Source organism: Mesocricetus auratus, unplaced genomic scaffold (genome assembly GCF_017639785.1).
Source record: "Mesocricetus auratus isolate SY011 unplaced genomic scaffold, BCM_Maur_2.0 Super-Scaffold_100018, whole genome shotgun sequence".
Taxonomy (NCBI): domain Eukaryota; kingdom Metazoa; phylum Chordata; class Mammalia; order Rodentia; family Cricetidae; genus Mesocricetus; species Mesocricetus auratus.
This window is the reverse complement of record NW_024429199.1, coordinates 44,593,869-44,736,907: the sequence shown is the minus strand read 5'-3', so window position 1 is coordinate 44,736,907 and position 143,039 is coordinate 44,593,869. Positions and strand designations below refer to the sequence as shown.

Below are 143,039 nucleotides of genomic sequence, written 5' to 3'. Positions count from 1 at the left end.
ACTGGTCTCATCAACACTGGAGCCATGTGCCCATGGGAAAGCCCAGAGCACCTAAACTGAAATGTGCGGCCTCGCCCTTCCCACCTCCTGTGTTCATGGGCTTGAGGTCTTGGCTCTCCCAGAGAGTAGAAATCAACTCAACTCTCCCATGACCGGTGTCTGCTAACCATGTCCTTCAAGTATAGATCGGCTCTGCCTTGAGCATGGAGGGGACTTGCCAAGGATGCTTGCCCAGTACCTGTGTTTTTAAGCTCGTGGGAAGGTCTCCCAAGAGGGCTATGGTTGCAAGGCCTCTGTGCTGCCAAGCACCCTTCAGGGCACACACTGTGTGCAGCACTTCTCCCCTAGTCCACAGCAAGACTGTGTCATGCAGATGACATCTGAACAGAGGAACCAGGCGCCAGCGTCCTGTAGGGCGTTACCTCACTGCAGCAGGGACACACGAACCAAGGCAAGTTTCACACCCTGAGAGCCACTGCTGATGCCAAACATAACTCTCCCCCCTCCCCACCAAGGGAAAAAGAGTTTCTTCTGAGCCAAACTTGAGTGACTGTGATGTGGGAACACAGATTCGAGTTGCCCCAAATGACACGTTCCACTGTGGAAGAGACTACATGCATGAACTTCAGAGTCACTGAACAACAACAACAACAAATCAGAAACTGGCGAATTTACCAGATAGCTTGGCGGGGACATCATATGGGTTGGATACAGCAGAGCAGGGAGGACACCAGTAAGGTCCTCGGGTAATGCCGGGTGGCAGCCTTAGCTTGAGGCTTGGAAAATGCCAGTGGGGTGCTAAGTTCACCAGTATGACCAGTTCTGAAAGTTTTGCCTAACAGACATGAAACCCTTAGGTCAGGTACGGAAGCCAGTGACAAGTGACTATTAAGAGGCTGAAGACAGCCCAAGGCCACTTGGCTCTCAGTCTGTTGCATTCCGTCAGGCTGAATGAGGATGACATCTGCATGGGGCACATTCGTGTGTCTTCTCAGGAAATGTTGCCCAGCATAATCTTGGTTCTGGTCAGACGGGAACTTTGATGAGGGGTCCCACAGCTGTGTTAGGCAAACATTCAGCATTTACATGGCTGAGACGGTAATGTGTATAGGGAGTGGGGTGGGGTGTTAGGGTTAGCTTGGGACAAGACACTAGCCGGTGAGCACTGTGGCCTTCCCTTCCTCCCTGGTGACCGGCCCTTCTCCGAGGGCCGTGTGCTGTAGGATCATGTTGCCTGTTTTTCTGGGTGTTGGCTGCACCCAGGTTGGCAGGTGCCGAGAGCTGGCTGCAGAATGAAAGCTGATGAACCTATATCAAACACTCGAGCCTTTATAAAAACAAAACAAAACCCTTTATCAACACCAACAAGAGTGTGCCGACACTTCCAGGGTGGCAGGGGCAGGCTTAGCTCAGCCCAAGTCCCAAACTCTGAGTCCCTAACTCCTGGGGAAAGAAATCATTTGGTGGCCCTCCCTGTTTCTTCGCATATCAGGATGGCCCTAAAAGGGCAGTGGTTACCATGAACTGGCGGAGAGCTCGAGGGTCAGTGGAAAAAGAGACCATCACTCAGGCCGGGCGGTGGTGGCGCACGCCTTTAATCCCAGCACGCTGGGAGGCAGAGGCAGGCGGATCTCTGTGAGTTCAAGACCAGCCTGGTCTACAGAGCGAGCTCCAGGACAGCCTCCAAAGCCCCAGAGAAACCCTGTCTCAGAAAAACCAAAAGAGAGAGAGAGAGAGAGGGAGAGAGGGAGAGAGAGGAGAGAGGGAGAGAGGGAGAGAGGGAGGGAGGGAGAGAGAGAGAGAGAGAGAGAGAGAGAGAGAGAGAGAGAGAGAGAGAGAGAGAGAGAGAGAGAGAGAGAGAGAGACTACCACTCCCAGACTGTGGTCAAGTGACGAGGGAAAGAGAAAAAAGATGTGAACGGCCTTGTCAGAAGGGAGAATTAAGTAATTAAGTGGCTGCTAATGGACAGGGCCCAGCGGCCCACTGTACAGACTTGAAAAGCGCAAGCTAAATAGGACAAGACCATTTCTGACCCAGGCAAGGAAGAAGCGGAGGACCTCGTGTGCAAAAACGGTGGGGTGTGATCACTGCCCCTGGGCTGTAAAAGGGGCTCAAGCTTGATTTCCTTAGACAGGGAACCATTGGAAGGGAATCACCCATCGGCTCTGTTGAGACCCAGGCCACACCACAGACATGGAGGTGTAGCCGAGGGAGGAGCCACGTGATCCACCGATACAGCCGGTTTCCAGCGGGGTCATTTCTCAGAAATGCCGTCATGGGTTACAAATGGGAAGCACTCACTCGTGGCCTGCTGAATGTTCGCCTCTGACCTGAAACACTGCAGAGAACCTGCATCGCCCCCATGTTTACCCTGTAGCAGCCCTACACCAGATACCGGCCCCAGGGCCAGCTGCACTGTACAGTTCCCAGCTCCGCTCAGGGCCAGCTCCGCATTCAGGAAAGCAGTTCTTCCTGTAGGGAAACAGAACCATTCTGCTTTCTTTTTTGTTTGAGTCTGTGTGTGTGCGTGCGTGCGTGTGTGTGTGTGTGTGTGTGTGTGTGTGTGTGTGTGTGTGTGTTCAGGCACATGTATGTGCAGGAGTTCACGTGTTCATGTGCATGTGAGTGGAGGAGACCAGAGGCCAACCTTAGGTATTACTTGGTTGCTATCTTTTTATTATGATTATTATTTATATATGAGAGTCAAAGTCTCAGGCCACCATGATAGCCCAGCAGATAAAGGCACTCACCACCAAACCTGATGACCTGAGTTTGACCCCTGAGACCTCTGTAGTTGAAGGAGAGAACTGACTTCCTCAAGGTAGCCTCTGACCCACACACACTCACCCACTATATTTCCGTTTTTTGAGACAGGATTTCTCTGTATAGCCCTGACTGCCCTGGAACTCACTCTGTAGACCAGGTTGGCCTCAAACTCAGAGATCCACCTGCCTCTGCCTTCTGAGTGCTGGGATTAAAGACATGCACCATCACCAACCTGGCTTTGTGTGTGTGTGTGTGTGTGTGTGTGTGTGTGTGTGTGTGTGTATTTTTTTTCAAAACAGGGTTCTTTGTGTAGTTTTGGAGCCTGTCCTAGAACTCGATCTGTAGTCCAGGCACATGTTACAGAATCACTATCCTATTGTATTATGTACATGCTAAGACACTGCTGTTCACATGTGCCAAAAACAGCCCTGCCTTTGATGACAAGTAGTTTTCAAATTTTTAAGTTCTTTATTTTATTTTTCATACATCTATGATCTTTTATTATGCTTCAAGCAAATCATAACCAAGTGGGAAACTTTAAATGTGTTATCCCAAGACAAATACCTATAGGCACAGAACTATTTTAGAGCTGTGTTAGCTGTTGTGAGCGATTTCTGTTAATAAAAGCCCTTATGAGGCAACTCTTGGATGTCTTGATAAGCTAACAAGATAACTGGCGAGAGTGGGTAGCCGAGCCCACCTACGACGGTCGAGTTACAGAGAGATTGCCTTGCCGAGATCTCAAACAATTCTCTTCAGCTCCCCCTGCATCTCCCAGAAGCCAACACCAGCTGAAGAGGGAGTCGGGGATCCCAAAGCAGGTCCCTCGATAAGGGGCTTGCCAGTCTCTGCGGACAAGGCAGCCCCCGGGGGGTTCCAGGAACACTGGGTGTCTCAGCTGCACCCTTGGCAGAACTCCCTCACCTTGAGAACGATCTCCAGCAGAGCCACGCTCCAGCCTCAGCGTCATCAACCTAGAGTAACAAAGGATATGGAGGACACTTGACCTGAGAGTTCTTTCTCACTTTTCTTTCTTCTTGTTTTTTTTTTTTTCTTTTGTTTCCTTTTGACTTCTTAAGACAAGGTTTCATGGAAGCCAGGATGGCCTGGAACACACTGTATAGCTCAGTGTGACCATGAGTTCCCAATCCTCCTCCTCCACCTCCTGAGTTTGGGGGGACTACAGGTGTACACCACCATGCCTGGTGTATACAGCCGGGGATCAAACCCGGGGTTCCATGTACGTCAGGCAAGCACACTACCAGCTGAGCCACAATCCCAGCATGGCGGCTTCCCTTCCTTCCCCTCTCACCTTAATAAAAATTTAAATACCATCAGGGAACACATCCTCTATTAAAAGTAATATGCTGTCGCAACTCCTGCTTATACATTTTGCTGAACCAAGTAGCACTGAATAAATATGGAAGATATGAACCACAGCGTATCATATATTAAGAAATACTTATTAGGTATTTAAAAATGGCTTAATATGGCTATATTTTTTAAATGATGAATCAGCAGTCTATGAAACACAAACCATTTGTGACTAAGCTTATGAGGGAAAGAGGAGAAACTTGGATGTGTTAATGGGATTTGTTCTGAAGACAAAGAGCCCTGGGTCCATGCCATTTCTCATCATTTCTTACTTGGGGGGGGTCACCTCCTCTTGTGTGTAATTGTTCCCCTGGTTCAGAGTCTCTCTGCCCTCGAGGCTCTGGATTGTCTACAAGAGTAATTTCTGGGCTAGCGTGCTGGCATGGGGTAAGGGCTCTCCGGTGTTTGCCACAAACCCACATCACCTGTGTCCTTTGTCCCCGCAGGAGGGTGTATGCACATGAAGTGTCCGCAGCCTCAGTGCAGACTGGAATGGTGCTGGAACTGCGGCTGTGAGTGGAACCGAGCCTGCATGGGTGATCACTGGTTCGACGTGTAGAGGGACTGCACTCAGGCACTGCTCCTGACCACACCCCGCACGGGAAACACGTGGACGCCTACCTTCTTAGCCGTTTCATCTTCCCTGGCCATATAAGCACATACATGACGCACACGCACAAACACAGGCTGCAGATTACAGATGCGGTCTCTAGATCTTTTCTCAGGCACCCACGGAAACCTGCAGCGCCCGCGCGCCGCTGGGCACCCAGGGAGAGGTGCTTTCAGGGCCTGGCGGATGCAAATGTCCGCGCTGGGAAGAGAGTACAGCCCCTTGTCTTGGATTCCCGTCCCAGCAGGAATCCAGCCGGATGGTCACGTGGGCTGGGCTTTTCCAGGTTTAACTTCCCAACTTCACCTTCACTAAATCCACGTAGAAAGCCGTGGGCGAAGCCATAGCTCTCCATGGCTGATACCACGCTCTGTGTAAGTTAGACTGCCGTGGAGTCTCAGGAGCGCTCTCCGAGACCGTGAGGAACAGGGTGCTTACTCAGCAATCACCTATTCCCAGGGGGCCCTCCCGGGCAATCGTCAAACATACTTGTTTATCCCCAAGAATCCTATCTTTATAAATGGTGCTGATGAGATGACAGCTCGCGGCATACAAATCAACTTATCAACCAAGTGCGAAACTGGGAAACATAATTTGAATGCAAACTGTTTGAATTACAGGGAGGGCACCGAAGCGGAACCCACTTCCACACGCTTAATTACCTGCAACTTTAGAAATTGTTACAAAGTCTGGTTTGAAGGACTCATACTGCAGCCTGGAAGTTTAAGCCCGTGCATTTGTCTTCACTGTAAACTTAATAGAGAAAGTGCCTATAAAGGGGACTTTTTTTAAAGAAACAATCCCATGATGCTATTCCAACGCTAACAGCAGTGCATGCCGGGTTTATATTTATGGGATACGCAGCATTTCTAGATCAGCTACACGAAAACATGCCTGACCCTCCATCAGAAGGGGAGACACCTCTGTGTACCCACTCCCTAGGTCCCAGGGAGTCCCATGCACCCAGTGGTCCTACAGGCAGGGCCTTTTATGCAGGACAATTAGCACACTAGAATATTCCTTAGGTAAACACACATCACATTTGAATGTTAAGTTTTCAAGATTTTATCTTTTTCCTGTTGTGTTTGGTTTGGTTTGGTTTGGTTTGGGAGGCAATCATAACATATAAAACCGTTTCCACTAGGCACTGTGAGCCGCATTTCCTACCGAACCCTGTGCACAGGGGTGAGGCATGGGCTCTGCCACACCTGCACTGTAACGGGTTTGGGGAAGCCGGAACAGTGTTTGCTCTTCTGCCCTGGGTCAAACTCCCTGGAGCTCCGGGGCTCTGCAGCATGCTCCTTCCTCTCTTCTTTCTTTCTGGTGACGGCCTATGCTTCCTTCAGAATAGAACAGTGATTCTTAAAATAGCCTAAAAGGGAAAACACCCATGTGTGTGAACATGAGTCACAGCCTGTGTTGTGTGCGCATGAGCGGTGGGATAAAACGTGGATGTCAAAAGAATGGCAGCCAAACCTTTGCAGAGCGGTCTTTCTTCTCCGAGAAGCACAGTAAGAGACATCTGAAGACCGCGTCACCCAGACTGTCAATAAAAGAATCAAAAGAGTGTTTGCCTTTTTGATAAATGTTGGTGATATGGGAGAGAAGATAGAACACATTTCCACATGACCTCTCATACTGTTTGGAAGCATCACCCACTGGGAAAAAGTAGCCCCTTTCTCTACAAGATTAACCTCCAGGGTTCTGATTGTCAAAACAAGACCTCGTTCTGAAATGCGATGGTTACTTTCTTGCCTTTCTGGCAGACTTGTCCAAATAAGTGTTTACAAGAGAAACTGGGGCTGGAGAGCCGCGGGAGATGGCTCAGAGGTTATGAGGGCTTGTTGCTTTTGCAGAGAACCTGAGCTCAGCTTGCGTGTGGCGGCTCACAACTGTCTGTAGCTCCATTACCAGGGAATCGGATGCCTTCTTCTGGTATCCACTGCCTCCTTCAGGCATGTGGTGCACATACATGCATTCAGGCAGGTACACACATGGGCGCATGCACGAGAGTGAGTGCATGCACACACACAAACAAACAAGTAAATGTTTTGAAGAGAAACAGGAAGAAGCGTGGGTCCAGGGAAGTAGCCCAGTGTAGTAAAGTTGTAGCTACAAGAGCGTGAGAACCCAAGTTCATTCCTCCAGATACCACATAAAAAAGCCAGGTGTAACAACACATACCCACAATGCTCGAACTGAGAGGCAAAGACAGGAGGATCCCTGGGGCTCACTGGCCAGTCTCCCAGAATTGGGGAGCTCCAGACCTGGTCTCAAAAAAAAAAAAAAAAGAAAACCTAGCATTGACCTTTGGTCTCCCCATGCAAGTTCATCCATGTATCACACACATCAAAACTAAAACATCAAGAAGGTGTGGTGGTGGTTTCATGCTACTGTCCGTGTATTTGCTGGGTACCTTTGTCATTGCTATGATGAGATACTTGGCAAAAATAACTTAAAGAGGGAAGTGTTTGTTTTGGCTGGAGTTCAAGGAATGTGATGGCCAGTTTTGTCAAGTACACGGGACTTAGAATCACTTAGGCTTGTACCTGGAGAGGGTCAGAGGTTGGATTGTTTTTTTTTTTTTTTTTTTTTTGGTTTTTCGAGACAGGGTTTCTCTGTGGCTTTGGAGGCTGTCCTGGAACTAGGTCTTGTAGACCAGGCTGGCCTCGAACTCACAGAGATCCACCTACCTCTGCTTCCCAAGTGCTGGGATTAAAGGCGTGCACCACCAATGCCCAGCTGGATTGGGTTCTTAAAGTAAGAAGACACACCTAACTGTGGATGGAATGTTCTGAGGCTGGAGAAAGTGGGCAGAACACATGAGCATTCGCCTCTCTCTGCCCCTGACTGCAGATACAATGGGACCAGCTGCCCCAGGCTCTCCATGCCCAAGCCTTTTCCACCACAATGGATGCATTCTCAAACTGTGAGCCAGGACAAGTGTCCCCTTCCTTCCTCTCTAAGCCACTTTTGTCTGGTATTTTGTCACAATAATAACAAAGTAACCAACACTAAGCTAGTAATAAGAAAGTAGCCAACACTAAGTTGGGTCCCCTCATGTCTAAGCGGTTTGGGATAGACAGAAGGAGTGCCTTTATGTCTAGCCTGCAACTCCAGTTCATGGGAGGGTGTTCCCACATCCAGGGTAGGTTCTTTTCCTTAGGTACACACCTCTGGAAACTTCCTCACAGACACACCCTAAGGTGTACCTCCTGTTGACAGTGAAGATGGTGTCAGAGCTAAGAGTGTGGGTGCCAGCGCCTGGCTTGTCTCAATGTGTCCTTTGGGAGCAACCTTAAGAGACCATCTCTGGATAATCTTGTATATCTTCCAGGCCAGCAGCATGCTGAGGATCCCATTGGAGCCTAAGAGATGCTCGTAGAAAAGCAAAGGTGAGACCCATAGCCCACCCAGGGAGCAAATGTAAAAGTGAGACTCGTTGCCCACCCAGGGCATCCAAGAGACAGCAAGTGTGTGTGTGTGTGTGTGTGTGAGAGAGAGAGAGAGAGAGAGAGAGAGAGAGAGAGAGAGAGGGAGAGAGAGGGAGAGAGAGGGAGGGAGGGAGGGAGGGAGGGAGGGAGGGAGGGAGGGAGGGAGGGAGGGAGGGAGGGAGAGAGAGAGAAAGAGAGAGAGAGAGAGAGAGAGCCCTGAGTACCAGAGCAGGAGCCTGGTTCCACCACCCACACACATGTGAGCTCTGGAGACAAAAGCAGCATCTCCCTCTTTGGACTGTTGTCATGATTCATTGAAGGAATTTCCATCAAGCAATCCACAGCTGACCACTAGTATTAATACATGAACAAGTCAACAGAGGCCACAGAATAAACAAAGCCACAGAGTGAGTGCACGGTAATGACAACCACCAGGTATGTACACACGTTACCACCATAGGTTCATGACTTCATGTGAGTGGCAGATGGGGGTATGTGTTGGATTTGAATGTGTCGGACTGCCTTCTTGATACTTCTAGAAGTTTCTCTGTAAGGGTAAGTCGCTAGTTGTTCCTTCTAGCTGAGCACGTAGTATGTGTATGTGTTGTGTGTGTGTGGACTTGCCATCGAGGGCAAGAACAAGCAGGCAAAGAGAGCAAGCTTCATCCTCCTGTATCCTGTATACAGGCTGCCAGCAGAAGGTGTGGTCCAGATTAACGGAATCTTCCCACCTCACAGACAGATTAGAAGAGGGTCTTCCCACTTCAAATGATTTAATAATTTAAAAAAAAACCTCTCTCAGGTGTGCCCAGCCATTTGAGTTTTAGTTCATTCCAGATGTGGTCAAGCTGACCGCCATCACACGCTGAACATTCTTTGGGTGAGCACCTCTGGATAAACTGTCCAGCCACAGCATTTGAGAACTGCTGCTGAGCTTGAATAACCAAGCAGAGTTGACCAGGAGTGCTGTAGGGAAAGGGCTACTGGACCGTACAGATGGTGGCACTATCCCGAGGCATGCATGGTGTCCCCGTCTTGAGAAGATCAGTTGTCACTTTATGAAGGGGTAACTGGAACCCGGAAGACCAACTCACATAAATCCAACTCATAGGAGAGTTAGCTGAGATGTTCATATCAGCAGCTTACCTCCTGGTCTCCATGCCCACTTTTCCAACCGACCAGGAGCCTTACAAGAGCTTCAGGCCCCACCGTGGCTGGCCAACCTTGAATTCTTCCTCCATGGGTCCCTCACACTCTGGGCCTGCGTCGACTTCCGATTCACAGCAGTAACTGACCAAGCTGTTTGTGTAAGCTCAGGCTCTGAAGGGCAGGTAAGGAGAGCCCAGCTATGTGCACACCCTCAGACACCCAGCTCTGTAGCTGTCAGATCCCAAGTACTGTAACTATGAGTTTTCATCTCTGAAATGTGAATAACTCTAAATCAAAATGCCACTGTAGTGCTGAAAGACCGGAAGTAAGCGGGCTTCAGGCTGAATTCCCCGGTGACGTCACGAGCTCAATAACCAGACAGTTGGATGCAACCACAAGAGGTTTAATTTTTTACACAGGCGTCTGTGGGCGATTCAGCAGCCTTAGCTAACTGAACGTGCTGGTCTTTAGGGCAGTTTTCTTTTTATATACATACTTTGGCAAGCAAAGTAATAGGGTATTGTAAGGAGTGGAGCTACTGCAGGTGCAGATCTGGGCAAGCAATAGGGGATTGTCAGAAGCGCAGGAATAACTGATCCTCCCTTAAGAAACTACAAGGTCAGGTGTGCACTCATCTCTACAGCCTGCCGGTTTCCTTCCTTAGCACTCTGGACCCGATGTTCTTTTTAATTCAACCTTGTTCCCTGTCTAGGGGAAAGGACCTTGGGGAATTTTCCACTGAGGCAACCTTCTGAGTCTCAAAAAGGGGGGGTTGTATTGAGGTTTTTCAGTTCAAAGCTAGCTTGTGGAGCCTACCTGATGCTGTTGGCTGTGGGCATCTGGCCAGAAACATCCCACTACAAAGGCAAGCCTGGTCCAGGCTGGAAAGTTTGCTTCAGGTTGTGTTTTTAGAGGGACCCCGAGACATTTGGTCAGTGGTTTCTCCCTCCACCCCACCCAGGTCAAAGGAGCCGTGCCGCCTCTGTTTTACAAAGCCTGCACACAGCTCTGCTATGTTCTCCCAGCAGATGGTGTCCCCACAATTCCTGGTTCTGAATTTCAAACTCAAGAATGACTCAGATGGCATTTTTGGAGAGATGCTTTTTAGCATCGGATGACTCAGTGTATTTCCATGAAAGTTTTTATCCACATTGGGTTTTTTGTTATAAAAGTAATTATTGTATTATTTGTGCTCGTTATACAACAAAAAGAAAAAAATTGTTATTTTTCATCTTATTTTTACTTAGTGGCAGGCCAGTTAGGTGTTCCAGTGAGTAAAGGAGCTAGCCACCAAACCTGACGACCTGGATCCAGTCCCGAGAACCCACATGGTGGAAGGAGACAACTGTCTCCAAAAAGTGGTCCTCTGACCTCCACACATGCAGCCGCACATACACAAAAGTAATTTTAAGAACTCACTCGGAGTGCCAATTAATTTATTCAGTGAGAATGTCCCCAGGCTTCATCATGGCCTATATCACATGCGCCAATTAGCCTGTGTTTCTTTTAAGTGTTTAGATCTAATGTAACCATCCAGACGTAAGACAATCATTTGAAAGTTTAGATATAGAAACTGTGTGTTACAGAGAGGCTGATTTATAACAGGGCTGGAGATGGAGCTCAATGTTAGAGACTTGCCTAGCATGCCCAGAGCAGGACCCAAGATTCCCTTCCCAACACCACACACCCACAAAAGCAAACAAAAGGCCCAACATGCCCACAGCATAACTTAACAGGAAAGGTGTTTGCAAAGGTGTGAGCACACTCCGATGGCCATAGAGACGGAAGCCAGATGGAAAGACTCCCACAGTCTGGTTGGTTGTCCCCTCCTCCCCTCCTCACTCCCAAGGCGACCATATTGGCAGGTATGGATTAGGGAGATGATTAGGATTAGACTATGGGGGTAGGCCCTGACGATTGATGTTGTCTGAACTGAACTCTGAGAGAGGCCGTCACCCCTTCCACCGTGTGGAACCGGAAATGGGCTTGCACCAGACATGGGATCTGCAGCCCCTTCATCCTAGGCATCCAGCCTCCAAAACTGTAAGAAGTAACTTCCTGTTTTACATAAGCAGCCATGGTATTTTGTAGCAGCCCAAATGAACAAAGGTATAAACTAAAATACAACTTACTATTAACATGTAACTCTTAATAGTAAAGGAACTAACTACCAAGCCTAGTAACTGTTAACAGTTATATGAGTTTTTTTACTGTTTCATTTTTGTTTCTTTGTTTTTTGTTTTTGAGACAGGCTGTCTCTGTGTAACGGTCCTGGCTGTTCTGGAACTCATTCTGTAAACCAGGTTGGCTTTGAACTCAGAGATCCACCTGCCTTTGCCTTCAAAATGCTGAGATTAAAGGCCTGGCTTCACTTTTGTTTTTCCTTTTTTGGTAAGAAAATGTGACCTCATAATGAAAAATGGTTGGTTCTTGTTTGTTTGGGTCTTTAAATTTCCTGGTCATTTCCTGTTTTGGTGCAATATCCCATAACACTTTAAGGTTCCTATATTGTATGCAACTAAATAGGAAAGATTTTTCTAGTCACTCGGTCCAGCCTTTGATCAGCTGAACTTTATTACAGTGATAATGAGTATGTCTGATGACTTTCTACAGCCTCCAGAGGATTTTGCCAAAGACTTTGGACAACTTGGGGTAGGAGAAAATGAACTGAATTTCTGGGGTACTCACAGGGTCAGACCCTAACTCTGGTATAAACTTGACATTTCTCAAATGTCTTACCATGATCCCCTGTTCAGCCTACAGCGGGGCTACCAGACTTCCTGATTTGGCCAGGACTGTTTGAAGCAAGGCAGGAAGAGTTAACTACCTGGAGAATATCTAGGTCCCAGCTAGGTGTTTTCTGCTTCATTAACCCTTGACAAGATTGCAGCCTGCCCCTGTGATGCACGCTTCATTCCCTGGCAGCCCAATTGATCAAAAGGCCCGTGGCCCCCAAACACTGATGCATCCTGCTGGAGTTCACTCATTTGGAAAACACCCGATGCAGCCCTGGCAAGCCCCAAATCCTCACCAGGGACCTGCCACGTGGCATCTGATAATCCCTGAATCCCAGGATGCTTTTCTGCATCAGCACCCCGGTTTTACCTTCAGGACCACATCTCACAGAGGCATTACACTGTGCCGATGCCACAAAGGTCCCAACGGTTCGTTTCCGTCCTGTCCTCATCTGCTCCAGCCTGTCTGCTCCAGGTTTGGCACACCACTGTCCCCGCTTGCTGGGCCGTCTCCTGCCCTCCTGGAAGCCTTGACTCAGCCGCTGTCTCCTCACTTAAGCAGCCTTGCCCGCTTCGCAGGTGTCACCTTCCCTTTGTGTCCAAACAAGCCCCACATTTGCTTGGCCTGCTTTCCAGTGCTGTGAGGACAGGGAGACAGAGCAGTCTGTGCTTGTGGATTGGACAGGTGTCTAGAGGACAGCTAGGGCCCTAAATCACACCACACACACACACACACACACACACACACACACACCACACACCACACACACACTATATATATATATATAGTATATATATGTATATATATATATGTGTGTGTATGTATATATATCTTGTAGCTGTGTAGTCATGTGATACTTAGCCACCCTACATAAATGGAGTCGTAACTTCCAGCTGCCCCCCACATACCAACCCTTAGAAAAATTGTCCTGGTCCCTCTTCCCACCCAAGGTCTTAGGTGACATGTTTGTCCCTACCGTTTATCCTGCAGTCCACAGAGTCTGAGTGGTAACTGATTTAGCTCAAGCTGCAGAGAGACTTTGAGCAGGTGTGCCCACCCCCCAAGTGTAGCATAATATCAACAACAGCAGAAGCGTGGGCACCATTTGTGGGTTCAGGAAGGCTCTATGGAAGGAGTGAGTTTCAAGCTGGGCTCAGTCAACACAGAGTGTGTGGATGGTCTGCCTATACCCCTGATTGTTACACCAATAGGGGTGGCTAATATGGAGACAAGGCTCACAGAGCTGGCCTTGGCCATGCAGGGGAAACCTGCTGGTCTGGAGATCCTCCAGAAACAGTGTTAGCAAGTCAAGGCCTGGAACTAGACTTGGAGCCAGGTCAGAACACTTTTCTTGTAAAGATACAGAGAACAAGTGATATAGACTTTGTAAGACCATAAATCTCTATTAAATTACTATGCTCTGGCTATGTGTGTGTGTGGGGGGGTATATGTGCATATGAGTGTGTGAGTGTGGTGTATATGTGTAGGTAAGTGTGTGTGTGGTGTATATGTGTGTGTGGTGTATATGTGTGTGTGGTATGTGTGTGGGGGGTATATGTGCATGTGAGTGTGTGAGTGTGGTGTATATGTGTGGGTAAGTGTGTGTGTGGTGTATATGTGTGTGTGTGGTATGTGTGTGGTGTATATGTGTGAGTGTGTGTGTGGTGTATATGTGTATGTGTTGTGTGATGTGTGTTTGTGTGTGTGTGTGTGGTGGTGTACATGAGCTTGTGGAAGCAAAACAACACCCTCATTCCTACCTCAGGCCCCTTTTTTGTGACAGTGTCTCTCACTGGCCTGAAAGTTACCAAGAGCACTGAGTTGGGTGTCGTGGAGCCGCACCTGCCTCTGCCCTCCCAGTGCTGAGACCATAATTGCCATCGGGCTCTGCTTTCCTTATGGCCTTTCTGGAGAGTGAACCCAGTCCTGCTGTTTGTGTGGCAAGAGTTTTATTGACTGAGCCATCTCCCCAGGCCCCTGAGCTCTGGCTTTGCAAGCCAAATCAACCATAGACGATACACAAGGTGTGTGTGCCTTACTGCGTCCCACTGAAAGTTTTAGCAAGTATGGGTGGTAGCCAAAGCAACCCACTGGCCAAAGTCAGCCAGCCCATATTCCTCCCAGCCAGGGGAAACGAGCCGGGTATGGAACTCAGTGGTAGAGCCCTTGGCTAGCAAGCATGAGGCACCGAGTTCTACTGCTAGCCCCCGGGGAATAAAGTAAATAGATAGTGACTACAAAACTTCACAGATTCAGATATAAAGTCACGTGGTGGGGAGATGCTAATGGCTTTCTGACTTCTGCTATCTACAGGACAAATAATTTCTGGGCACCGTACAGGGCACATGCCAGAGCTGTGAGAACAAAGACGGGGTACCCCTGCCGGGGAGACTCTTCTGCTAGGCAAATGCATCAGTGCAAAGAAGCAGCTGGAGAGTTCCAGCAGAAGTTGTACTGGGTTAATGTCGGTGTGAAGAAGTATCCAGGGGCATGTTGAACAAGAGCTAGGGAGAGCGTGCCAAAGGGCCTGTGTGAGGGGATACACCCTGCATGCCAGAGTGCCAGCACAGCCTACTGCCCATGAGGACCCGCGCTAAGACACACACGTCAGATAAAGAACAGATCTGGATCTGGTGTTCTAGAATGCTCTCCTCTTGAGGGTTATGGGAAGACTCTAAGGATGCAGCCTAGGAAGAGGGGAGTGAGGTGTGTGTGTGTGGGCATTGTAACAGCTTCCTCTAAAACTCTTGGAGGGAGGAAACTCAGGCTAAAAGGAAAGTGACCCAAGACACAAGAGACAGCTTAGGCCTTGAGCCACTGTCTTCGGGGGTCCCGGATAAAACCTCACTGGCCACACACACCGGGCTGTGCTGGGTCACAGCTGTGCAGAGCTGACTGTGGCACCCTCACCCTCCGCCACACCTGAGAGAGAAGGTGAAAGCCAAGAATTGGGGACCCAGGTTTTCTTTGGATTCTCTAGGACAGCAGAGGTAGACAGTGAGCAGCAACACGATGCTCAGATGAGGGGCACAGCTAGAGAGCCAGCTTCACAGAGACTGCCAGTCAAAATGTGGAGCCTCTCTATAGGGTATAGAGAGATAGGTATATTTCTATGCATTGAATTCACATTTCATCACAGCTTTCTGTTTTCTTTTTCTTCTTGTTTCTTTCTGTCTTCCTTCCTTTCTTTTTGTTTCGTTTTACAAGACAGGGTTTCCCTGTGTAGCTTTGGAGCCTGTCCTGGAACTAGCTCTTGTAGACCAGGCTGGTCTCGAACTCACAGAGATCCTCCTGCCCCTGCCTCCTGAGTGCTGGGATTAAAGGTGTGCGCCACAACCGCCCGGCTTCATCATAGCTTTCTAAATAAAAGTTTTTGTCTTCAGCAAACAGAAATAGGGTGGTTTCTGTTACGTTCACAGAAGCTTCCATTTTTTTCTCACCTAAACGTCTACTTATAAAATCGTTTTTTGATAGCGCATCCTAATAATATATGCATTCAAAAGAAACAGAACTCTTGGCTGTCTTTCCTGTAATCAGTTGATATTCAAGGTGAAGAATGGGCACGTCCATTCAGCCCAAGTCTAAGCAATGTTATTGATTGAGCACTTGGTAAGTAAGCCCTGACTTACATCAATTATGTGTGAGAAGGAACTGCACGTCTGGGAACATTTTGAGCTTTCTGGAGCTCACCCAGCTGATTGTTTGCTTTGGTCAGGTTCCATCATGGTCACACACATCTCTACAAGTCAGGGAACTGCTCGATGGAAATGGCGGAAGGCTCTCCCCAAGCTCAGGAGGAATGTCATTCAGGATTTTGACTTCTAGAAAACAAAAACCCTAAGATCGCCATTAATGAGTTGCACACACTGTTTCCAGGGCTTGCTTCAACTCCCTGGGTAAGGACCAGAGTCCCAGCAGAGAGCAGTGCTGGGAACCTAGAGGTACAGTGGAGACTAGAAAGTGGGGAACAAAGCAGGTAGGTGCTGATGCTGCCTGGCGGGGCATGTGTGCTGAGGATGAACGAGAAGAACAGACATCTCTACACCACTCATGTCCTGGCGTGTGTGTGTGTGTGTGTGTGTGTGTGTGTGTGTGTGTGCGCGCGCGCGCGCGCGTGTATGTATGTGTGTGCGCGCGCGTGTGTGTGTGTGTGTGTGTATGTGTGTGTGTGGTGTGTACATGCACGCTCGTGTGTGCGTGTTCCCATTTGAGTCTTATAGCAACTCTAAGCATCACTTGTTATTCTATGGTATAGACGAGACGTAGTTCAGAGAGATGATACTGACTCCAAGAGCATTTGTTATGATTTGAATGTGAACGATCCCCCGACAGACTAGAGTGGCCCACTTGGTCCCTGCATGGCAGCACTATTTTGGGAATAATGGAAACTTAGGTGACAAGCTAAAGGAAATGGAACCCTGGGGGCCATATCTTTGCCTGTGTTTCTCTCTCTCTCTCTCTCTCTCTCTCTCTCTCTCTCTCTCTCTCTCTCTCTCTCTCTCTCCTTTCCTCCCTCCCTCCCTCCCATCCTTCTTCATACTGTCCACTATGAAATGACTAGCTTCTTCTGGCCCATCAAAATGTTCAGTCTCACCTCATACCCAAAGTGGTGGATCTAGCCGGTTCTGAACCAAACCCATGACTAAAGCTAACTTTCTCCTTTAAAATCCCCTCTCCTAGGTATTGACTGAACATGCCCTTCCTATATGGGGTTGGAGTGGGGAGGCAAACCTTGGTAACCAAAAACATGGGTGACAAAGACAGAGTCTGAATTATAAGTATAGATATCACTCACAAAAATAAGATGGGTAAGGGCGCAAGACAGCCCGTCATTGTTAGTTAAGTCAAACTATACCACGTGTATCACGGATGCATGAGATCTGCCTATTAGTTTCCTCCCCAGGCACGGTACCCGGACACTCCAGTTTCCAGGCTAATCAATGCGGATGGCTCTCTCCCACAGACCTGTGTAGGGCTTGGGAATGCGTGTTGGGCAGGATGCCTCCCATGCAGAGACCCTTCCCATCCTAGCCAGTTCACGAGTCTTCAACCACGCAGGTCTTCCCCCCCCCCCCAGCCAAGCCTCGTCTTCCCTTATCTTTGAATGACCCCAGAACTTCACTCTCCTCTGACTCATGACATGGTCCATCCTACAAGAAGGCTCTCTGCCTCCCAAGTTAGACTGCTACAGACAATGTCAGATACAAATTGTGGCCACCCCCACCCCTCCCCACCCCGCCCCCGCCACGTCTACACATGGAACCTGACTGTAGAGCCTGGAACAGAGCAGGGGCTGCAGACTCCAAGAATTTCTAAGCCGAGGAACGATAATGTCCTGGTTGTCGTTAGGTCTGTAGTGTGTCATAAAAGGAGGTAAGACAGCATGCTTTAGGGCTGGGGAGAGAGTTTCAGGAGTGAAGAGTGCCAGCTTCTCTTCCAGGGGGCCCAGATTTGATTACTAGCATTCACATGGTGGTTCACAATCACCTGACACCCTCTTCTGTGTTCTCACTCTTCAAGGCTTGATGGGGTGGAGGAGGTGGAGGGTGCTTTTCCCCATCAAAGTTTTCCAGTTCCTCACTCAGTCTGACATTTCTGATCGTCACTATGATTTTCTGCAAACTAGAAAATGACCCAAACAATTTTTTTCCGTAGAACCCCAGGTGTGCTGTGAGATCTGTGAACGTTCTATGTATTAAACCTCCCCCCCCCCAACAAAGCGATGGCCCTAGTGCCCAGCGTCATGCTCGGGGCCTTTCACCCACTTTAGTCTCACAATGCCAAGTGCATTGCCTGTTCTATTATTTAGGAGTGCCTCTCCTCTCGCTTTGCATACTTGGCAGGCATCCGCTGCGTTTAGTTTCCCGGTGTTACAGCCCTGCTTAAGGACCCGTGTCTTCCAATTCACTTTGAGTGTGGACACAAAACCTCCCTCTGCCGGAGTTAGAAGTTAGCAAGGGATTTTCCCAGGATGTGTCATCCTTGCCCCAAGACCCAGAGTCTTTGGGTTAGTGATCAGGAGGTGAGCACCGCAGTCCAGTTGCCCCAGAGCCAATACTTGACACTCCACTGGGAAACAGAAGAGCAACCCCCGCCCCCACCCTCCACCCCACCCCCCTGCAAAAATGAACCAGGACCAAGGAAACACACCAGAGCAAATGGGGAGATTGCTGAGAAAACTGCGGTGATCAGCCCAGGGCTGTCAGGGCCACTTTCCCCAAATGTAGTGGCCTCTGATCAGTTCACATGATGTACACTCTAGAAAGATGGAAAAGAAAGTGAGACTTGCAGGGACAATGAGCAGCGCCCATGGACAGAACTCTCACTGCGTCATACTGGAGCCAAAGCTACGGATGGCATGATGGTCACTGTGTCCCACAGAAAGAGGGGAAGAAGTGTGGTCTGGTGCACCAAGCCTGCCCTCGCCCCAACAATGAATAGGAGTCCTTCAAGTCAGAGATCTTAGTGTACTGAGGTTCCTAGTCAAGGCCCAGTGCTTGGAGGTGCTCCGCATACAGGAAACACTTGGCCTGTATTGCTTTGGGACACAGTCTCTGTACACAACTACAGCTCACTCAGACTCAGAGCAGTGTCTCCCTGCCTCAGCCTCCCGAGGGCTAGGATTAGAAACGCCACACCTGGCTTCAACGGGTGTATGTTAATGAATCAAGGTCTATACAAGTGATTGAGAAAATGACTTGTTTTTATTCAAAGCAATAATATCGCTTCCCTCCATTCACTTCTTCCCATTGAGTCCATTCTGCGTTGTTTCTGTGTACCACTTGGTATTGGATAACAAATTAGAGGGTTTGAACATGGTGGAAGCGTGTCTCTGCTCTTTGCATCCCATAGTTGCCTATGGTTCATTGTCTATGGATGGGGTCACATGAGACTTCCTCTTTCATGTTAGTATGTCTATATATTGTTGTCCTTGCTCAGGTCTTGTTTTGGTGACTCCTCCCTGTCATTTCTAGGAGACACAAGCTCCCACAGACGTCACGGCCCACTGGCTCTTACAATACACTGGCCCTGTGCTGCTTTGTGACAAGTGGTTCACACTCTCCGTCCTTGACTGTTCTGTGGGACTGTGGGCACCTCTAAGCTCTGGGATGCACGACATCAGGAGTGCCACACTCCTCGCTCCTGTTTCCATACCACAAGGAACTGAAGTTTTCATCATTTAATGACACATGACGCCGCAGCCTCAAACTATTCTTGTTAGGTACCAGTTTTCCGTCTCGACTTTAAGTCTATGTATATGTGCACTTGTGTATGTGTATTTGTGTGTGTGTGTGTGTGTGTGTAAGGGGAGGGGCAGAAGTCAACCTTTGGTGACATTCCTTCGGACACTGTCTTGTTTGGTTTTGGTTTTTAAGATTTGTAGGTTTTACCATACGTGTGGATGTTTCGCCTACCTGTGCTATGTATATGCACTACGTGTTTACTTGGTGCCTGTGGATGTCAGAAGAGGGCGCTGGATCCCCTCAAACTGGAATTACAAATGGTTGAAAACCACCATGTGGATTCTGGGAGTCAAATCCAGGAGCTATGCAAGAGTACAATGTGCTCTTAACCCCAGAGTCTCTTTCTATTCCAAGGGCTCTCAACTGTCGTAACACTGAGACCCTTAAATGCAGCTCCTCCTGTTGTGCTGATCCCCAACCATAAGAGTATCACGTTGCTACTTCATACCTCTAGTTCTGTTACTGTGATGAGTCCTACGTATCTGGAAGGCAGGGTATCTAATATGCAGCCCCCAAAGGAGTCGCGGCCCACAGGTTGAGAACCACTGCTCCGGCCCCTGTCTACCACATGTTTTGAGACAAGGTCACTAGCTAGCCAATGAGCCCGGAGCTCCATCTGTCTCCACCTTCCCAGAGCTGGCATTATAAGTGCATGCTACCACCAGACCCGGCTTTTTCTGTTTGTATTCTGGGGGTTGAACTTGAACTCTGATCCTCATGCTTGAAAGGCGAGCGCTTTACTGAGCCACCTTCCCAGCCCAAGGCAGTCACTCATCTTTTCCAGGCAGAAGACCTATCCTTCTGTCTTTTATTACTCAAGTGACATTTATTTAGGGTTGTCTAGCTGCATCATCTTGTACCAAATGTTGACACAGAGAGAAGTAAACGAGCAGGCTTGAAGTCACAGAGTGCATTGTATTATCCTAATGCTGAAGCAACATTGGGCTCTGGCGATGACTGTGAGTGTGTAGTGTAAAAGGCCATTGTTCTTGAGGTATGTATATCTAAGGGTGACATGTCATGATGCCTATAACTATCAAATAGTTTTTCAAAAATCTACATAAGTATGCATATAGTATACACTCATATATGTATGTATGTAGAGTGTACTCATAGATATGCACATATAGTATGCATAGGGATATTCCTTGTCCTTATCAAATATTACAACTGTAGTTTTGAATTTTTCATATCGCAAAAAATCTATTATCTCCAACCTCAACAAATTCACACATTGTTGATGAGGTATGTGTACCTAATAATATGGAAAAGGAGGACTGAGCCCCAGGCTCCTCAGTCTTGGATGAGAAGGACCAGGCCCAAGGCTCTACAGTCTTTGCTTGACATATAGTCGTCATACCCACAAACTTCAGTGTCAAGAAGGAAGCCCTGAGTAGATCACCAAGTCCTGCTGAAGCCAGCATCTATAACATCTAAAACAGAGGGCCATGTTTTCTGAGACCTGGACTAACCCCTGGGCAGCTCTTTCTTGTGCAGAGGAATCCAAGAGGGCAGCTCCCGGTCAGGTCTTAGACCCAAACCATGATGGAGAAGTCTGCCAATCATACCATATCTCAGAGTCGTGCTGTAAGGGTAGATGAGGAAAGAAGGGGCCGCTTGAGGTCTGAGCTGAGGTGGGTCACTCTCCAAGCTCTTTACGGATGCAGCTGTGTCTTCGTAGTCATCATGTTGGACCCAAATGGCTCGCAGAGCTTCTTCAGCTCATCGGGTGGCCTGGCAACAGCTGCACTGTAGGAGACATCCAAGATCACTGTTTCCTTAGTGCGTGGGCACATACTTTTCTTCCCGTGTTCTTTATCTCCCTGTCTGCCTGGCCCTCCATCATACTTGTGCATGGAGTAGCCCCAGCATGCACCTCTGTCTGATAGTATCTCTGTGCCACTGTATCAGAACACTAGAGACCAGATAATTTACAAAGAACAAACATCAGTTTCTTACTATTCTGGAGGTTGGGCAGTATGAGATCCAAGCGCCAGTGTATGACATCTAGGGGGGCCATGTTGCTGACTCCTTGAGTGACAGAAGGTGGGAAGGTAGCAGGAACAAACCCCTTCCATTTAGTCCATCGGCAAGGACACGAGTTCCATTTTTGATTAGGGAACTTTGGTGGCCTTGTCACCTCTTAAAAGGTTGTCTTTTTAATATCAGCAACTAACTAGCAATGAGAGAGATGAAGGACCCCAGATGCTAAGCATTGTTAAGCACTGTAAAAATCTGTTAATGTTGATAAGTCCTACAAGTCTGTGTCATCAGCACTCCTGACGTTCATTTCACGCATACACACAAAGACTGGGAACGGCACAGTCTGACCACCCGATTAGGAAGCAACCAGAGCCATAAGGACCAGTGCTGTCCATTCCTCATCCCAGAAAACCTTCTGCTGTGTCCTGGGAAGCAATGTGGGGAACCAGGCTCCTGGCAATCATAGCCACTGTTGTTGTAGGAGGGATCTGGGGAATCTCCTCATGCCAGAGCAGGCTCAGAGAGATTAAGGGAGCCAGTGATGTATCTGAGAACAGATCCCAGGAGCCTTCCCAGGCCTGGTCCCTGGATTGCAGACTCTGCACCATCTGCCTCTTGTACACTCAGTTAGGGAGATCTCTTGAGCATTGATGCCTTTGAAAACACGCACCCACAAACACACAGCACAAGGGCATAGCTGTCTTGGTCAGCACAGAAGTCTGGTGTGTCAGCACTTATACTATGTGATGGCAGAATTAATTTATTTTTTTCTCTTCTTTTTCTACTCTTTATACAGAGGAGCCAAGGCAATCGAATCCCCTTTATGATTTAGAAATGTTCCACATGTAAACACAATAATGGTTTTCTCAAAATGATCACTCAAAGATACTGAATTATTTCAAAGAGGATTTTGAAATTTTTTTCCAATCCTTCTCTCAGGCTTGGGTGGGCAGCTGGCATCATGTGTGGGTGAACTCTCCCCTCAGTAAACAGACCCTTCATACAAGGCTAGAAGTCCTTGGTGAAGAAATAAAAGCCTTGCGGGGCTGGAAGAAAACCATCCTAGAGTGACATTAGAATGAGCCACAGCACAGAGAGAGAGAGACAGAGAGACAGAGACAGACACAGAGAGACAGAGAGACAAAGAGAGAGACAGAGACAGAGAGACAGAGAGAGATCCAGGAATGTGGGGGGGGGGTAAAGGAAGTTAGGGTAAGGGCTCCGTCAAACAGGAGTTAGAGAGATGGGTATGGAAGGGAAGACTGGAAGAGAGATGAGAGACAGTGACAAGAACTGGTGTGACAGGAAATTTCTCCTGTAGGTATGACAATGACAGCTTCAGGCACTCTCAACCTATGTTGTATTTCTTCTGACCATGGCCAGAGGCAGGTGTAAAGATGAACAGGAGCCCGCTGTGCAAGTCTTGAGGTTAATGTGGGGTGTGTTTATATTACTGTAGGATTCCCAGTCCCCCTGGGAGCTCACAGGGTCTAGATCCTAGAGGAAGCATCGTACTAGATGTGAGCGAAAGAGTCAGTGTCCCAGGAAAACGGCCAAAGTACAAATCCAAGACCCTGGTCCTCATTCATGCCATTGGCTGGTGGGCTGACAAACCACCCTAAATTCTAGAGCCTTCTTCTGACCCTCTGTGGTGACTTAGCTCTGATCTTCCCAGACCAAACACACATAAGAGGGCATTTAGATTCCAAAGTGACTTTTGCTCTCTGTATCTCTTCCTAGTGTGATATCTACAAAGGTGACCTGAGACATCCCGCCTACCTTTTTAAAAAGTTTTCCGTTGAAATAGAATTGCATCGCTTCCCCTCCCCCCACCCCTCCCTTCAAGCCCTCTCAGATACCCTCTCACGCCCACCACTCTCGAGGCAAGGGCCTTTCCCCCCCTTTAATTGTATGTGTTAGCTACATGTGTGCACAGACAGACACAGCAGAGCCCCGAGTCTGGCTTTGTTGTGTGCAGGTGGTCTCAATAGAGACCACTCTGCACTGGACAGTCAATAGAGGGGTTCATCCCGGGGAAGCTAATTCTCCTTTCAGCAGCCACTAGTTCTTTGCCGAGGGGGTGGGTGGGTCCCATGAGATAGTCCCCTTCCCCGTTAATAAGTCCCTTGATAGCACCATTGTTCCCGTCTTGTTTAGTCACCCGTTTCTAGGAGAGACTGTTTCACAGGAGACTCCAGACGGTCTGGCTCTTAACATGTTTTTTTTTGTTTTTGTTTTTGTTTTTGTTTTTTTTTTTTTTTTTGGTTTTTCGAGACAGGGTTTCCCTGTGGCTTTGGAGGCTGTCCTGGAACTCACTCTGTAGACCAGGCTGGCCTCGAACTCACAGAGATCCGCCTCCCTCTGCCTCCCGAGTGCTGGGATTAAAGGCGTGCGCCACCAACGCCCGGCTAACATTTTTTTTTAAAGCAGTAATTGTGTAACCGGACAGGATGCCGGGGAAAGGGGAATCAGGGAGCAGAACCTATGGTTCCCCAGACAGTCCCTAAAATGCAGGCAACATTGTTGCTCTGAGCTCATTTGGCCCCAAGGGTGATAGAGATCCTGGTAAGATAAATAAGAAAGCAGGAGGGGCGGACCTAGGGGCGGGGCATGAGAAAGAGGAAAGGAGGGTCCTGCCTGCAGGATTGGGGGGGTGGGGTTACAGAGAAGTAGCTCTCCCTCTACAGCCAGCATGGGCAGGCAGCCTGGGGAGTGGGAAGGAGGAGATGCCATCACCAAGTCCGGAAGGACAAGAGAGGCGAACACGCCAGTTCAGGGCCCGGGGGAGCACCGGCAGAGCGTCCAGGAAGCCTTACGGCGACGCAGTCCCAGATCCGTGTCCTCTGTTCCTTTAGAGCTCTGTCCTCTTCAGCACAGAGTGTGCCTTGCTCGACTGAACTTTAATCACATCCAGCTGACTGTCATGTTGCTGCTGAAGAAGGAGCGAGGACCTAGAGACAAGTTTGAGCACAGGCGATCTCTGCCAACCCCAGGAGGCCCCTGAGTGGCTTTCTACCGCCCTGTGCCCCCTGCTCTGTAGCCTGGGGACCACCTACAGGCTTCCACTCATTTTGCCCCTAGCAGGCAGGCTCCAGGACTCAGGGCGGAGTCCCTTATTGCCTTCCCTGCAGTGATGTGGCAAGAGTGAGGGCCCACCAAGCAGTCCCTGTCTAGTCTTGAGACGTATTTAGAGGTCCTGTGATAGCCTTGTGAAAATGTGTCATACGTACATGCACACATGCACAATGAGGAGGAAAATCAAATTAGGACATTTGCAGGGAAATGGATAGATCTGGAAAGTATTCTATTAAGTGAGGTGGCCCAGACTCAGAAAAATAAGAATTCCATATTCTCTCTCTTTCTCTCTCTCTCTCTCTCTCTCTCTCTCTCTCTCTCTCTCTCTCTCTCTCTCTCTCTCTCTCTCTCTCTCTCTCTCTCTCTCTCTCTCTCTCTCTTTCTCTCTCTTTTGTATGTGGACCCTAACTTTTATTGCCCTGTGTACATAACAAAGGGGATGAGCCCGTGAGAACAGACAAGGGGACTAGCAAGGAGCCCTCTGGAGGGAGACAGGGGATGCTGAAGAAGAGGGGTGAGGTGACCAAAAGTCACTTGGGATGAAAACAGGAAGTTGCTGGGGGGAAGGAGGGCACAGGGACGGGGAGAGAAACAAACTAATATTTGTTTGGACAGGGCCATAAGAAACCTAATATTTGCATGCTAGTAAGAAGAGCATTTTAAAGAAGCCAGCTGTGCAACTGAAGGTTCTGGAACTGTCACCCTGTCCGTCCTCCCTGCCTCCTTCACTGTAACGTGAGCCATCAAAGGGATAATTATGGACTGGGCAGTGTCCCCACCATCAGAAGCTAGCATTACCAGGGATGACATTAGGGTGAGCCCTAAACATCATGACTGGCGTCCCAATAATAAGAGGAGGTTAGAATGCTGACAGACATAAATGAGGAGAGCCATCTGTAAGCCAGGGGATGTCCAGCCTGCAGACACCTTGCTCTTGAACCTCTTCCTTCAGGCCCGTGACAAATACATTTTGGTGATTTCAGGGCCCAGCTTGGTGGCCAGTCCTAAGAGTGACAGCAGGGAGAGAGGTCAGAGTTGTCACAAAGAAGGGTACCACGGCTGTCCCAGGGAGCAGAGCCAGCGGGCAGAGACTAGAGCTGGGGTTCACATGGAAAGGCTCCTGGGAACCCCGCTGTGGTCTCTCGTAGGTGCAGGGAGCCCCAGAGGAGGAGCACTCTTACTCCAGCCCTCCATGCACGCCCAGGGCTGAGAGTAGCAGCCAACTGCAGAGGATGCAGAGAGACAGAGATGCAGAGATGCCAGGGCACTGGGTGGTAGCCTACACCTCCAAGTCGTGCCTGGCCTGGCAGCATCCACAGCGCACGTGGGGATCAGAACCACGACCACAAGGTGAAGGGGGGCTCCAGACCAGCCCCCCTCCTAATGCACAGTTCATCCTGCACCTTCCCAGCCCCCCACTCCTCCAGCCGCGCTTCTGGGGTATGGAAAGCCAGAGCTAACTGGTCTCTGAGGGGCCTTTTTTTTGTACTAAAATTCTGTGTTCTTGACTCATAATGGTGATTCACGATGAGTCAGGAAGGAAAAGGTTAAGAGCATGTTCTGAAAATCCTGCGTAAGGAAACAGGCAATCCATGCACTCCATTGTACAGACGCTTCCCAGAGCTAGAAACCACTTTGCTGTGCAACCGTAGAACGCTCCACCACCAGGACAACCGACCTGAGCAGAGCTGTTCACTGCGCAGCGTGAACGGGTTGACTGTGTGCAGGCCAAGCCGCCTCTGCAGAGCCCTCTGCTTGTGCCGTGAGACTGTGTACCGTGGGCTTCGAAGTCAGAGAAGACAATCCCTGCGGAAGAGCAGATGGCATTACTATGTGTGACAGCATTAAAGGTTGGCACTGGCATCAGACATTTTTTCTCAAAAAATACCTGAAAAAAACCCATGCAGCTTCATGAAGGAGTGCTTCACTTTGGCTCACAATCTAGTGGAAGGGTCCACCGTGGTGTGCAAGGCGAGGTGGCAGCAGTGTGAGGTGGCTGGTCACATCGCGTCCACAGTCAAGATGCACAGAGAGGTAGACACCGGCGCCCTACTTCCTTCCTCATCTCTGTTTGGTCTGGGCTCCGGCCCACATTCGAGGTGAGTCCTTGTGGTGGTTTGAAAGAAAATGGCCCCCAAAGAGAATGGCACTATTAGGAGGTGTGGTCTTGTTGGAGGAAGTGTGTCACTGTGGAGGCGGGCTTTGAGGGCTCATATATGCTCAAGCTACGCCCAGTGTCTCAGTTCACTTCCTGTTGCCTGCTGATCAAGATGTAGGACTCTCAACTCCTGCTCCAGCGCCATGTTGGCCTGTATACCACCATGTCACATGACGGTGATAACGAACTAAACTTCTGAAACTATAAGCTACCCCACTAAGCGTTTTCCTTTTATAAGAGTTGCTGTGGTCATGGCAGCTCGTCACAGTTAGAAACTCTAAAACAGTCCTCCCACCTCAGTCAACCCAATCTAGAAGCATCCCTCCAGAGACTGGTGATTTGTCCCCTAGGTGAATATAGCTCTTGTCAAGTCGACACAATATTGATTAACCATGACCATGTTCATGCGTAACTCCAACTTTCTTTCAGAAATGGGGTTATCTGCAAAAACAAGTTGTGAGTCTGTAACGCAGCTGGCACTGTCTTTCTTGAGAATTTTGTGGTTTCCAACTATCAAGAATCTTGTCTTAAACTTTTGCTTCAAAATTTTAAGGACAATGTGATGGTTTGAATGTGAAATGCCCTGCATAGGAGTATTTGAATACTCACTCCCCAGATGGTAGAAGTGTTTTTGGAAGACTGTGGTATCATGGAGAATGTGACCTAGCTAGCAACAGTGAGTCTCCAGATGGAGACCTTGAAGGTGATACCAGCCTCTGCTGGTACCCAAGCTTTCTGCTTTCTAATCTGCCATGATGTGAAAAGTAGCAGTTGGGGTTGGAGAGATGGCTTGGAGGTTAAGAGAGCACTGATTGCTCTACCAGAGGTCCTGAGTTCAATTCCCAGCAACCACATGGTGGCTCACAGCCATCAGTAATGAGATCTGGTGCCCTCTTCTGGTGTGTAGGCATGCATGGGAGCAGAATGTTGTATACATAATAAATACATCTTTAAAAAAAAGAAAGAAAAGAAAAGTAGCAGTCGGGAGCTATGGTAGCATCCATGGAACATGTACCCACCATGCCTTCCCCACCATAATGTGCCATATAATCCCTGAAATATAGCCAAAATAACCCTTCCTCTTTGGTTTCTTCTGCTGATGGAAATTAACTAGTTAATTAATTTTTTACATGTATGAGTGTTTTGCTCGTGTGCATGTCTGTGTACCACATGTATACCTGGTGCCCTGGTAGACCAGAAGACAACACCAGATCCCTTGTGACTAGAGTTGTAGATGGTTGTGAACCACCAAGTAGATTCTAGGAATCAGGTCCAAGTCCTCTGGAAGAGCAGCCAAGGCTCTTAAGTGCTAAGCCATCTGTCTATCCCTTTCTGTCTTTTATCGCACAACGAGAAAAGTAACTAATGCAGAAGGTCTTTGAAAACCACATCTCTGCTTATTTTCTCTTGGCTGAAAATGAATATCCACACCCCCCCAAACAAACCCTTCAAAGTAGAGAGAACACTTTCACTCCCCCCCATCTGCAGCATCTCCAGCTGTGGAACCTGGCTCCACCCCAGGAGCATCACTTTGCCTGTAGGAGTCCCAGTTCTGACTATCCTGTGTGGGTCCTTCTGTCTAGTTTTGGTGTCCCCATCCTTCCCTTGCCCTCAGATGAGCACCGTGACCTTTGGGACGTGGGTCGCTATCTCTGTCTACAAGTTCCTTCTTGCCCTGAGATTAAGCAATGGAAAAATACCTTCTCTGGCTTTGTAGGGACAGAGGTAACAATTGCCTAGTCCCACCCTGCTTCTTCTGTCCCTCCAGAGAGCTCTCCCTCAGTTCACTCTTGGGACATACTTCACTCATTCAACGATCAAGCCTATTACCGTCAGGTAGGTTCAGGAGCGTCCGCGTTGCAAGGTGTTGAAATACTAACGTGGTCTACCACTTTCATTCTGTAGGGGGAAAAAAAACCCCAAAGGTCCCAGAGAAGTGAGGGTTATGAAACTCAGTGGTGACAGAACAGGACTGGAATCCAGTCACCTAAGTCCCAGCCTGAACTTGTTGGGGTTGGCATTATTTTCTGCAGGCTGTAGCTAGGAGAAGGGTGAGGGAAAGCTCCAAGCCTGTGAAGGCACTGTTTCCAGGCAAGAATGCACACCCTCTCCCCGCCCAGCACCAATGGAGACACTCCTCATGGAAGCATCTATGGACTAATTACAGGTGTGAGCAACACGCTGCTGAGAGACTGGAGTTTCTGCATGTCTCACCATTCACAACAAAACGCCCAAAGAATCATCGCTTTTCTTTCTGTCTATCTGTCTGGTGTCTGTCTGTCAATGTATCAATCTGTCCGTCCGTCCGTCCATCCATCCATCCATCCATCTATCTATCTATCTATCATCTATCTATCTATCAACCTGTCTATCTGTCTACCTATCAATCTATCTGTCTATCATCTGTGTGTGTTATAGGTATGTGTGTCATGTGTATACATTTGTGCATAGGGTGCTGAGACCAGAGGAGAATATTGCGTATCTTGATGAATCACTTTTTCACTGTTTTTTTTCCCTGAGACAGGGTCTGTCCTTCTAGTACAATCCATGGTTTTTACTAGGAGCCAGCAAGCACCCACAATCCTTCCTCTAACCCCCCACAGTGCTGGAGTTATAGGCATGTGCACAGTCGTATCCAGCTTTATACATGGGCGATGGGGATTTGAACTCAGTTCCTCATGCTTGTGCAGAAAGCGCTGTTACTTATTAAACCACCTTTCCTACCTGCCCCCCTAAATTGTGGTAAAACACAACATGTTCCATTTTCACTGTTGAGTGTTCAGTGAGTGGCATTTAAATAAGCTCATTACACAAGCATTGCTGTTTTTCATTTCCAGAACTTTCCATTACGGACACTCAGTCTGGACCCCATTTGCAACGTGCTGCATTGTGTCGACCCCAGCACTTGGTGCTGAAGTCCCAGTCCCTGTACCTCAAAGTGTCTTTACGTTTGGAGACAGGATCTTTAAGGAGGTAACTAGTTGGGATGAGGTCGTTCAGGTGGGTCCTAGTCACTGTGAATGTGTTCTTGTAAGAAATTAAGATCTGGACACTGGCTCACCTAGAGGCTAGACCATGTCAGAAAGGAGACATCTGGGAGCCCTGGAGGGAGGTCCAAGAAGAAACCCACCCACTAACACACTGAGCTCAGACTTCTGTCCCCCACAGCTGAGAGAAAAAAAATGGATTCATTTTATTCAAGCTTCCTGATTGTTGGTACTTTGTTATGGAAGTTCTAATGAAATAATGCTCCATTAATTCTAAACTCCCCATTTCTCCCTATGCCACGCCCCTGGCAGCCTCCAATGCACTGTCTCTGTCAGCCTGCCTATTACAATATTGCATGCAGGTGGAATCACACACAATATTTGTCTTTTCGTGTCTGGCTTTTTTCCATTAAGCAGATGTCCCATAGTTCATTTTATGTGTCCCAGTCATACTCCAATGTGTGTATGTTCCTGTAGTGGTTTGAATTTAGAATGTTCTCCACAGGCTTGTGTTGTAAGTGCTAGGCCCCCAGCTTGCAGTGTGTTTAGAGGGTGAGGCCTGACCAATAAAAGTGGGCTCCCAGGGTAGTCCCAGTATTTCTGCTTCCTGATCAGACACTGTGTCAACTGCACCCTGACACCCTGGACCAGGTCAGTCCACTATGACAGTCTGCAATTGTCATAGTTACTTTTCTATTGCTTGTAGAAGAAGGAGTTTATTTGGGGCTCATAGTTTTAGGGTGTTAGAGTCCATGGTCATCACAGAGAGAGCACAGCAGCTGACAGGCAGGCATGTTAGTGGAGCAGGGTTCAAGTCTATGACCGTCACGGAGGGGAGCATGACAGCTGACAGGCAGGTGTGGTACTGGAGTAGCAGCTGAGAGTTTACATCTCGAGACACGACCACAACCTGGGAACCTTCTAGAGAGATAAATTCTCAGGTTCCACCCACATACTTAATCATAAGCTCTGGGGGTGGGGCCCTGGGCTCTGGAAGCTGACAAGTCCCACAGGTGGGTCTAGTGTACTGGAAAGTATGAGAACTGCTTACTGCCTTGATGGAGTTTGCAGGGGGGTTGAATTCAGCCTCACCATTTACCTCTGGGAAGATGATAAAATGTAAACCTCACATGTTCAAAATGTGTTACATGTAGGGAAAAAAAAAACTTGACCTATAGCTCCTGTATCAGGCATCACCAATTATGTTCTCACAAATAATATATAAATATGTATTCTTCTGCTTATTGTAACACAATAAAATAGTTCATATTTCCTTTAGCAAAAGCAGCAGCGTGGTTGACCAGTTATCCCCATTGATTGAATTATGTCATAAATAAATAAGGTCTTGTTATAAGTAGCTTGTGGAGATCCCAGAAAATGAAATCAGCAGCAGCACTTTTTTTTTTTTGGTTTTTCGAGACAGAATTTCTCTGTGGCTTTGGAGCCCATCTTGGAACTTGCTCTGTAGACCAGGCTAACTCACAGAGATCCACCTGCCTCTGCCTCCCGAGTGCTGGGATTAAAGGCGTGCATCACCACCGCCCAGCCATCAGCGCTTTTTAAAACAATATTTATTTGCTCACATGTGTAAGTGCGCTTACGATGTGTGTGAGTGACGGAGAGGTGGCAGCGGGGAGGGGGGAGGACACTTGCAGAAGATAGTTCTCTCCTCCCATCATGTGGGTCATGACGGGGATCGAACTCAGGACAGCAGACTAGGCAGCAAGCTCCTTTATTTGCCGAACCGTTTTGCCCACCCCCCTCTTCAACACTCTTCTCAACAACAGTCTCGGCTTCACCAAATTCTCCTGGTCTGGGAAGCCCTTTCCATTAAGTCCCCAAATGGCTGCTCCCATGGCAGGCACAGGCTGACTGACATCTCTATTCCACTGGAGGCCTGAGGGTCACAGCCTCTTCCCGGATGACCTTTTTCCTGAGGTCTCCAGGCCTCATTCACTCTTCATTCCTCTTCATTTATGTCTTCTGTCTTTCCTAGACTCTCTTAAAACATCTCAAAGTTTGCCTTTAAATGTACGGGTGTCTTTTTCTGCGTATATGACTGTGTACCATGTGCATGCAGTGCCCACAGAGGCAAAAAGAGGGCATTGGCTGTCCTAGGACTGCAGTTCCATATATTGTGAACCAACGTATGTGTTCGAGGACCTGGATTCAGGTCCTCTGGAAGAGCAGTCATGTCCCTAACCCCTGAGTCATCTCTCTAGCCTTCCATCTGAAGTTCTTATTACTATAAGACCCAGATTTCAGTTTTAGCTCTCTCTCTCTCTCTCTCTCTCTCTCTCTCTCTCTCTCTCTCTCTCTCTCTCTCTTCCCCCCCCCCCAGTGTTGCATGGCCATGATTACTGAATAAAAGGGCACAACTCCAGGTTAAATTTAAATTTCAGATACATGACTCATTTTATAGTGCAAGCATGTCTCGTGTGGCTCGAAGCATGTGCCCCATTGAGAAGTAAACATTGCATCAAAAAGGCAGCCAATTGTTCCCTGCTTATCAGATCGAATGTAATTAGGTGTTCTGTGCTTCACCTGTCAGCCCTTAGATGATTGCAGCTGCCGATGTTCTGCTGATGCCACCAAGATGCCTATCTCCACTTTAGATGGCTTTTGCATCTCAGACTCCTGCTGCCTAGGCCCTGTCATCGCCCAGGTAATGAATAAGTGCTTAACTATATAAGCTGATCTCATGACTGCTCCAAGGTGTGGGCAAAGGGAAGGTTCTTACTGTAGATGAGAGAGAGAGAGAAACAGTGGGCGTTTGGAAGAATCCAAAAGAGAGAAAGAAGTAGATTGAACATGGCTAACTATTGTAGAATCATCTTTTTGTACACTGTGAAGATGTGTCTTTGCCAAGGCACTTTCTGATTGGTTCAATGAAAAGGTAAATGGCCATTAGGTAGGCAGGAGGGTTAGGTGGAACGTCTAGACACAAGGGACCTTGGGAAGAAGAAAGGCAGAGAAGTCAGCCAGACAGGGAATGAGTCAGACACACAAAATGGGATAGAGATAAAAGTTACATGGTAAAATGTAGATTAATTTAAAAAGTGGGTTAATTTAAGTTCTAAAAGCTAATTAGAAACAAGCCTAAGGCTGGGTGTTGGTGGCGCAAGCCTTTAATCCCAGCACTTGGGAGGCAGAGGCAGGCGGATCTCTGTGAGTTCGAGGCCAGCCTGGTCTACAAGAGGTAGTTCCAGGACAGCCTCCAAAGCCACAGAGAAACCCTGTCTCGAAAAACCAAAAAAAAAAAAAAAAAAAAGAAAGAAAGAAAGAGAAACAAGCCTAAGCCATGTGTTTTGATAATTAATAAGAAGTCTCTTTGTGGTTATTTGGGAGCTGGCTGGTGGGACAAAAAAGGTCCTACTATGCCAACAGACTGGACCTGGGTGTGAGAGAAGCAGGAGCAGAGCACACAGGGAGGGAGGGGGAAGGGTGGGGAAGATGGGTGGTTAGGGAAAACCAACAGAGAAAGACTCAGAGGGCAAAAGAGGGCGCTTCACCAAAACAGTGCATTATAGGGGGACGAGGGGAGGGAAGCCTGTGAGCTGGAGAAGTTTAGGGCAGGGGAGGAAGTACTCAAGGCCAGTCTGCACTTAATGTGCTAATAGGCACCACCAACAGCCCTTTGTCCCTTCTGCTACTACTAAGGGACCTGACTCCTCTTGGTAGAAGGAAACCAGCTTCAGGAGTTCCTGAGGAATGCTGGCTTTTGCATAACTGCCAGTGTTTGGGGAAATGGAATTTCCTTTGGACCCAACAATAACCAGTATTACCTTTCAGTGGTGTCTTAGTTTGTGTTTCTATTGCTGTAAGGCACACAAGACTGAAGCAGTTTGGGGAAGAAAGGGTTTCTTTGTCTGACCTGTCAGAATCCCAGTCTGGTGAGGAATGCCAAGGCAGGAACTCAAGCAGAGCAGGAGCCTGGAGGCAGGAGCTGATGGATGCAGAAGCTACGGAGGGGAGCTGCTTACTGGCTTGCTCATCACAGCTAGCTCAACCTTCTTTCTCATAGTACCCAGGACCACCAGCCCAGGGATGGCCCCACCCACAATGTTCTGGGCTGCTCCCAGATTGATCACTAATTAAGAAAATTTCCTACAGGCTTACCTACAGCCCAGTCTTCTAGAGGCATTTTCTCAATTGACATTCCCTCCTCTGGGATAACAACTTGTGTCAAGTTGACATAAAACAACTTAGCACAGCCCTGATCTTTAGAGGATGTCCTCCAGTTGTGCCACCTAAGACCCTGGACTCCTCTTTAATACCTTGGTTTTTATTGCTTTTTTTTCCATGCCACAAGTCCAGTGTCAGCTCATCCCTTTGGTCCATCCTAACTTGAACCAGCAGGCTGTCTTCCCTGGCTGGATCATTTGGGTCAGCTCTTGGCAATATTCATCAAATCCATCTTTAATAGGTCACTATTTATTAGAAGTTTACCACCACCACAAAAAAAAATACTAAGTTATGCGATGTGTCCTCATGTTACAGAAAGGAGTCAAAACAAATGGCTGTGGGATAAAATAAAACCACAGAACAACCGCAAAAAAGTCTCTCTCAATAAGTGCATTATAATGTATGTCAATCATATCCAGCCACGCTTTCTAAAATATGCTTCCTGAAGCTCTTTTCCTAAGTCATATCTAAAATCAACTCTGCTCCAGTGTACCCCAAACAAACAGAAATCGACATTCAAATCCGTGTTGGGCTTTGGGAGACTAAAGTCTGCTGAGTTGGAGCGGGAAGGTTGAGAGCCCTCCTTTGAATAGCAGATGGAGACGTTAGGTGTCTCAGTTAGGATTTCTATTGCTGTGAAAAGACACCATGACCAGGGCTATTCTTATAAAGGAAATTTTTAATTGAGGTGGTGGCTTGCCATTTCAGAGGTTGAGTCCATTGTCATCATGGTGGTGCATGGGGGCATGCAGACAGACATGGTGCTGGAGAAGGAGCTGCTACGAATTAATATGCAGCAACAGGAAGTAGACTGTCTCACTGGGTGTGACTTGAGCATATATGAGACCTCAAAGCCCGCCTCTACAATGACACACTTCCTCCAACAAGGCCACTCCTACTCAAACAAGGCCACACCTCCTAAAGGTGCCACTCCCTTTGGGGGCCATTTTCTTTCAAACCACCATATTGGGGTATGTAGTCTTTTCTTTAGCTGTTTGTTTGTTTGTTTTGGAATATTTTGCAGGAATCCTAGAGCCTCATACATGCTAAACAGGCACTCTGTCACCAAGTTGCATCCCACTAACCCCCTTTTCAGATTTCTTTAAAACAACATGAATATAAAGGGTACAAGTCTTAAGGGTACATAAATCAGCTTATTTTCCCAAAGTGAATAAATCCATATAGCAGTTGCTTGAAATGAGTAGCAGAATGTTATGGCTCCTCCTGAGTTTCCTGTCCCCTCCCACTCTGTCTTCAGATCTCCAGAGGCAGGGCACTTTTGTAAGTAGGTGATCTTTTATTTTATTTTATTTAAGGCAGGGTCTTTCTATGTAGCCCTGGCTGTCCTGGAACTCTCTCTGTAGACGAGGCTGACCTCAAACTTACAGAGATCGCCTGCCTCTGCTTTCCAGTGCTGGGACTAAAGGCGTGATCTACTAAACTTAGATGGAATAGGCAAGCTTTAGTGCCTAGCCTTTTTGGGTTAAAGATTACATGTGTGATATTCTTTCCTGTCACTACGTATAGCTGAGTTCCATTCGTTTCCATGGCTGGGTAATATAGCACAGATACATGACAATGTGTTTGTTCATTTCTTCTGCACCCAGCTGTTTGCTGTCTCAGCTCACCGTCAGGTTACCATGCACTTTCTGATTCTCCTAGGCATGCATTGGACCACAGGCTCCGCATGTCTTCAGTGTCATTAGAACACATTCTGTGGCTCTCCAGATTGATTGAGGCACTTCAAAGGATGAGAGACTCTCAAAGGATAAAAGACATCCTTTGGTGTCTCCGTCTGCCTGCCTGCCTGCCTGCCTGCCTGCCTGTCTGTCTGTCTGTCTGCCTGCCTGCCTGCCTGCCTGCCTGCCTGCCTATCTGTCTCTTGTTTTTGTGAGACTGGGCCTTTCTATTATGTAGCTAAGGCTGTCCTGGAACTCACCATGTAGACCAGGCTGTTCTCAGACTCAGAGATCCATCCGCCTGACTTCTGAGGACTGAGATTAAAGGCTTGGACCGTCACGCCTGGCCTCTTTGTCTTTCTACGCAGTGTCTCTAGCGACTGTTCTATGGTCTTGGCAGGCATAGCTCACCTTTTGTTTGGCTGCCATTCTGATGGATATGTTCCACTGAAGTTGACTATCTTGAATGTTGTTAGTGAGTTAGATATTTCCTCTGTAGCATGCCTTTCCAAGCATCTCACATTACCTGTGGAGTTGGCTTTTTCTTGTTCATTTGAAGGATATTCAAATACATTTTGGATAAGGGCTCTTTGTCAGTGCCACATGTGACAACTTTGTTCCTGGACGCTGCAGTTTGCCTTGGGACTGACTCTTCATGGTAGCTTTTGGAAATCAGCGCTTCTTCGTTTTAAGGTAACTCCGTTTCTTTCCTTCACGCCAAAGGCTTCTTGGGTTCTGCTCTCCCTGAAGGTGCTAGAGATATTTTCCCACTTGGTAGTCAAGATGTCTTATCCTTCACCTTTGACCTCCAACTCCCTGGGAACGACTGCTGCGGATAGTGTGAGCAAGGAGTCACGCTTTATTTTCTCTCTTGGCACAGTTCATTTCTTTTTATTTTTTACTAACTATCCTCAACCTCCCTGTAGTGCCACTGGCATGATAAATAAGTCCCTGTAAGTACTTGATTTGGATTTTTCATTCCATGTACTAATACTATGTGTAACGTAAGAATATAATATGCCAAGCTGGGTGGAGGAGACACACGCTTTTAATCCCAGCACTCAGGAGACAGAGACAGGTGTATCTCTGTGAGTTTGAAGCCAGCCTGGTCTACGGAGGGAATTCCAGGACAGGCTCCAAAGCATCAGAGAAACCCTGTCTCAAAAAACAAAACAAAACAAAAATAATATAATACACTTTATTATGGTATCAAATACACTATAAATGATACTAATATGTAACAAACACAGTGTTACATATTATATAATCATAGTTATTATGATATGGGTCTAGTTCTGTAGCTCTGCCAGCTTCATTCTGCAATCTAGGCTGGTCTCAAACTCATGACTGTCTTCCTCCCTCAACCTTCTACATGCCAGCCAGCATCACTGCAACTCCATAACACACATGCACATTCTCTCTCTCTCTCTCTCTCTCTCTCTCTCTCTCTCTCTCTCTCTCTCTCTCTCTCTCTCTCTCTCTCTCTCTCTCTCTCACACACACACACACACACCCCTCTTGGAGTCTGATGCAGGTGGAGTACCCACCTAGTTCCTTGTTGCGCTTGGCTCTTTGCATTTCCATGTAAGTGTTAGCATCAGCCTTTACATTTCATCATCTTTGTAAGAGTAATACTTGAAAACTATAGACCAGTTTCATGAAGATCTGTGGCTCCACATAATTCTTTGAATTGGTGTTATTCTGTAATATCCCTCCACCTATGCACATTGTCTTTAATTATTTCTCTTAGTGGTGTTTTACTGTCTTCCTCTTAATAACCAGGCACTCTTTGGGGGGGTGCTGTTGATGCTGTTGTAAACATTATTTCACTTTTCTGACTTTTTATTAGTACATGCTTTGCTTGTTCAAAACTCTATGATAAACCATTCTAAACATAGGGGTTTGATGCTCATACAGTTCAGATCACACACATATCTGTGTCAATGTTCCCAACAGAAAGCCAAAAAATTGTGCATATAGGGCTAACACAATTTAGACAATGAGTAGTTTGAAATGGCACCCAGTGCAGCAGTTACATAGATAGTATGTAAGTTAACATTTTGCATGAGTGGTGGTCATTGTTGTAAATACCAAAACCTAGTTTAGAAAAGTGTTTCTGACACACAGACCTCCCCTTGCACAGAGGCTAGGAATGCACTTGCCCTGAGATGTAAGAGTCTATAATCTGCTGAGACTTTGCTTCTGTCCTAACTTGCCTAGAAGACTTTTAGAGATCTTAGACCATTCTTTAAAAAGAATCATTTTAATTTTTAAATTATGTGTATGTTTGGATCTGTGCGAGTGTGAGTGCAAGTGCCCCAAAGAGTCCAGAAGAGGGCGTCATAGCCTCTGGAACTGAAGTTACAGGCAATGGTTGCGAGTACCCCGTCATGAGCACTGGGAATGAATGAACTTGGGTCCTATATAAGAGCAGTGTGTAACATTAACCAATGAGCCACTTATCCAGCCCCAGGATTGTTTTATTACCCACAATTTTCAAAGTTCATATACGCATATTGCAGAAAGTACACATGGAACAATAAATATAAACCAGCAAATGAAAAGCTGTCATTTCCTTCTGGAGCTGTCACTTTGAGCAGTGTAGCAACCTTTGCGTATTCCATGTTGGCTTCACTGGGCTCCCATAGTGAATGGCTGCATATCATGCGCCTTAAAACATGAACAATATGAGCTCTCAGTGGCCAAGAGACTGGACCTGAGGGGTCAACAGGGCTGGTCCTCCTGCAGACCCCAAAGAAGGGCCTGTTCTGGTGTCTCCCCAGCTTTCGGTGCTGTTAGCAGGACTTGGTGTCTCCTGACTGATGACATCATCATCCAGCTGCCTGTCTTTACTTGTGCTAGGTCTCTCCTACTCTCATAAGCTCATTGGGTCTAAGGGCCACCCTAGTCCTCAGGACTCTCTGTCCAGGCTCCCCCAGAGTACAAATGAAGACTCAGTGCCTCATACCTCTGGACCATTGCTATGCCTCTGAGTTCCACCCAGGCCCATCATAGCTAATCACATCTACAGAGACCCTGCTTCTGGGTATTTTAAAGATTTATTTATTTATTATGCATTCAGCATTCTGTCTGCATATATGCAGGCCAGAAGAGGGCGCCAGATTTCATTACAGATGGTTGTGAGCCACCATATGGTTGCTGGGAATTGAACTCAGGACCTCTGGAAGAGCAGCCTCCCAGCCCTTGTGAGGGATTTTCTAGGTCAGGTTAACTGAGATGCTCACATTGCTCTGATAAACTATCCTGACCAAGAGCTGGAGAGATGGCTGAGTAAGAATGGCCCCATGGCCCCCCATGTTTGAAGGCTGTGTCATCAGAGAGTGGTACTCCATGAGGGGGATTAGTTGTGACCTCATTGGAGGTCACTGGGGGTGACTTCACATGGACTTTCAAAAGTCCATGCCAGGGGCCCAGGCTCAGTCTCTCAGTCTCTCTCTCTTTCTCTCTCTCTCTCTCTCTCTCTCTCTCTCTCTCTCTCTCTCTCTCTCTCTCTCTCTCTCTCTCTCTCTCCCTCTCTCCCCGCTCTCTCTCCTCTCTCTCCTCTCTCTCTCTCTCTCTCTCTCTCTCTCTCTCTCTCTCTCTCTCTCTCTCTCTCTCTCTCTGTCTCTCTCCCCTCTCTCTCTCTCTGACTATACTCAGGATGTACTCCTGCATGCCGACATGCTTCCTTTCACGATGACCATAGGCTAACCCTCTGCAACTGTAGGCCGGCCTCTATGAAATGTTTTTGTCTTATTATAGTTGCCTTGGTCCTCATAGTTTCTTCACAGCAACACAACACTGACCGTGACAGATTTGCTTAGCGGTTAGAAGTACTTAAGGCTCTTGCAGAGGACTGGAGTTCATTCAATTCCCAGCACCCATGGCAGGCAACTCAAATCACCTGTAACCCCAGCTCCTATGTCACAGTCATCTGCCATATGTGCCATAGACTCACAGACACACCACACCACACACACACATATTTTTTAAACACCCTGACAAAATCTACTTAAGAAAGAAGGGTTTCCTTTAACACTTCAAGGTTCTGTTCATCATGACAGGAAGTTGAGACAGCAGGAGCTTGAGGCAGCTGGTGACATCACATTCACAGTCAGAAAGCAGAGGGCATTGGATACACACTTTCTCCATTTACACAGTCTAGGAACTAATCCAGGGAATGACTCCGCCCACAGTGCTTGGGTCTTTTTTCTCCATTAATGCAGTCAAGATAACCTCCTAAACAAAGCCGTTTCTCAGGTGATTCTAGATTCTGTCAGTGTGACACCAACCATCGCCAAGGTGGGGAGAGTCACCCTAAACATAGGCAACACCATGCTGTGGGTTGAGATCCCAAACTGTGTAAGAAATGGGACACTGGCCAGCTGAGTGCCAGAACTTGTCATTGTCTTCTTGCTAACTGTGGATACAATGTAACCAGCTATCTCACACATCTGCCCCCTTCCTTGAGATACCCGGCTGGCGCTGAAACTGCGCGGAAATTAATTCCTCCTTTAAAGTGCTGAAACTGCGCGGAAATTAATTCCTCCTTTAAAGTGGCCTTTGCAGGGTATTTTAACACAGCAACAGGAGAAATAACTAATACAGACGGTTACACTTTTACATAGACTTGCTCCCTCCTCACTTACTTTCTATAGCATGAAGATATCCCTGGGTTTCAAAAATAGGATTTCAATTTTTGTAAAGACGCTACAGACCCGACCTGCAGCTTCTGGTATGAATATACTCCTGGGCTGTCACTGAGCTGCTCCCAATGGGTGGGCATTGTGTAACCCTTCAGGTTTTCCCAGCCCACTTGCTAGATGTAGCTACGGTGAGCACTATGACTGTATTAAGGAGTACAGGCTCATGAAAAGCCTCGTTTAAATCAACTCCAGAGCTTGTGTCAATTCTCAGAGAAGTCCATGGCACTCTGCTCTCTTCACACTGAGCTTGTGGTGTCTGCAGGGTTTGGAAAGCCCAGAGAGAAGCATGTCTTCCCCTGGACTCCTGTTTTGGCGAAACTTCAGTTTTTTGTTTTTTTTTTTGTTTTTTGTTTTTTTTGTTTTTGTTTTTGTTTTTTTGAGACAGGGTTTCCCTGTGGCTTTGGAGGCTGTCCTGGAACTCGCTCGGTAGACCAGGCTGGTCTCGAACTCACAGTGATCCGCCTGCCTCTGCCTCCCAAGTGCTGGGATTAAAGGCATGCACCACCAACGCCCGGTGAAACTTCAGTTTTTATATTCTGGTTTATTAGCTAGTCACATGGCCTTTTCTGAGTTACTACTTTTTGCCTGTATCTCATTCTAAATGTGTTTCTTCTTTCTCCACTGGATAGGTTGGCTAATCTTTATTCAAAATGCTTATGGTCAAAAGCATTTTAGATTTTTTTTCCAGATTTGGGAATATTTGACTATACATAGTGACTGATGTGTCTTGGAGATAAGACCCAAATCTAAGCATGAAAGTTTCCTTATTTATTTTCTTGTGCTTGTGGGTGTTTGCCCCCACATATGTATGTCCCTGGTCTCCTCAGAGGCCAGAAGAGGGCTTTAGATCCCCTGGAGCTGGAGTTACAGACAGTTTGAATTGCCTTATGGGTGATGGGAGTCAAACTCAGGTCCTCTTGAAGAGCAATTGGTGCTCTTAACTGCTGAGACAGACATCTCTACAGGTCCTAGGTTTGAACATTTAAATTTTTAAAAAAGTAGCCTAAAGTTAATTTTATACAATATTAAATAATTAATTAGCATGTCTGCACTTTGATTGGGCTCAGGACAAGAGGTAGGTGTCACACAAACACTCTAGAAGGTTTGGATTTTGGAAGGTTTTGGATTTTTAGGTTAGTTATTCTCAGCCTGAGTTGACTTCTTTGCAATAATTATTTCTTACTGTTGTGATGATGGAGAATGCCCTTCCTTTCCCTTAGAGTTTGAAATACACTGAGAAAGTTTAGTGATCCCTTTTCCCCTTCTCCAACCACTGTGGAGCCCTACAGACTGGAGTCATTGTGTACATCTATATGATTATTCTTTTTGTGTTACAAGTATCTAGTGTGTAGTGTTTTTAATATGAATTTTCAACTGTGAGCAAAATATCTAATGCAGTAGGGAAAATAATTTACATTTTTTAATGTATATGAATTTTTGCCTGTTTATATATAAATCTACTATACATGTGCCAAAGGAGACCAGAAAAGGGCATCAGGGTTCCTGGAACTTAAGTATAAATATCTGACCCACTGTAAAAATGCTGGAAACCAAATCTAGTCCTCTGTAAGAGCAGCAAGTGCTCTTAACTACTAAGCTGTTATCTAGCCTCAAGGAAAAGTAATTTTGAACAATTATCCTTTAATTTCTACATTCAATAGGGAAGTCAGGATTCAGCTTGCAGTATTTTTTCTAAAGTTCCTACACTGACATCACAGTGATGATTAAGAGTTTGACATTTGATAGCTTTGTAAACAAAATATCTGAAGAAAATACTTAAATGTTTTTGTTTAAACAAAACTTTAAAACAGAAACAGACAAAATGCAAAACAGAGCTACATTTAAATCTCTTTGCCAAACGACTCCAGGGTTAATCAGGGTTCCTAACCCGAAGCCTGCTTGCCAATCAAACCACCTCATGTGCTTTGCCAGTATGGATAACAACAACTCATCTTTTAATTCAAGTCTTCTAATTATGTTTATTAATAAGGTATAAGTCTCTGAAAATTTAGACAAAACCAGTAAGACATCACAAAACTAACAGAAATGCATGGGATAAAGAAAAAGTCCTCCTCGGGATTTTGGATTGACATTAAATAGAGTCCTTTGCTTCAGAAGTATCCCATGGCTAACAAAAAATGAGTTTATAATTTCAGTCAAAAACTAAATGACTGTGATGACTGTCTTGGCTGTCCCCTAGCCCTTTAACTTGATATAAACTGGAGTTACCTGGGAAGAGGAATCTCAACTGGGAGAATGCCTTTATCAGATTGCATCAGCCAAGCCTAGAGTGCTGTGTATTGGGTGTGGGTATTCATAAGGATCAGTGGAAACAAAGTACAGATCAAGGATGATTTTAGCCTTTTTACCTGCAGGGGGACTCAGCCTCCTCATGGATTCTTTATTGTTCTTCAATTTACACCTTAGCAAACATCTTAATTAAGCTGTATGATTATTCTTTACATGTCTCTTTCTGCCTTAAGAATGAGGACTAATGCCTTGTTTTTGTGGCATGGATCCCCAAGGGATAGCTGCTGAACTAGAGTGTTAGACTATGACAGAAATGTTCATAATCCCTTGTGAATATGGAAGTAGAAAGCAGATTGTGAACATTTCTGTCACAGCCCTCACCTCACAACCTTCCAGGAACTGCGGTTTACAAAGAACCCTTTTTAAAAATAATTTACTTAACCTTTATTTTATGTGCACTGGGGTGAAGGCATCAGATCCCCTGCAACTAGTTACAGTTGTGAGCTGCCCTGTGGTTGCTGGGAATTGAATCCAGGTCCTCTGGAAGAACAGTCAGTGCTCTTAACCACCGAGCCATCTCTCCAGCCCCTACACAGAACTCTTAAAGATCTTGGATGCCTTGGATGCAGAAAACAAAAATTTAGACTAATTTATCTTATTTATGTGTATATGTATGTGCTCATGTACACCACATTCACGAAGGTGCTCCTGGAGGCCAGAAGGAGGTGTTGGATTCCCTGGAGTTCCAGGTGGTTGTGAGCCATCAGATGCGGGCGACAGAAAGGGAACTTTGTCTTTTTTGAGAGCAGTGAGCCCACTTAACTGCTGAATTATCTCATCTCCAGCACTTACAGGAAACTTTTTAATTAACCTTCTTTAATAGCCCTTACTAGCCGATCAAGCAATTTTTACACCCCGCAAATGGGCTTTTGGGGTGAATTCTTCCTTAGGCCTTTCACCCTCACTTCATTCTGCTTTGCTCTTCTCAGCATTCCAGATGGTCTCCCGGATGTCAAAGTTCAAACCCTGTTTCCTCACTCGAGTGCCTTCCCTCTCTTGGCCCCTGTCTGCTATGCCCTTCTACAGCACTTAGGAATTCCGCAGTACTGTGAGCGCACCCAGAGAACAGAATGACCTCCGGGCTTTCTTTCCGTAAATCCATAAACGTCTGTGACAGTGGCTGGAACAGGGCGCACGTGAAGGGCACTGTAAGCACCCTGTGATTGAAACCATTCCAGGAATGTCACGAACCTGGCCTTTGTGCGCGCTTCCAATCGTCCTCCCTCCTTTAAAGTTTCGCGACTCTATTCTGTTAAAAAGGTCTGCTCAGACCCTTGCTAACACCCGCGTGCAAATGCCACGTGCATGTGCGTGTTGCCCGCGTGTGCGCACTCGGAGCGGTACTCGGCCCTGGCGCCTGGCTTTGGAAGAGAGCGTCCACCCAACCGAGCCCCAGGCATCCAGGGTTATGCACATCTTGGTCTTGGGTGTGATCTTGGAAGGTGCTTCCGGGCTCGAGGAGTTAAAGGCACAGCCTCCTTCTAAGCACGGGGGATCCAGGAGAGGTGAGGAGGGCACCAGAGTGCGCGGGTTTCTCCAGGGCAGGAGGCCGAGGTTGGTCAGGCCTTTTCTCTGCGGGGACGCAACAGGGTTCGTGAGCTGGGCGAGCGCCATCAGGCCACTGGGGCCGCTTTGTTGTCCACGCTGGCGAATGGTCGATCCCTATCCCATCTGAATCCAACAGGAGATCGAGCCGGACACTTCCTCACACTCATTGGAAGGAGAAGAGGATGACTCATGTTACACGGGTCCGAGCTTCCCTCCCCGCAGCTGCTAAGTCGTAGCTTTAAAAGGAAGTGACATGGGTGGGGAGAGACGTCAGCCGAGGACCACCCTTTTTTTTTTTCCTTCCCGAAGGGTCCACCCCTTTGGGTGGAGTCTCGCTTTTTCTTTCCAGTGTTGGCTGAGTTACAGCTTCTATAAAGTAGAGGCAGTTTCTGAACCCTAGGCAGCTGCCTCGCAGTTCTGGCTAGCAAGCGCCAATGCACCGGGTTGCTGGGAACGAGGTAGGTGGTGTCCACACGGTTTCCAGGCATCCTGTCCTGGGGTGGGGCGTGCAATGGTCAGACGCCTTCTCTATCTTGGTTTCCTTCCACTCGGCTGGTTTTCCTAAGACTTTGGAAGGGATAGGCTCGGGACAGGCTGGGAGGCTGGGAGGGTCCTGGAGAAGGATGTGCTGGGTACCGGAGGGGGTACAGGGGTTCCTCCGAGGACTACTGCTTTGTGCCAGGCTTTGGTGTGCGTTTTGGGGCTCCGCGAGCATCCCTCCCAGGGTGGAAGCGTTTTCTTGGCCACCCAGTGAAGCTGTAGAGAATCCTCTTGGTCACATATACGGGCTCTCTTTTGTGTTCGTGCAACACGTTCTGCTGGCCCTGGTGTTTCTATGGCAACCACAAAAAAATACTCCACAAAATACAGTCCGGATCTAAATTGATTTATTTGTATTTCCTTCCTGGGCATGGCCTGGCTGGGCCTCGTTGGAGCGCAGCATGATTCTGTGGATACCCCCTCCTCGTTTTCATTTTGGTTTTTCCCTATCGCAGACGGTCTGGGGGAAGGGAGTTGTCAAGGAAACAGGCATTTGTAATCACCGCCGCCGTATTTACTTAATTTTAAGCTTGTGGGGTCTCCATCAGACACTGGGGTTTTTTTAAAGGGAGTGCTCTGATCGACGTTTATGAAGCTTTCCAGTGATTTGGGTAGCTTTAAAAAACTTACATATTTCTTAAGACTTGATACTGAGGGGAGAAGGAAGGTTTAACTCTTTCCAGGACAAGAAGGCTTTGAAATAAGTTTTGGAAACTACTTGAGAATTCACAGTGGTAAATATGTTATCAGCTGCTCGGGCTTTCTCACAAGTCTAAACATGTATGAGATGAGTCTTGACTCTACTCTGAACTTCATTTAGCCACAAATCAAAGTTCGGTTAGTGTAAGACACGGTAACTACCTAGCTACCTAGCGGGGCCTCTAGGGTCACCTTCCTTGTGCTCTCTCTCACCTGCGTTACCCAGAGTTCACCCTCCAGTCTCCCCAAACCTGTAAGGATCTGCTCATCTGAAGAGTTATCAGTCAGCATCCTCAGCTAATGAAAAAGTTATCTCGAGAGAAGGGAAGTCGTGTGTGTGTGTGTGTGTGTGTGTGTGTGTGTGTGTGTGTGGCAGGCTCTTGTGCATGTGTCTATCTGTGTATGGGGGTTGGAGGGAACCGGGTTCCTATTTGAGAAAAAAATACCAGGAGCCCCAAATTAAAACTATGATATCCTCTTGATCAGCATGGGGGGAAAAGAAACCTTTAGAAGAAAACGTAGATGTGAGAGGAAATTACCACCTGCCTCGTGCTAAACAGAGGTAGATAGAACTAGTGCCAAATAGTTCATTGCACCCAGGTGCAATTAGCAGGTGTGACTTTATTTACTCCCTATATTCAGTACATCTGAAGAAGACCTGATAGTGGACCCTCTTTTTGTAATTAATGGGCACTGCCAATAACCAGAATTGCCTCCTTAATGGTACTGATAAGGGTCCTGAATGCCTGAGATTATCTGTGGTAAGAATTGCAAAGACCTCAGGATACCTTCAGACTATTAAAGACCAAACCATGGCTTTGAACCCCAGTCCCCTGACTATGCAGAATCAAGAAGGACCGGTAATCCCTAGAATGTTCCTTATCTAATTGCTGTTATCTTTGTCTTAAAAATTGATCATAGTGCCAGAATTCTTAAGCATTTCAGACACAAAAGTTATTTGCAGATGGGAGTGGAGGGACATTGCACGAAATTAGAGGGCTAGGCTTATTGCTCAATGGTGGAAAGCTTGCCCAGCATCCCTAGAAACCTTCAAAACAAACACATCTAACTAGAGACAGTTGAACCAGGTGATGGGTAGAGAGCATTAGAATGACTCGGCTTTCATTTTGCCAAGCACATGTTAGCATGCTGCCGGACAATGGACTTACTGTAAGCTCATCTTCCAAAGCACATTAGTAGTATGCTAGTCACAGCCTGTCACTCTTGAGTTTCCAGACCCAGGATTTCACAGCAAAAAACCCAAACCCAATCCAAGAGGAAGCAGCACACACCCAAATAGACAAAACCACTCTCTGATAGCCAGATAGAGAATGACATGTGTGACCTGTGGAAGACACCTGGAGTTGAGTGAAAGCAAGGTACCCCAGGGTGACTCCCTGAAGGCCAGCCTGTGTCATGGCCTTGGCTGTGGCTTGGGAACTGGGGGTGAGGGAGTGTGTCATCTTAATTATCTTGGCCATTGCCTTAAATCTTCTTGATTTAGAGATGGATACATGGTTAAGCCTGGCTTAGTAATTTAAAGACGGATGCATGGTTAAACCCGGTTTAGTAATTTAAAGATGGATGCATGGTTAAACCCGGTTTAGTAGTTTTAAAGATGAATACATGGTTAAGCCTGGCTTAGTAATCCTGTAACATTAGGAAAACCTGTATGAATCCAGCTCTGCAGTTTTTAATCTGTGCAGAGTCAGTTTGGAAAGCTAGCATTTGACTCTGGAACTCTGTTTCCAATGAGTTCTGAGGACAACAAGCCAGGGCTGTGGGAAAAAGGGTTGCTGCTCAGCCTCTCTTGGGACTTGTAACTATTGTGTGTCTATGATGTATCAGGTGCTATGGACCCATGAGTTAAGCAGTTACAGTTTTAAGCCATGTGAGGGGGTGTTGAGAGTTCAAAGACTAGCCAATCTATTGTTTCTTCTTCTAATGGCAAAATAAGAGAATATGCCATAAAATTAGTGATTTATGTTGAAGCTGCCCCCCCCATACACTCCTGTATCAAAAAAAAAAATTCTAGTCTGTTTCCTCATTTCTTTTCGTTTGTTCTAGTGCTTTCCTAGGCCCTAAGGGCTGTTAGTGCCCATTTACTCATTCACTTTGGTGCATCCTTCCACCTGCCCCTGCTGTCCAGCGGCCCTCCATATAGTCATTCATTCACAGGACAGCATCGAGGACCATGCTGCAGCGCTGTGTGTTAAGGATATGTGCTTAGGAGCTGGCACGTGGAAAGCACCCTCACCCCTGAGATACTGGTGGAGAGATTCATTAGCTAATGACCCTGACTGAGTGTTGTTAAGACAAATTATATATATATATATATATATATATATATATATATATATATATATATATTGCACTGGGCAGCGGGGGAGGAAGTGGTTAGCTGTTGACTCTTGTCCCACTTAAAGTTTTCTTGTGTTTCCTATATTGGTTGAGCATGAGGCTGAGAAGCATCTGTTAATTAACCAAAACGGGAGGGAATGGGACCCGAGTGCTGGACCCATAGGAGAATAAAAACCATGTAGAGTGAGATAGTGTCTACCTGGCTTCCCTGCTCTTCCTGGGGACTGGCTCTTCCCGGAAGACACAATATAGTTTTCTGGTTTTTTTTTTTTTTAAGGCTACTTTAAAAAGGCTTCATTGGTTCACTGGATCGTCTTGTGTTGTCTGGAGCTTTCTTTCCATAACGCAATGCTATCCCATGCAGTGCCAATAGATAACAGTTCCTCAGGGAGTCTGAAGCCGCAACAGCTCACCTCCAGACCCTGGGGCATCCAATAACCTGTGCACTACCTCAGTGTATTTCCTGGTTTTCTCAGTAGACTGATTTTACTCTACAGTTGTTATCTCTATCTTCAGCCTAGAAGTGACGTGTCTGCATGGTGACAAAGTTCTCGACCTCTGCCTGCCTGACCTTGGGAGAAAACATTTAGCAAGTCTTCCGTTTTCTTTCTTTGTTTTTGTTTTTTTTTAATCTCTGATGAGATTAGCCTCAAACAAATCTTCTGTCCCTCCACTTCATCTTCTGACACTGAAGCCCTCTCCTGGCTTTTCTGCTCTGGGTTCTGGAAGGGAAGGAGTACCTTTGGTTTGGGCTCATGGTAGTTTGAAGTTGGCACTGAAGTCTTGCAGGAGATGATTCCTCCCTCAGTTTGGGGGTGATTAGTGGCCTGCAGAGACACTGATGTGACCAGCCATTGTGTAGGATCCATGAGAACACTAGGGACCCCACTCTGCAGAGGACTTCCTATGTCAGTTGATCGTTTGAACTTAACATGTACCAATTTGTTCTGTGCTCATAACAAATTTGCATGTAAAAACTATTGCCACTGTTCATTGTACAAACAGATTAGTAAAGGGACACTGTTCATTGTACAAACAGAAGCACTGGGGTTTGGTAGCTTGCCTTGCCTGGGAGTGACAGAAGACATCTCCTATCCTGGTACGGTGATTTCTTTCTCTGCCCCAGTCCCAAGCACGGAGCCTAGAGCAGCGGTTCTCACCCTTCCTAATGCTGTGACCCTTTAATACAGTTTCTCATGTTGTGGTGACCCCCAACCATAAAACTATTTCATTGCTACTTCATAACTATAATTTTGCTACTGTTATGAATCATAATGTAAATATTTTCAGAGACAGAGCTTTGCCAAAGGGATCAAGACCCACAGGTTGAGAACACTGGCTTAGAAGACAGTGGACATGTGGGACTTTTTTTCTTTCTCTTTTTTTGCAGCGGTGGGGTAGGGGAGTGGTGGCGGAGACAGGATTCATATATCCCAGGCTGGCTTTAAACTCCTTATTTAGCTGAGGATGACCTTGAACTCCTGATCTCCTGTCTCCTCACTGTAAATGCTACAGTTTCAAGTGTGCACTAAGCGGATATCCTTTTTGTACTGTGCTAGAGAAGGACTCCCCACCCCCTCTGTCCTGTACCCAACCTCCTGAAGTACATCCCCAGCCACAGGAGAGAAAACATGTTTGTTTTTAGATGAGCAAATCTCCCTCCTGTGGATCTCCCCTCACATGCCTTTCACACTTATTTTTAAGTCTTCAGAGATGCTGCGTGACAGAGAATTGTTTTAGAAGTTGGAGAAACAGTGTCTGTGAGACATGCAGCTGTCATTTCCAGAGTGTTGTAGTTTTCTGGGAGACAGTAAGGGCAGGGAAAGGGGCCCTTGATCAAAACAGTTGAAAGACATCGCAGTGCATACCGGAAAACAGGTATGAGCTGCTGTCAAGACCTGTGTTTACCCAAGGAGCAAGCCTCACTGAGTCACTTCTAAGGACCCCACTGCTGCCCCAGTTCCGCAGGCCAGGATGGATGGAGCCTGCCTCTCTTCCTTTTTGTTTACCTTCAAAACCCAGTTGAAAGGGCAGAGTTATGATCTGTGAAGACGCGGCTGAGCTTTACTTTAGACTTTGAACGGAGAGCAGGAGAAATGAATTGACCCAGGAGTGAAATCTGGTCTGCTTCCCGTCTCTCTGGGCTCAGTGTGAGCAGTCAATTCCCCTGTGGGCAGGAGGCTCACCGAGGCTGATGAAACTTTAAAGAACCAAGCACATCTTCTTCCCAGGACATAGTAGTTTAGCACACCTAACCAATGCAACTGTTAGAACTTTTGTCCTGGATCGGGTTGGTTGAAAATCACCCTAGCTCCTTCCTTCCCTTCTGTCTCCTGCTGTGAGGAAGGGTGGGTGGGAGGGTTAGTTACTTTTCCTGGTGCTGTGATAAAAACACCTAGGGAAAGGATGGGAAGGTTTGTTGTGGTTCACACTTCGAGGAGACACAGGAGGCATCTGTTGCATTTGAGAAAGAGAGAGAGAGAGAGAGAGAGAGAGAGAGAGAGAGAGAGAGAGAGAGAGAGAGAGAGGAAGCTCCAGGATCCCTCACTTTGTCCCTTTTATTCAGACCAGGGCTGTATGCATTCGCAACGATCTGGCCACGTTTAAGAGGGGTCTTCATACCTCAGTTAACCCCAGCCACAAACTCCGTCAGAGATTTGCCTAGGGATTTGTCTCCAAGGTAACTCTAGGTCCTGCCAAGTTGACAGTCAATATAAACCACCAGAGCTTTCTCAGCAACGCTGATACCATCTCTCTTTTCCTGATGTTCTCCTTCCGTTGTCCTACAAAGACTTGCAGGTGCGTAAGTATGCCACATGGCAATTATTTCTTTATGGCACTGCCTTAATTACCTGTTCCTAGGGACAGGGTGGGCTTCTCAAGGGAGCCATATTTAGCACTGAACAGGGCAGCAAGAAGGAAAAGGACATCCTTGGCTGGAGGAAAGATGGGGGCAAGGCTGTCCAACTTGCCTATCTGTGTGCCTCCCAGCCTGGCTTCCAAATGGCCTTCCTTAAAGGCAAGACTGCTCTGCCACATCACTGTGACATTTGGGGCCAAATGACTCTTGTTTGTGGGGCTGTCCCAAGCAAGGTAGGCTGATCACAGCATCCTTGGCCTTTGCCATGAGGTGCCAGGAATAAGTCCTCCTACTGAGGTCATAAGAACCTAGAATGTTTGAGAAGTTGTTAGATACGTCCTTTAAAATCCCCCCCTCCAAAGCCGAGAGCCACTGTGCAAGGGAATTTCTACCTGTGACTCCCGTGAGTTCATCTGTTTGTCCCCCGATTCAAAGGAAACAGTTCTTCAGGACTAATTTGCATAAGCTCCAACCTTAAGCCTACCCCTCTAGCTCTGAGCCGGCGTTTCCCACACAAGGGCCTCCCTGACTGCCTTCCGATCCCTGGGAGACACTGAGCATCTCTGAGTCGCTCTGGCAGACCCAGGGTTGGTGTCTTCTCACTTCCCGTCTTTCATTCCAGCCTTGAAGATTTATGTGAGTAGAGCAAGTCTTTTATTCTACCTCCTCATACAATTCAATTGTCTTATGACATTTCTGGTCAAGGCCTTGCACTCAGGCTGCCTTTTGCCTACCACAAGGGGTCCAAGAAGGAACCAGACATAGTGCCCTGGAGGAGGGCAGTAGCCTACATAGGTCATTCTAGCACTGCGCGGTAAGAAGCTGGCTTCCGTGAGAGCCAGCAAGGAGGCCTGCTTGTCGGTCCTTAACCCAGTTTGCTGCCTAGGAAAGCTTCCTAGAGTCCCCTGCTTGCCTTTCCTGGAGAAAGGTGACTGGTTTCGGTTGCTTTCCTGTCACTGTGATAAAATACTCTGAGAAAAGCAGCTCAGTGGAGGAATGGTTTGTGTTAGCTCACAGCTGAAAGTGTAGTCCCTTCATGGCGGGGAAGTCGCGGCAGCAGGAGCTTGAAGTAAATGGTTGCAGCACATTTGCAATCAGAATGGAGCAATGAATACACACCGGTGCTCAGCTCCCATTCATACAGTCCCTGTGCCAGCCAGAAAAGGCCTCCAAGTACGGTTGGGCAGGTCTTTCCAACCCAGTGCAGTCAAGATAACCCCTCACAGGCATACCCATGTCTGAAGTAGCTGGGTGGGATGGGGAGCTGGACAAGCCTAGGATGTGTGGCCTGGGGAGAGATAAACGGGCTGTCCAGATGTGTGGAGGTGGGGAGGACACGGGTCGGAGGATCGAAAGGTTGGTGACCGGCTGTGTTGAGAGCCTTTTATACATTGAAGAAAAGGTTTTCTATGCCGCTCTTCCCAGTAGTCACCTGTCACATTAGGCTCTGTACTATTCTAAGCCATGTCCCTCTGTCAGCAGTCATAGAAGTTGAACATTTTGCATAGTGCATGTCAACTGTGAAGGTCATGGATTATTTTCTCAGGTCTGATTGGAAGCTGTTGCCCAGAAAGGCTACCAAGCCAGAGTCTCAGTGCTAAGAATACTCAAGCACCCCAAGTTGGCTCTGTACAGAATTCTCAAACGATTGCATACGCATATTGCACAGCCTCTCCGTTCTCCAGATTGATGCAGATTGTCTTTTGCCGTGAAAAAGACTTCTCTTAGATTCAAAATGAAATTTACAGAGACTTCTTTTTTTTTTAATCTCACCCCAGCGACTCAGGGGAAAGACTGAAAAAAAAAAAAACACCACATAGAGCAAATTATATAATGAACATTTTGTGATGTCACTTGAGTCCCAATTTGGCCTGCTGTGGTGGACTAACAGGGCTCACATTTTAGTGAGGTTGGGAGAGAGGACAACAGAAGGTTTTGAATATGCCCAGTTGTTTGATGATTTGTTAGTTCCGATTTTTGCATCATCGAGCGTCCCTCCCCTTCTCCGTCCCTTGTCTCCTCTTTGATGTCTGAGCTGTGGCCTCTGGTCCCTGACAGTTCCTGCCTCGCTCCGTGCCTTTCCTTAGCCACCGCTCTGTAAGGTCAGATCCAGCCGTGTCCTGGGAGTGCCAAGGCAGCCTCCATCTGAGCTGCTTCCCAAGCACGTTTGTTACCCAGCTTCCACCTGCCAGTCACCGGTGCTGCCTGCTTTTCGATCTGGTCACTCTCAGAACAGCACACGCATGCGCGCGCACACACAGGGAGCCTATTTGGGACTATGAGGGGCAGCGTGACGCAGAGGAAAGCAGGGTCAGGGCACTGGGTCTGGGTTTGGCCCCCGTGAATAGCCTTCAACTTACTGTCTGCCCATGAGACCTTGAGCACAGACCAAGAGCGGTTTCCCGGCACGTGCTGCTGCCGGCACAAGGGGTTGACTTATCGGACGTCTCTGTGAATGTTGCCTTTGTTTCCTTTGAGGTCAGCAAGGAGTCCAAGGCCAAAACAAATTTTGTAACCAAGGTGCCACCTCTGGGGTCATCTGTGGTGTGATGACCGAACGAACGCCATCCCCTCTCTAGGGCTTCAGTGGCACGTGCTGCTGCCGGCACAAGGGGTTGACTTATCAGACGTCTCTGTGAATGTTGCCTTTGTTTCCTTTGAGGTCAGCAAGGAGTCCAAGGCCAAAACAAATTTTGTAACCAAGGCGCCACCTCTGGGGTCATCTGTGGTGTGATGACCGAACGAACGCCATCCCCTCTCTAGGGCTTCAGTGGCGCTGAAAGTTCTGAGGAAAAGACTTGGAAACAGTGAAAGCGGCCAGATGTACTCTGGAGGCAGAAACGGGAGGGTCAGGAGTTCAAGGTCATCCCCAAGTGCATCGAGCTTTTGAGGCCAAGCGTGGGCCATGTGAGGCTCTGATTCCTAAAACCTCAAGCAGGCTGGTGGGATGGCTCAGCAGGCAGCTACTTATTGTCACACCCAATGACCTGTGTTCCACACGGTTGAGAGAGAGAGAGAACTGCCTCCTGCAGGCTTTCCTCTGACACCCACAGGCATGCTGGAGCGTGCGTACCTTGGCCCCCAAAAAATAGACGGTGGGGAAAAAGCGACGGCGGCAACAACAGCAAGTTGAAACAAGAGCTAGCCCAAGGCTCTTGGTCCTTAGCTGTGCGCTCTCCGCTAGGGGAGTATTTCTGCAACATTTTTGAGAAGAAACAAAGTTGCACCGTCTCTTAGTAATGCTGGGAAGAAAGGAATACTTGCTGGCCCTAGGTCCTCTCATGCCTGCCTCTTTACCGTCTGTCTCCAATGTGGTGAGTCTGAGTCCTAGAAGGGGCATTGTGGGCGTGGACACAATCACCCAAGACTGTCCTCGGCACGGCTGCTTTTCCTTCCCTGTCTCTTTTTGGTCAATGGCACATCCAGTAGAGGCTTGTTCTCTCTCACCTTGTCTCTGGTAACCTACCCTTTAGGAACTTCCTTACTTCCGCTGGAATGAATGCCTTGTGGATTTTTCTAGGACACGCCTTGTTGTTTCTGAGCTCTGGTAATCCTGTTATCATGGACAGAGATTGCTTAAGTTATAATGGCAAGTTGCCTGTTGGCTCTAGGATCCCTGCTCTGGGGTCAAGGTCAGTACCTTCACACTACGGCCCCTTCGGGTACTGGGAGCTCAGGGTTTCATGTTGTAAGAATTTGGAAACATGAGCCGGGCGGTGGTAGCTCACGCCTTTAATCGCAGCAGAGGCAGAGGCAGAGGCAGGTGGATCTCTGTGAGTTCGAGACCAAGCCTGGTCTACCAAGTGAGTTCCAGGACAGCCTCCAAAACAATACAGAGAAACCCTGTCTCAAAAAAAAAAAAAAAAAAAAAAAAAGAATTTGGAAATAGCCAAGGGTCCACTCATAAGTAAAGAGAAAGGGGGGGGACCCAGATCAGTTTCACCACAGGGTTACCCCTCTTGTCCTGGTTTCTTTCCTTAGAACTCTGGGTCCAAACCATCAATGGTCCAGGCCCTAACTCTGTAGTTTTGCCTTGACTAGCTTATTGCATGTCGGTGAGCCAACCTTGTCGTATTCTGGTTCTGGTTGAGTCCGTGCAGCAGGTACCTTTGGGGTCCACTCTGTTTCACAGTGCCATGGTGAGTGCCACCACGGTGAGGGCGCTTTGTATCTGATTCACTCATTCATTAGGTAGTATATATCTGGAATTGTCTTAGTGTTCACCTCATTTTAACTTTACTCTTCTTTTTATCTGCCACTCAGTTATATTAGAAGCGAGTCCCATCCATCCTGCCACTACCTTCCCCTCGGCACTCTGTGCAGAAGACAAGCATCTCTGTAATGAGGCTGAGAGGGCCAGCTAGAGTGGCTTCCTCTAAAAAAAAAAAAAAAAACGTGGCAAAGGTCATCAGACCCAAGGAGCTTCAAACACGTCATTGTTATTTGTGAGTCGGGGCCTCATGTCCTTCAGGCTGGCCTTGAACTTTTTTTTAAAAAAGATTTATTTATTTATTATGCATACACTGTTCTTTCTGCATGTATACCTGCATGCCAGAAGAGGGCACCAGATGTCATTACGGATGGTTGTGAGCCACCATGTGGTTGCTGGGAATTGAACTCAGGACCTCTGGAAGAGCAGTCAGTGCTCTTAAACCTCTGAGCCACCTCTCCAGCCCTTGGTCTTGAACTTTTTATGTAGCTAAAGATGACCTTGTGAACTTCTGCCTTCACTTCCTGTGGCAGAGATTACTGTAGAATGTCATCGTCCAAATGTACAACAGTATGTTTTGGGTTTGACACTGTACGTAGACTTCTGGGGAAGTGGGAAGTTTCCCAGATATAAAATTGGGAAAGGGGGCATCGGTGTTTGATTCCTATCTGGAGCCTAACTTAGCTTCTAGCCAGTATGTCTGAACACATCTTTTCTCCATTATTTACACCCCCATACTGTGGCAACTCTGTATGCCTCGTCTACGGACAGTCTTCCGCGTGCCACCATCAGTGGCCCCAGGGATCTGACTCCAGTGACACTGGCTGTTAGAAATCAGCTGTCTCCCCATCTTTTCTCTCTCACATGTCTGAGGATGGGCTGACTTCTTCTGGAGTTAGAGTTTCCTGGGTTCTTCCTGCTCAAGGCTTCATTCGTTCCCTTTGTTAAAATAATACACTACACTGTATCTGCCCACTTTTCCACATGGACCTTGTCTCCGATAGGATCAATGTGTTTTTTTGTGGTGTGTGTGTGTGTGTGTGTGCGCGCACACACACGCAGGTGGTGTGCTCATGTGTGCATGTGTGTGCACATGTGTGTTATAGCTATGTGCATGTACATGTGAGTGTGTGTCAGAGAGAGAGAGAGAGAGAGAGAGAGAGAGAGAGAGAGAGAGAGATCCAGAAGTTGACACCAGCCATTTCCTTGCTTGCTTCTCAGACTTAATTTTTGAGAGACAGGTCTCCCAGTGACCCTGGGGCACATTCATTAGAGGAGGTTGCCTGGCTAGCAAGCCCTGGGAGCCCACCTGTCTTCTCCTCTCTGGCACCGGGATGGCAGGTACACATGGCTGTTTCTGCTTCTTCTACGGATGCTGGGGCTGTGAACTCGGGTTCTCATGCCTGTGCGGCCCGCACTAAGCCATCCTCCCATCCCAGCCCTGGAACATCTGGGAATGTGCTATCAGGTGTTTTAACACTACCCTCAGGTAGTAAAAGTGACCTGTGGTGTGTCCTACCATTTGAGGAATCTGCTAAATGGTGTGAAGCATGGCCCTCTGTGTTTCTAGAGTCTCCAAGTTGCCAGGGCTCGATTTCTCGGACATGGAGTTCTGAGCAGTTAGGGAGCCTCTTCCAGAAAATACTTGTCCAGCTCTGAGCCCAGGGCTGCTCTCAGTCTGGCCACTGGGCAATGATCCTTAATTAAATTACTATTAGCATAAGGCTTAGGGCCAAGGCTTAAGAGAGGAAGTTCTAAGTCCTCTTAGTAAACCTCAGGATTTGCTAACTTGTGCCACCGAGAAGAACCAAATGGAACAGTGCCCTGGGGGTTCTGGAAGCGTTCTTTCCCCTCTGCTCTGTCCTTCAGTCATGTTTACTGCGAGCAGAACAGCTGAACATTGCCAAGCACACAGTAGGCACTCCATAAATATTAGTTAGAACTGCCTGTGGGTGAGGACATGCATGCCTTTAACTGTTTCTGTCCCCAGCGGTCTTCTTCTGTGTTCTCAGTGGTTTTGTGAGTCAGGTCGGGAGGAGACTGAAAGAGGAACCAAGGCTCTGGGAGGTGTGGGGACGGAGAGCAGGGGGATGGCTGAAGAAATCAAGTCAGGGAACTTCCCTGGGCCTTCGTTCCTTACCCGTGAAATGTACATATAAATAAACCACAAATGACAGGTCACAAAGTGATCGTCAAGTGATGCCTATAAACTTGCTCGTGAATATTAAAAATGCATTATGAGGGGTTGCAGAGGTGGCTCATGGGTGAAAGCACCAGCTACTCTCGAAGGGGAATTCCAACATCAACCTCGGGGATCACATGCACCCCCATACCCGTGTAACACACACACACACACACACATACACACACACACACGGAAAAGGAGAATAGGCATTAAGCAACTGGAACTGGGTGTGTGGAAAAGAACAGAAAACAGTGTTAACTATGGAAACAGCAAGTTAGAAAAGTGAGCGTTCACTCATTTTCTGCAGACTGAGAGATCAGTATAGAAAGAAGAGTCGTCTATGCGTAAACATAGTGGAACACATCACTGTTCTACTTCATAGTGGGTTGAACCCTCCCAAAGCCCAAAGTAAAAGATAACAAGCCGAGAAAAAACATGCTCACTTTAATGTTGTAGGTCAGAGGTTGTTTAACATACAAAAACCTTGGTTTTTGTTTTTTGAGACAGGTCTCTCTTTGTAGCTCTGGTTGTCCTGGGACTCACTATGTAGACCAGGCTGGCCACACAGAGATCCTCCTGCTTCTACCTGAGGAGGCTAGAGATAAAATAGCATGGGAGCCAGAGTTCTGGGCTAGCCTGCTCACAGAACAGAACAGAACAAAAAGCAATTTAAAAATAAAATAAGCCGGGCGTTGGTGGCGCACACCTTTAATCCCAGCACTCAGGAGGCAGAGGCAGGCGGATCTCTGTGAGTTCGAGACCAGCCTGGACTACCAAGCGAGTTCCAGGACAGCCTCCAAAGCCACAGAGAAACCCTGTCTCGAAAAACCAAAATAAATAAATAAATAAAAAATAAAATAAAATAACAAGTTTTAAGGTATGAAGACTTAGGGTGTTTACGGTGGTGCTGGTAAGAAAGTGAACAGTTGCATTTTCATAAAAATTAACTGGACAGTGTTCACTGGATGCCTTCAAATAATTGTTTCTCAAACCTACAGCCTTGAAAGAAATAGCCCACTAATCGGGGAGAGGAGCCTTATGTCCACATGCTGACCAATTCATTATTTACTCTTGAAAAGGAAGAAAACAAAAAACCAAAACTGAAAAACTAAAGCTAAGTGTGGAGGTATAGACCTGTAGTTTCAGAACTGAAGCAGGAGGAGGATACCCCAGTATTCAGGGCCAGCCTGGGCTACATAGTGAGTGTTAGGTCACCCTGAGATATAAGGCTAAACTCTGTCTCATAAAAGAAAGAATGCAGAAGGAAACCTTAAATGCACAATGACAAAGCAATGAAGTAGTGATCCCCGTAGCCTAGCATGACTGCTACGTGTACAGTTACTTACTAGGGTCAAAGAAAGAACACTTGGTATCGCTTATGCAAAGATTGTAACCATGCTTAAAAACCAAGACTCACCTGCCATGGGTTAGCTGGTTAGAACAAAGCAAAGGATCCCCTCATACACTAAAAACTAGAAAAGAAGGCCAGACGGGGTTAGGGTGTTCAGGGAGATTTGGGTTCTCCATCTCAGAGCATTTCCTAGTGTGTGTGAATTAGCATAATAATGGGAATAATTTCAAAGTGTTCATGACTTGGTAAATGACTCACACAGATAGTGCAAGATCCTTCGTTTGTAGCAGACTGGTTTGTATTTTTAATGGGAAACTCCTTTTTAAAAGGATGAGTGTGTCGTCTGTGGGTTCCTCCATCTTCTGTCTGGGGTTGTAGGTAGCTCATTTGCTTTCATTAGACATTTGAGTCTGCTTGATAGATGGTCCCTTTGCAAGCATTGCCATGAAGAGGCTCTTTGTGCCGCCTATGTGGTGTGACGGGTCAGACGACAATGCTGTAGGTTGGTGTGCTAGCCTTTGGAAGCAGGCGCCAGGTGAGGCCTCCTCCCTGTGCTGGCTGCAGTGGCAAGGATGGAGGGACCATGTGTCCCTGCGCTTTCGGGCTCTTTGGGAATCCAGAGAGGTCAGCATGGAATCCAGAGGTTACATCATCTGGAAATTGAGATCCAGTCAACATTTATTGAGGATCTGGGTGTCCTGTGAGAGGGGAAAGGATGGGGTCTCCCCCTCCCAGCCTGATTCATGGACCTGTGAAGTGTTTTACTTCGTGGGATGCAATATCTAACCTCTGCACACCTAGAGAAGGGCCCATTAGGATCACAAGTCTAATGTAATGTGTGTATGAAGCAACTGCCTAAATGCGAAACAAGTCAATTTAAAAAACTCTTAAATAACATTTAGTGTGTGTGTACATCACACAGAGGAGCGCCACATGGCATATGTAGAGGTCAGAGGACAACTTGCAGAAGTGGTTCCTTTCCTCCGCCATGTGGGTCCCCAGGATCTCAAAACTGGGGTTGTCTGGTTTAATGGCAAGATCCTTTACCAACTGCAGCATCTTTGGGGCCCAACGCGATGGATTTTGTTTGATTTGGTTTTGCTGATTTTAAAGTTAAGCATACAAAATAATGAGTTTCATATATCTGTATCAATCAATTTTTTTCACCTTAATGAATGAAGCTCCAAAGACAGACAACCTAGTGAATGAATAAACCTGTGAATGAGTGAGTGTGTGATAAGAATCCCATCCGGGGCTCCACTTAGAACCTGGTACCCCATTACCGCTTGGTGAAATGTCTGCGTGGCTCCTGAACTGTAGGACTAAGAAAAGAGGGGGGATGGGAAGGCCCTGCTTCCTGCTTCGTCATCGCTGTTGATATTCACGAAGCTTTTCGAGGAACAGCCGGTCCGCAGTGACCCCCACGGCATCATCCAGACCGAGTGCTTGGATGTGCTTACGGCTGTGTTTCCGAGCTGTCTAGAAACCAGGGTGCTGTAAGTCAGCTTATTTCGGGCACTCACAGCCAGCAGCTCTGTCTCCAATAAATGATTCATGTCAGAGAAGCTCCTAAGTGCAGCTGTGTCCTAGTGCGACTCCTTTTCAGGTCCATTATGTCGCGTCTACTTGGGGGAAGCGGCCTGGGTTCATTTGACATCCCTGTACGAAAATCAAAGCAAACGTATTTTTTTAAGGTAGCTGCATTGATCACTTACTGATTCCACTGTCCTTACCAAAAAAAGAAAGATCGGCACCGGGAGTCAAGGGCGCCTCAAAACAGGGACAAGGACAAAGAAGAAAGAGCCCAGCTGCTGGTTCCTGAGATGCAGAAGGGAAAGAAATGCCTGTTTCCCCAGCTAGCCTTTTCTGGGGAGAACATCCCTGGGTCAGCCGCAGGAAACAAGTTCCTGTGGCGCTGTGGAGCAATCACCACTCTTTCCTTGCTGCCCCAAGTTCAAGTGCACGCTCGTTTCCACAAACACAAACACAAACACGAGGGTGCAGGGTGCGTGGACAAGTGTCCCCCTACCTCATTTTCTGAGCCATGAAACTAGCGTTGGTAATAGGGTCTGCAGTCCGCCCACAGGGCATCTGTCCATCCTGGACCCGTGGAAGTCTACTCTGGGGGAGTCGGGACATGGGGAGGTCAGTGTTTTTTGATGGCAGCTGAGGAAACTGAGATTTGGCACAGATGCTCGAGTCAAATTCACATGCCCGACTCCAGGGGTCTACCTCTTCCTCTGCACTTCCTTATCCCACCACGCAGAGCCCTGCTGCGAGGCTCCCGGCGAGCACATGGCAACACAGGGCACAGCTCTTCTTAATGCTCTCCAGGGCTTTGCACAAAGCTTGTTGGCTTGTAGCGTGTCTCACTCCTGCCTGTGTGGCTTTGTGTGTAGCGTGTCGACTCCTGCCTGTGTGGCTTTGTTATTGGCCCCTGAGCTCTGGGTCCTCTTACTTCAGGTCTGAGAGAATTTATCTCCAACCCAGGGGCCTCCGTGGGGCTGGAAGCTGGACCCCTGTCTGTCTGGTTCACCATCTCTGTTGGTTTGCGGCCATGCCATGTGGCCAGAGATAATGTTTTGTCCTGTGGGAAATGGCAGTCCTAATGGAGTAGTTGGCCCAGACAGGCTGGGTGGGAGGGACCAGAACAGTTGGAGGCAAAGTGGAGTCCTATCAGCTTTACAGGTATGAAGAGGATTGGTTTGACCGCCTCTGGTGACTGCGATTGTCTCCCCCCATAGTGTCCTGTCTGCCTACCCATCCCAGAGCAGCAGGATATGGCTGTATTTGACCTTGCTAGTTAAGGATCACAGAGAACCAAAATGATTATGGTTAATGCCTTCTCCCAAAGTCATTGAAACTGGGAGACGTAGGTGAGTGTTTAAGAGCACTGGCTGCCCTTGCAGAAGAAGCAGGTTCGATTCCCAGCACCCACTTCGCTGCTCACAACTGCTTGCAACTCCAGTTCCAAGACATCCAACACCCCCTTTTTGGCCTCCAGATCCCAGGTTCACATGAAGTATGGTCATATACGTAGGCAAAACACCCAAATACATACAAAATAAATTAATTAAAGAAATAAAATACTAGATGATAAAATAACTTCAAGGAACTTCCCAACAGAGTTTTGAAATTGTCCCTAAGTCCTAATTTTAGGAAAAGATGAGGGAAATAATCCAAATTGATGACCAGAAGCACAAGAGGAACAATAATTAGTAGGAAAAAGATCTTCTAAGTTGAGAATCCCTTGGCTGAAATGACTGAGACCTCTAGAGTTTTGGATTTATGTTTTGAACTTTAGAAATATTTGTGTATATATCATGAGATGTCTCAGGTCCAAACTTGAAATTCACATGTTTCATGTTCCTTACACATGTAGCCTGGAGGATATCTCTTATAATACTTTAAATAACTTTGTGCACAAAGCAGTTTCCTGGAGGGACTTTGGGACATTGGTGCGTTTTGTGTTTAGATTTTTCAAGAGGGATGCTTATCCTTTGGTTGTGTCACCTGGAGAGCTGTAGGGAAGTAGAGGTGGAGTAAGAGGGGAAGGCCGCCTATAGCAGGGGTGAAGACAGAGGGTAGGGTTTGTGGCTGCCCTGGGCCCTCTCTGTCTTCACCCCTGCTCAGCGAGGTGAGGAGAGCAGGGTTGGTGTCAAAGACAATGAGCATCGTGCCTGGAAGGAGGGCACGTCTGGGGTGACCTGGGACTGAGTGGCAAGGGTGGCAGCTCAACAGCTCGTCATCACCCTACCTCAGACGTGGAGCCAGTGATGGGAAGTCGGGGGCGGTCCCGGAGGCTGAAGAAGTTCATGCTGAAGTTGCTCGCCTCGGGCCTCTTGTCTTCAGGGCGTGCTACAGTGATTGCGAAGCATGGAGCCTGGTCCAGACTTGGCCCTGCATCTACCTTCCACTTAACCTTTGCACTTCAGCTGGACTATGGAAATCTGTATGCTCATATATAGTCAAAGGGTGCACCTCCCCTGGTGGCTTTGCGTGACAATGAGGGAGCATGACCCATGTGTTGTATGGATCTGACCCCACCAGCTTCTATCCGGAGGCCCTGGGATGTAGCGTCAGAAGGCCCTGGGATGTAGCGTCAGAAGGCCCTGGGATGTAGCATCAGAAGGCCCTGGGATGTAGCGTCAGAAGGCCCAGTGAATATTTTCTTGATCATGCTTCCTCTACCTGCTGTGGGGGTTCACGGTTGTAACCCCACACCCGGGAGGTGGAGACATGAAGACCACTCTGACTTGAAGTCAGTTGGACTACTTAGTGAGTTCTTGAGTTAGTGTGAGATTCTTCTCAAAGAAAAAGAAAAGAGTGAAAAAGGAAGGAAGGAAGGAAGAAAGAAAGGAAGGAAAGAAGGGTCCAGGGGACAGTTTAGCAGATAGAGGTAATTGTCGTGTAAGTATGACCAACCCAGCCATCCCTGGACCCATGTACAGGATGGTGAATCATCTCACAAACTCATCTGCTGACAGCCATATACATATTCTCTCTCTCTCTTCCCCTCTCTCTCTTTCTCTTCCTCTTCCCTCTACCCCCTCTCCCTGAAGTCCCCATCATTAAAAGAAAGGTAATCTTTCTGGCTCTGGTTTTTCTCACATTATCCATCTGTTTTTCTGAGTTTTTGTTTCCTTGGATATAAAGCTCTTTATATTTGTTTTTCTCCTGTAAATATGTTGGAAATATTGAATATAAACAAAGATGTATATTTTTCTGTGTCTTAGGTTTTACCACCCTGTAGTTACATCCTGGAGAGGGTGAAGGGTTGTTCATTAGAGGATGTAATGAAGTTCAGAATGATTTATGGGCTCCGTGGTTTGACAGTCTTTAATGGACACTGAGTACCATACAGAGAACTTGGACAGAGCCCTGTTCTATGAAATTTTAAAACAAGCTAATTTTATATAAGCGCCTGCGAAACCATTAGACAATGATGATATTTTAATTGAGGAACATTTTGGTTCAAGATGGTCCCTGTGGATGGTTAAATTCAGTCTAGAACGCTTTCAGTCTCTGCGTTGTTTTTGGGACTTAGGCCAACATCGTTGCAGAGATTCTGAGCCCTAAACTTAGCCCGTTTGTCAGGACTAAGTTAAGTGGCTTACTCGGGGTTGCACGGACTCCTTGCCATCTTTGTAGAGAATGGCTAAACTCATCCAGCTGAAGTGTACCCAGTAATCAGAATGCTCTACACCCCATAACAACTTCACTCATTCCTCCCAGGATGGCACCTCCACAGACCACAAATACTGGCACAGAAACTGTGTTTGTCAGCATTCCCAACTTCAGCCATCACTGCCATTGCCAGCCACTGCCAAAGTTGCACTTGCATGTATCTGGCCACTAGGGCCTCCTTGAAGACCTTTCCTGCAGGTGGGTGTTGTGGAAAGGGCTTGGGAAGGACCTGGCAACTTACCTTTGTCCATTCTTCCTGAGGTGGTTACCAGGGGCCAGGGGCCAGGCAGGCTGGCTTGCAGGAGCATGACATGCGTGTATGTGTGAGGTGAGTGTACTCACATATGAGGGACATGAGGTGTATGTGGACAAGCGTGTATGTGCGTGTGTGTTTGATGTGTACATTCCTGTAGTGTGGATGCATATACATATGGGATACATTGTGTATGTATATGAAGATATCTGCTGTTAATTAACATTCTGGCTAAGCCTTTGGTGTTCTTTCTACATTTGGTTTCAGAATTGTAATTCTGTATAACTTCGCACCCTTTATCACTTAATATCATAGCGAAAATGTATCCTCTTTCACTACAGATCGGCTGCAGGACCGTTAATTTTCTCCTTGAGATGGATCACCAGGGGTTAGTCTGATCGATCGAGTAGTATAAAGATGTTTAGGGCCCTGTAAGTGCCTAATTGCAAAGAGGACAAGTGAGTTTGTATTCCGTGGAAGCCACGAGTCCCGCTGGGCCTCAGTTCCTTCACTGTAGTAAAAAACAAACAAGCTTTGTTTGATGTGGCCTTCAACTTCTCTGGTGTCTTTCTGTGTGGTTTGCACAGTGCTCTGGATTTGGAAACCCCAAGGCCCTCAGGTGGCTGTGATGCTGGTGCTGAGTGGGCAGGGAATTCTCAGCAATTCCTTTTTTCTTTTCTTCCTTTTGTTTTTTGGAGACAGGGTTTCTCTGTGTAGCTCTGGCTGTCCTGGAACTCGCTCTGTAGACCAGGCTGGCCTCAAACTCACAGCCATCCTCCTGCCTCTGACTCCCGAGTGCTGGGATTAAAGGCGTGCGCCACCACCGCCCAACCAAGGTTATTCAGCTATTGTTAGGTTGATTTACTTAGAACACAGGAAAAGGTTTGGCCTCTCTGCGAATCTGGACTGGTTGGTTGCTATCACATGAGAAGTAGATCAATAGACGATAGATAGATAGATAGATAGATAGATAGATAGATAGATAGATAGATAGATATGTACATACATATATACATACATAGATGATAGATAAATGGATGGATGGATGGATGGACGGACGGACGGATGGATGGGTTGGGGGGGTTGGATGGATTATTTTAAAATGAACCCTCTGACTAATCCTAATTTGGACTTAGCCTCTCCTCCCTAGTGTGATGTCCTCATGCTTTCTTCATAGCTGCAGAGCCTGGATAAGGCAGAGGACCTAGGTCTCCTGTTTGTGTGAGCCATGTTTCTGTTTAGACAAGAGTACAGTTCAAACTCTCCTGGGTGGAGTCTGCCTGTGTCTCCATGAGTACGAGCTGGGCAGCAAATGGAGCTGTGCGCTTGAGCATCCGTAACAGTGGGAGAGTATGAAGGCCGTGTGCACGTGCGCACTTGTGTGTCTCGGTGTCTGTAAGCTCCACCTTAGATGGCTCCCTAAGGAATCCAGTGAGTTGGTGGTTTCTGCTGGTTTGCACTCTATTGTAAGATTATCAGCTCATGAAGGAGATGAAGTCACCTGAATTACAAGATTTTTTTTTTATTTTCACATGGGTGTTTTACGTGTGTGTGTGTGGGGGGGGTATGTACAGTGCCTGCAGAGACCAAAAGAAGGCATCAGAATCTCTAGAATGGGAGTGACTGATGCTTGAGAGCCACCATGTATGTGCTGGGACTTGAACCCAGGTCTTCTGTAGGAACAGCAAGTGCTCTTAACCATGGAGCTGTCTTACTTGCCTGGTCATTAGAGCTTTTGCGGTGCATCCCAAGTCCCTACCAGGAACCTTAGATGACAATGAAACCCTGGAGAATGAGCAATTCAGCTGCTTGGATGTGAGAGAGCTTCCTTGTAGGTGTCACGCTGGTACCTCAGACGTGCTGTTCTCTTTGCCCTCACGACTGCCGGGGCTACATGGAGCTACTCTGATTTCACAGAGAGGAGCTTACGGATTGTGAAGTGGCTGAGCCTGGGTTTGTGTCTGAGCTGCCAGGTTCATCGGGCACCGGTTTACGGTGCCGTGCGCCACGCACGCATGCTCCTCCCCGCTCACAGACGTGTGGGTGTCCTCCCCTTCACCCTGCATGCTTGTCATTGGCTACACCAACCTCTGAGAGCTGGAACAGGGGCCAGTCAAGTTCTGTTCCTGCAGGACAGGTCACATTGTCATGGCAGACACAGTCGCAGAACTGAGCCGTGACTCTTCCTCCAGGTAAGCCACTATTGCCAGATGGCTGTGCATGGAGTAGAGACGAGTTCTATCTCTCCGTCCATCCGTCCGTCTGTCCGTCTGTCCGTCTGTCTGTCATCTATTATCTGTCATCTATCACTTATAATGTATCATCTATATGTATTACCTAACATCTATACATCTATCTATTTATCTATTTACCATCTACCACCTATCATTTATCTATTTATCTCTCTATTTACCATCTATCACCTATCATTTATCTATTTATCTCTCTATTTAACATCTATCACCTATCATTTATCTATTTATCTCTCTATTTACCATCTATCACCTATCATTGATGTACTACCACCTATGAATGTATCATCTATTTGGAAATCTTTTACTGATCAATCACCTCTCTACCCCCAATCTATGTCTACCCATCCCTGATCTATCATCTATAAACGATTGCTTTTACTACGGCCTGTCATCTTTCTATCTACTCTCTGTCTACCATGTCACTCCTTACGACTGCCTCATGCTGGTTCATGTATGGGGAAACTGAAGGCTGAGGAGGTTAAGCCACTGTCACTGAGCTGATCACGTGCATCTTTGTTTACAGGGGTATAGCTTAGAAACAGCATGGGAGGTAGGTGTTGGTCTCTGCATCCCACGAGTTACTGCTTGGACAGTCTCCGGAGTAGGGTACAGTTCTGTCACAGCCTTGCCTCGTACCATAATAGACTACTGGGATTCTTTTTTTTCTTTTTTTTTATTGGGGGGGGTGGGTTTTGAGACAGGATTTCTCTGTATTGTTTTGGAGGCTGTCCTGGAACTCGCTCTGTAGACCAGGCTGGCCTCGAACTTGCAGAGAATCCACCTGCCTCTGCCTCCTGAGTGCTGGGATTAAAGGCGAACGCCACCAATGCCCAGCAATTTTCCACACATTCTAAGGAGACCTCCAAGCCAAAATAAAAATAGGCAAAGTATCTCACAGTATTTTCTCACTAGCTATTTTTGTCTCTGTTTAGATATTTATACTATCTTTTTTTGGCCTGATGTGAAGTTGGTTAATTGCCACATTAGGAGAAAGAGTTCCTTTTAATTCGGAATGGCAAGTCCCCAAGCTTCTATTTGGAACTAGCATTCATACCATGATTGTTAATGATTTAGCTCACTCTCCCGAGCTCTCCCTGTCTCTCTCCTGAGCTCTCTTCCCCTCTCTCACCTTGTTCTTCATTTTACGTTTTGATAAACTCTGTATTAGGTTATTTTCCATCTCTAAAACCAAATACCTGGATAATGTATCAAGAAAAGAGATTTGCCTGTTTTCAGTTCTGGGGCTTCTGTAGCATGCTGCTTACCTCTCCTTGGCTTTAGCCATCTTAGTTAGGGTTTCTACTGCTAGTCTGTGATGGAACACTAGGACCCAAATGTAAGGTTTCTATTGCTATTCTGTGATGGAACACTAGGACCCAAATGTAAGGTTTCTATTGCTATTCTGTGATGGAACACTAGGACCCAAATGTAAGGTTTCTATTGCTATTCTGTGATGGAACACTAGGACCCAAATGTAAGGTTTCTATTGCTATTCTGTGATGGAACACTAGGACCCAAATGTAAGGTTTCTATTGCTATTCTGTGATGAAACACTAGGACCCAAATGTAAGGTTTCTATTGTTATTCTATGATGAAACACTAGGACCCAAATGTAAGTTGGGGAGGAAAGGGCTTATTTGGCTTACATTTCATATTGCTGTTCATCATCAAAGGAAGTCAAGACAGGAACTTAAACAGGATAGGAACTGATACAGAGGCCATGGAGGGCGCTGCTTACTGGCTTGTTTCCCATAGCTTGCTCAGTCTGCTTTCTTAGGGAACTCAGGACCACCAGTCAGGGATGGCACCGTCCACCATGGGTTGGGCCCTCCCCCATCAATCACTAATTAAGAAAACTCCTTACAGCTGGATCTCAAGGAGGCCGTTTCCTCGTCTGATAACGAGTTTGTGTGTCAAGTTGACGTAAGATGAGCCAGCACATGGTGCTGGCATTATGGCAGGTAACCTCATGATGGCAGGTAACCTCATGATGGCAGGTAACCTCATGATGGCAGGTAACCTCATGATGGCAGGTAACCTCATGATGGCAGGTAACCTCATGATGGCAGGTAACCTCATGATGGCAGGTAACCTCATGATGGCAGGTAACCTCATGATGGCAGGTAACCTCATGATGGCAGGTAACCTCATGTGAAGACCAAAGTCTGCCCGTCAAGACAGGAAACCAGAGAGTGAGAGCTCTCCGGAGAACTAACCTGTTCCATGAAACAGAATGCTAATCTCAGAATGCTAATCTCTTCCAAGGGCCGTTCCCTGACCTGGCCGCCTTCCCCTGGGCCCCATGTATTAGAACTTCTGCCACCTGAGCGTCAGCATCCTGAGGGCCAAGCATCTAGAACATGGACAAACCCTATCCAGACTGCAGAAGTCAAATTAAGTTCCACAGAGCCAAGAAACATTATCTCCCTTAGAATTTTGATTAAAACGGAGTAGCCACGGTAGATCTCAGCTTCAAATCCAAGCCTCCCACGGAAACCCCCCAAGCCTATACCTATACTGTCGCACACGTGACAACGTATGTGGCCGTTAACAACACAACCAACAGAAGCCAAGAGAACCTCTCTGGTTCCTCTGAGGACTTGTCTATATGTATGGTGTCTCTTAACATTGCTGACACAATGTTAGACGCTGGCTAGTATGTCAGTAGAGGAGGTTTACCAGAGGGTGTGATAGTCCTTGGGATTTGACAGCAGGGAAAGAAAACTTAGTTTCTGGCATTGAGCAGGACAGCAAGGTAGGCAATATTTAATCCCCATACATCGCTTACCAGCCGGTTGCCCTTTCTAAGTGTCCAGTCCTCAAGGCAAAGCCTTTGTCAAATACAGTGTTGGACTCCCTGGAACCCAATGAAGAATTAAACTTGTGCCCAGATTGTTTTGAAGCAATCTGTGGTTAATGCGGGTCGGTGAATATATTCCCGGAGTGTTGCCAGGCTGTACCCAGTGAAAGTCACCCCCTGTGTGTGTGGCCACTAAAGTCAAGTTAGAGGAGAGCAGGCTGCTAGTTCCGTGTTACAGCACCACAGAGAGAGGGAGACTGGGTGTGTTGAAACCATGGAGGGGGAGTCTCACAGGCTGGAAATGTCTGGAGCAAAATGTGGGAAGGACCGAGATGCAGCAATTCCAGATTGCAACCCGAAAGCCAGAGTGGGACAACCGTGACATAGCGTGTCTGCTATGCCAGGCTGATGGCTAGGAACCTGGGCCTGCTCTCCCCACACATCTCGCTCCTTCCAGAGAGGCGTGGGAATCGTGCAGGGTTGCTGGCACCTCCCTGAAATCCTTAGCAAGTATCAGTATTTCTCCCGTGCCTTTCCTCATTGCCACGATCATCTTGAAGTCAGCGCAGCTGACCCGAGACTGAGTCCGTCCTTCCCACCCTGAGTGTCCTCTGTGACTCTGACTTCACTGCAGGCCGTCTCTTGCCTCTTGCCCTTTGGGAACTGTGTGAGCTGCTTCTCTGAGAAGTGTTCTGAGTCCAGGAGACTGCCATCCTCACAGCCTAGGGGCAGAACATCCCAGACAGGTGCAGGGGACAGAGACGGAAGCCCTAAAGCCAGCCATTACTTGTCACGATCTTGTGTCATCACCCAGCCTAGGAACTGCCCCATCCCTTGCTCTGAAATGGTTCAGTTGGTAGGGTCCTTGCCAGCATGCCGGAAGCCCTGGGTTGCATCCCCAGAAGTGCGTGGATCTGGTGCAGAGGCACACAGCGGTGATCCCAGCATTCAGGAGGTGGCAGCAAGAGTCCAAGGTCGCCATTCTTGGTTACTTGGTGAATTGGAGGTCAGCCTGGGGTCTGAAAGCAAAAGCCTCCGCTCGGGGGATTCCTGGGAGTCTAGGATAAGCTAATAGATATGACCGTCTACAGATCAGTCATCTTTTGTGTGATAACAAATTAATGATTCTAGCCTCTGCCAACTGTGTGGAAGTTTCTTCTGAAATTTGAGGCTTTCTGTGTAGTCTGCAGTCATCTTGGCTCCTAGGACAAGTGAGCCTGCCTACACCCTATCTTCCAAAACTCTTTCTGCTGAACTGTGAGGTTATTTCATTTTGTTTTTGTTTTGTTTTTCGAGACAGGGTTTGTCTGTATTGCTTTGGAGGTTGTCCTGGAACTCGCTCTGTAGGCCAGGCTGGCCTTGAACTCCCAGAGATCCACCTGCCTCTGCTTCCTGAGTGCTGGGATTAAAGGCGTGCACCACCAACACCCAGCTTTCATTTCAATTTTTGTTCCAGATCTGGAGATTGGTTAATGGCACCAGGAGTCTGGCCTTTCTGTGCAGACTGAGTTACTGATTAACAAGTCTTATGGGGTGGATATGCACATATCTTCACAAATTATTTATTTATACACACACAGACACACACACACACACACACACACACACATCTGAAGCTTGGCCTAAGGTACTGGGAGAGAAGATGAACTGGACAGTCCCAACTAGGACAGCAGGCAACTTAGTGGCAGATTGAGGTGTTCACTGCGGGAAATGGGATCTAGTCTAAGGCACTTGAGGGTAGAGCCAAGCCCAGCTGTGTCCCCCTAATGTGTCCAGGGTAATCCTGAGGTCAGGGAAAATAGGAAAGGTCAATAGGAAAGCCAACAGAGGGAGACAGGGAAGGACTGGGCTGGGCTGGGTAGGGCTGTGTCACCTGAGGAAGGGGCCACTCAGTTTGAGTCTGGGAATCTATGCCAGTCACCATGGCTGCTGTCTGAATGGTGACTTGAATGATCTTCGTCTAGCCAGTTCACTTATTCAGGTCTAGTTCCTAACCTGTTATAAAGGACCAGCCCCAGAGGCTGCTGGGAGGCCTAGTTCCTAACCTGTTATAAAGGACCAGCCCCAGAGGCTGCTGGGAGGATTCAAGGGAAGATTGCCCTCATAGGGACTAGACTGCCAAATAGGAGGCAAGGACATATCAATGCCTACTAAATAAAAATTAGTCAACCTTTTAACTTCAAGCATCTATTCTTCCTGTAAGTGTGTGGTCTGTCTCTAATATGAGTGCACCGTGCTTATGCTAATGTAGAACATTCGTGTGTTTCAGACACTTTCCTGAGCCCCGGATCTTGCTCCCGTCTGGAACTATCCCACCATACACACTTGTGTGTTTTGAGCGTCCCCCACGCCATGGACCTCATCGGGCTGCTGAAGTCCCAGTTTCTGTGTCACCTGGTCTTCTGCTATGTGTTCATCGCCTCGGGACTCATCGTCAACGCCATCCAACTCTGCACACTGGTCCTCTGGCCCATCAACAAGCAGTTGTTCCGCAAGATCAATGGCAGACTGAGCTACTGCATCTCCAGCCGTAAGATTCGCTGTGCCCTACATGCTTGCTTCTTCCCCGAGATGGGGGGCCCAGCTCCTGGCTCCTCGAGTGCATTCGCTAGGCTGGCCGGCCTGCTGTGTCTTGCTCTTGGTTGCTTTAGGTTTGACATGCCCATTTTGTCCCCACTCTACCAAAGTTACCCTGCCAGTGAGAAATGCCAGTATCACAAGGCTGACCAGCTATGAAGGGTGAACTGGGAACGGTACATGTACCGTCTCTAACCGCTTCTCCTGCTCAGAAGTGAGTGGTCCATTTTTTGCATAGTGACCTGATGGAAATGGTATTAATCTAGGGCTGGTGAATATCCAAGAGCAGTGGTCTCTCTCTGGGTCTGTAGGTAGATGCACAATTCACATGCAGATTTGGTGTCTTTAAAAACCAGATGGCAATATACCATACTTCTCTCTTCCTCGTTTTTTGTCTTTTCCTTCTTCTTTTGTGATCATCATAGACAAGATGTGGAGTTGTAAGAGACAAAACAGTGAAATCCCAAATTCCCTAACAGGGTGATGATGTAAGGGGAAAAAGGGAGGGCTCGGTTCTATGCCCAAGCACCCTGTAGTAGTTCCCATTAACTTCACAGTAGTCAAGTTAGTCAGGGTTCTATAGAGGAAAAGAAGTGATACAATGAGTGTGTGTGTGTGTGTGTGTGTCTGTGCTTGTGCATGTGTTGTGTGTGTGCTTATGCTGAGCTGTTTGAAACATGAATCATTTGGCCAGAGTCTCTACAATTGCAACATCTAGTGGTGAGCTTTTTTCTTTCTTTCTTTCTTTCTTTTTTTTTTTGAGACAGGGTTTCTCTGTGTAGCTTTTGAACCTGTCCTGGAACTAGCTCTTGTAGACCAGGCTGGTCTGAAACTCACAGAGATCTGCCTGCGTCTGCTTCCCAAGTGCTAGTGGTGAGTTTTGTTGTTGATAAATGCTAAGTTTATAATTGTTTCCTAAATTATAAAATACTGTTTCATTATCAGCTATATATATGGTTGAAAAGATATTAAAAATATGGCCTCTTTCATTCAAACTAAGCAATGAAAATATTTTTGTAACCTTAGGTCTTGGCCAAGAGACAAAACTATTATTTGTCCGAAGAACAATGAAGTTAAACTTAAGTGTGCTTCTTAAAACCTTAAGTCCTCTATTGGGGTTTTTATTTTGTTTTTGAGACAGGGTGTCACTATATAGTTCAAACTAGCATTGAACTTGGTAATCTCTTCCCCTGACTCTCTGAATGTGTTACTATGCCCTACTTTGTGTGTTTTTTTTTTATTCATTTATTTTATGTGTTTTGGTGTTTTGGCATGAATGTTGGGTCCCTTGGAACTTGAATTACTGACAGTTGTAAGCTGCCATGTGGATGCTGGGAATTGAACCTGGGTCCTTTGGAAGAGCTGAGAGTGTAACCTCTGAGCCATCTCTCCAGCCCCATATATTCTTAACTTCTAACTTCATTTTTATTATCTTCCAGTGTGTATATGTCTGTGTGTACATATTTGCATGTGAGTATAGGTGCCCATGGAGGCCAAAAGAGTCCTTCAGATTCTTGGAACTGGACTTACAGGTGGTTATAAGCCTTCTCACATGGGTGCTGGGAACTGAACTCCAGTCCTCTGCAAGAGCTGGAGTGTGCTCTCTTGACAACCCCATATATTTTTAACTGACATGTTGATCATATATATTTGTAAGACATATGCAGTATCTTGATACACATACACAGAGCAGGCTAGCAGGCACACCCCATCAACTCACACACTTTTTACTCCTTCATGCTGGGATCATTTCAGGTCCTCTCTACGCAGCATACAATCATAAAATACACAATCGGTCTCCGTCATGCTTCTCCTACTGTGCCATTACTCTGCCTGTACAAGTACACCCGTGTGGAGAAGCTGCCAAGTTTGCTACAACGCTGTTTCCAAACTCTGCTTTTGATGTGTGTGTCCCTCGCCTGGAGACCAGTGTCACAAAACTTTTCCTGTCTGCTTTCTTCTAGTCATTTTATAATTTCCCGTCTCACATTCGAGCCTCCACTCCAAGTTGATTCCGTACATGGAGAGAGATGTGCTGGCTTATTTCTCCTGCATTTGGACACCCAGTTTTCCCAAGTATCCAGGAGACGATTTGCTCTGATATGTGCCCTGGTAGCAAGTCAGTGCTGAAGACAGGTTTTTATTCTCAGTTCTCTATTCTGTTCTCTTGGTGTAGGGGTCAGTACTGCTGCTTTGGTTCCATGGCTCTGTGGAATTAAGAGTCAGGTTATACCCCTTTGCTCACAATTGTCCCTCCGTCCCTTTGTCCCTTCCCTCACAATTGCCTTTGCTCTGGAGAGTCTCCTGTGGTTCCACACAAATTTTAAGAGTGAGTATTTTGTTTTCTACTTCCTTTAGAATGCCAGTGGTATTCGTTAGGGATTACATTACATCTGTAGACTCAGTTTGGGTAGTATGGACAGTTTAACAACATTAATTCTTTCATGAACATGGAACGTCTTTCTCTGTGTGTGCACACAGTATATGTGTGCTCTCTAACTTTTCTTCCCTTTTTGATGGTGTTGAGTGAAGGCTTCAGACACGGCACAGAAGCACTATGCTACTGAGCTGTACCCTCTCAATTTCTTTATTCAGGGTTTTGTGGTTTTCATTGTAGAGGTCACATGATTCCTTGGTTAAGTTTTTTCCTAAGTGTTTTATGATTTTGGGGTCTTGTGAGTGAGATTGCTTCCTGATTTCTTTCCCAGAAGTTTCATGATGTACAATGCATCTGGGTTTTGTGTGCGATTTTTGTCTCTCACAACCTTATTGAGTTTATCCCTCTAATGGGTTGCTTTGTTTTTGATGGAGCCTTTAGTTTTTCTCTATATGTAAAATCATGTCATCTGTGGACAGGGATAATTAGCTCCTCCTTTTTCTTAGATGCTCTTTAGTCTTTATCTTACTGCCCTGGGTGAGACTTCCAATACTAAGGCAGAGTGGTGAATGCAGATTGCTTACTCATTGTTGACCTATAGGAAAGAATCGCAGCCCCATGTAAGTTGTTGGCTGTGGGTTATGTTTCGCTGAGGCACATTCTGTCTATATGTAATTGGGGTGGGGGCAGTTTCATCACAAGTGATACCAGATTTTATCAAATGCTGTTTTTGTATTTATTTGAGATGACCATAAGTTTTTAAAAATTTTTTTGTCTTTCATTCTATTGATGTGATGTATTCTTATGTTTTTTGATTTGCATATGTTAAACCATTCTTGCAGTCCTGAGGTAAACATCACTTGATCATAAGATATATATATCTTTTGGATCTTATATTTAATATCTTTGGCTATTATTTTATAAAGAATTTTTGTATGTTTTCATAGGGGATAGTGGTCTGTAATTTCCTCTTCCTTTTTTTTTTCTTGTAGTTTTCATTGTCCTTGTCTGATTTTTGTATTGCAGTAATATTGACCTGATAGAATAAGTATGGAAGGGTTTCTTCTATTTCTGTTTTGTTTTGGTTTTGTCATTGTTGTTGTTGTTTTGTTTTTTCCTTTGCAGTTTGAAAAGAAATAGTGTCAGTTCCTTAAAAGCTTGGTAAAATCGCACAGGGAAGGGTTTGGTCCCAGGCTGCTCCTCCTCAGGAGACTGTGTCTCTGGGTCTCTCTTGCAATTCGTTGTTCTTTTCAGGTTTTCTGTGTGTTCATGGCTCCCTTTAGGTAGGTTGTATGTGCCAGAATTTAGCCATTTCTTCTAGATCATCCATGTTGTTGGCCTCTGGTTCTTCGTACCGGTCCCTGACCTTCTGTTTCTGTGACATCCGTTTTAGTGTCTCCTTTTTTCCTCCTCCTCTCAATTGTTTTGGTGTTCTCTCTGTTTTGCTCAGTTAGTGTAGCTAAACATTTGTTTTGCTTTGTGAAACTTTGTTTCATTTATGTTTCATAGTCTCTTCATTTTGTTTATTTCTTGTCTGATCTCTGTTACTTCTCTTCTGCTAAGCTTAGGTTCCTTTTGTTCTTGTTTTTCTAGCTCCTTGATTTGTACCATTGGTTTGTTTATCTGAATCTTTTTCACCCTATATCTGATACATGTGCTTGCTTCCATAAGCTTTCAGTTCAACTTTGGATTTATCCCAAAGAGTTTAGTATGTTGTATTTCCATTTTCATTTGTTTCAAGCAATTCTGAATTTTCTTTTTGATTTCTTCGCTGACCCACTGATTGTCCAAGCTCTTCTTTTTACAAATGTGTTCTTTATTATTCTTGGTTGTATGGGCGTGCTTCAGCCATGGTGGGCATGTGGGAGTCAGTTCTCTTCTTCCTCCTTGTGGGGGCAGGGTCTGTCTTGTTGCTTTTTGCTGCTGAACTGCGCACTCCAGGCTAGCAACTTGAGAGCTTTCCTGTGAGTCTCCTGTGGCTCAAGTAGGCTAAGTTGGCACAGTAATTGCCTGTGTAGCTTCATCAGCTATAATACATGTTGGAAATGTATGTGACTGATAAAAAACTGGGCACAAGGGTTGGCAGCAGAGGGGTTTGTGGGATTTCTGGGATGCAGCAGTTACATGCAAGTTTGCTGATGGTAATGTTGCTTGGGTTTGGAGTCTGTAAACACATGCAGGTGGTGTGTAGCTGTCAAAGTGTGAAGGGTGTGTACATTTGAGTGTGTGAGGACCATTCTGATGGCCCGGGTGGTTTCCTGTCTCTGTATCTGACCTGGAAAGTTGTCTTTGCACAACCTTTCAGTAGGGCTGGGGGTGTGTGGGGAGGGGATTGGCAGTCTGCTCAGGGAGGGCTTCCAATCTGCTTCCTGGTGTCAGGGTCAGCCAAGAACCTCAAGGAAGACTAGGTAAGTTCCAGACCATGGAATGGTGAGTAGCCCAGCTTGACTACCTCCCAGGACACATGGCAGACCAAGCTCTTCCTGGCAAGTTGACTAGCTGTTGACAAGGTTCAAAGAGGGGTGAGTAGGACCGCCAGGTATCTGTGGGCTGAACTGCTTAGGAGGCATCTCAGTTGCTTCCTGTGGGGACAGTGTGGGTAGACACAGCCACCTGCCTGCTTCCCAGGGGGCACCCATGGACTGAGCTGCTCAGCACACAGCAGGCCGCTTCCTGGGGTGGGGGAGGGTAGCAGGGCCACCTGGCTGGTTTAAGGGCCAAAATGAAGTAATCCCAGACAGCTGCCTGCTTACCTCACTGAACCCGTGCCGGGCAAGTCTCAAGATGGCATTTTGCAGCATGCGTGAATCTGCTTCAGGCATGGCATATGACAGGCTATCCTGTAGAGCCACGTAGCCGTGTGGTAACAGGCAGCTCTGCACAGGGTACAGGGCCTGCAAAGGTTGCCTACCCCTCCAGCAGCCAAACTCTCAGTGTCTGTCTTGAGGCTGTTTGCTTACTGAGCAAAGTCCCTCTTGCTGTAGGGGTAATCTCTGAGATATTTGGAAGAAAGGCTGTCATGCAACCTTTATAAACCAACTGTGTCTGAAGGCGAGGATGTGATTACATCACTAGACCCAAGAGAAATGATAAATAGGTGTTTATTGGGGAACAGTTACATGGAAAAATACAAAGAGCAGCTGGAGCGTTTCCCTGCGCTTCCTATTGGAGCCACTGACCCACCGGAAAGATTGAGCAAAGAAAAGCCACGCCTCAAGCTCCTCTCCACTTCCGTCTGCCTGAAGCCACGCCCAAAGAGTGTGACAACCATTTCAGGTCCACCAGCCAGATGCCTACAATTCAATTCCCCTTTAAGTCTAAAGAAGGCTTTAAGCCTGATGCAAAAACTATATACAATGATAACGAATGTCAAATGGGTGTGACCGCCGTTTCCGGTCCACAAAGCAGATGCCAACAAGTGTCCCCTGTTCTGGCATCCCTACATCCCCACAGGACCCTGGGGCTCTGCCTGAAACACTGAGAACTTGGTTTGTAGAGAGAAACACTTCAGACACTTCTAGTCAGTCATCTTGCAATCCCATCATCCTTTATGTCTTTTTTTTCCCCCCTTTGGTAAATTTCAAAAATGCAAGGGAAAAAACATGATAGCAACATCCTTATTCAGGATTCCCTTTACCAATCTGGAATTCCCAAATAATGTCTGATACCATTTCTGATGCTTGATGTTCGTCCTGGAGGGTTTTACATATATGTCTAGGATGCTCACAGCATCGTAATATTAGAAGTCTTGAATCCATAGTCTGTGACTTACTGGATACAAACACTCAGCCCGGTATCGAGTAGTGTGCCTTGCTGTATCATCGCTTTATTCTCCCGTGGTTCTAGTATTTAGGCACCTACAGTGGTGTAGAAAAAGGGGGTGTTCATCAGAGCCCAAAGAAGTGGGTGGAAATATAGCTGTGTGAAGGGGAAGGGTTTGCATAATTTAGGGGGAGAAGATAGCTGACCGAGATGAACATTGATTGCATTTTAAAAGATAGTTTCCACAGCCGGGCATTGGTGGCACACACCTTTAATCCCAGCACTCGGGAGGCAGAGGCAGGCGGATCTCTGTAAGTTCGAGACCAGCCTAGACTACCAAGCGAGTTCCAGGACAGCCTCCAAAGCCACAGAGAAACCCTGTCTCGAAAAATCAAAAAAAAAAAAAAGTTTCCACACTGCAGCAGGGGGAGGGCTATCTATATGAAATTAGGGTTATCAAAGCAATGCTGGTTGTACTTTTTAAATTTTTTAAATCACATTTAGGTCTTTCATGTACTCCAGGTGATTCCAAGATTTGCCAGCTTGAAATTTGAGAATATCTGTTTGCCCTGTCATAAGCCCTATTCAAGTTTCAGCTAAGAGTCATGCTTTTCATTGGAGGTAGAAGGCAGTAATGGGGTTTTCAGGCTCACATCTAAGAGTCAGATTGCTTGTGGAGATACTTGGAGGGCACTTTCACATACTGTTGTGCCCAAATTCTGAACCCCCAAATCACCAAGAGGCCCATTTCGATGCAAAAGCAAAGAGTCTTTTATTGAAGTTATTTAATGAGCTAAACTTATTAGCTGGGGCCCTTCACCCTGCCACCATGGCCAATGGCTGGAGAAAGACCCAGAGGAACCTCCAGGCTGGGATCTTAAAGGGCAGCGTAAGGGGAGTGTCTAGGGGTATGAAACAGTCTCAGGATTGGTGCGCTTCCAGGGTTGGGTGACCTGCCCTGTGTTGATTGGTCAACTGGTTGTTATGGCCCATAGGCCCTCCCAGGGTGGTTGCTATGCTCTGCACGTCACTGTTGTGCACTTGTCTGTAAAGCACACCCAGAGCCGTAAAGCACAGCCCCGCCAGCTAACTTCTGATTGGTTCCTTGCCAGGAGGAGCACACCTGACCTCCTGGTGACCAGGACAGGAGCAGCAAGGTCATGCGAGCACATGGTAGCCTCTCAAGGCTGCTAAAATGGGGGACTGGTCACTACAATACTCCCTCGTTTTTGGTGGAAATTAAAAAGTAACAATTTAGAAATAAAAATGATTTTTAATCATTACAAATAAATTAAAATATGCGGAACGAGTTCCAAATGAAGCCCCAGAATGAACTATTCCAGACAATCTTGCGGAAAGACCTGCTATTATGATAAAGCATGAGGAACCTTGGAGGATTCAGGGCAGGTGAGGGTGACCGAGATGGACAGACAAACAGGCCAGGCAGACAGAGCTTAGTGAGAAGTTTTATTAGAAAGGGGAGGGAGGAGGAAGGAAAGAGAAAGGAGGTAGAGACACAGAGGACAGAAGAGAAGACGGAGACAGGAAAAGCCCTGTCTGCCCCAGGGAAACAACGGGAAAGAGCGAGCAGAGAGAGAGAGTGCAATTGGCCCGGTGTCTGTCTTTTAAAGGGGTCCTTTGCACCTGGGCTGACCAGGGCACTGCCTGAGTGCATTCTGCCAGGTGACAGGGCAAGCCAGCGTAATGCCTGAGTCCTTACCTCCGCTGTTTTGGTATGTCCTGCATGCTCTGTTCCCATTTCCCCAAGACACTGCTCGAGGGCTTTAGGCCAAGCAGTACAGAGTCATTTCTGCAGTGTTGTGAATGGAAAAAGGGGGTGTGCTCTCGGTGAGGAGCCAGCGTGGTTCCTAGGGAACGAGGCCGTGGTCGAAAGGGAGTGATCCATGCTGGACATGACTCATGGGTTCCTTTTGATGCATTTGACTAGGAACTGTGCCCCATCTCCACAGCGCCTCCTATCTGGTATCCTAGCAAGCGTTGGGGAGCAGAGTCAGTTTTTAATCCATTTTGTTTGTTTTCCTAGCTTTCTCTGATTGAAAAACTGCAAAAGGACAGACTATGTAGGTCATTCTCCTGGGTTTGATTCCGCAGCCTCCGGGCCACAGTCTGGGCAGCAGCTTGATCAGCAGAGAGCTGCGCCAAGTTGATTGGGCCCATCCTGCCATATTCTCTGCAAGTTACGATGAAAACCTGTGCTTGGGGCCTAGTGGTTTCTTCTGGCACATGAGTCACTCGGAGCAGAAATGGCAGCGTCCATCATTTGCAGCCGATCCTCTATGAGGAAGCAGAAGACATTGTTTCCTGGAGTTGCCCCCGGGTCACATTTCACTGACAGACTGTTATCTTCCTTTCCTCTGTTGAATATTTGAGCTCCTTGTCACCAGCGAGTCCAGGGCAGCATCCATGAGCACAATGGCCTCAGTGACAGATAAGGCACAGCATGGACATTCCAGGCCGAGCCTGACACGGGGTGTGGGGGGGGTGAGGGAGTGGGGACGGAGCTAAGCTCATGGATGGTCATTTGTGAGTGATGGGCCTGGAGGGCGGGGGAAGGGAGGACTGGCTGGTAGGCAATGCTTTTTGCCTTACCTTCCTACATTGTCTCACTATACAGACAGAAAGCTCCAAGTCAGCCCCGCCCCGTGTGCTGAGTGGGAGGAGCCGACTGAGCAAGCTCCTGGAAAGTGCAAAAAGCAAGACAGTTGTCAGACTTGGGATGGAGGTTGGATCACACTGCCTTTGCACCATGCAGATTAATCTCCCGGGCAGTGGTTCTCAACCTGTGGGTCACGACCCCCTCAAGGGGGGGGGGGTCAAATATCAGATATCTTATATTTACACTGTGATTTATAACAGTAGCAAAAATTATAGCTACGAAGTAGCAACAAAAATAATTGTATGGTTTGGGGGTCGCCACAACATGAGGAACTGTATTAAAGGGTCACAGTATTAGGAAGACTGAGGATCGCTGGTCTAGAGGGACCTGTGCTTTTTCATCTCTAGGGAAAGGAGGCTCAGACAAACCAGTCTGAGGTTATGCTTTCATTTTTTTTCCCTTCCTGACACTGTGAACTTCAAACAAAACTGGAAAACTTAGTGGTCTATTACTGTCAGGGGGGAAAGCTGGTGAGGAGAGCTGAGATGGAGCTACTATTTTAGAAGAGAGCGAGGAAATACAACAAAATGAAAATACTCCTCCCCTCAGTCCCAACCCCAGCTCTGGGGCCTGGATGCCAAGTTCACTGCTCCTACCACGGGTTTTGGAAGTCTGAGCCTGCGCAGGAGAGCCGGTGAGCCACGCTGCTCCTGCTTTCCAAGGGCTGTGGGCTTACATAGCCCCACAGAGTCCCTCCCACGCACAAGTCCACATGAGGGAAGGCCAGAGGCAACTTGTAGTGCTAGGATGCCAAATAAAATATTCTAAAGATCTGAGGTATCAGATTTCCCCTGGAACTGCGGTTACAGGTGGCTGTGAGCTGCCTAATGTGGGTGCTGGGAACTGAACCCAGGTCTCCTGAAGGAGCAGCGCATGCTCTTAACCATGGAGCCGTTTCTGGAGCCTCCAAATAAAATATTCTGCCTACCTGCTTACAGACCAACCACTGGCCAGCCACGGAAACCCTCAGTCCAGATGACCAGATCCCCCTCCCCCATCTGATGAAAGATGCAGAATGGGATGCTTGTAAAATAATTCCTTAACTGCTTAAAGTCAGGCTGGAGATAGAGCTCAGTGGGTAGAGGGCTTGCCTAGAATTCAGGAGACTCCAGGTTAGGTACTGTGCTTTCCTGTAAATCGGGTCTGGTGATGGTTGAGTTGAAGTCATTTTCAGCTACCTAGCTGGTTTGAAATTTGCCTAGGCTGCCATAGACTATTACTCTAACTAGGCAAAGCTGTGTCACATTTGTTTACGCTGCATGTGTTTAATTATGTAAAGGCGTGTTGCATCTGTTTCACCTCGCCTGCACCTGATTGGTCTAGTAAAAAGCCGATCGGCCAATAGGTAGGCAGGAGAGGGATAGGCGGGGCTGGCGGGCAGAGAGACTAAGTATAGGGGGAGAAATCTTGGCGGAAAAGAGAAGAGAGGAGAGAACAAGGGAGAAAGAGAGGGAAACAGCCAGGGAGGCACTAGCCAACTGACACACAGTAGGACATACAGAAAGGTAAAAAGCCCCGAGGCAAAACGTAGATAAAGAGAAACAGATTAAAATGAGAGCTAAGCCGAGCATTCAAAACTAACAATAATAGGTCTCAGCCGCGTCATGCTTTGGGAAGCTGGTTCGTGGCCCCAAACAAAAGCCTGGTACGCAAGGATATGTGAGATCTTGCCTATAAATAGATAAATAGGTGAATTTCAAGATGAAGTTTAGACCTTGCCAGGAAGGGCAGGAGCTCAAGGAAACTGGGTAAGCATGCCTGTCTTTTCTTCCGATGTTGGCTTTTTACTTAGGCAACTTTATGTTTGATATAAAGATGGGATAGAATTAACCAGGAGTCCCGGCTTCTGGTATAGTGTTTTGATTTGCCGTCGTTGTACTTGGTCATAGGAAGGTATTTATATCCTCTCTGTACCCCAACTCAAGGTGTTCCCCTGGAGGTCACTTGTCCTGTGTTTGCAGTCAGCTGATTGGCAGTGGCGGGGCACTGGAGGGGAATGCTGTAGATGTCTCTTAAAGAACTTGCATGGGTCCTTCTGGGGTAGGTCCATTTCCCTGCCTCACAAGTCATGGGCACTTAAGGTATGTTGTGGGGAGATGCAGCAGGCCAGGGAGAAGCTGTCCTGTTCCTTTCTGAAGGGGTCGGTCTGGGCTCGTCAAGCCCAGTCTCTATAAGGGCTGTACATGAGGGAAAGGACAAGTTCCTGTGGTGTCTAAAGACACTGGGCTGCCCTCCATGTTCTGCCGTGTTGCAAAGCATGTCTGGGTGTGGCTGCCGAGGCCCTGCTGGGGTAGACCTGAGTGTGAACTTCCCCTTCCTCACTGACTAACAGCCCCTGGCATGTACATTATATTGAGGGCAGCAAATTGCAAAACAAAAGTCCCCCCCTTTTTTTTTTAGAGTAAGGTTTTCACTTCCTGCTTCATCTAGGGGACTCTTATGAGGACTCTTATGATGGCAGGCTCATGGTCTGTGTCCCAGGGCCATTGAGGCAGAGACAGTACCAGGATGATGCTGTGGGTGAAAGACCCATTGCCACTACAAACTGCGCTTTGCCACGTTGCTGATGTGTGAATGCTGGCCATGGCTAGTGCTTACTATCACAGCTCCCCTGCACTTCCCATTCATCTGATCTGGGAAAGCGGGAATCAACTACAGGTGTTTGCTTCCCTGAGCTTCTCGAAGGATCCAGCACAAGAATAGCCCCGTGAGGCCAGGCCCAGGCCCATCCCTTACACAGGCAGACACTGTGAGTGTTGCTGGGATGAGGGAGGCTCATAAGCCTAGAGTTAATGACAAGGATTGTCTGGACACCAACCTTGTGAGAAGCAAAGGAGCCCTGGCCAGTGTGGAGAGAAGGGAGGGGCTGCATGGAGGAGGAGAGGAGGACCAGACACACCCTGAGCATCCACTCACTCTGAATTCTAGGCTGGCTCTCCAGGGGTGCAACAGGAACCCCCAAGACCTGTGGAGCCCCCAGCAGCCTCTACAGAAGGTGGAGATGGGCTCCCTGGGGTCCCAGAGAGGACTGGCTGTGTTTGTGAGAGGAAAGCTCTGGAGAAGTCAGTGGGGAACTGGAGAAGGGAGGAGGCTGTCTGGAACTCCAGGAGAAGGAGCTGGGAAGGAACCTCACTGACAGACACACCCAGGAATGAATGGCACCCCTGTTCTCTGTGTCACAGCCTTGCTAAGTGTTGTGCCTAAGTTGCAAAGTGCCCAGAGACCACCAGGAAGGCAGACCCACTAAACTGCAAAAGCAAGGTTTTAATTGTTCATCCACCCATGACAGGGACCCCACTTGGCCAGCTGTCTCTGCAGCCCCCAGAGGGAGTGAAGTTCCCTGTCTATTGCTAGGTTTTATAGACAAAAGTTACAGGATTACATAGTAGGTACAGGTTGGTTTCTGATTGGTTGACATTTGGGAACAATTAGGAGAATTTCTCAAAGTCATGTTTTGGCATGAAATACCTGTGTAGCAATTATTTTTATTGGTCAGTGCTGAGAGGGAACATTCTGTGGTTTCTATGGCATTGTCTTGTTACTTGCAGGTGACCTGTTGTACATAGATTCCAGTAGTTTTCAGAACTGTATCCTGGAGACTACAGGGGAGGTTTTGGTCCCCTCTGGAGTTTCTTTTGTGGCCAGAGAGTTCCCAGGAACCGAGTCTCTAGGAGGCTGGGAGGCGTGGGGTCTGGAGTTCCTTTGTGTCAGAGGCCTACGTGTCTTTTCTGTAGCCTGTCATGGCTGCTAAAGCAGGGTGTTGAGTGAGGGTCTGGTTCCTTTATTTCTGAATTATTAGAAGTGAAGCCCTTGTTTAGTTTACCCCTTTCACTAAGGACTGCAAGATTCAGCCAGTCTCCATCAAGCCTTGTATAGGGCTTCAAGTCTAACCCCTTTCCCTAGATGTTGCCTGGACTGCCATCCGAGGCACTGAGGCCACCTGGACACATGAGCTCACACCAGGCCTTAGGACAAGACTCGTCCTGTGCCAGGGAGTGTGTCCACTGTCAGGGTCTCTGAGGCCAGATGGCTAACGACATCATCCTACTATGGTTCCACCTAAGGGGCATTTGTCACCAGGTGACAAACAGACAGTGGGTGGAAAGACACTGGAAGGTGGGCACTCTTCCCAGAAATCCCATCAGGGGCCCAGACATCAGAGGTTTCTGTCTGATGTTGAGGAATACTTGTAGGGTACCTCTGGGGCACCCCCCCCCCTAAGCCATTGAATCCGATGTGCTGGATGGGAGGCTGGTTCTGGGACAGGTTGTGTCGACAGGCACTGTGATGGATAGTCTTGGCTGTCAGCTGGAATTAACTAAACTGAAAGCTGGGATTTTAGCTGACTTGGATCACTTGAGGTAGAAGACTCACTCTGAATCTAGACCAGTAAGGACACGAAAGAGAGCGGCTTCTCTCTCTCTGTGCCTGCTTGCCCTCACTGGCAAGCCCATTCATTCGGTGGCTGTAGAGGGTACTTCTTTGGGATCCCAGTGTGTGCTGAAGACCAGCTGAGACCCACCCCTGCCCCCTAGCCTTGTGGACTGCACAACTACTGGATTCTTGGACTTACTGTTGGGAGAGAGCTGTTGTTGGATTAGCTGGACCACAGCCTGTAAGCCACTTTAGCAAATTCCCTTTTTATACACACATATTCACACTATTAGTTGTGTTCCCCTCGAGAACCCAGACTGAGGCAGGCATTAAGACAAAGCCTTTTGGGCACGCCTTTAATCCCAGCACTCGGGAGGCAGAGGCAGGCAGATCTCTGTGAGTTCGAGGCCGGGCTGGACCGACAGCCTCCAAAACAATACAGAGAAACCCTGTCTCGTAAAACAAACAAACAAACAAACAAACAAAAAAGACAAAGCCCTTTCCTAATGCATGTATTTGACCTGCAACCGAGCACTGCTAGTGTCTGGAGCCCTGAAGGAGACCTGGGCCAGGAGCAGAATTTACACACGAGCTAGGCAGGCACATGTGGCTCTTTGCCTGCCTGGGGATGCCCCTTAACCATGAAGTGTAACTTTTGAGGTGACGTTCCACAGGGCTGTGGGAAGGGACTGGCAGCCAGGGGTTAGCTAGTTGCAGTTCCCATGGCTATGTGTTCTATGGGTTTCGAATGTGGTTGGCCTTGGCTCTGAGTCTGTGAATCCATTGCTGGTTTTAGTCACACAGCTAGCAGCCCTTCATTTTGTGGATCAGTTCCTAAGGCACGGGCGCTAGCGTGGCTTTAAGGCCACGCCGTAAGCAAAGGAGCAGAGATTGCAAAGTAATTCTTGACTACCTCTTGAGATACGCAAATGCCATGCTTTATGGCGGCTTTTCTTAGCACCTGTAGGTTTTTAAAGCAGAAGTCTGCCAGAACCAACTCAAGCACGCTAATCCCTGCCTCAGGCCCCAGGCGGGCCCCAGAGTGCCTTCTTGGTTTTTGTGTTTGCTTTGGCTGCTGCTGTTTTTTAGACAGGGTCTCCCGTGTTTCTGTTCTTCACGTGTAGCCAAAGACGAACTTCTGCTCCCCTTGGCTCTGTCTCTCAACCACAGCATGCTGGTGGGGATGGAACCCAGGGCCTCATGCCTGGCAGACCATTAGCTGAGCGGCACCCCAGGCTCTCAACAGGTGTTCACAACCTGGCATGTGAGTTTAATTCAAAGGCACATCTGGAGGGCACTTACTAAACAGGGTTGGGGCGCGGGGGGGTGACTTGGAGACTTGTAGACCCAAACCATGGTAAACTGAGGCATAGTTGAATTATAGGTACAGAAATAATGGTGCAGAGCCAGGGACAGCCCAGACCCACCATATAGGGTGAGTCCCTATGCCATGCCCCTGTGTCTTTGAAGCTGATCTCAAGCCAGGTGTTAAAGAATGGTTATGTGTGTGTCAGTGAGAACCCATAAGGCCATCATGGCCTCGTTGTCACAGCTAAGTGTGTCTTCCGTTGCTACGACTGAATACCACAGGCTGGCATACTTACATAAAGAAGTTTATGTAGCCCGCCTGAAAGGTTCAGGCATTATTCTGGCCTGCCCTGTTACCTGGCAGGATGCACTCAGGCAACACTCTGGCCAGCCCAGAGTTCCGTGAGAACCAGGCAGGTGTAAAGGACCCCTTTAAAGGACTGACCCTGCCCACTTACGCTCTCTTACTCTCTTACTCTCTTGCTCTTGCTCTTGCTCTTACTCTTACTCTTACTCTCTTTCCCTCTTACACTCTTACTCTGTCTCTCTCTGTCTCATATCTTATCTCTCTCTCTGCTCTGCACGGGTTGGTTACCTTTCACCCCCCTTTTTCCTCCCCGTCCACCAATAAACTCCACGTGGGATCATTGAGTCGAGGTTTGTGTCTCCTTACTGGATACACCTAAACATTTTAACAACACTGCCCCCACAGTCCTGGAGGTAGGACCATCAAGGGCATCTGGAGAAGATCTCTTGCTGCACCTTGTCACGACAAAGGACATCCCTTGGCAATTCAGAAGAATCTTTCTCTTCTCCCAAACCCACGTGGGAACCCTCATGATTTTAACTGATCCCAACCATTTCCTGAATGCTCCGCTGCCAGATACCATTAACACGAATATGGGGTTTGCTTTCTAGTGCATGGACTCGGGGTATGTGCAGGGTGTCCATGGCATCCTTTCTGTGCTGTGAGGCTGCAGTGGGAATGAATTGGATCCTGAGACTCAGTCCCAGAGGCCTGTAGGAGAGAGAGTAGACGTGTATACATTGGTGCTCAATAGTGCCTCTAAGCTGTTGGTACTCTGTTGTCACTTAAGTGCACTAGGAAGTGAAGATAGCATAATGTGAAACTGTGGACATCATCTAGCACCAATTTCGTAAATGTATGCTGGAGATAATCCCTTATTTGTTTTGTTTTTGTTTTGGGGGGCAAGGATACATTTTATAGGCTTAGGGGGAAAAATTCAAACACCAAATAAGAACTAAGTGGGAATCAGACCGGTGAAGGGAATAGAAAAGAGCAATATAGGAGATACAGGAAAATGGGTGACTGCTTGATCCATTGCTTAACTGGTCAACTGCATGTCCATGCTGGGCGACAGGCTAGGGCTCTGGGGCCAGGGGTGGTGGGGATGTTTCAAATCTTCATTCTCAGAGCCTGAGGAGAATGTAGGCAGCGGAAAGGACCTGGGCTGAGAGACAGGTCACCAGTGTAGGATGTTTGGCATCACGGTCCAGAAGGATGGTGATGAAGTTGGGATGGATTTATCTTAGGACCTCAGATCTCCAACTACAGGACTCCAGAGCTGGGAGGCAGCCACATTTTATTGTTAGTCCCCTAGCCCGTGGCTCTCTGTAGAGCAGCCCCAGGTCAGCAAAGAGGTTCATGTTTGTGTGTAGTTGTGTGTACGTGAGCATGTGGAGGACAAAAGTCAACATTGAGGTCTTCCCTCAGTCACTCTTCATCTTGGGTTTTTTGGAGGCAGCGTCTTAACTGCACCGGGAGCTTGCTGATTTTGCTAGGTGGGTAGCTAGCCCGTCCTGGGATCCTTTAGTTTCTAACCCTTCCACCGGAAACCATTGCTGGAATTACAGGTGCTTGTTGCCCTGCCCAGATTTTTATACATGGGTGTTGGGTATGTAACTCAGGTCCTCTGCACCACAAACACTTATAAAAAGAGAAATACAGTTACACCACCCTATTTTCTTTGAATAATGATCCACTCGCTCCTGATTTTCCACCACCTGTGCAGTGCGTGCGTGCGTGTGTGCGCGCGCTTGTGCGCTTGTGCTGTGTGTGTGTGTGTGTGTGTGTGTGTGTTTCTCACACGAATCACTTGGTAGAAGAAGTGAATGGAGGGAAGTTTACAACGAATAGTTTACAGTTAGGTCCACTGAAAAGCCAGTGAGTTTGGGGATTCAGCTGCCACACTGAGTATGAGCTGGTGCCAGAGTGGGTGGGTGGGCAGAGGGATGGGCACAGCAAGCCGTGATAACGAGGGTGAAACTTTGGCAAGAACGGTTGTTTCGCACTGACCGGAAGCTCTGCAAATGCTGTGGGGAAAGCTGGAGGCCACAAAGCTGCCCTTAGCTCTGGGCAATGGGCGAAGTGGAGGAAGTGGGGAGCGGCTGATCAGCCCCCAAGCAGCTTTTCCCCCATGTGTGTCATGTTTGCCCCAGGGGCCTTCAAGTCATCCCACCTGGCTGTCTCTTGCTTTGCATGAAGAACATTCTTTTCTTTCTGTAAGAGGGCAATGCCCAGCCAAACCAGGAAAGGTTGGGGGGGGGGGTGCTTTAAGAGTGGCATGCCCTTAGACAATGTTCAGAATGTTAGGGGTGTGGGCCTGAAAACCAGTTAATTCCAACCAAAGCCAGGGATGGGCTGACGCACAAGACCTTACCACAGGCAGACTTTAGCATTTCCAGGTGTGGCAGATGCCACACCCCGCGCAGCTGTGCTAGGAAGACATCTGGATTCTGTCCTCTAAAGACGTCTTTTCCTCCAGAAGCCTGGCTGCCACCAGCGCTACCTGCTCTCTCTGTTGTCTTTGCTGCTACCCACAAGGTCAGGGCCCCCGACACATGTGCTATGACTCCACATCCAAGAGGGTGCTACAGGCCAGCTGCTAAAATGCCAGGGATTTTTTCCAAGACATTATCAAACAAATACTGCAGATATCCGATACGTCATACAACCAAGTCAATGTTCAAGACAGAGTTACCCAGGTAGTTAACTGCACTGTACTATCTGCAAGCCAGACAGAAGGCCTTTCCCCCCCAACTTCCCATTCATTAATTTCCTTTTCCCCCTAACTTTCCATTCAGTAATTTCCTCCCCCATTCAGTAATTACCTTTCTCCGCTAACTTTCCGTTCAGTAATTTCCTTTTCCCCCAACTTCCCATTCAGTAATTTCCTCCCCCCTCAACTCTTTATTCAGTAATCTCCTTTCTCTCACTTGGCATTCAATAATTTCCCTTTGCTAGCTGCCATCTACCATGGTGGAAATATGGAGATTTGGTAAAGCTATTTTGACGGTAAATATTGATTACAAACTTCTGATTGGTTCCTTGTCACGAGGAGGGCAGCCGTCCCCTGGCTGATGGTGGTGAGACCATCCCAGCGTCTGAGGAATGTAGCAGAGCTGGCCACAGAGGCTCTTGCCTGTGTGCATACAGGAGCAGGGCTATGTCTCAGATAAAGCGAGTCTTTGTGCTTTCTGAGAATGCCTTCACTGGGATGCCTTCGATGGTCCTGAATGCGTGACATTCTGGGACATCCAGGCTGCCACTGCTGCTGGTTTTTTGTTTGCTTGTTTTCTTTTTCATGACAGCGTTTCCCTGTAGCTTTGGATGGAGCCTATCCTGGAACTCGAACTCACAGAGGTCCACCTGCCTCTGCCTCCCGAGTGCCACCGCCACCTGACTAACATCCGGGCTTCTTAAGCAGAAGGAAAACATTATATTGGGTGCGGGGTGCGGGGGGGGGGGGCTGTAAAGGGCATGGAAACAGACCACCAAAGTTTGAAGCAGAAGCAAACTTTATTTCAGAAAAAGGAATCACCACAGGGCACGAAAAGCTTGTCAGCTATAGCTGAGATCACAGTCAGAGGTTGGGCTTCTGAAACTGTGGCAACCTGGGCGGACTCTGAGCTCCCCTTTCATAGTAAGAGGTAAGCATTAGGCATGGGCAAAAGAACTGTTACACAAAACTTAAGTACAGATTGTTTTTTTACAATTTCCATTAACAAGGTCTTTGGCTAAGTTAGTGTTTATGTTAGCTTTTTGTTCCTCCCATGCACTTCTAATGGTGTTTACTGAAAAACTGCATTTCCCTGGCAATTGCTGGTTTTCCCAAGGCAGGGAAGACTATGGAACAGAGCAACCAAAAGTCACAGCTGTGTATTAAAAGTCACTTTCCTTCTGCCTTAAGATAGTTAACCCTCAGTGGCAGGGAGCCACTGAAAAATGCTAACCTTTGATCACAGACAGAGCTGTTGGTGGGTCATAAAGCAAGGAACACCATTGTTAAGAGCTTATTGCTAACTGCTGACAGGGCTGGTGACTGTCGCCTCTTACTCTTTAAGTTACAAATTTGCATTCCTATATTTCTATATTCCTATTCCTGGGTTCTTTACTTCCATATTCCTGTTTCTGGACCCATGTCTCCGATGGGAACAGACCATGATCAGTGGGATCACACACGGGGACAAGACCCACACCTTTATACCGGGTTACCATAAACAGAACCGGACCTCGGGGAGCAGGAAAAGGCATGTACAATGCCACAATTGGCTTGAACGGTCCTGCACCAAGTGCTCACCTTATGTCCAAGCACGCTCAAACAATGGAGTGACCTTCTAACCCTCTCATTAGACCTTCAGTGAGCACACACTGGCATTGTGTTTAAGTGCTGGGCCCAGAGATGACTGGGCCTGGGGTTTTTTGTTGTTGTTGTTGTTTTCTGTCTTGAGGCTCCAATTCCCAGCCCCAAGCAATAGACCTTGGCTTACAAGCAGGATGGCCAACTTGACTTTCCACATCCTACACCCGTTCTTAGTCTGTATCTCCCGACACCATTCCTCATTTTTCTCTGCTCTCTGGGATGTCTCCTGGCACAGGCAGGCCAGAATGAGGACACGCCTTAAAAGAAATATCACAAGGGTAGAAACGTCTGCCTAAGAAGACCGGCATGGGCACGGCGTCAGCTGGAGGGAAGGAGGCTGTGAAGCAGAGCCCGTGTGGGAATTAGGACTACAATAGATAGAGCACTGGGCCATGGGCAGCCCTGGGGCCAGAATGATGCATGTGTATCATGGGGCTTCCACACCAGCAGCCTAAGGAGCAAGAGGGCTAAGGAGCAAGAGGGCAGGGATGGCAATGCGTGTGCGCCACCCCTTCCACTGATGAAGCTCGGGTATGAACTGGCGAGGGCAATGCTGCAGCCGTCTGCCCTCCTGAACTCAGGAGAGCTTGCTGCTGAGATGCTGGGGATGCTGTCTGGAGAGCTTGAGAGACTAGGGATGCTGTCTGGAGTGCGAGCATCGGCCCCTTGATCAGTCATCTGTGCGTTTATTCTCACCCAGCCCACAATGTACTCAGTGAACTCAGGACTCTGAAAAAGAGACATCGCCAACTTGTATTTGTGTCCAAACATGCCACAACCTTCTTTGTTAGGCTGTGAAGGAGCCGCCTTGTTAAGACAGGAGGGAGGCAGCCCTTGGCAGCCTCAGGGGTTTGGCTCTCACTGAATGGCAATTTTTGTTTTCTCTAATCCCTGTCAACTAGCCACAGAGCAGCCGAAAGAGGTTGAGTGAGCATTCTGAACCCAGGCAGCTTTCAGCTCCTGGACAGAGACCAGCTAGTGGCCCTTGAGAGGGGAGGGCGTGGAAAAGCTTTGCTTGTGAGCAAGAACTGATGAGACCTGTTCCCTCCCCTCAGTGTGGCGTGTGCCTCCATAGGCACTGCCTGGGTAGCATCTCTACCTAGGAAGGAGAAGTGATTGTAGCCTGGGGAGACTATGCTGGGACTTTTGAATCTCAGCTACCAACTTGAGTTAGGGGTTTTGTTTTGTTTGAATTTTTGCAGCTAGACTTTTAATATGTAACCTTACAATGATGGTGCCAAATGCTGGCCATTCTCCCATCACAGTCTCCTACTGCTGGAATTACAGGCGTGTGCCGTGGGCACCCCAAGTCTTCCCGCCCCCCTTATTTTCTTTTTGAGTACCTGGAGAGAGACCAACAGGGTCAGATGAGTCAAGCAAGCAGACCCTTAGCTGCCAATGGTCTTCACTATTCCAGGATGGGCAGGCTGGAATGCCTGCCATTTTAAAACACACACACTCTCCTCATCACAGGAGTCAGAGAGATGCAGGCAGTGCTCACACCGAGCATCCAGACTGTTAGGTGTGATGACAGAACTAGACCATAGCAAGCCACTGCTGTTCTGTGCTCACTGGTGTGAGCATGTGCAGAGCCAGTTCAGGAGTGCAGGTGGGGGGATGGGGTATGAGCATGTGCAGAGCCAGTTCAGGAGTGCAGGTGGGGGGATGGGGTATGAGCATGTGCAGAGCCAGTTCAGGAGTGCAGGTGGTGGGGATGGGGTAGGCAGAGAGTTCAGGGAGCTTGAGGTCCAGCGTAACATTGCCCACTGGCTTTGGCAGACCCTCCAACCCACAGAAGGGCAGGCGCCGTTTGCAAACTAATAGCACATTAGAAACTTGGCAAGCAGTCATATGTGGGAGTGGGGTTAAATAGAATAATTAGTGTCTCTTGCCAAATTGGGAAGACTCGTTGTGTAACAAGTGTTAGAATTGTACTCCAGTCTGTAGGAAGAAGTGGCTACCTAGTCCCTTCGGAGTATTTAGATATCACCGGAGCAGACAGGAAACAGTGTCATGCTGAATGCGGACTATTCTCGGTGGAAACTAGAGTCCCTGTCTTTATCTTAGTCTCACCTAGGTACAGCTGCAGGACAGGTATGGAGGCCATTCTTGAAGCATTCCTTTTAGACACTGTGTATGTGTGTACGTGCGCTGTTTGTGTGTGTGTGGTGTGTGTGTATATGGTGCGTGGTGCGTGTGTGTGTGTATGTGTGTGTGGTGTGTGTGTGCAGTGTGTGTGCGGTGTGTGTGCGGTGTGTGTGTGGTGTGTGTGTGGTGTGTGTGTGTGCTTTACATGTGTCATTCATTCATTCATTCAGCAAACATTTGTTCAAGGTCTGCTCAATCCACATTCTATTCCTGGAGAAGGGCAGACAAATGAGGACATGCTTTGGGCTTGTATCCCTGTTGGAGAAACCCCAAGAGGTGACCTCCAATCTTCCTGTAGCTCAGTGGCTCTCAACTTTCCTAATGCTGCAACCCTTTGATAGAGTTCCTCACGTATGGTCACCCCCAACTATAAAATTATCTTCGTTGCTACTTTATGGGAATAATTTCGCTACTGTTACGGATTGTAATGGATGTAATACCTGCATGCAGCATATCTGATACGTGGCTCAAGGGGTCACCACCCACAGGTCGAGAACCGCTGCCGTGTAGTCGAGGAACTCCTAGCTCTATAGGCTCAGATAAGGAGTCTTGCTGATTTAAGCAGCCAAAATAGACTTGGCTGAGCTCACTGTCTGTGGCTTGCCCTGCTCGGCTCTAACTCCTTCCAGTCCTGAGCTTTTAATCTTGCTTCTGTAGGTTTCAGGTCCTCTGTGAGCCCTAGCTGGGAGGCAGATGGAGCTTACTATGAAAGGAAACCAATAACCTCAGCCCCCACCCCTTTGTTAGAACTGTGAATGGAATTGCAGTTGCGTTGGTGAAGCCTTTCCCCGGGCTGGGGTCGTTCCTCTTTAATGAGTGGTACCCAAACCCTCTTCCCTAGGGCTGTGGTCCACATGGCATCGCGAGCTGTCAGAGACTGTGACGTCATGCCAGCAGAAAAGGAAGCAGACCTGGGTGGGTGGGTGGGGGGCACAGGGCAGTCTTTGGGTTTCTTTTCCTCCTCTTCTGTCTTTTTAGGGCCAGCACAACTCAAAAGAATGCCGAGATCACAAGGGCGTGTGCCCAGGACTGGCTAAATCTCTGAGCTTCTGCTTGTGCAGCTCCTCTCAGAGGGTCCTGGCAGGAGGGAGCCCCTTCCACGTGTTCTACTTGGATAAAGAGTGCGTCTCATCCAAGGACCAGGGAGGCATCTCTCTCTGACACTGGGTGGAAGTCCAGCTTTCCCTATTGGGGTTACATTTCTATTTTCTGTTGGGTGTGAGTCATTTCCTCCTGATTCATGGGAGGCCACGTATGGTCTGGGGATTCCCTGGAGGGTGGGCCCATCCCGTTCTCAGATGCCCCAGAGGTGGCGCTGACGGCATCACTCCATCCTACCATGAGCAATCCTTTCCTGGTGGCTGGCTGCACATTCCATCCTGTCTTCTGCTTCAACAGTTACAAGTTATGAATGACTGAAGCGCAAACTACGTTTTATTGTGCCTTATGTCATTTTTTGGAAAAGTATTATTTAAAAGTATTATTTACTTATTTGGCTTACTTTTGACTACATTTACTTTTCCATTTCTTTTTCTTAATTTTATTTTAGTTTTTGCATCTGTGGTAATGAACATATGTCTGGACTGATAATTAGGCCTTGAAAACTAAGTGGCAAATGATAGCTATTTTTTTTTTTATTTTTAACTAAGGAACTCATTGCAAACATGTTTTGTACGCTGTTGTTTTTAAATGAATTTAAACCTAGGGAGATGGGGTAGTCATGTGACTCATTATATTTTGTCTCAAGTTGACCCCTGCAAATGTTGTCTAACAACTGTGTGTATAGTCCACCAGCTTCTTAGAGTTATATTTAACAAGAAATGATTGAAGATAAAGGAGTCGATTTGGAGTAAGTTTATGTTAGCACCTAGGCTGGTATTATTATTATTATTGTGATTTTTCAACTTTAGTTAAAATTTTTTTGAGAGAGAGGTGTGTGTGTGTGTGTGTGTTTTCATGCTGTGGTGTATACATAGAGGTCAGAAGGCAACTGGAGTCACTTCTCTGTCTGCTTTACGGGTACTAGGGCTGGAACTGGGGTCTCTAGACTTGGTGGCAAGCTCCTCTATCTGCCATCTCGACAACCTGTCATTTTCTTCACCGCGTCCAACGGCCTTTTCCCTTTAATTGATTTCTTGGAATCAATTTCCCTTCAGTTGGATGTTTCAGCTCTTAGGATCTGTTGGTCGGACATTCTGTGATGTCTGCTGGCTTTTATTTTTATCATCTCCTTTTCCTAAAAGTTTCATTGCTTCTTAAAGGTGTGCTTTTCTTGTTAGTGCTTTGGAGCAAATCCAGTCAGCTCCTCCACAGGCTTGGCCGGCAGTCTACTAAGCTGCATCCCAAGTTCTACAACTAGGAATTCGTCTGGCCATCCCTCCAATAGTTGGGCTGTTCTGAGAAGAGACGAGCACTGCATTTGAAACTGTACCTGGAGATGGACTTGGCATTGGCTGTGTATCCCAGGGGGGTGTTGCTCTTCCTGCTTGTGATGGTTAATATTGGCTCCCAACTTGACAGAGTCTAAAATCACCCAGGAGACGAACCTCTGGCACACCTGGGTTAGGTTAGCTTTGGGACTGCCTGGGTTAGGTTAGCTTGGGGACTGCCTGGGTTAGGTTAGCTTGGGGACTGCCTGGGTTAGGTTAGCTTGGGGACTGCCTGGGTTAGGTTAGCTTGGGGACTGCCTGGGTTAGGTTAGCTTGGGGACTGCCTGGGTTAGGTTAGCTTGGGGACTGCCTGGGTTAGGTTAACTTGGGGACTGCCTGGGTTAGGTTAGCTTGGGGACTGCCTGGGTTAGGGTAGCTACTTACTGTGCATGCCTATAGGGGATTGTCTTGATTAACTAAGATGAGAAAACACATCCCAAATGTGGGCTAGGGTCCTGGACTGCATAAGTTGGAGACAGCGAGCTGAGCCTAAATAACCACTTCTTTAACTATGGGTGCAGTGATTCCGATGCCACGAGTCTCCCCACCCTCATGGATGACAGCCTAGAACTGTGAGCCGAAAGAAACCCCTCCTTGCTCAAGTTGTTTTTGCTGGGTCCTTTGTCAAATAATAACTTCCTTGGCTCCCAAGGCTTGCTGGCTGAGCTGTGTGGTACTGCTCAGGTTTGACCCAGGGAGAGCATATTCTAAGCTCAGTATCAACACGGGCACTGGAAGGAACCGTGTGGCTGCCCCTTCCATGGTCTGGGCGCATTCTCACTCTGGGCTCCAGGGCTGACTTCTCTGTCAAGCTTGGCACAGGGCGAATGCTCCGCAGGGCCCACATCCTAGCACCTGCTATGGAGTAACCAGGAGAGCCCGGGTGTAGGCACAAAGGTACAGAGCATGGGTTTGGAATCAGTTTTGCCCACTGGGCTCTGGGTCCTGTTTCCAGCCAAGCCAGCATTGCTATGCCTCTCAAGCTTCCCTCAGGAGTGGCACAGAGGGGAGGTCTACTTCCTTTGCTCTGTCACTAACAGTGACCGTAAGGCCCTGTTTGTATGAGGTTTTGAAGGCTGTTTAACCAATAGTACCACCAAGTTGTTCATACCAGGCTTGCTTTGTTTAATGCAATCACCTTGCTTTTTTAAACCACAACTGGAATTATCCTGAGGCTGACCTAGAAATAATTCCAAAACAGTCAGTGGGTCCAAGCTTTGCTCTCCCCGGCGCCTGTCGCATTCTTGCTGTAAGGAAGTCCCTGACACACGCAGCCGAAGGCAGGGAAGGGTTCTGTTGGCTCTCGGTTCCAGGGTGCATCGCATCACGGTGGAGAAGTCATGGCCGCTCGTCCCATTGCATCCACAGGCAGCAGTGAGAGGGATGAATGCTGGAGCTCACTCAGCTCACTTCCTGTCTGCTGTTGAGTTGAGCATGCCAGCCCATGCCATGGTGCTGCCCACACTTAGGTTGAGTCTTTTCCCTCTAGTTAACCTCACCCAGAAGCTGCCTCACAGGCATGCCCAGAGGTTTATCTCCCAGGCAATTCTGTGTCTTGTCAAGCTGACCATCAATAATGGCCATCACGAACGTTCCTGTGTGAGACACACTTTCTGCCTCTCATGGACTCACCAGAGTGTGGTTCCTCCACACCAGGCACCAGGGCGTTTAAATTCTGTACTGCTTCTAATGGCAAACAACTGTAGATTAGCCTTGATTGACACTTTGTTTTTCTTTTTAAGATTTAATTAGCATCTGTACAGTTTCAGGGCGGTTAAACTTAATCAATGAGATAATGGGATAATGAGAAAGAGAGCTTTTTTTAGTTAATTGTCCTCAGCTGAAGGACAGATGTCAGGCTTCAGTGGGGGTTAAGTAGGAACTGAATTCTTTATTTACCTTCAGAGGAGGAACTGGTTATATGCTAAGCGGTATGAATGTTAATTGGAATATTATTAAACCCAACAAAATAACAAGTCAGTGACTGAGTCAACCGAGAAGCATTTTGAAAGCCCACTGATGGAGAGTAAAGGCATCTTGAAAGTTAACTGAGGAATTTTTATCCAGGCCCACTCTAGGACCATGTCATCAAAACAGACATGTTGGGCATATATACTACATCTATATGGAAAGATAAGCCGAAGAGATGAGTGGACACATAAACTCCTAAGTGTTTACTAATGCGAAGATTCGGATGTATTGCACTCATCTGAATGTAAGTTAAGGTTTTTTTAAACACATTCCCGACTGTGTGTTTAGACTTGAGAAGGTCAAGTCCACTCAAGAGGCCGCTGTTTTAACAATCTAGAATCGGCATTAATCGTAAGTGTCTTTGGCTGGAGGTCACAGCCACTCTTCTGATCCCTGTGACTATTTGTTTATGCTAATGCTATGCAAGTGCTTCTGCTGCAGCAGCATCCCTGCTAAATGTTTTCCTTTTGAATTTAGAAGGTCTGAAGAGGGTTAGGGTGAAATCGAACAGCTCTTCACAGAGTGGGGAAGATGGGTGCTGCCAGTGGTCAGCAGTAACTCTACTACAGGGCTGCAAACTCGGGGACCTCAGGAACTTCAGCCAGAGAGAACTCACCCAGCCAGATCCCACCAACCCTGATGCAGTTATTATTCGTTCAACAAACATGTTGGGCACGTATCACATGCAAGGCCCTGTATTATCCGCTGGCTTTCATACATTGGGCCAAGCGCTGCAGACCGTCCCGAAGAGTCATTATCCAATAGTCTAAAATGTGCGTTTAGAGAAAGAGCAGGCAAAGGCGTGGATAGACAGTGGAGAATGCGTTCAGGTTACTAACTGCTGTGTAACAAATTATCCCTGCACCTGGGCAGTGAAAGCAAGCATTCATTCATTCTGCCCTCGGATTCTCTGAGCCTGGGATGAGAGTGGGGCCCACGGGGCACAGCTAGGGTCTGCCCCGGGATGTCTGGTGGTCACTGGGAGATTCTTGAGCTGTGGAGCAGGAATCAAGAGTGATGCCTTTATTCACAGGCCTGGCAGCTGATGTCAGCCGCCTTCTGGGGCCTCACCCAGGCTCTTAAAAGAGCTATTTATCCATGAGGCATCATCAATGTGGTGAGCCTCTTAATCTGGTTGTCCCAGGCTTTGAAAGTGGGTGTCTTCCTTCAGAGGACAGAGGACTGCTACTTTTTATGGCCTGTCCTTGAAAGTCGACCATCAGGGGCTAGGGACATAGTTCAGCATGTCAAGTGTTGGCTGCCTAAGCATGAGGAGCCAAGTCCAGGTACCCAAAACACCCATGTTAAATGCAGGCACCGTAGCATGAGTCTATAAAACCAGCACTGGGACAGAGACAAGTGCATCCCAGGGGCTCTTGATCCCCCGGTCTAAGTTCATGGAGAGACACTGTTCAAACTGAGGTAAAAGCTGAAGATCCTGGATGCCTACCTCTGGGTTCCATGCTTGCTACACATGTGTTACCCCCCCCAGCTATGTATAGCTTCCACTACTTCTCCTGGTCACAGGCAAGTTAATTGTCCTCCCAGATCAAGTCCATCTCTTGATGGGTGAATGGCTGTGTTCTATAAGAGCATAGGGGGATCCACAATACTGTTACCATCATTTTTAGAAGTATAATCTATTGAGGATGGTCACTTAAAAAATATCTTTGATGGTTTTTCTTGTAACAAATAAAACCTAACCCCTATTGGATGTAGGGAGGATTTAGACTCTTCTATTAAATTAAGAGGCATGAATGATGATGAGTTCTAAAGGAAAGCCATTAAAGCATAGCCTCTCTCTCTCTCTCTCTCTCTCTCTCTCTCTCTCTCTCTCTCTCTCTCTCTCTCTCTCTCTCTCCGTGTGTGTGCGTGTCTCCTCCCTATCTCCTTTATGTGTACAATACTTTATGTGTACAATTGTCTGCATGTATATATGTGTGCCATGTGTATGCCGATTGCCCATATGGCAGGAGGGGACATTATATCCCCTGGAACTGGAGTTACAGACATTCTGAGCCACCATGTGGGTGCTGGAACCTGAACCCTCTGGAGAGCAACAAGTGCTGCTAACCTCTGAGCCGTGTCTCCAGCCCCTCTCTCTTTCACTCTTGAGGAAGCCAGCTACCAAGACCCTTCACATTCAAGCGACCTTCAGAGAGGCCTTGAGAGGAGGAGACATTAATATCTACAGCTCGTGGTTGGACATCGCTTATTGGTCCCAGTAACCCTAGCTGACATCTTTGCCCATCCTTGTCAGAAACCCAGTGCTGAGCCATGCCAGTCTGACATCTTGACCGTCAGAGGGAATCCGTGTTCACTGTTGCTCTGAGCCCTTATGCTCGGCAGCCAGTGTGTTCAGCTGGGTATCACAGCATGGAGGAATGTGTCCATTCAAGGTGTGCACATGAGAGCATCAGACCGTGAGAACATCAGGAATAGGAAGAGAATTGTCAGGGAATTATGGCCCAAACCTAGATCATTGTCCATTCAATGGGGCCTCGCCTGGTCAGGTTGGAGAATGACTGGAGTCATTAATTGATGAGGTCTCATTCTGACCTTTGGGACACAGTGACCCTCCCCCCCTCTCTGTGTCTCTCTGTTGTGTCTCTGTCTCTGTGTGTCTCTGTCTCTCTCTCTGTGTCTCTGTCACTGTGTGTGTCTGTCTCTCTCTCGAATCAGTCTGGGCGTCACCCTGCAACTGCTTTAAAAAAAACGCAGAGTCATCTGTGGAAGATGAGTTAGTTGGTCAACTGTTCGGGTCTAAGTTTGATCCCTAGATGTCACGTGATTGAAATGCATCACTGGGGAGGTAGAGACAGGTGGGTCCCCAAGGCTTGCTGGGCAGCTAGAAAAACTTTCACAGCAAACCCCAGGTTCCAGTGAGAGATCATGTCTCAAAAAATAAGGAGGATTATGTCATGAGGAATGACACCTGTGGTTGACCTCTGACCTGCACTGCATGTGCACACACATGCTCCTGAATACACACATATATATGCACGTCTGTATACACCCACACAGATGCAGTTGACCCTGACCTAAAGCTCTGCACACTAGCACAGTCCATGTCTACAGGTTTGAAAAGCCCCCTCTCTGAGGGTGGAGTTTTAGGTACCTCCCAGGAAGTTCCTGCTAGGGGAATCGAGATGACAGCCTTGCAGCCAGAAGTGACTAATAAGAGGCAGAAAACCCAACATTTCTCCTGGTTTTTATAAATGACTCTCTCTTCTGCATTCTATTTTTAACCCGAAGCGCTATTTGAATAAAAGTAAGATTTAAAAAAAAAGTCAATCGGCCCCTGTAATTTCCTTTTCTTCAGATATTCCAACATCTCCCTGGGGACCACAGTGCTCATTAATCCAGTCGCAGGGAAAATTATGAATTGTCATTAAAGACTTCTTAACCTTTGCCTTATCCGATCAGGTACATAATGGAATGTGCCTGGCTGAGCCTCAGTGCCCCCCACCCTCAGCCCCACCCCTCAGCACATTTTCTCCAGAGGGGACCTGAACCATCAGTGCCCCAGGGGAGCCAGCACAGATCAATGGGAGATTTCCTTGTCACACAGTTTGATTATGATGGCTTCTTGGCTAGCTGCTGTCTGAGTGGCCGGAAGCTTGGAGCTTCCAGCGACTGCTGCTGATGGAGAGATCTCTCAGCTCAGTCTGGGTTCAGCCCTACTGGCTGTGTAGTCACCAACCAGCCTCCCAGGCATAGACGTGTTCTTTTGGTGTCCCTTGTAACCTATACCGCAGCAGGGACCAGTTCTTCTGTGCTTGTGAGTTTGGACAATCAGGAATGATGGGATCTAGGGGTATGGTACAGCAGTAGAGCACTTGTCTAGAACATACGAAGCTGTGGGTTCAATTCCTTAGCATCATAAAAGCCAGAGGGGGGGGGAACATAACCCAAGAGGCTGGTGCTGCCTGATGGTCACGTGCCAAATGGGTCATGTGCCAGATTGCTTCAGGAACACCTGGATCCTCATTGGATCTAAACGGATGTGTACCTGGTCCATTGCCTGGAGCAGGTGAAGGAACCATACCTGTGGTCCACACCATCCGCACACTTGTTTCCTCCTGGGTCCAGGCCAGATCTGTTAGACACTGGGCCAAACTTCTCACCGATAATTAGGGTCTTAGCACAGAGATGTGAAGATAAAATTGTATATTAAGAGATAACTGAGTCTAGACAGCCTACTCCATTATTTTTTGGCTTGTAAACCCCTTGCCGTAGGGTTGTTTGGCACATAGAGCTCAACCTAAAGCATTAATAATACTCGGTGAATGCATTCAGTGCCAGCATCGGCACTCTCTGCTCTTCCATGCTTCTGGCTGAAGGAGCACTTACTTGGCTTCTCTCGCCTTCCTGGAAGGGCTGGAGTGGACTTTAAGTTTTCCCATCTGTCTTCTGTCCTTCCATCTCTCCTCCATCCCCGGTAGACCCATTCATCCTCATGCCGAGTCTGTCTGCTTCTCTAGAAATTCACCCCGGCATCCTTCCTGTAGTTCTGGTCAGACTGAAGGAAACTTCTAAAGTGCAAGCTAGCAATTGTTCCAGGAGTCCAAAGAACATAAGGTCTTTATACAAAGTTAGCACGCTGGTGGGAGGGGGTAGGGATGCAGCCTGGACAATTTCTCCAGCTGGCACAATGGGCGTGGCCCTCATTCCCTAGCTCTCAGGCTGCCGCCAGTGCGGGCTGCTCTCCATAGGCCAGGCTTTTAAAGGGTCGCTGTCGTGTGTTTATTGGTGTACATGGTGAGGACAGAACCACAAGCTGGCCCCTGTGTAGCAGCGCCCACGTTAGCGCTGTAGCCCAGCCAGGTAGGTCATTCCGCTGCCACCGTACGAGCCATGGGCCATGGCAAGGTGTCTACTTGTGGCTTTTAACCTGACTGTTGACCACACTGGCCTGTGCTTTGGCCAGAGAGAAAGAACCGTGGTCCATACAGAGGAGGCCTGGGTGTGACTCTGAGGGATGCTAGCAAGGTAAGGGCACGTGCTTGCTGAATATGCTCCTGGTGCCAGGCCGCAGCTCCTGTCTGTCTCTGGGAGCCAGACGAAGGGTCGCGGCGTGTCGTTTATATAGGAAAGACCAAGAGGCCAGTTGTTTCTCTGTAGTTAGAAAACTGGAATTCTTTGAAAACCTGTGTCGTTAGGCAAGCCTATTTCACGCAGATGTTTGCTGACGTAACAGGCCGGTGACAGATGCTTAGAATTGATGGAGAACATCTTTCTCAAAGGCACACACGACATGGGTTTCTCTTAGGGTTCAGAGGAGTCTATATTATTGGCAATTCTGGTGCATGCTATTTTGAGGGTCTTCTACAGAGTGTTCAAATTTGGAATCCTAGGTAATATAAGCAAGTTGCTTTTCCTTCTAAGCTATACTCTTGCATTCATTTTAAAAAGAATACACAAGGCCAGTCCCCAGCTTACCATTTACACACTTGGATTTAGAAAAAGGCAGAAAATGTCTTAGGCACTCCTCCCGTGGCAGATGGGGAAACTGAGGCAGCATGCAGTTCAGTAACAACTTAGAGGTGTCGTAAATAGTAAGATGGTGGTGCCAGAACACAGGGCAGAGTGAGTAATTTGCAGCCGATTGAACCCACCACCTCTTTTCCTCCTGGCTAGAACTTTGTAAGAGTGAACAGGCTAAACCATTCAAGGGAGGCGTCAAAGTGAGCTTTCCGTTTTCAGTCGTGATATCAGGCGCCTTAAATTATGTTGGTTCCCAAAGTCCAACCCTTTGTAGGTTCTTGAATGTCAAGTGCAGCGACTGTCACTCGTACAACTTTGTGAGAAGCTGCCAGGTGACCACAGAAGGGTGAGGCGAGCACCAGCAGCATCGCTATACTTAGGAAACAGATGAGCCTTGAAACCAGAGTCTTGCTTGACCCTGCGAGGCTGCAGGGTTGACCTGCCACCCTAAGGCCAGCCAGTCGGGGACGGGACATAGTTTGTGGGTCCTCCTTTCAGGTCTTGTTTCTAGGCGGGATCCGAGAGCTTTCCTGCAGTGGTTCCCTCCTGGAATGTCTCCTCCCAGGGTGGCTGAGGTTGCCAACGCCCTGCTCAGCCTGTACTGTCCACGCCCTCAGGCTTCTTTCTCGGGCCACTCAGTGAGTTTCATGTCTGCTTTCCCTGCACACATCACAAACATGCCTGCTCAAGGGTTCAATCAGGTGACTGCACTTCACGAGATCCTTTCAGCCCCTGCATGGCCCCTCTGCCCTACAGGACACAGCTTCTCCCAATCACAGGGCCACTGTGTTTCCAGATAGTTTGCGTAGCTCAGCACCAGTGGTTGTTTGCTTAGGAGTTTGGAGTCCAGCGTGCTTTCCTGTCCAGTTGTCTCTTTCGGGACGCTTGCGAGTTAGACTAGCCCTGAAGATGGAAGCCACTTTCTTACCTTGAAAGCTTCTCATAGGGTTAAGCTAAGTTATATAATGTTCTTTTAGACAAACAGCATGATTGGTGTTGACCTAGGTGATGGTGAAGGCTTTCAGAGACTCCCAGAAGCAGTTCCCTTTGTTAGGGAATTGGAAAAGAAAAACAAAACAAACAAACAAACAAACAAACAAACAAAACGAGCAAAAGTGCATCAGGAAGTAGGGAAAATATCTCCCCTTTGCTGCAAGTGCTGTGTTGACCAGACCCCAGCGAGGCAGATGGCCCAGGGCAGCCCTTGGAGGCCAAGGAGGGAAGATCATGGGGGCAGTGGGATGCACATATGCAGAATGACGTAACCAAATCCAAAATGTCTGTTTCATCTCCCCGGAGAGACCAGTCACTCTGAGAAAGAGCCCAGGATGCCAGGGTTTGCTGGAGAAAGGTTCTGCCATGAGAAGTCCTGGCTAAGAGAGGCTGTTCTCTCTAAAGGTCACGCTTATTGACCTAAGGGAATATGACCTCCATTCATGTCATAAATGTCCAGGTCCAAGTCTGGTGACAGAAATGAGTAAAGCAAGTTTCTTTCCTTAAGTAACTGTTCTAGGGAGGAAGTGTGCTTGTGAACATACAAGAGTACCTTGGGGGTGCGTGCTTGTGAACATACAAGAGTACCACAGGGGTGCCTGCATGTGAACATACAAATGTACCAGGGGTGCATGCTTGTGAACATACAAGTGTACCAGGGGTGCGTGCTTGTGAACATACAAGCGTACCACAGGGGTGCATGCTTGTGAACATACAAGTGTACCACAGGGGTGCATGCTTGTGAACATACAAGTGTACCAGGAATGCACGCTTGTGAACATACAAGAGTAGCGCAGGGGTGCATGCTTGTGAACATACAAGAGTACCGCAGGGGTGCATGCTTGTGAACATACAAATGTACCAGGGGCGCATGCTTGTGAACATACAAGTGTACCAGGGGTGCGTGCTTGTGAACATACAAGTGTACCACAGGGGTGCATGCTTGTGAACATACAAGTGTACCAGGATAGCATGCTTGTGAACATACAAGAGTAGCGCAGGGGTGCATGCATGTGAACATACAAGAGTACCGCAGGGGTGAGCATGCGCACTTACACATGTGAGGGGCAGAAAGGGAGGGGGAGAGAGAGAGAGGAATGGCAAAACCAGGCTGACAAAGGGGCCAGCCACAGCTCACAAAGTCTCTGTGAACTTTAGAGCCGTGTCTTTTTGTTAGTTATCATGTTTATACCATGTGAGCATTTTGCCCGTGTGTCTGTATCTGTACCACGTGTGTGCCTGGTGTCTGTGGCGGTCAGCAGCTCAGATTCCAGGAGGTCAGACCTCCTGGAGATGGAGTTAGATATGGTTGTGAGCCTCCATGTGGGTGCTGGGAACCAAACCCGGGTCCTCTGGAAGACCCCTGAGCCATCTCTCCAGCTCCCTGTTTTTGTATCTTACCTGTCTGGGCTGATCGCATTTCAAATGCTTGGCAGTCACATGGCTGCAGCTGCCATACTGGGACAACTGTGGACAGTGGCAGCAAAGCCTTTTGCGTGGGGAGTCAAGACTCAGAAACCTTACCTTCTGTCAAGTGGGGCAGACTCGTTTCCAAAAGTGTGACGCCGTAGGGTATTTTCCCCTTCATCTATAAACAACTTGAAAACTGGGTACCATACATTTAAAATTCTTTTTAAAAGAATTAGACAAGATAGAAAGGACATTCAGGTGGAAATTCCAGGGAGTCTGGGAACCTGGAGACTTAACGCACTACACCCAAAGCGCGTTTGAGAACATGCAGCAGTGTGGGCATCTGGGTTTCCAGTGCCATCCATTCAGCACAGACATAGGAGCTAGAGCCTGCCAATGGTCAAATGGGAGATACCAACTATACAAAACAAGACCCTGAGTAGCTATAACGCCACATAAAAGTGTGCATGTGTGTGTGCGCACTAGTGCATAGAGGTCAGAGGGCAACTTTCGGAAGTCCATTATCCCTTTCCACCTGCTGAGGCAGGGGCTCCCATTTTCCCACTATGCTTTGTACTCCAGGCTAGTTGGCCTGTGAGCTTTTAGACAATTCTCCAGCCTCTGCCTACAATCTCTCTCCAGCAGTGCTGGGGTTTCAGATCACACCACTGCATTTGGCTATGTATTTATTTAAAACATGGTTTCTAGGATCAAAAGGTTGTCAATCTTGTTCAAGCACTATTGCCTTCTGAGTCATCTCACTGGCTCCTAGGAAGGTAGGTGTGTGTGTGTGTGGTGTGGTGTATGTGTGTAATTATCCTCTGCATTTTGAATGTTTGTTTTAATGAGCCACAAAACCCTAAATAAAATAAGTAAATAAAAAGTACTAAATAAAAGAAATTCAGTGTATAGGTTTACTGTCAGTTTGCACACATGAAACCAATATTGGTGGACTAGAAGATGAATCAAAGAAATGTACAGAATTTGACAAACACAGAGGTGAAAAAAATCAAAGTATGAGGAAGGAGTTGGTCTGTTTAATGGGGGCTGGAGACAAAGAAGAGGCAACGGCTAAGAATTTTCTAGAGCGGATGACTGTATGACTCCAAATGTTCAAGAACTCAATGGCATCTGTGGGGAAAAGAAAGTCACATTAAGACACAGTGTGGAGAAATTACAGAACACCAGAAACACAAAAGAAGATATTAATTGTAGGCAGGCAGAAGACAATAGATTGCCTCACAAAGAGTGGCAGACAATGCAACTGTGCCTCTGACGTGTGAAGAAAAATGAAGATGTGCAGTTTGACCTGACACACCTAAGCCAGTCAGTCAACCCCCCTCCCCCATGGCACACTAGCCCTGATCCTAACCAGTGAATCAACTGTTAAAGGAACCATAAAAGTTAACAGTCTCTAGAGTGTAGCTCAGTTGGTAGAGGCCTGGGTTCAATCCATAGTACCACATACCCCAGGCATTTCATAGCTAAGAGCACGAGCATCGTCTGAGGTGATCCATAGCTATGTAGGGAGTTGAGAGTCTGGGCTACATGAGGCCCTGTCAAAGAAGGAAGGGAGGGAGGGAGAAAACAGAAAAATAAGGAACAGCGTATTTGTCCGTGATCATTTGGAAAAGCAGCCCCTTGACTACAGAGTCCATGTAAGCAACAGAGACCTTGGGTTCATTCTGCATCCGTGAGAGGTCTCTCCTGTAGTTACAGTACTAGCTGATACGGCAGCATGGGGGAGGTCTTCTGGCACAGGAAGGAAACATCTGACAGAAGCTTTATCACTGACGTTTTAAGAGTCTGTCTAAAAAAGTCACACAGCTGTAACTTAATCTTGACTGCATTCTTAACCTAATTATCCCGTCCATATCTCTAGGGCTGTGACAGGTGAGGGACAAGTGTGTGCGTCTCAGCTCTCATCTGGATCTGTTTTGTCCTATCTCAGAACTTCAGGGAGCAGCTACTATGCTGGACCCTTTCCGTGATTCCAGCTACAGAAGCCTGGAGGTTGGCCTGCTTGGCCTAACCTGGTGTTCAGAGGGGCTTCCGTGGCAGTGTCTGTGTCACCGTTAAACCATTTTAGTCTTAGCAGTGTTGGAGGTAAAAGGACTTGGAGAAAGAAGGCTCTGTAGGAAGGTCTTTAAAGGATCTACAGGGGCTCCATGAGGCAAGGGGTTTGCCCTTTCCACCAGGACTCGGAGTCCAAGCGGAGGGTGGGAGGGATTGGAGCCAGAGGCAGGAGGGCGGGTTCACGGAGGCCCAGAAGCTGGCACAGAGAGCGAGGTGGGCGCACTCCCCTCGCCATGGCCTCTCACCACCAGGGTCCACTGTGAGAGAAGGGTGGGGATCGCCAAGTCTTGGCTTTTTCTGTGGCCTGTGGCAAGCTGCCCATACTGTGAGCCTGTTTCTTCACCTTTAGAGGAACACGAACCCTGACAGGCAGAAATGTGTTCCCGCGCGACCTACGCCTTGTCTACGCGTGTGAGCTGTAAACCATGCCTGCCCACAGTTTGTGAGTCCCCTTGGCTCCTGTCCGTCACCTTCCTTAGGCCCTCAGCGCCTTTCCCTGGGCCCTGGTTGTCACCCCGAGCTGTTTGGTCCCCTCCTCCAGTGTCACGGCTGTGCTGTATGTCCAAGATCCTACAGCCTTAGGTTGAACATTTTGCCTGTTTTCCACACCAAAGGCCAGATGGAATGAGGTCCACACCCTGACTCCTGGTGTCCCCCCCTGGCTGCCAGGCCACAAGGGTTTGGACAGTCACTCAGAACTTCACTGGCAAGCTCAGACTAAACATCGGGGACGTCCTCTTCAGGGCCCTCTGAAAAGGCAGGGTAAAACTAAAGTCCAGAGTTACTGTTCAGACTTATTCATGTGCTGTAAACATGCATCGTGCCTTCGCATGAGGCCAGCGTAGTCGGAGGCCTGGATCCCCTGTGGGCGGGGTTCAGGGATCTCAGCAGCTCGGGACAGCTGCTTCCCCGGACCTGTGTGACTTTGGGAAAGCCTCACCTGTAATTTGAGGTGTGGACATCCATCTGGCCAGGTGCGGTTGGCCACAGAAGGCCCTCCTCCTCCTGTTGGATACTGTTCACCCCTGAGAGGTGACTTCCCCATCCTCCCAAGCTGTATCTCTGAGTCGCAGCAGGGCTGGTTGCCATGGATACTGCTGGGCAGATGAGGGCTGAGATCATCAGACTTAACAAATGGGAACTCAGGGCACCAGCCACATTTGAATTTCAGGCAAACAATGAATAATGTTTTCGTGTTTGGTTCCACTGGTGCGTGGCTCGTAATTTATGGCAAACATGCCTTCCGTTGGATAGTGCACGGTCATATTTATGAGAGCAAATGATGTGCAGTTTATGAGAAATTACAAGTTGGTTGTCTGCCTTGTATTTCACCTGGTGACCTTAGTGAGGATGGGAAATGACCTTTCCACCAGAGTCGAAGATTTCACTGACAACAACTAGTATTAGGGGAGGACACCAGCTAGGTGAGTGAGGGGAGGACTCCAGCTAGGTGAGTGAGGGGAGGACTCCAGCTAGGTGAGTGAGGGGATGGCTGTAAAACTATGTGGAAACTTCGCTGGGCCCCAGTCTGACAGGAGAACATACAGTTTATACCCTCTTCTCCATAGTTAAAATTTTTAGTGTATCTCATTTATACTTATGTTTATTTACACGTGTGCTTGGCCGTGCTCATACACATGTGAGAAGGTCAGAGGACAGTTTGTGGGACTTCATTCCTTCCACCATGTGGGGCCCAGGGATGGGATTCGTGTTAGGCTTGGTGATAAGCACCTCCTACACCATTTTGCTGGTCCTTTCTACTTAATAAGTTGTCCCGACCCTCAGGACACTCATTGTGGGTCTGGTGGACACCTCGGAAAAAGATGGGGGGCAGGGGACACAAGGACGGACGCCAAGACAAGAGTCTGATCAAGGCGACAACTTTATTCATTCCAAAGGGATTTATATAGGGGAAGGGAGGAGGAGAAGGAATGGGGGATGTGCTGTAGCTGCGATGAACCTGGTGGAGTGAAGGTTAGTGGGATGGGTAGGGCATCCTGGGTCCTCTGGTAACATAAATGCAGACTCTAACTTTATCTTTCACATTCCACCTTCTATTGTTTGAGCCTACGCCCTAGATAAGCTGCAGGTCTGTTTCTGGAATTTGGCAGGTAGTAGGGTGGTCCCGAGTCACATACTTTCTATGAGGGTCTTCCTATGAGGCAGCCATACCTGGTTGATGGCCGGAGGTCCCTGACAATAAGTGGCTTTATTAAAGGTCCTATGTTCCAAGAGGGACAGAATTGAATATCACAAGGTCCCAGCCTAAGGAAAAATGTCTCTTGGAAAGAAATGTTTTTAAAAAAAATGTTTCAGTACAATTTCAGAACTATGTAAGGAGGCCACACACACTCTTACATTTCTCTCCTAATCAGTTTGGTAGTTGTGTACACTTTAGCATCTTTTTATTCCTTTCAAAATTCTGATAAAGCTGGTTTGTGTGTGTGTGTGTCTGTGTGTGTGTGTGTGTACACTCCTATTTCTTTGTGAGTAATGAGTTTGTATTCTGAAAATAAGTCTTATCCTATCCCAATGTGAACAAAGTAGAAAAAATTAAAATTTAAAGCAGGTATTTGTTGTATAGATTTAAAATTTTAGTTGTAACATTCCTTAAATGATCCTTGACTGACGTGGGAGAGATGACTTAGAGGTTAGGAGCATTTCCTGCTCTTCCAGAGGATCTGGGTTTGATTCCCAGCACCCACATGGTGGCTACAACCCTCTGAACTGCAGTTCCAGGGGGATCTTGTGTTTTGCATCGTCGTCTTCTGGTCCCTACAGGTTCCAGGCATACGCAGTGTACAAACATACAGGCAGACAAAACACTCATACACACATTTTTTAATTGAAAGATGATTAATTAATTTTTGTTATTTTAGGACATAGTTTCTGTAGCCCAGGCTGATTTCAAATTCATGGCAATCCTCCTGCCTCAGCCTTCTAGGTACTGGGATTACAGGTGTGAGCCACCATACTCAGAAAGCCTGGACATTTCTGATGTCGTTTTTAGGTTATTTTTTAAAGGCCTTAAGACTGAACCACTTTCAGTTTCTGTTGTTGTTTTATCTACTACAAGATCTTGCTCTTTGGCCCAGGCTGCCTTCAAACTTGCCATTCACATGCCCGAGTCCCGGGGTTTCAAGTGCACACCATCATGCCTGATTCCTTGGTTGGTTTTAAAATGACATTTAAAGGAGATTGTGTAGTCTAGGCTTACCCTGAACTTGCTGTAGCCAGGGGTAACTTTGAACCTTTTATCCTCTTGCCTCCCAATTTCTGAGATCACAAGTGAGCATCATGTATGGTTCCTTAGCTGACTTTTCTTTCCGAATGACTTAGCTATAGCCAGGTTGTTGGTTTTCAGGGCCAAGGAATCCAGTGCGCTCCCAGGAAGTGTCAGCCGGGGACACACAGTGGCTGAGGAGTTTGTACTGTGCCTAGCCTGTGGTAAGGAGCCAGTCAGTGGAAGGATGTGAGAACCTCAGAGACAGAGAGACTACATGGAAAAGCTATCAAGAGACAGTGAGAGCCATTGTGGATGGACAGTGTCTTAACCAGGGTTTCTGTTGCTGTGGAGAGACACCATGATCACAGCAACTCTCACAGAGGAACCGTTTAATTGGGGTGGCTTATAGCTTCTGAGGCTTAGTCCATTATCGTCATGATAGGACTCCAGCAGAACTGCGCACATCGGTAGACACAGGCCCAACTCAAGAGAGAATGGTGTGTTAATCATTCATTTCAGCTAATTTTAATACGCATGTAATTACATAGGTAATTATGTGCAATAAGTAGGTGTAATTATATTTTATAAGGTCCTTTTATAATTTAACTTTTAACTGATGATAATTTAGATTAGAGATGAAACCTCTCCTCAAAAGCCTCTGAAATACAAAACATAGCTGGGGAGATCCTGATGCAGGACCGTGGATATTGTCTCCCGGTGCTAAAGACACAGGTGTCCCCTGCATCTCCCCATAGTCAAGAAGAGGCAAACAGTAGCTACACCACCACTCGCAAATTCCACACTGGCGCCATGCCCTGCCCAAACCTGAAATCAGAACACAAATTCAGTTAGTGGGACCTGAGCAAACAGAAAGGCTTGACTGAGGCCTGGCTGTGTACCCAGAATGACTGTCCCCGGTGGGCCCTGACAGTGGGCGGGGCCAGCACAGTGAGCATAGTCTGTGTGTACTGCAATGGAGAGTCTGGGATCTTCCATCCGAGATGGGGCGCCACCTGCAGGCGCTATGTGTAATCACAGGCCTCTCAACTCGCACCTAAATTACCTTTTGAGGCCCCAGACAACTCCAGAGGACTGAAGTGGGGGACTCGCCACCATGTGTCATACCTTGGCATCCTGCCCCTCAGCTTTCCATTTCTCGGCCAAGCCTGACGCCCCTCTCACAGGATCCCCAGGGGCCCATATTTCTCCAAGGAGCTTCATTTAAATCTTGGCCCTCAGGGACACCAAGTCCCCCTGATACTGTGTGGCTTTATTTACTGGGCACCTCCTCTTCTTGTATTTTTTAAAACATATTTTTAGTTAATTCAGCAATACATATTTCTTCTTCATGACTATATTTCTGTGTCACCAAACTGGAAGCAGAGTAGTGTCTGCGACATTTCCAGCCCCGTCCTGGGATCTCTGGAGTATCTATCCACATTTCTCACTCAGGTGCCTGGACTGCCCGGTGAAACTGAGGCAAGGTGACGGTGACTGAAGAGGTGGCCATTGAAAGGAAGCCCCTGAGAAAGCTGGGCCCTTACTCTGTGTGTGATGGATTCCCACTCTGAAATCCCCCACTCTGACCGCTCTATTGAGCCATTTTCGGTGTTCCTGAACCTTCCAAGACTTGAGGTGTCTTGATATATCAAGTGTTTATGATGGGGTGATGTTGTCCCCAAAGGGACAGACAAAGGTAAATACACAGCTCTATCTCAAATATATACATTTATAGCACATTCTCAAATATATACATTTATAGCACACACACACACACACACACACACACACACACACACACACACACACGCACGCGCGCGCGCACAGTTTATTCTGGAGCCAAAGATGAGTGACCATAGCCTGGGAACCCAGATTTAGGTTACTCCATACACCATGAGCCAATACAGTAATGGTTTCATGAAAAGAATATAGATTTATTTTCTATATGTAATATAGATAAACATACAAGAAATATATATATATACACACACATATGTCTCTGTGTGTGTGTGTGTGTGTCTGTGTGTGTGTGTCTGTGTGTGTGTGTAGGGTGTTTTGCCTGCACGTATGAATGTGTTCTGTGTGCATGCCTGGTGCCTGCAGAGGCCGAAAGAGGACATCAGATCCGTAGGAACTGAAGGCATAAATGGTTGTGAGCTGCCATATGGGTGCTGGGGAACTGAACTCAGCCAGTGCTCTTAACCGCTGAGCCATCTCTCCAACCCTTGTGTGAAACTTTTATAGCAACAGAACCAAGAAAATCGTAGACCAAGATACTTTAAAATGCATTAGTGGAAGCTTCTGGTGGATGGGAAACTACAACGTGGGAAACCTCCACTACAGGCTTCTGACGCTATCTGATGACATTCTGAGGCTGGGGTTAGTGATGGCCAGGGCTTGCTCCATTCTTACAGTCCCCAAAGGACTTTAACTGATGGTCACACCCCAAGGAGGGCAGTACATGATTATCAAAAGGAGCTAAAGACGGGCCAAGGTCCTTTGGCTCTGGATCTGCAACATTGCAACTCGCCATAATCTCTGCAGTTTTGAGCAGTCAGCCAGTCTCGTAGAATACTCAAATAGAAGTAGCTGCTTCGAATGGACACGGGGTCCACGTGCTTCCCTGCCGCTTATCCCTTGGGTTCACTATGTGGTCATCAGTGAGAGTGCCGCGGGGAAAGCCCCATGTGGCAGGCAGATACCTGCTTAATGCTCTGAGGACTGCCAGCAGATGACAAGCCGTTGGTTTGTAGATTTGCATCTTTATTGGTAGGTAAGCTGAGCACAGGTTTGCCCAAGGTCACGTTGTGGCTCCTCCCTCTGGTCCTCCTCTCTTATCCCACCTCCTCTCGGCTCCTCCTTTATACGGCTGTGTCTTTTAGATTCGCCGCAGGCTTTAGGGGTACTTCCTAGGTTAAGCCTTGGTATATATATACCCACGTCTTCTATGCCGTCACGTTCCCTGTGACTCAGTACCCTCATTTACAAAACTGCTCTTCTGGGACGTCCCGCACGCCTCCTTTCCCTCCTTCCCCTTCTCCTTGTGTCTTCCCTGACCCTACTTTCTTTAAGCTGAATGGCACAAGGGCAAACATAAAACAAAATCCGTAGGGCAGACCAGACATCTGCAGCCAGAGTTAAAGGTTTTCATTTTTCAATTACCCCACCCCAAATCAGTAGTCTGGGATTTTTTCCAATGATGTCACTTCCTGTAAACATGCCCCTTCCTAGCATCGAGTACTTAAGGACCATTCCAGGGGTCTGAAGAATACTTAGGAGCCAGGACCCAGGGCCAGGGCCAGATAACAGGTGCAGCTGTTCTGAGAGGGGGCAGCTGTCACTCCTCTGTTCCAGGGAACAGCATAGAGAAAACTGGTGTGGGCAGCATGGGGCAAACTCAAACATGAGAAGACAGACGTTTCAAGAATCGCTGCTGACTGCTGAGAGACCCTGGGCGCTTTCCCGTCCTTCCCACTGAGAAAGCGAGGTCTGTGCCTCGTTTCTAGTCATCTGGGAGAGCGGCTGAGGATGGAGGCACTGTTACCGGCGGCCGGCTGGGCTAAATGTGTGTCCAGATGCTTCGGTCTCCTCCAAAGCTTGTGCCTGCTGCCAGGGATGCCCAGGCTGCCTGGAGGCTCTTGATAAGCGCTCACCAGGCTGCAGCTGTGGTCGAGTCATGCACAGACAGGGCTGCTGCAGAGCACAGAGCATTCTCGTCCTGGGGCAGTGCTGTTGATGGAGTTATTCAGGCCTCAGAATCCAGAGCGTTGTTAGACAGGGAAGGACAGTATCCAAGAGGAGGACCAAGAGGGAGATGGAACCTAGGTTCCTTCATGGACGACGGAAGGGTTCTTTCCTTGTGCAGTAACCCAAGTCCTAGTCTCCAGGCACAGCCCTGGGAAGCGCTACCATCTCAAGTTTAGCGTTGTCTCAGAGAAAGCAGAAGCGAAGTGATGTTGGAAGGCTGGCAAAGGCTTGTCGTCATCATTTCAGCCCATCTTGGGTACCAGCATGAGCTGCAGGGATTAGAGAGGAAGAACTGGGGTGGGAGCCTGAGGTCTGCATGATTAAGGAACCTCCATCAGACTTCTGGTGGTTCTGCAAGGCGGACCTGGAGAGGGAGGCCCCATTGCATGGGACAGTCCCACTCCCATTAAATGAGGGCTCCTGCTTGGGGTCAGGGAGTGATCTATAAGGCTCTGTGCTCCTGGAATCCAAGGTGGCTGCAGGGTTAGACGCTGGCTAGAGACCTTGAGGCACTCTGGGTGTGGGTATGGTGCAGGACATTGTGGACACTGATAGTGACATGTCAGTCTTCTCTATCCCTTCGTGCTGACATCCCATTACGTTTAGACGGATACCCCTTTAATGATGGGCAGGCCTACCTGCAGAGCTAGGCAGGTCTGTCCCAGTGACTTAAGACAAGGCAGACAGATACAGAATGGAGGCCTTGCTGCCACGCTTTTATCCTGTGTTTGGTTGCCTCGTGAGACAGTGTTTTCCAGAAAAAGCAGCTTCTAAATGCTAGAAGTATCAAGAAATTCTGCCTACAGTTTCCTCAAATGGGATTTATTGGAAGGACAATGGATGACTCACACAAAGTGTCTAGCCGCTAGTTCTCAAAAGAGCCAGCCCTGAGGATTTGAAGAAGGTGAACTAGAATGACGTCTCACCTGTGTGTGACCCACCTGACATCGGCCCATGCCTGACTCCTATTTCCAGGAAGGACTAACTGGCTATGATGGAACCATAGGCCTCACCCACAATGTAGGGCTCTATCCTACCCACAAACCCATGGGAACGTGTCAGATGGCTCCCACATCTACAGTTATAGTAGAGTCAGGCTTTTGACCTGCCTTTAAATAGGACAAAGGCCCAGAGAGACTGAATATCAACAGTCAAGGGGGCTTGGTGGCTGTTGGTGTCATTTGAAATGCCAGACTCACAGACTGAGCAGGGGAGAAATGTCTTGGTCATTTCAGTAGAGTCCGTCCATGGGGATGACCTGAGGTGACAACAGATGGTTCTCTATGGTACAGTATGTCTGTTTAGTCTTCTACCTTTTCTGTTTAGTGGTCTTAAGGATAAGCAGGTCCTCACCCAGGGACTTAACCTCTGGTCACAGGAGCATGCCTTTGGCAATGATCAAAGGTACAGCATGGAGGTCAGCAGGATCGGTGACATTCTCTTTACACTTCCCAGGTGGCCTTCCCATGAGGGAACCACAGTGGTCGTGCCATTTTTACAGGACCCCCTGAGGCATCCACACCCCAAAGGCAAAAATATAAAGACGTGACTGAACCACAGGGGTTAGTTTCTGGAAAGTCGACAGTGTTGCTGCTTAGAAACTAGACTGTGCAGCCTTCTAGGTGGTCCTACTGCTCCGTGTTCAGCCTCCAATCAGGAAGAGAAAGGTGTCTCCAGGGCAGTCAAGGTCAGATCCACTCATCTTTGTGAACATGTAGAGTGTGGGAGCCCTGTACACAAAGTGTACCCCACTAAGCAGTATAAACAAGGGGGACCCCTTCGTGGAGAACTCGTATAGCACGCAGCCAGCTGCCAAATCCCCCACTCTAAAGGTTCGCTTCAAGAGGCTGCGTCGTTACTCACATTCAAACCCATGGCCTATTCCCACCACACAGTCTTTTCCTGAGACCACCAGCCTCAGGAAACTGGCCACCTAGAACAAACGTATCACCCAAGAACACAGACAGATTGTCGCCTGAAAACAATTCCAAAGAATCTGGTAATGCTTTCGCTGAAGCCTACAGTATGGCAACTCTGAGTCACTGAAATGGAGAAAGTTGTGTTTTCCTCTACCGTGGTTGCTGGTCATTCCTGAGGCCATCCGGTGCCATGAGTGGGAGAGGAGCTGGGTCCACAGTGTTCTTTGGTGGAGTTTAGAAGCGTATCAGCTAGTTGTTTTCTAGAACATGCATCTCATGCTGTGTCACGTCTGCTGCGCGGCCTGTGTCCGAGAACGTGCGGAGGGTGTCGGGTATTGATAACACAGAGACTCGTTCAATGATATAAAGAAAACTTTAAACAGGCTCCAAAAAGGTTCAAGAAAAACTTCCTAAGAAAGGCTCCCACCAGAGAAGCCTCTGCTCTCTCCTCTCCCCTGGCTGGTTCTGCTCTGACCCCAGAGGTGGATGTGTGTGGGTTTTTGAAGGTGCGGTTAGTCTCTGGACAAGGTCGAGGTCAGGGCGGTTTCCGTGGGAAGGCCTTTCCCAGGAACTTATTGTATCATTTTTAGTAAACAGGTTTTTACTAAACATTGTCTTATAGCTGCCTACTCCCAGGCAGAAGGGGAAGTGGCCAGGAACTTATTGTATCGTTTTTAGTAAACATGTTTTTACTAAACATTGTCTTACAGCTGCCTACTCCCAGGCAGAAGGGGAAGTGGGTCTCTGCTCAAGGTCTGGTGTTCCCACAATTCACCCCTTTTTATTTTCAAATGAGGCACTCCTGGCTTAGGTCAAGTAGGGTCACCCTCCCTTTCCCGTCTTTGGGGGACCTTGAACCCCTGTTTTAGGTGGGAGGGGTCTTCCCCACAGGTTGCCCGTCATCGGAGATACCCCAACCTTAAATCATCTGTAACCAACCTTCATGGCTATTGGGATTGCCATGGGCTAAGCTAAGCAATACTTGGTTACGGATCTCTTGTCTCTGGAACAAGGCACGTTTGAGCTCGGCATAAAGCCAGAATGCCTACTGCCACTGCCACCATTTCCAGGACCTCCATTGACATAGCGCCTCTCCATCACCATACCCATCACCAGATCTGGGCCATAACATTCTACCAGCCTTCGTCTGTTACAAGGGTAACCCGCATGTGATTTACATTTACAATTTGATAAAGTTTCCAATCGTTTTAAGATCTGCTCAGGAAAGCATTTAGAAAGTGCACTTGCACAGATACATTAGGTACAATCATTGATGTTACACATGTAGCATTACGAAAAATATGAACAATAGTTGTCGCATTAGGACAAGTTGCATTTCTCCAGAAAAATACACTGGCCTAGTCGTGATTCCAGAAATAGGAACCATCAAGTCTGGTATTTCAAGTGACCATGTCCTGTTCAAATACTGAAAAGAGGCTTTTGCCACTCATAGTCCATATCAATGTCCAAATATTTTAAATGGGTCCTTTTTTCCCCTAAAGGGAAAACTGGCAAAATGAATTCTGTTGTTTCAAGGTGTGTCAAAGGCAGACAGTTAGTCTTTCCAGTTCTTTGTTGGCTTCGGGATGAAAACTCACGGGTCCGGAAGGTTAATGCAGCAGGTCTGTTGAGAAACTGGAAATCTCGAACTGACTGTTTTCTTTCTTTCTTGGGCTGTAGATTCGATGACATCAAGGGTCAGGAACACTGATTTAGGAGATCTCACTCAAACTGGCTTAGGTAGGCTCCCATGGTCTCAGGTCCAGTTTTTCTCTGCTCCATGCATCTCACTAATTGGTCTGACAGCTGCCGAAGCTTTATTCTTTTCCTACAAGAAAACACAAACATGCCCTCGACCCCAAATTAGGGTCTTCTCCACTGTCTAGTGCATGGATGTCTCCATTTGACCTGAGCAATCGTTGCTCAAGTTCCATCATGCCAGAATCTGTCTGAAGCTCACTGGCATTCACATTATAAAATTTTTAAATGAGGAGTGTATTATTTGATGAGTCATGTGGGGACTGGGGGCATTATTCCCCCTTTTTTATTTTCTAAAAAAGTTTTCTTTTTTGAACTGTTGAAGCTGGACCATAACAGTAGAAGGATTTGTCTACCCTCCTTGGTTAACTATCTAGGTAAATTGGGCTTACTAAATAACTTTTGAAAATTATTTGAAGTCTGTGAGCAGTCTTTCCCAATCTAACCTGTAGAACTCTCACTAGCTGACAAGGCCTCATTTGTATCTTAAATTTTTCTGTTAAAACATTAACAGACTGGCTGGATGTTCCTTTTGGCTATATTTAACGCAATCTAGGTAGCTTCTTAACTATTTTTGAAGGGATTTAAGTATCCTTTTAATCATATAAGCAGTTCACACTCACACATTCGCAATCACATTTCATACATACCGGTGTGGCCACACCATACATTCAGAACATACATGCATCTTTCAGTCATCCTTTTTCCCTAGGTCATGATTAGTCTGTTGCAATGAAGCTTCCTTAATTGAAATCTATGTAAAAGAACAACTCCAGCCAATCCTTGAACTAAAAAGGTTAAAAAGTCCTATATGTTTTTATCATTCCTCCATTTGAGCTACAGTCATGGGGTACAGCCGTACCTACTCCTTGTAACTCTGTAGATGCAAGGTAGAGAGGCCAGGCTTTTGGCCAAAAGTTTTTAGAGATGACTCACAAAATAGAACTTAAATGTAAACAAAATTTTTTATTCCATGTACCTTTGTCCTTTTTTTTTTTTCTTTACTTAATACCAGTACCTCTTTACTGTTACCAAAAAAATTTTTTTTGAGTCAGGGTTTCTCTGTATTGTTTGAGGCTGTCAGTCCAGCCTGGCCTCGAAGAATAGTACTGGACCGTCCCAAGAGTAGTCCGACCGTGCCTGGGGGCAATGGCCCATGCACCCCAGTAGGGAGGGCCTGGATCCCCATTTCTGGTGTTAGGATTGCCTGGGCGGAGGGAGCGAGGTCCAATCCTGCACTCCCGAGGTGGCTCTAAGGAGGTCTGAGATATGAAGGGGTTGCTCTGGGGAGAAAATGAGTCCTGCCACTGCCCAGAGCAGGGGTCATTGCCCCGTACACATTGGTTTTGGGGCCCTGGGGCGGGGCCCTCCTCCCGTTTCCCTGATTATTATTAGCAGAAAGGAAATTTCCCTCCCAGTCAGTTTTAGAGTAGCAGTCTTTGGCCCAATGATATCCCCTTCGGCAACGGGGGCATAAACCAGGTCTCTTGAGACCCGTAGTACTATTTTGAGGGCACTCTCTACGGAAGTGTCCCTCCCTACCGCAGCTAAAACATGTTTTTCTCCCTCCCAGAGTAGGTCTTTCTTTCCCCACTTGGGGCCGAATAGCAGCAGCTAACACTTGGCCCTGGATGAAGTTCCCATCAATGTCCCTACAGATCCGGATATAGTCATTTAGACTTTTATTGCGATAGGGGCGAAGGGCTTCCTTACAATATTTATTTGCATTTTCAAATGCCATCTGCTTTATGACTGGCATCGCAGGCCCAATGCCCCCAAATATTCTTTCTGCTACCTGACTGAGACGGTCTACGAAGTCTTGAAAAGGTTCGGAAGGTCCTTGAAGGACTTTGGACAGATGATCTCCTCCTTCCTTGGAAGGCAATGCTTTCCAAGCTCCTTGGGCCGCTGCTGCCACTTGGGCATAGACTGCGATGTCATATTGCATTTGTTGCTGAATGGTGGCATATTGACCACTCCCGGTAAGCATCTCCACATTTCTCTGGGGCTGTCCGGCCTGTGCATTCCTTTGGGCTGTCTGGCTGCATCTTTCCTGAAACTCACCTCTCCAAATCAAATAATCTCCCCCCGACAGAGCTGCTCTGCAAAGCTGCTGCCAATCGCCAGGTGTCAAATTAAGAGACGCAAAAGATTCCATTAAGGAAAGTGTAAAGGGAGCCTGTGCTCCATAATTTAAAGTTGCCTCTTTCAGTTGTTTTATATCTTTGAAACTTAAAGGGTCATGGCGCCGAATGACCTGTCGAGAATTGTTCGGATCTGGAACTTCCATTACTGGGGCCACCACCTGGCAGCATTGGACCCCTCCTCTGGGTCTTCCCTCCAGGTCCAAGAAGGACTGGGTTATCTCATAGGAGGAGTCCCTTTTTTCAGAGTATGGGGAAGGGTTTCTCTCCCTGTCCTGTCTTTCCTTAATTAGAATCTTTTTTAGTTCTTTTTAAGGGCCGCGATCTCAGCAAGTAACCGTTCCTTTTCAGACTGTGACGAGTCTGAGTCTGAGCTACTTCCATTTTCTAGGTCTGATAGAGAAGGATATAACCGATTCTGACCGGAGTCCTTCTTTTGGGTCACGCCCGGAGATGTCTACCCGTTTTTTTGTTGTTACTAAGAGACTCCTCCTCATCCTCACTAACAATGGAGCCTCTAGTTTCAATCACGGTCTCTTCATCATCACTCTCTGCCCCTGAACTCAAGGAGGCTTGAGTCTCAGTCTCTTGTAACTCTAAAAAAGCCTCTTTTGTGTCCTGAACTACCTGGCGGTGACGAACCTTATCTGTCAAAAGTGCTCCCCTCACTAATCTCCATAAGGAGAATGTCGTAGGGGGCAAGGACTCAGATCCCTCTTTTCGTAAAAGTCTATGAAGATCACGGCGAACCTCCTCCCAATCTGGAATATTTAAGCTTCCCCCAGTAATGAACCATGGACTGGCTCGTTCGATTGATTTTAGAAAGCCTTCTAGGGTTTTAGACTTGACTGCAGTCCCATGTTCTTTAAGTAACTTTTTTAGTTGATACTGCAATGATTCTAGCTTCCCGGAACTATTCCCCATAGTTTCTTAACCCCGTCCACTTACCTCGCTTTCACGATCTCGGTGGGACCTCCAATTGTCACGTCTGCTGCGCGGCCTGTGTCCGAGAACGTGCGGAGGGTGTCGGGTATTGATAACACAGAGACTCGTTCAATGATATAAAGAAAACTTTAAACAGGCTCCAAAAAGGTTCAAGAAAAACTTCCTAAGAAAGGCTCCCACCAGAGAAGCCTCTGCTCTCTCCTCTCCCCTGGCTGGTTCTGCTCTGACCCCAGAGGTGGATGTGTGTGGGTTTTTGAAGGTGCGGTTAGTCTCTGGACAAGGTCGAGGTCAGGGCGGTTTCCGTGGGAAGGCCTTTCCCAGGAACTTATTGTATCATTTTTAGTAAACAGGTTTTTACTAAACATTGTCTTATAGCTGCCTACTCCCAGGCAGAAGGGGAAGTGGCCAGGAACTTATTGTATCGTTTTTAGTAAACATGTTTTTACTAAACATTGTCTTACAGCTGCCTACTCCCAGGCAGAAGGGGAAGTGGGTCTCTGCTCAAGGTCTGGTGTTCCCACAATGCTGTCAGAACAAGGACGTGGGTGTGGGTGGATCCAGACCTGATAACTGTTTCCGAGTTAAGTCCGTCAAGAGGTGTAAATGCTACCCGGAAGTTTCCTCTCCTTCTCTGAAGACTGTCGTAGGGTCTTGCTTATTTATAACCCTTCTGCTTTGAAACCCTTTCAACATCTGGGTCCTGGCTGAAACGCTCTGCAACTTTAGCGTAAGAAGCAGCTTTGTCTTATAGCACGGGCAAGGAAAGCAGACCCAGGACCCCCAGGACGGTGAAATAAATGTGTGTGTCCTTGTGGTTTGTTGCAGAATTGGTGATGCTTCTGGAGTGGTGGTCAGGCACCGAGTGCACCATGTACACCGACCCAAAGTCCTTACCCTACTATGGGAAGGAAAACGCCATCATTGTTCTCAATCATAAGTTTGAGATTGACTTTCTCTGTGGCTGGAGCCTGGCCGAGCGCTTTGGGATCCTGGGGGTAAGTGGGCTATGTCTTCACCCTTCACGCTATTGTTTGAGTCGGATTTGTTGCTGCTTTTATATAGGGGGCATAGGACCTTGCTATGGAGGCCAGGCTGTTCTCGAACTTGTCCTCAGCCTCCCAGAGAGGTGGGATTAGAGGTATGAGCTACCATGGCCAGCTTTGGCAAGGTGTTTTTATTTTTTATTTGATTGCGATTATGGGTTTTTATAGTATAAAATGTTCTCAAAAGATGTTTATATTGGTTAGTTTTTTTTTCCATGCTGTGACAAAATATTGACGAGAGTATCCTGGGGAAGTAAAGGTCCAGTTTAAAGTCATCGTCCATTCTGGTGGAGGGGGCTGGCAGCCCGAGCTCAAGGCAGCCGGTCAGTTGCATTTCCTCTGCAGTCAAGAAGCAGAAAGGTGAAGGCTTGTGCTTAGCTTCTTCATTAGTTTTACCCTCTAACTCATCCCAGGGCCCTGGGCCATGGGACGGTGCTACCCACAGTCACGATGCTACCCACAGCAACGGTGGCTCATCCTACCTCAGTTAATCTAATCCAGGCAGGACTCACAGGTGCGTCTAGATCCAGCCAGCTTGACAGTACTGACCACCATGATGTTTGTGCTTCTGCCTTAGACTCAGGGTCGTGAGCAATAGCAGGAGGTACCCAACTGCACCACACGCCACATAAGCTTTACTGTGAATTTCTTAATCCTTATAGAAGCATTTATGAGTGGATATACACCACCGTTCAAAAGCACGAGAGAGAGAGAGAGCGCGAGAGAGAGCGAGAGAGCAAGAGAGAGAGAGAGAGAGCGAGAGAGAGAGCGAGAGAGAGAGAGAGAGAGAGAGTGAGAGAGAGAGTGAGAGAGAGAGCGAGAGAGAGAGAGAGAGCGAGAGAGAAAGAGCGAGCGAGAGAGAGAGCGAGCGAGAGAGAGTGAGAGAGCGAGAGAGAGAGCGAGAGAGACTGAGAGAGAGCGAGAGAGAGAGTGAGAGAGAGCGAGAGCGAGAGAGAGAGCGAGAGAGTGAGAGAGAGCGAGAGAGTGAGAGAGAGTGAGAGAGAGTGAGAGAGTGAGTGAGAGAGAGAGAGAGAGAGCGAGAGAGAGAGCGAGAGAGCGAGAGAGTGAGAGAGAGTGAGAGAGAGTGAGAGAGTGAGAGAGAGAGAGAGAGAGAGAGAGAGAGAGAGAGAGAGAGAGAGAGAGAGAGAGAGAGCACTTCTCTAAGCTGCTCGGGACCACCCAGCTGTAACTGGATTTGAACTCGAGCTTGTCTAGTTTGTTTCCCCATTCCTATTCTTAGTTGCTCAGCTCACAGGGCAGAATTCACCTGATTGTAAATTGCTCCCGGCTTAAGAACGGTGAGTCTCTAAATGGCAATAGCAGGATTTGGAATTATTCCTAATGTTTCCCTCGAATTAGTTTGACTTCTTGTTTGCAGCTTCCTTGCTCTCACTGGGCGTCTTCTGCTGGCTTTGGTCACCTTTAACACAATAGCGGCGTGTCATGCTTGAGTCTGTAGCACATTAATGACTCAAGTTCATCAACCGCCTTCAGATATTGCAATGGAAACAAATGTGGTTTTGACCTCAGGGTGGAAAGGGCACCAGAAGTTTTTATAAGACCTTGGAGGTGAAGTTTTTGCATTTGCAACGATGGTCCCACAGATAGGCAGGTGGCCTGCTTAGGGTACACTCGCTTTGGTAGCACATGAACACAATCCGTCATGTTTAGAATCCTGAGCTGTGACCAGGGAGTATGGGAGGGGTCAGAGGACTTGTAGGTCTGCCTCCTTCCGGGAGGTGAAGAGCCTCCTGTCAACAGCATCTCTCTCTCGTTTTTGCATTTATTCTTCAGTGACTCTTTGGGGTGTGTGTGAGTGTGTGTGTGTGTGCGCGCACTCGGGCAGTGTCACACCATAGTCTGCAGGCTGGGAGGCAGGTTTGCCCTGCAGTACCTCCCCGGCTCTGGCCTTCCCCAGAGAAGCGAGGGAGAGGTGAGTCACTTGCTAGTTCTCCCCTGTCACCAGAGAAGCAGGGTGTGTCATCACTGCAGGATGTGCTGGGCTCTGGGAGAAAAGGAGGAAGAGGAGGAGAAAGAAGATGGGAGGGGGAGAGGAGAGGAAGAGGAGGAAGTGCGGAGGGAGGATGGGCGTGGCTACTTTCACAGGTAGCTACTGCTGGACTGAGCACTGCCATGAGCAGAGACTACTTTGCTGACCCTTAGAGGCGCTGCGGCCGATGAAATGCTGGCTGAGGTGCCTGCCCTCCTCCCAGAGCGACCCACGATCCCCACTGCGTTAAAAGGACAGGGGAAAGTATCTGGTTAAATTGATTGACCCTCCAGACTCTTTTGTCTTCAATGACCTCTGGAAACAACAACACCTTATCCATCTTTCTGCCCCTCCTTGTATAACATGGTATTGAGAACCTTTGAGGAAATTGCTTATTTTAAGAGGAGGGATTGAGGGATAGAGTGATAGAGGGAGATGATTGATAGATAGATATCATATCAATCCCGACTGGCATTTTTTTTTAATCATCACCTGGAATAGCCTAGGAGGGAATGAGTTTAAAATAAATGTAATTTACAGGAATTTTTGACTTTGACTATGAAGGACAAGGGATAGGATTTTCTTTAGAAACTGGTTTGGCCTTTTGAAAACACCAAGCCCCCACCTGGGTGGGCAAGGCCAGCCCAGCACCCTGCCCTGGAGGCTGAGGTCCCCTAAGGCTGGGCTATCATTGCTGGATAGCGGCAGGGCTCCAAAGGTCATGATGAGCTATTCAGACACAGGCTGACCTTTTCCTCTTAGGACCAAGTGTAACCTGGAGATAGTTAGGGAGTGTCCCACCAATCAGTGAACCTAAAGCTTCTGGTCCTGTTTGCTCTCCCTTTGCCTCAGTGAACCCAGATGGTGTCAAGGTCACAATTGTACAGTCTCTCGAGAGTGCCAGGCTGAGAACTCCATTCATGATGTGCTACCCTGCAGCTATTACCAGAGCTCATCTGCCCCCCAGGCTTCAGCGTGCAGGCTAACTCTGAGGCCAGCTGGGACATTTTGCTTCAGATCCCTAATGAAGCTATGTGTCTTAATCGGCTGTGGCAGTGTGTGGTCTCTGGAGTAAGCAGGTTAAAGTAGAGGCATGCAGATTAGTGACTGCCTGCATTGCTGGGGAGTCAGGAACCAGCCAGCTGAGCTTCCAGAAGAGAGCGAACAAGACTGTGGTCAGGTGATTGCCAGAGTGACGGTCTCATCTCAAAGTCTGGCATGTACTGGCTAGCCTCCAAGGTTTCCCTGGTCAGGGTAGCCTCTTCTCCAAGGTTTCCCTGGACAGGGTAGTCTCTTCTCCAAGGGTTCCCTGGACAGGGTAGCCTCTTCTCCAAGGGTTCCCTGGTCAGGGTAACCTCTTCTCCAAAGATTCCCTGGTCAGGGTAGCCTCTTCTCCAAGGGTTCCCTGGTCAGGGTAGCCTCTTCTCCAAGGGTTCCCTGGACAGGGTAGCCTCTTCTCCAAGGGTTCCCTGGTCAGGGTAGCCTCTTCTCCAAGGGTTCCCTGGTCAGGGTAGCCTCTTCTCCAAGGGTTCCCTGGACAGGGTAGCCTCTTCAAGGGCTGCCAAAGAGAGCAGAAGCAAGCAGGTACCCAGGGCAGAAGTCACAGCGTGTGTGATGGAATCTTCTATCAGATTTCAGTCGTTAGGGGTGAACTTGGAGCCCAGCCACACCTAGAGAAACCTCTGGATGATGGGACCATCTCATAGGCCGCCCACCACACCCCGATGCTTTGTTTGAGACCCTCTCCCACTTCTTCCTCTTGGTAACTATCAGCCAGGTGATGCAGGGCAGCATGGCTTGCAAGGAGGTTAGAGTTTGTTTTTAATTTATTGATTTTTTTCATACAATATATTTTGGTCATGTTTTTCCCCCTCTCCCAACTCCTCCCCACCTCCCTACCCATCCAACTTTATGTTCTCTTCACACACAGACACACACACAGACACACACACATACATACACACGTGTGCACGCACGGAAATCAAAGAACTAGCAAGACGACAACAACAAAATGAAACAAAAAGCCCACCAAAACCACCATGAAGTCCATTTTGTGTTGGCCAGCTACTCCTGGCCACAGGGCCTGTCCTGGAGTGTGGTTGATGTGCCCTGTGACACTCCCCTTTCCAGTAGGGATCAATTGTACATGGCTTCTGATTAGGGATGGGACCTTTGATCCACTCCCCCTCAGTTCTGGGATGCTATTAGGTGTGAGTGTGTATAAGAAGCCACTCTGGGCTGTGGCTGTTAACCCTTTGTGTCCTGAGAAGAGTGATAACTCTTAACCCGCCTGTGGGGATAAACCAAACTTTTTTAAGTAGCCTAGCATCTGGATGTTTAGGAGCCTCCTGGGGACTTTCAAAGGGAAGCCTGGAAAGACTGGGTGTGACTCTAGGAAGGGACAAGAGGTCTAGGTGAAGGGACCCATGACGGAACGTGAGAGAATGAGCGCTTGAGAAGAGAAATTGTAAATGGTATACCCATCGTGTCAGTGGTGTCCAGGGACCATGGTAGCCTGGGTGTGATGTCTGAGGCTTCCCCACTACAGCAGAGGTAAGTGTACATTAGGCCCCTCCTCACCCCAGCCTCCAACTTGAGCGCTCAAGTCATCATGGGATGACCTGGGTCTGGATGGTAGTGATGCTGTTTGAGTGGAGAGATGATATGGGGTGAGCGTCCAAACCAGCCTCTTTCTCCTACGGGCTGGAGCTCCTGAGTCTGAGGCTGAGGCCTCTAGCACAGCCATTCCCTACTCTATTGGTTCAGGATTCTCACTCCTAGCTAATTATCATCTGGGGCTTGAGACTGTCCCCTCTTCTGATGGCGGGCTCAGTCATGAAGCAGACAGATGGCCTGCAACTTCCCAGCTCTGGAAGCTCTGAGTCTGCCCACCAGCGGCCAGCTAGGGGGGAGGGGCCTAGAACCTCCTGCTTGTCTTTGACTCTCTGAAGGACTCTGAGAGCACCTCATATTGAAAATGGGCCCTAATAATTCATTCTTTGCATCTCAGCCAAGGTTAATTGGCACCCTAACTGCAGATTTTGACTGACTGAGTGGACAGGTGTGAACCTTAGGCCCTGAGCCAGGAGCCAGGGGGTGACCAGGTGAATCCTGGGTAGAGAAAAGTCCCAGGCAGCTCACAGAGGTATGGCCTCTTTGAATGCCCACCTGAACCAGTCCTAAAGCACAGTCCTAAGCTAGGTGTGGCCCTTCCTCGGCAGGCCACTTACCTTTGCCTGTGCTGGCCAGGAGTGAGCCAAGAGATGAGGCTGCCTGACAGCAGGGCTGGCCACAGCCACCTCCCTCTTGTACAAACAGCCCCAACCAGTGACATCTGCTCTGAACAGATCTGCTCCCCACTAATTACCCGCCCCCATCTGTTCTGGCCCTCCCTGCTCACACACTGGCTCACACACCTGCCGCTGGAACTCTTTCAGTTGGCCACGCCTCCTGCCAGAACAGGGCGTCCCATTATCTCCTGCCTGCAAGGAGTCTCACCTGTCTGCCCTGCCCCTCCAGCCCCCCCCCCTCTGAGTAACACCTCCTGCTTACTTCCCACATGCTCTGGCCTAAGGCGATTCTGGAAGCAACCAGGCCAGCCTTTCAAAACAGTAAAGGGTGGGGGTGACAGGTTGAGGTGACAAGAGGGGGGTGGGGACAGTGGTTGGTGCAGGAAGTCCTTTCCTCTGTTGTTTGGGCCACCACAGCTCCTCAGAGAGGAGCCTGGGTGAAAACACACCCTTGCTGGTCTCGGGGCACTTCTTCTTTGCCACCAAACACCAGTCCCCTCCCCCTACACTTTGTCTAGAAAAGCCTGAGGCTTGCCAAGGGGAGGGAAGTGGCTGGGTTGGGGGGGGGCTTCTGTTCAGGGCTGAAGGACCTTGCACACCGGGCTTGATTTTGATAAAGGACACACGGATATTTTCCAGCCCAAGAGAGACGAATTCTTAGAGTGCTTCTGTTTCGAGCCTGGCCTGGGCATTTCCCCCTGTGGCTATGCGTAATCGTGGAACAGGGTTCGTTTTGTTTGGAGACTTCCTGGTAGGAAACTCCTGTGTGTGAGCAGGGCTAGCACCACCTAATAGAGTCTCTCACTTTGAGTCCCGCGGCCACACCCGCTCAGTTCAGCATTCTGAGCACTGCCCTCCGTGCACAGGGGACACTACTAAGCCATTCTCCACTGTGCTACCATTGCTTGCCTACCTCAAGGTCACAGATCCATCTATCTTTGTGTCCCCAGCACCGGCACCCTGCCTGGCCTAAAGGGGATTCTTGCTAGATCTCACGTGTATGGACTGTTTGGTCAGTTTGAGGTTAGAATCCAGGAGATGAACTCTCACGCCACCAGGGGGCGCTGAGGCTGAGCGCTGGTTGGCTTCCTCATCATCTGCTGAGATCAGGCTGGGCCTGACTTTGTGGTAAGCCCCCCATCAGACTTTGGTGTTTGCTACTTGTATGCAAGGAACATGCTAGAAGTGTGGTCCTTTGGCCTGCTTGCTTTTTAACAAACATCTCACCTATTTCAAAATTTCACTGCAGTGACCTCATTTGTTTTTAAATAGCAACTTTATTTAAGAACAAGATGATGGGTGACACCACTGAACTTCAGTAGCTAGAACATTTTAATTGCATCTATTTATTTTGTATGTGTGGAGGTCAGAGGGCAGTACAGGGTTCTGTCCTCTCCTTTTCCGTGGGTCTGGGTGCTCTAACCTGTTCCCACTGAGCCATTATCTTGCAGCTCTAACTTTTACATATTTAGCAGAAATAACAACCATGCCTAGACAAGCCCAAAGGAATAACTGATTAAACCTCCAGGAGTGCTTTTGTGTTTGGAAGCTAGGAAGGTATTAATCCCAGCACAGCCTTGACCAGGAGCCCTCCTGCAGACTGACCTCAGTCCTGAACAGGTTCCTGCCAGGCCCTAGTGTGAATCTTCCACTGGGCAAAGAAACAGCCTTTTCTATGCCCATCTGGTCATATGCTGTGCTGTCTAAGTTGGAGGTGCTAACTTCTGGCTCTGAGAGATGGGTGGTATCCTCCCTGGCTGGGTGGGGCACCCATGGTAGTTATATGCTCATCTCTTCTGACCCAGTAACACCTCTAGCTTTCTCATCCCCTTCTCTTCCCAACACCAGAAAATTCCTGAAATTTCCATTGTAGGATGGACTGTGACCTAAAAACTGGCCAAGGTAGACGCTTCAGCACCTGGTGGCTGTGGGTTACCCTATATAAATGTTAGGCTTCCCTAGACAGGTTTACGTCTTACTTTCATAATAGTTTCCAGTCGCAAATGAGTTAGCTTGTGAAAGAGGTTAGTAGCATCATGTCCCCGAATCTCATCTATCCATCTCCTACTTAGGGCAACAGGGGAATTTTATAGGGTTTGCTGTAAGTTAAGGGATGGCACTTTGACTTGTAATTGGCAGGCCAGGGAGTGAGCATTTTCAGCCGTGTGGACTGCATCGTCTTTATGATGTCTATTCAGCCATGGCTGCACCAGTGGGCAGCAGAAGAGTGGTCCTTGGTGTGCAGACTCACCTACACCATTATATACCGTCTGATGCGGTGTAGTATACGCCGTGGTCAGTGCTTTCACTGTGGGACAGTAAAGTGGCCCTTGGTGATGTAAGGCAGTGATGGGAATACAGACCCTCGAGTCACCCCCTCTAGTTGAAGCCCCTAGATCCCCACAACCCACCAGGCAGCTTTCGCCACCATTTGCCAAAGGCCAAATGCTCAAACACACTTGAGTCTCTTAGGAGAACCAGGAATAGGAAGTGCACCTGAGAACACAGCCATGGTTGGCTGGGAGAGACTGACCACCCAGCCGAGCCAGTAGCTTCTCTGTGGGCGGCAGTGTGGGTCATCCTGTAATTCCTGAGCACTGTCACATGTAATGTCTGCAAGATACAGTACACCGAATCTTAAAATAGTTTTTAACTTCCAGAAAGATGAGCTTAGTCAGTCAGTGGAACCATTAGTTTGGTTCCGTTAGCTCTCGTTATAGAAATCTTTGGTCGGGAGGTGACAGAAACAAGAGAAGGTGAGAGCCAGAGGGAATGTCCCTCCCCGTCGCAGACAGGAGCTAGGGGAACTCCAGGGTCTGAAATCTAGTGTGGACACGGGGCAGTGGGCTCCCAGGGAGAATTGTGACCCCAAAGACAGTTTGGCTTCCAAGGTGACAGGCAGTTTGTTTCCCCTTCTGAGACCCCAAGGTCGCTCTGTGCTGAGAAGAGAAGCTGGGCGTAGATGTAGGTGAGTCCTTTTTAGAAGCCAGCCTGAGGGTCCCAAAGCAGGGTACAGATGCTGATAGGATGAGGAAGCTGAGGGGAAGACATGAAGAGGGGCTGTGGGAGGCGTGTGCCCTCCCCTCTAGGCAGCCAAAGCTTGGGGCCAGGACCAGACAGCTGCTTCAGCTGTCCATGCTGCCAACTTGGGCACCATCTCAGTCAATTCCAAACTGAGGGGTGATGGTGGGAGGGGAGCTGAGCGGGGAAAGTGCTTGTTTGGGTCCCCTGAACATCAGACACATAGTGCGAGTGTCTGTAATCCCAAGGCTCCTACAGGGAAGTGAGCAGTGGAGATGGGAGAATCCCTAGACGGGTGTGGGCCAGCTGTCCTGGAGTAATCAGCAAGTAACGTGGAGACGACTGTATCCCAACAGGCAGAAGACAAGGGCTGATGTCTGAGGTTGTCCTCTGGCCTCTACCTGTGTGTGCCATGGCAGGCACACACGCGTGCACATGCACACACACACACACACACACACACACACACACGGTGGGGGGTTAGGAGGAGGAAGCAGGCGGACATATGATCACACACACACACACACACACACGGTGGGGTTTAGGAGGAGGAAGCAGGCGGACATATGATCCAGGTTGGCTTTCATGATAGCTATGGGGCTTCTCTAACTGCTGACCTCTACTCGCTGGTCTCGCTGGCCTTGCCTGCAGAACTCAGTCGCTGATGGGTTGACTGTAATACAGACTTGCCAGGCAGAGCTTCAGATGGGCTTGGTGAGCACAACAGATGTCAACAAAACCTAGGGGGCCTGTGGTCTGCAGAGCGTTCTCAAGCCTCTCCACCCTCAGCTGGTAGCTGGTACTTTTCCAGACCCCCTGATCATGGAGTCGTCCACCCCCGAGTGATTAGTATGATCTTGACCGTCAGGTCAGTGCAGTGGGAAGGGTTCCAAGCACCAAGGTTTTGGTTTGCAGCCTTTGGTCCCTCCTCACCCCTAAGATCCCCAACAGCCATGAAGTAACTTCTGTCTCCCTCACAGACGCCCTGATGTTCTTGCTCTTTCAGAACTGCAAAGTGCTGGCCAAGAAAGAACTGGCTTATGTCCCAATCATTGGCTGGATGTGGTACTTTGTGGAAATGATCTTCTGCACACGCAAGTGGGAACAGGATCGGCAGACGGTCGCCAAGAGCCTGCTGCGCCTCCGGGAGTACCCGGAGAACTATCTGGTACGCAGGCACAGGGGCAGTGTGCCGTCTGGCTCCTGGGGCCGCCACGCTCAGGAGTCACTTAGGGAACTGGGGTGTGACCTTAGGACTGACCTGGGCTGAAGGTTCAACCTCTTTGGGACTGTGGCCTCTGGGTGACCGTGTCCTTTGCCTTCCAGTTCCTGATTCACTGTGAGGGCACACGGTTCACGGAGAAGAAACACCAGATCAGCATGCAGGTGGCCCAAGCCAAGGGGCTGCCCAGCCTCAAGCATCACCTGCTGCCACGCACCAGGGGCTTTGCCATCACCGTTAAGTGCTTGCGAGATGTCGGTAAGGACGATGGCGAAGCAGGGGGGTCTTCGGGGCTAGGTGGCACTTGTGACAAGGGGCAAGTCTGGCTGGGCCCCTCGTATTTCTGCATCTCAGTGAATACCTCCCCCTGCTGGCCAGTAGCTTCCCTGCATGGAGCGTGCCGAAAGTGCTGGGTCCCGTGATGGCCTGGTGATGGAGCTGCAGGGCCTTTGAGGCGTTTCTTGCTTGTCTGTTGCTCTCCACCACCTGCAGATGATCTGACCGGGGTGTTGTGGCAGCTGACCCCGTGAGTCCTGAGCCCCAAGAAGCCACTGTAGATTAAAAACAGGAGAAAGCAGTGGCATCCTGCTACGACTCTCCCCATTTCTCTTTAAACCCTCATCTTCAACGTAAAATATGTTCTCTTGTTCTCCCATGTAATGCCTTTCTCTCACATCCCTACACCCCTGGTCCTCGGGCTCCGAAAGAGGCTCGCTGTCATCCTTGGGCTGGATAGGACTTGACACATCATCCTTTAAGTGTGACAGGCCTTCCTAGCAGTTTCTGTGCCGGGGTGTAGGCGTCAGACCCTGGCTGTGTGGCTGCTTCATTCGGGGAAGGGCACGGAATGGTTGTGCATATGTTCCTAGAAAAGGTTACACCGGGGCTGGAGAGGTGGCTCAGCTGTGCGCTTACTGTGCTTGCCGTAACTGGAACTCGGTTCCCATCACTGTCCTAGGGGCTCACAGCCGCCTGTAAATCCATCAGCAAGGGATCTGACGCCCTCTTCCGGCCTCATGGGCACATGGACCTACATGCACACATCCACCTAGTTAAATAAATCTTTCACAGATTTTACATTTAAAAAACAATGGTTAGAGTTCTGTAACAGACATGGACTTAGATGAGTCTAGTTCATCTTCTTCCCATATCTGTCCATACATCCACATTTGCTCAGGCCACTAGAAAGTCACTTATTATTGTCGCTGTCCATCTAGTTCTGGTAGACATCGCTGCTTTAAAGCCCACTTGGCCACAGGAGCTACTGTGATGACTAGCTTACAGCTGGCTCTCTGGTTACAAAAGATGATACCTGTCCAGTGTCGAGCAAGTGAACAACCGGGAAAAGCCCAAGGAAGGGATGTCTCAGCCCATGAGCCGTTGGTAGATGGGTTACAGTGTGCGTGACTACTGAGCAGAGCCGGCCTCACCCGCTATATACTGCCTTGTGTTTGTCTTGTCTTATAGTCCCAGCTGTCTATGACTGTACACTCAATTTCAGAAACAATGAAAACCCAACGCTGCTGGGCGTCTTAAATGGAAAGAAATATCATGCTGATTTTTACATTAGGTAAGTTGGCCCTGCTTCCTTCTTAGATGAGGGGAGCTTTTTCCTAAGTACTAAGTCACTAAATGCCGTCTTCAGAGATCACAAAGAGCTTGTAGGGATTTTAATAACAGGACGAATTTACCAGTGGAGAACACTGCCCCACCACAAAGCCTGTGGTGGTCAGCCTAACAGTGGTGACTGATTACAGACAACATGCCATCCCAGATTCTCCTCTGAACCTCTATGGCGTGCTGGGTTAATCTCTGAAGCCTCTCCTCACTGAGATATTTCTGGGCACACTGGGTTATAATGTGTGCCCATGGAAAATCGTGAAAAATACACTTCGCATGGACCAAAGCAGACACCCTTGAAATTTCAAGAGGCAGTGCTCCAGGAGCACGGAGAGCAGGAGGCCTGGAAGCTGCTTCTCCCTGTTAAGGTGGGCTTTTTGCTAACAGATAAGTCCCCACCCTTGCCGGTCATGGCCTGACAGCTACCCAGGAAATGAGCAGCCACTCAGGGGCAGAGTAACTTACCCAGATGCCCTACCTTCTCACATGCTGGGGGCGCCTGAGCTTCCAGCATATGCCTTAGTGTGGGTGTACCTCAGCAGACACCAAAGGAGCCACTCTGAGGTAGCCTATCCCTGCCTTTCCTGTTGATCCTGGGCCAAAGAGTACCAGGGTCCTGTCCCGTGCATGGGTTCTGCACCACACAGAAAACGAGGCGGTGCTGTCCACTTTGGGGGAGACAAGGGTTGGGCAGGTAAAGGCGGGTCCCCACTCCTGACACCATCTCTGAGTCACTGACTTGACCCTTACTTGACTGTTTGGCCATGGCTGCATTTTGGGATTTCTACCAGTCTTAGTTAGGATTTCTACTGCTGTGAAGAGATGCCATGGCAATTCTTAGGGAGGAAAACATTTAATTGGGCGGCTTACAGTCTCAGAGGTTTGGTCCATTATAGTCATGGTTGGGACGTGGCGGTGTGCAGGCAGACATGGTGTGGGAGAAGGAGCTGAGAGCTCTACATTTTGATCCGAAGGCAACAGGAAGTGAACTGAGACTGGGCGTAGCTTGAGCATATGAGACCTCAAAGCCCACCACCACTACAGTGACACACTTCCTCCAACAAGGCCACACCTCCTAATAGCGTCACATCCTGTGAGCTTACAGGGGTCGATCAGATTCACATGACCACCCATAGACTGCCCTCTCTCCCGGCACAGCCGGAACTGTCATGGTGGACTGCCCTCTCTCCCGGCGCAGCCGGAACTGTCATTGGGTGCTCAGTGTGGGGCTCTCCTTGCTAGCTGTTCTTTGCTTTGACAGGAGGATCCCTATGGAGGACATCCCGGAGGAGGAGGAGAAGTGCTCGGCCTGGCTACACAAGCTCTACCAGGAGAAGGTGGGTGCAGCTGTGGACTTTCTGGGAGCCAGGTGTTGGTTCCCCTGAGGATCTACGTGTCAAGCAATAAAAGAAAGTTGCAGAATCCATCGCTAGGTAGCCTCACAGAACGTGAAACTATGGCGTTTGTGCAGTGCACCACCAGGAGGGAATGCCTGTTCTGTGAGGTCCAGAGAATAAGGCACAGTAGCTGAACTTTGGAGTGAGTGAGTTTATTGACAGACAGCAGACATCCTCAGTCAGGGACTTAGAGGATCCAGGAGGAACCACCTGGATGACGATCGTGCTGGGGTTCCCTGCTGAGCTCTCTGTCCATGGACGGGCCCTGACTCCCTCTTCCCATCCGGGCATTTAAACCAGGGGCAAATGAGGGTAACCCTTACTGGAAATGGTCCACCTTCCAAATGTTCTCAAGGGCTCCATGTTTTAAATTCTCTTAGCTGCTTGCTGTCACAGCTTTATGGAAGACAGCTGAAGTAAATGAGTTCACGGAGATTAGGGAGAGCCGCCTTGTTTTCAGAGTCCCCTTTCAACAAGCGTAAATGGCACTCGACAGTTTACCAAGATAAGATGTATATCATAGTGGTCCAGCAGGCTTTTTACACTTGTCACGAGGCACATTTCCTTACGGGAGAGTGACAGATGTGGTCTTGGTTGCTCCTGAGCAAAGTATTTGGTGCCTCTGTCACTTTGAGGTGAGACCCAAATAAGAATGCATCCCTGAGGGCCTGGTCCAGCTCTCTGGCTTGTTGTGCTTTCTCTGAGGAGGGCCTTGTCTTTCACAAGCTTCTCTCTTCCAAAAATATAAGTAGGGCAAGGAGAACCTAATCATCACTGTCCTGACTTGACCCAAGGGAATTTGCCCCAAGGCAGTGCCGGCGCCTCCTGTGAGCAGTACCTTTGAGATTCCCAGCTTTTGTCATCCAAGCTCAAGGGCTGCAGAGAGGCTGCTGGGAACATGGAGGTTGAGAGACCAGAGTGAAAGTGTATCCTTGGCTGTCTGTGGTCGGAGATAAAGAAGACTTTCATTTCTCTTCTCTTTAACCTGTAAGCACTGTCCTGCTGTGCTGCCTCAGTGCCCGGAACACGGTGGACCTGACGGGGACTCCTCCCTCCCGCAGGCAGGACAGCAGGAAGGAGAAATTAGCGTTGGAACTCCCCAGCGGCTGCCCACAGGGCTTTACCAGAGGCCCGGTAGGTAGTACCTGGAACCCAGCACGGTTGTCTGAGGCACTTTTTCTGTCCCGCAGGACGCCTTTCAGGAGGAGTACTACAGGACGGGGGTCTTCTCAGAGACGCCCTGGGTGCCCCCACGACGGCCCTGGGCTCTGGTCAACTGGCTGTTCTGGGCATCACTGCTGCTCTACCCCTTCTTCCGGTTCCTCGTTAGCATGGCCAGCAGCGGCTCGTCAGTGACGCTGGCGAGCTTGGTGCTCGTCTTCTGTGTGGGTGAGTACAGAGCCGGAGGCAGGTGGGCGGGTGTTTCCTTGCTGGCTGAGTAGCATCCATGGGGGCCAGGCTCACAACGCTGTCTGGGGTCTAGAAGTGTGCATGGAGCAACCCCCCAGCCCGAGAGTGTGACTTGGAGCTGTAATTCCTCATACATCCCACCCTGAAACTCCTCCCTTCCTTCTCCAGGGGAAAGCAAGGGGGCTTGAGGGATCTAGTTGCAACCTTTTTCCCCTCTGTATACAGACGTGGGACCCTCCCGTGACTGGGCTTGAGTGAGGAAGCTCAGAAAGTGCCTTCTTCATTCCTCACAAAGGTGTGCTTCCCCAGGATTGTCCAACTACAGCAGATCCTCTCACGCCACGCCAGTGTGCATGCTGCTCCGTCACTGCCCTGTGTGTGACGGTCCCCTACCACCTGACGGCCAGGTCTGCTTCCGAGGCTTATGCCAGCATAGGCAGCTTCCACTACTGAGGAAAAATGGCATGAGGCCAGGAGATTGATGTGTGTCCTGAGCCAACAGGCTGGCTGTTTCTGTGAAACACACAAGACTGCGGTCAAAGGGCAACACATGGGGCTTAAGCAGGAGGTGTCTCGGGACAGACTCCCACTGGGGGCCGTCTCAAGCATGAAGGCACACTCTTTTCTCTTAGTAACCAGTGAGCACCCTGGCATGTCTGCGTGCACCGGGGCTTTGGGGGCAAGGGAGAAATTCACTTCCACCTCTGCTTACAAGAGCAGGAAGGCCAGCAGAGGCCATGCCCTCCATGGGGAGAGCTATAGGCCTTACTGATGTAGAGGGATGGGAAAAGCTGTGCCCAGTGGCCTGAACACTCAGCCTGGGGTGCTGTGGCCATGTAGAAGTGTTTCCAGAACTGAGGGCTGTGTCCTGGTTGACACCATAGTCCAGTATCCCTCCCCTCCCTGAGGCCTTTGGACCACTGTGCACACCTCTCACCATCTCCTGTAAGGTATCACTGTGCCTCCTGCTAACGAGGCACTTCACTCAAGTGCCAGGATTGGGGCAGGGCTTATGTCTCAGCGTTTCAGCCGGCGTCCGAACAGACAACTCTTCATTTGCACGGGCTGGCTTCCCTGTCCGCTGCACGGTCTTGAGTGGCATCCCAAATGGAGAACATGACGCTGAAGCTGCTTGACATACACCATATTTGGGGGCTGCATCTGCTCGCTCACCCACTGTACCCGAAACTGTGCTTGCAGGGTTAACATGTGGCCTGCCACCCAAGGAGCTCACCAAGTCCCTCCCCAGAGGTGACTCCTTAGCTTAAATGGCAGTTTCTGAGTGAGTTCCTCGACGGGTCCAGCGCCTTCTGTGACAGCCACAGTTTCAGAGAGCAAGGGCTTTCTTTCAGTGAGGGCAGTGATTTTGCTCTTTGCTATCAACCCAAACAATGATGAGGTTTGTGGGGCCTGCAGGTCCTAGGCTTGGCCTGAATCCTCACAAAGGCCCCCCATCTCCACTCTGGAAAGTGGAGAATTCTGTTTACCTCCACTCTACAAGGGTGGCTCGCCTCCCTTCCCCTCCCTCCAGAGCAGCCCTGCCATTGGCCTTTTAATGTCCAGAGGAACGCTCCGAAACTGGTCAAATGGTACCCCAGACTGACTTGCATTTTGCAGCCAATGGCCTCCTGTCTGCAAAGCGCCCCTGGAGTGTCTTCAGAGGCTTAACTGCTTTGTCCTGTCTCTGCAGCTTCCATGGGAGTTCGATGGATGATTGGCGTGACAGAAATTGACAAGGGCTCTGCCTACGGCAATATTGACAACAGACAAAAACAAACAGACTGACCTGGGAATGTCACCCTCCAAAGGGAACCTTGGGGAACTGTTGGTGTCTGCCTAGTCTTCTTAGGGTTCAGTGGTGGAGACTGGGGAGCTTTGCTGGGATGAGCAGAAACCACAGCCTCTCTATTCAGAGTTTGTCTCAGCGCTGGACGGGGAAAGAAGACGTTCTCAAAACTTTTCCCCTGTGTGAACGAATGAATGACCGGGTTTGGTTGTCTGTTCATTTGCACACGTGTTTTTGTGTGTACGTGTGTGGGAAAGGAGAATGGTTGCGTGCATACTTGGGACCCTGTGACAGTGGGGTCGGTGGGGCTGCAGGGAAGCGTGGGGCTGGGGTGGAAGGGAAGACGGCCCTGTCACGCTGTGGTGCTGCATCTTCTCTAACCCTCGATTGCCAGAGACAGAGTGAACAGTGCTTTAGACAGACGACTGGGTTCCGCCTCCAAATAAAACAATTAAAGTGTTTGTCTGGGTTGTCCATGGCATGTGTTTACACACACGTTCTACCTCCCTTCAGCCCTCAGCTTGGGCATTCCAGATGGCAGTCACTCACCAGTTACGCTCTACGGAAAGCTGCTAGGGCCTTGAGTCAAGATTCACACAGGACGTGATTGAGAGCCACCCCCAAATGACCTGTCAGGCTAACAGAATACTGAACATCATCAATGTCACAAGTCTGTGGCGGTGGGGAAGTCACGGTCCAAGTCAGAAAGCAGAAGAGATGAACGCTGGCTCTGGCCCCGCTCACTCGCTGTCCTGCTCAGTTCAGGACCCCAGCCCGTGGAGTAGGGGTCTGCCCTCCACGGTTGCTATAATCGAGATTACCTGCACAGGCAAGAGCAGAGGCTCGTCTCTGAGGAGATTCTAGATCCTGTCAAGTTGGCAAGCCGCATCAACCGATACAGTATGCCAGTGCAGGATGTTACCGTAAGAGACGTGGGCACCGTGGAGTGTGAAGATGAAGGTGCTGGGACAGGAAGGCACTGAGGGGACAGCTTCGGGTTCCCAGTCTTGCTGAAATGGCACCCAGTAGTTTTGATGGACTTCAGCCAATTCTGAAACCGAAATGTTATGAAAATACCCAAAAACAGTCACTGGGATGTGTCCTAGAAACGAGAGCAGGGTCATTCACAAAACGACCATGTTTCAGCTTGTGTGGGTACCCCTACTAAGGAGCCACATCCTACAGGTGAGCCCAACCTGGGGGCTCTGGCGTACCCCACTGGGCTTTGGGTTGGCTCTCCTGTGTCTCCAGCAGTTTTTGGAGAATGGCTCAGGAGCAGTCAACAGAGGCCAGATGCAAACAAAGGAGAGGAAATGGGGGTGATGGCCCAGAAGGGATCAGTTACAACACTGGACAGTGTCCTCTTAGGGCAGTGGTTCTCAACCTGTGGTCTCGACCCCTTCAGGGGTCACCTAAGGCCATCGGAAAACAGACATTTACATTACGATTCATAACAGCAGCAAAAATAATTTTACGGTTGGGGGTCATCACAACATGAGGAACTGTATTAAAGGGTCACAGCATTAGGAAGGTTGAGGACCACTGCCTTAGCTGAAGAGGACAGTGACATGAACTGTGTGGGTACATACCATCTGGTACGAACCCCCACTAGAGAAGCTGGCCTTATGGCCCACCAAAGGCTCATCCGCTCCAAAGTCACTGGAGATGGATATCTGTGCACCAAGTCCCTAAGTGGCATTCACGTGACTGACCTTGAAGAGCCAAGGAGTGACCAGAGTTCTAGAGCCCTTTCTGTTTAAGGCACAGCAATGTACTGTTAACACAAGTGAGTCTGAGTTTGCAGAAATCAGATCACACTGCATTCTGGCTTTTGTGGGGCAGAGCAGAGCAGAGCGCCTGGAGGTTGAGTTCCCAGAATGCATCTGCCCCAGGCAAAAGGTCCAGAGATGCCCAGAGGAGACTGGACATTACTCTTCAGGGGAACCTGGGTTGCTGAGGCTGCCTGTGAATAACCCTGCAGGCCTTCCCTGGAGACCCTAAGGCCACTTTGGGGGGACCTGAGCTAGGGAGGTGGTCTGGTGCTTGCATAACTAGGCCAAGTAAATATTCGATCCAGGCCACCCAGCCTTTGGTCCTCCCTGAGTCCGGGCGAACCTCTGTCAAACGGGAATGATGCCTTTACATTGCTTCAAGGGCACAAAGAGGCACACTTTGAGAAGGTAGGATCATTTGACCAATCGGGTGAAGGAACGGAAGGCAACTCCTCCAAGTACTCAGAAAGAGCCAGGCAGTGCTACAACTCATCTTTGTGATCTGGCCTTTGGTGCCAGGTCACAGATATCTCAGGAACACTGAGTGGGTGGTAGCATTCTGATTGGCCTGGGAACAGCCAGAGCCTCATCTACTTGACCTCGATGAAAAAAAAAGCGCTGTTCCCCTGAGGCAGAGGGGGATTGCGGTGCTCTCTGACAAGAGCCTCAGCACAGTGGCCACAGGACAGCAGGGCTCACCTGGTGTCTATGTCATTAGGTTTTCAGCAAGTCAGCTTTTTCCACGTGCTGACACAGACCTGGAATACATCTTGACTGCTTAATTTCTAAATTAAAACCTTGTAAAGGTAACAGGATGTTCAAAACATTACATCTACAGCTTTCTTGATGCTCACTGGGGTCTGAAAGAGTGGTACTGTGCAGTTCAAGCTGGCCACGGGCAGCTAAGAGTGGTGTGGCCAGTCCCAGGAGGAGCAGAGCAGCTTCCGAGCTTGTTCACAAAGAGGACAGCCATGGACAAAGGTGACTGCTGGGTTCTTCGGGATGGTGCCGTCTTCACCAAAGCACTGGGCGTGTGATACATCCCTGGCAGAACAAGGGTTAGGCCTGTGGGGCTGCAGCTGTCCTGAGGGGCTTCCAGTGACGCCATGATTAGCATCTGCATTGGAGTTTGAAAGGGGAAAGATGAACCTCCTGGTGTCGGAGGCTGCTTGCAGTCTCTGGTGTTCTCTCTCTGCCTCGAGCATTGAGGAACACACTCTCCAAGTCCATCATCTCAAGTAGCTTTGGAGTGCGGCTTCTGGAGAGCCACATCAGGCAGATGTAAACACATGGAGCTTGCTGAGGAGCTGGCGCTGGCTCCCTCTCTGACACCTCACACCCAGTCAAGGCTCGGTGCACAGCACAGAAGAGACTGAGCTGTGGTGAAGGCGCTGCCAGTCAAGACTTCAAACAGAAGTCTACTGCTAAGGGAGCCCCGTGACCCGTGCATGTTCTGTGCATGGCTTGCTGTCCTTCCAGAGTGAAGGGGTGTTCAGCAGTGGCAACTAGTGGCCTCTCAGGTGGGACCTTTCCTTTTGCCTCTTCCAACCACTGAAGTATGAACCCGAGAACGACCAATGGCTTGCAGTTTTTGTCTGCATTCTTCCTCATGTACATAAACATCGAGTGTCTGAGGATATCAGAAACTGTTGCCTGTAATACAGCAAGTGTCTAAAAAAATGCTTCCCTAGACTTCACTGGAGACAGTTTCCTTTCTTATTAGAATGAACGAGGCTTCAAAGTGAGTTTTAGAATGCACGCTGGGCAGACGAGTTATGCTAGCCATGTAGAAACAACCCCTCTGGTGCGCATATGCGCGCACGCACACACACCACACACACACACCCTGCATACATACACATGCACTGACACACACACCACATCACACCACACACATACACACCCCACACATACACACCCCTACACACACACACACACACACACACACACACACACACACACACACACACACACACACACACACACACTCACACGGCTCTGGCTCAGGCGGTTCCTGATCTAAAACTTAAACGAAAGTCAAGCCACGCTCTGGGGCTGTGTTCTACCGGACATCTCACAAGAGGAGGCTGAAGGCCTGAGGGCATCAGTCACCGCCTGGCAAAGTACCTGTTTTGTGATCTCCAACTGTTCAAAATTATTTCGGTCAAGAACAATAGTAGTCTCTTTAGGAGACTGTCTGTCTGATGCAGGAACGCTTCGAGGGCTCACAGCCTCATCAGGTGGCCCCGTGAATACTGGCTACAAAAGAGGGACGCAGGCTAGAAACTGCCCCACAGAATGATGCCCATCACGTCAGCATCCACCCTCCCCACGTGTGACAGCAAGTGCCTCAGCATGACTAAGCTGACATGAACGAGTTCTTGGTTCAATGCCAAGTGTTCTCCAGAGCATGACGGTGACAAACAAGGCTCCTCCTACTGCAACCTGCTCCTGGAGAGCACAGGGCCGCAAACTGACCACAAGGCTGGATTCACCGCCTGCTTTCCTCCCCTGTGGCTGTGTGAAAAGGTTTCATTGGGCACGGCTTACAGTTAGACCTTCATGATAGGCATACTCTACAAGCCACAGGAGACAGTTTTGAAATTTCTGGCATTTACACTATGTTCAACATTCAGGAGGTAAGCGGTGTAGCTTCAGTTGAGGGCCACTTAAGTGGTAATTCTTTTGGATTTCTAAAATGAGTCAAATTGTATATGCACAACTTTCCCTTTTTATATTCCCTAGAGCTGATTTTAGCTAAGTATTTGTCAGCCTGGCAGTCCCCAGTGGTGTCTGAGGGGACATTCCACACAAGCAAGATCTTGCAGGTGACTAGGAAGGAAAGCTCAGGACACGGTCCAGGGGCTTGGGCTCTCCGAGTGAATCCAAAGGAAGCTGCAGCCTGCAGAGCACTGTCTCAGGGAGGACGGGAGACCCTCACTCCCAGGCAGGGCAGCCTCCTGCACGCACCAGTGTGGGTGTGTAGAAACCATGCTCCTGATTGCTTTGCTTATCAAGGGGAAAAGACCCGAAAGGGAGGACCAGGGTGAGGTGTTCAGGTCAGAATGAGGTATTCTGGGAGAGCAATGGGCCGTTCGGGCTGTGGGATGATCTTTAAGGAAAAGGACTCGGGAGGAAACAGCTGGTGTGGAGAGGGAAGGGGAGAGAGGAGGATGAATAGGCCTCAAAGCTTACTCTGTCACAGCACCAGCATTCTGGGAGGTCAAGCAATGGATGACTCAGGATGGGCAAGCCACTGAGGTGAGCAAACCTGTCAAACCTGACCTTCAGTCGAGCATGGGACAGGACTGCAAGTGTACCAGCAACATGACTGGGCTTTACGAGAAAGACAGTAATGGGGCTGCATTGTGCCACAGCAACCTTTTCTTACCGTTACTGAGCAAAACGGGCTGGGCAACACTGAGGCTAATGACGTGTCAGAGACAGCAGTAAGGGGCCCACCTTCAATGGAAGGGTAAAGTAAAATAAATTCTTACGTAACGTTTTAATTTGAGAAAATGGGGCTGGCAAGATGGTCGAGCAGGCAAAGGAGTCTACCGCCAAGAGGCAGGAGTTCAGTCCTCAGGACTCGTGAGGCGGAAGGGCGAGAAAGAACTAATTCTCCCAAGTGCTGCCCTGACCTCCACACACTTGCGTGGCACGTGTGTAGGCATCCTGCATGTCCACACAATCACCACCTGCACCATTTGCTTTCCAGCTAGCCTCATGCCACACTGGACAGCTGAGCAGCTGCCACCGAGCCCACGTGACCTATAAACCAAACATTGGCCCCTGAGGACCTCTACAGACAGTACCTGCCACCTATTACATGAACACCAGCAGGCAGAAG

General features: G+C 48.2%; 2 protein-coding genes and 1 long non-coding RNA gene across 8 annotated transcripts in view; 2 read left to right on the top strand and 1 right to left on the bottom strand.

The window, feature by feature from the left end:
* Prkn (parkin RBR E3 ubiquitin protein ligase) overlaps window positions 1-6,318 on the top strand; it is a 1,082,502-nt gene extending 1,076,184 nt beyond the window's left edge. For all 4 annotated transcript variants that reach the window (XM_040758175.1, XM_040758173.1, XM_040758174.1 and 1 more), the window contains one exon: window positions 4,588-6,318. In XM_040758175.1, the coding sequence (XP_040614109.1) occupies window positions 4,588-4,700 (113 nt within the window). In that variant the 3' untranslated portion in view covers window positions 4,701-6,318. The remainder of the gene's footprint in view (window positions 1-4,587) is intronic.
* Window positions 6,319-43,762: 37,444 nt separating this feature from the next.
* On the top strand, window positions 43,763-137,878 carry Agpat4 (1-acylglycerol-3-phosphate O-acyltransferase 4). 3 transcript variants are annotated; one of them, XM_040758267.1, is made up of 9 exons: window positions 43,763-43,902; window positions 70,916-71,176; window positions 121,464-121,633; window positions 130,989-131,150; window positions 131,309-131,462; window positions 132,672-132,774; window positions 134,086-134,161; window positions 135,412-135,610; window positions 137,322-137,878. In XM_040758267.1, the coding sequence occupies exons 1-9, from the start codon at window positions 43,806-43,808 to the stop codon at window positions 137,414-137,416; spliced, it is 1,317 nt and encodes a 438-aa protein (XP_040614201.1). In that variant the 5' UTR covers window positions 43,763-43,805; the 3' UTR covers window positions 137,417-137,878. The 3 variants fall into 3 exon arrangements, with proteins under 3 accessions (XP_040614201.1, XP_040614202.1, XP_040614203.1); XM_040758268.1 differs by lacking the exon at window positions 43,763-43,902 and adding an exon at window positions 44,258-44,403; XM_040758269.1 differs by lacking the exons at window positions 43,763-43,902; window positions 70,916-71,176 and adding an exon at window positions 101,743-101,760.
* On the bottom strand, window positions 105,841-107,982 carry LOC121144481. The gene is made up of 2 exons (XR_005881852.1): window positions 107,840-107,982; window positions 105,841-105,954 (listed from the first exon to the last, which is right to left on the bottom strand). It is a non-coding gene; the product is annotated as an uncharacterized LOC121144481 (long non-coding RNA).
* Window positions 137,879-143,039: the final 5,161 nt, after the last annotated feature.

Coding starts and splice junctions, on each gene's coding strand:
- Agpat4 (XM_040758267.1), top strand. CDS start 43,806: ATGCACATCTTGGTCTTGGGTGTGATCTTGGAAGGTGCTTCCGGGCTC. Junction 71,177..121,463: donor GAGCTACTGCATCTCCAGCC/GTAAGATTCGCT, acceptor GGTTTGTTGCAG/AATTGGTGATGCTTCTGGAG. Junction 132,775..134,085: donor CATGCTGATTTTTACATTAG/GTAAGTTGGCCC, acceptor TTGCTTTGACAG/GAGGATCCCTATGGAGGACA.